This window comes from Callithrix jacchus, chromosome 3 (assembly GCF_049354715.1).
Source record: "Callithrix jacchus isolate 240 chromosome 3, calJac240_pri, whole genome shotgun sequence".
NCBI lineage: Eukaryota > Metazoa > Chordata > Mammalia > Primates > Cebidae > Callithrix > Callithrix jacchus.
Window position 1 is genome coordinate 179787567 of NC_133504.1, and position 144179 is coordinate 179931745.

Below are 144179 nucleotides of genomic sequence, written 5' to 3' on the forward strand. Positions count from 1 at the left end.
TCACATCCTCGTCTGGACATCGAGTCCATAAGTAGAACCAGATGAGGAAGAAAAAGAACTATATGCAAAAGTAGCTGCAAAGCCCAGCCTTCATGAACCAGCAAAGGGTGGGGAAACATATATGAAACTGTATTTCAAGGATGCTTGATTAAGGGTCAGTGGAAAATAGGACCGAATGGGATTGAGTTTATATGACTGGAACACATTCTCAACACTCTGGTAAGAACCCCAAGAGATGACACCAAATTACTTTTGAGGTAGCTCTTAGAAGCCTAGAAAAAGCAATAACTCAAACTGAGTGAGTTTGAAATACCTGAATTTTCAGAAGAAAGGATTCAAAAATCTCAGGAAGTGGATATATTAAAATAGATATATTGTAGGGGAATGGACCATTTTTCAGAGGATTATATTCCGAGATAGGTACTAAAAGTTGCTGACAATAAGGGGGTGATGGGGTGCAAAATAGAGGTCAGGTAGCATCACTTAATAGCCAGAAGCCAGGGGTCATACTTAAAAAAAAACAATAAGGTTGGAATGTCCCGGAACCCATAGAGAGTTATGTACCTTAGAAAAACCACAGAAGTTCCCCCAAGAAACTTATGGCCTTTCATTAAAGTGGTAATATACTAGGGAAATAGAAACACCCAGATGTCTCAAGGTACTAAAACTCTCTATGGTTTTTCTAAAGAGTTATGGAGATAGTAAACAAAATAGTGTTTCTAAGGGCAAAATCTTGGTCAGCCTACAAGAACAATGCTTAATATATGTAACCATAGAAGCGCAAGAATGGATGATTAAGAGGCTGAAGGAGGTGTCTTAATAAAATTTCATGATCCCTTACTTAATTTCCAGTCCTTAGTTTCCAAACACAGAACCAATTGACTGAAAGGAAGGGCTGATCCCTAGGAGAAAGGAACCTGCAAAACTACAAGTGTGTACTGGAAAAATTTCACCAGGTCCTTCCCCCAAGCAACTTATGGCCTTTCATTCAAGTGGTAATATACTAGGGAAATAGAAACACCCAGATGTCTCAAGGAATGAGTTGACATTGAGACCAGAGATCCAAAGCATCACCCCAGCCCAGCTGTTAGAGTAAAAACATACAGAATTCAGAAAATAAATGAAATCTTTTTTTTTTTTTTGAGATGGTGTCTTACTCTGTTGCCCAGGCTAGAGTACATTGGTATGGTCTCAGCTCACTGCAACCTCTGCCCCCTGGGTTCAAGTGATTCTCCTGCCTCAGCCTCCCGAGTGGCTGGAATTACAGGCATACACCACTACGTCTGGCTAATTTTTGTATTTTTTAATAGAGACAGGATTTCACCATGTTGGCCTGACTGGTCTCAAACTCCTGACCTCATGATCCACCCACCTCGTGTAATCCCGCCAAAGTGCTGGGATTACAGGCATAAGCCACCACACCCAGCCAAAATAAATGAAATATTTAACAAAGTTCAGTATACACTGGGTGTGCTGCATTTGTGAACCTAGCCAGAGACTATTTTTCTAGCCCCCACCTGAATAACTGTGACTGATATACGTAGGTCCTTGCACTGTACAGTAAGAGCTGTCATTGTGAGGAAAGCTGAGTAGAAGCTTCAGAAACTATCTTCTACCCCAGCAAAGATGGTGAATGAATTACATACATCCCAGAATGGCAGAGATGAGTCAACTGTTTAAAGATCTAAGGGATACAGCTGGTGATCTCTTTTTTATCTCCATTTAATTCAACAGTCTAACACCTGCAGAAATGAGATTAATCATTAAGAATAACTACAGACTAGGGCAAACTTAACCAGGGAGTAGCTCTAATTACAACAGCAGGAAGTGGTGGAGCAGTTTAATTTAGCTTCAGGTCTATGGTGCATTGCCAGTGATTTGGGACATTTTTTTCTATTTCTTACAGGAAAAAAGATCAGAAACCATTTGAAATATGATACTTGGTAGGCCTCTTTGTTTCAGAGGAGACACCTCCCACACCTAGGACACCACTATAACCTATACACTGGATGCTATGGAAGAATGCCATCTTAGAGCAGAGCATAGATCAAGAAAGGATGTTTCATCAGGTTTAAGCTGCCATGCAAGCAGCCCTGCCAATTGGGCCACACAGCCTGGTGATCCTATGATGGTGGAGATCCAGTGGTGGAAGATGTGCAATGTGATGTTTATAGCAAGCCCCGGTGAGAAAATTAAAATAAAGACCCCCGAGTTCCCATGCAAGTCATGCCACCCATAGGAGAGGATTGCACATAATTTTTATAAATAGTTCCTAGTGTGCTGCTGGGTGTTGATAGAAATGAAACTCTTGACCATGAGGCTCAAAGTGACTTTAAATCTTGAAGTGAACATGAGTTATGATTTATTGGCCATGCAAAGCAATGGGGTTTGGAGGGCTCAGCAGCAGTTCATCATAAGATAAAAATGGCACATCTGGAACAAAGCATAAGTGATAATCAAGCTGTACGTGCGAGTAGCACAGACCCCCATGCAACTCATCATCTTGGAATTGGTGAGCCTCCCCTTTCACACATCCAAAGCCATATAAGAGAGAAGGAGAAAGTCTTGTAGAAGCAGCTGAAGACATATGAAAATTGACTGAGCTTGGTTTGCAGATGGGCTGTCCCGGAATACAGAGGCAGGTCTAAAATGGATCATGGCAGCATTATGTCTTCACTCAGGAATGCCTTTGAGAGACAATAGTGAAGGAAGTTCTTCCCATTCAGTGGAGCTTGTAGACCAAAACTGGTTATCTACTTTGTGTGCAAGAAGAATTTTCCAGAGTCAGAAAATGACTTGGTTACCTTGTCAGGGACCAAATATGAAAACAATGAGAGGGTTGGGTACCATAAATTAAGAAATAGAGGTCTGTGAATGACAAATGGGAACGTATCCATCATAGAAGAATCCCTGAGTGACCAAGTAGACAAAATTATGTATCATCATTAGCAGCCTTTGTCGGTGGCCATCTCAGTACAGGCGTGATGACATGACCACACAAACCAAGAAGCCAGAGTGGCAGAGATAGAGGCTAGGCATGAATCCAGAAACAAGAACTCACTTCCACATTTCAAAACTGATTTAGCTACTGCTACCTGTGACTGACTAGACAACAGCAGAGACCAAGAGTGAGTCCCTGGAACAGCACTATTCTTTGAAGTGAATATGTGGTGGGCATTCAGTGACACTGTAGCCTTTCCATTTGAAAAGGACCAGTAGTTTGTCCTACAGAAACAGATACCTGTTCCAGGTGTAGAATTTTTCTGCCTGCAGAGACTTAGCCCATATCAATATTCATGGGCTCACAGAATGCCTGATTCACAGACACAGAAACCCACACATGTGGCATCTAGCCAGAAAATTCACTTTATCTTTTTACAGAGAAAAAGGCCTGGGAGAGGGTCCAGGACCATGGGATCTACTGGTTGTATTATCCGGAAGTTGATGGCCTGATAGAGTGCTGGAATAGTGTGCTAAAGGCACAGCTGATGAGTCAGCTTGGAGACAACACCCTGTGAGGACAGAAGGGCATTCCCCTGTTTTTAGTACACACATTGAATGTGAGACTTTTCATGTGGCTCTGTGCCCCCATAGGAAAAATATATAGTTACATAATAAACAACGGGTGGAAGCAGGAGTAGTCCCACTTATGATCATCCCAATGATCCACTGGGAGAATCTATGCTTTCTTGACTTACATCTTTGGGATCTGCAAGACTAGGGATCTGCTTCCCCAAAGAAATGTGAGAATCCCGATGAACTCCAAGCTACAGCTGTCACTGACACACTTTGTGTTCCTTGTGCTGTGGGTCGTCAGACAAAAAGTTGTCACCATCTTGTCACAGGCAAGTGACTGATCAGCAAGAGGAGGTAGGGATGCAGCTACACATTAAGGTCAGAGAGGGACAATTGCCCATCTTGGATGATTCACTTGGGATCCCAAGTAGGTTTTCCAGATCTGAGATCTCCACTCGGAAACCAGGGTTTGAGTCAGACACAGATAAGCCACAGAATAGGAGAGGTAAATACTGAGCATGAGAGAAATTTAGAATGATAGTGAAAGAGAGAGACAGATGATGGATACCAGTCATGGACTCACAAACATCTGCAGCACAAGGATCTGCAGTTCATCCCACTAACCTTGGAAGGAGAGGTTTATCCTCAGAAGGAGAGGACCACCAGAGCCCTTGAAGTGTTGGTCTCCATACATGGAGCAAGAAGTGTGTCTGAATGATGCAAGGGGTGGATTCTGGCAGACAGAAGTGGGCCAACGAGGTCCCCTTTCAAGAATGAATGTGATGCTCAGATACTCCCAGCCATTAGCTCTTCAACAGCCTCCTCTGCTGAGGTCACACTCTTATGAGGGTTAGCTAATATGTTAGATGCAGGGTTCCTCTGACAAACAATCTACTGAGTTCTCCTTTGGGCTGGTAGAAGCTTTGCCAGGTCTGTGTCAGCCTGACAGCTTTTCCTGCCCAACTTGCCTTCCTCCTCTTCTCGCACAGCAAAAGCCTTTTGCACACCTAACTCCATCTCAGGGCCTACTTCTCAGAGGACCCAACTTAAGACTCCTAGGTACTTACCAAAAAAGAGTTGAGACTTCCCTTTCAACAGTATTTACGAGTCTATTACCAATGTAAATTCTGCCTCTGTCCTCGATGAACCAATTTCCCTCGTGTCTAAATGTGCATTCATTCCTGAGCTTAACGTAGCTTCTCTCATGTGCTTTAAAATCTTGGGAAGGTTAGAAATGATCCTTGTCACTCAGAGTTTATGCAGAGTCAAAATCTCCACACTTATATAAATCACATTTATAAATATACACATTTGAGCTATAGGAAGTATGTATTTATATTCTCATATATTTGAGAATGCTGTAGAATAGAACATTTAATCAATAATTTCTGTCATAAAATGATCTAAATAAAGTGAGTGACGTCTTCATTTCAAATAGACAAATATTTCATGAAAACTTGTTATGTGTTAGGCTCTAGGCTGGTCAATGGGAAGAGACAGAGTCCATAATGAAATAGCTCTCAAGCCAGGATAAAGAGGCATACTAACAGGTCATTTCCATTTACTAAACAGCTCATTTTTTGTTTGGAATTATTAGGGTGTGTAGAGATTCCAGTTTATTTTCACCCACACCTTTTTCTGGGATTATACTCCAGTTATAGCTGAACAAATGTAAGAGGCAGCAAAATCTGAGTGCTGAGTGTGAGATAAACTTTGATGTCAGGCATAATTTAGTTACCCATATTTTGTCATCCTCACTGTTGACAAATGTGTTTATTCACACTTGTTTTAGTGAGCCCCCCAAGAGAGAGCCCTCCTCTCAGTTTTATTACACAGTAACTGGTATCTGAGATAATTAAAACCAATTGCTCACCAAAACAAGGTGGAGTGAAGATGACCTAGGTTCTAATTTCTTTTTCTTTTTTTTTGAGATGGAGTTTCGCTCTTGTTTGCCAGGCTGGAGTGCAATGGCGGGATCTCGGCTCACCGCAACCTCTGCCTCCTGGGTTCAGGCAATTCTCCTGCCTCCGCCTCCTGCGTAGCTTAGGTTATAGGCACGTGCCACCGTGCCCAGCTAATTTTTTGTATTTTTAGTAGAGACGGGGTTTCACCATGTTGACCAGGATGGTCTCGATCTCTTGACCTCGTGATCCACCACCGTCGGCCTCCCAAAGTGCTGGGATTACATGCGTGAGCCACTGCGCCCAGCCGATTCTAGTTTCTAATTTTGGATGGGGTGGGGTTGGAGGGGAGGGATGAAACAAACAAGCTGGGACCAGAAGTGATAAAGAGTTATCTTGTATTATTTGAAGCAGTTTCCAATGGGGAATATTTTGTGTTGTAAACATAATAAGTTGTTAGCTGATTAGCTACTAAGTTGTTAACTAAGGTTCTCCAAGGCAGTAATGTCCTCTCATTGCGAGGGCCTGCATGGTTAGCTTATCACTGAGCCCTTGGCCAGCTGACTTTCACATGGGCTCTGCTTGAGTCTGGGCCCCCTTTGATTTTTCACTTGCCTCTGGGTGGTTAGTTATCTGAGCTCTGTTATTTCCAATGCTCATATCCCTGTGATCTCATGGAGTCGATGGGGTTTTATTAGTAGACTTGTTCTAAGAAATGCAAGGTAAAACTCCTTTAGCAACAACCATTTTTTGTCTGATAGAGTCAAATAAACATTGTAATTTTTTTCCTCTCTCAAATTTGTAAGCGCAGCATCATTAGGAAGCATCATTGCCTGGAGAGGCATATAACATTACTCCGATCTTCCCCACTCACTTAATTTTTTCAAAATAAAAATGAAAGGAGAGGAAAGGAGAGAATGGAAAGGGAGCTGAGGTGAGGGGAAAAGAGAGGAAAATACAATGCTGTCATTCTAGCTATGCCCTAAGGACATTTCCACCTTGTCGTGGAGGCTCTTAAAACACAATGCATTCCAGAATCCTTCCTGGCTTTGAAAAGAGCAAACTGCTACCAGCAGTTGCTACATTTATATCTGAATGGAAGGGGAGTTTCCATTTATTAAGTATATGGGTTTTATTACTCTCAGCACTTCCGTTAATTTTCAAAAATAATTTTTGATAAGCAATGTTCAGAATAATGCAATAAGAAATTTTGTAATTCTTCAACAACTCTTAGAGAATAAATAGCAAATCTATTACTATTCCATTCCAGTGGAATTTTCAGGAAAGCTTCACAAATACGCTTCATTAACTTCCAAAGAAATTTTGCATTATGCGGGGAAAAAATTTTAAAAGAAAGTGATGTCACCATTTTCTTTTAAAGGATACTTCACAATTTTAACATAAAAACAATTATCTTTCCCAATGCCTGGGCTGAATTAGACCTGAAGAAAACACTGGGGGCAACTAACATTGCAAAGAAGGGATGTTATCAGATTATAATGGATTCTGTTTCCTTATAAGCCAAATGTAAAGTCGATTATAACAGAAAGGCTTAGTTTTAGGTTAGCTCTTAGTGCAGAATTTATGAGTATCATTTTAATCTCTCTAATAGAAAGTAAATTATTTTCCAATAGCCATGTGGTCCATGAGCAGGCACAGCCCTCTAAACCAATCTGCTGGTAGGTTTCAGAGACTCCAAGAAGCATTGCTCCGAGTCTAGTCTGTGCCCACTCTCCCTGCATCTAGTACCCTCTCAGTAAAGACCAAGAGATAAATAAAATCTCTCTGACCGTCTCAAAATTAAAGATGTGAAAACAGGCAAAGCTGAGTAACTGTTTAAATGAAGAAGGTAAAATGGTGGCTGTATTCGTCTGTTTTTACACTGCTAAAAGAACTCTCTGAGACTGGGTCATTTATAAAGAAAAGGGGCTTAATTGATTCACAGTTCCACATGGCTGGGGAGGCATCAGGAATCATGGTGGAAAGCAAAGGGGAAGCTGGCACATCTTACCATGGTGGCAGGGGAGAGAGAGTGCAAGGATGAATGAAGCACTATATCTTTAAACAACCAGATTTTGTAAGAATCCATCACAAGACAACGCTAGGAGGATGGTGCTAAGCCATTAGAAACTGACCCCATGATCCAATCACCTCCCACCAGGACCCTCCTTCAACACATGGGGGTTACAATTTGACATGAAAGTTGGGTGGGGACACAGAGCCAAACCATATCAGTAACCAAAAGAAATGACAAAGACATTCTTATGATGGGAGCACCTACCATGTAACAGCACTATTATAAGTATTTTTACATTATGGAAAGAAAAAAAGACCATCCAAATAAAAACAGACAAAGGCTATTTATTCAGTTTCTGGCAGCAGGACAGTCAACCACTGTCACTTGCATTTTCGCAGAGATTCAAAGGCAAACAGAGGCATTGGAAAGCTTTATAGTGGAAAGAAGAGAAGGCTTCAGGTGTGCACTGATTAGAGGCAGTTGGCCAGGGGAAGCCATAGTGGGACTAACTAGGAGTGGGGTAACCTGTACGAGTGTTTGGAGAGTACATATTTGGCTTTCTCCCATTGGTAGAAACTTGGACATTTTGATATAAATTAATAAAGCTGTCATTTATTAATCAAGCCCAGGCCATTTGGAATTCATCGTTAGAGAAGTTGTTGTTTGACTTCCTAGACTGCCAATATTGCTAGTGATCTGGTTTCCTAGAAGTGTCACTTACAGCAGCCTGGCTTCCAGGGCTGGTTGCTACAGATGTGGGTTGGATTCCTGGGCTACTTCCTGATGATATGGGTTGTACTCCTTGGCTGGCTACTGTAGATATTGGATGAACTCCTAAGCTGGTTACTGTAGATATGGGTTGGATTCCTGGGCTGGTTACTGTAGATATGGACGGGACTCCTGGGCTGATTATTGTAGATATGGATTGGATTCCTGGGCTGGCTACTGTAGATATGGGCTGGACTCCTGAGCTGGTTACTGTAGATATAGGTTGGATACCTCGGCTGGATACTGTAGATATGGGCTGGATTCCTGTGCTGATACTGTAGATATGGGTTGAACTCCTGGGCTGGTTACTGTAGATAAGGGTTAAACTCCTAAAGTTTAAAAGCTTTACATTTGGGTTACACTAAGATATAGGGCTGCTGCTTCTTAAAGAGATTATCCACTGGCATTGGGTTGTTGGGTTAGAAGTAATGGAGCTTGGCTATTTTTTTGCTAAGCAGTCACAATTTATAAATTCACAATCTTGGTCTACAACTTGGCTCAGTAACATTAGGCTGTCATCTTCTTCCTCACTAAAGTGCTTCTCGATGATGTACAAAGCCGACAAGCTAATCTGACAGTTCTCATGCAGTTGTAAAGCTTCAATTCTATCAATTCCACAGAGTTCTTCTTTGAGAAGACACGTTTTCCTTCTCAGACAGTTTTCTCTGCTGCCTCGAGGATGAAAGAGATGACATCGAGGATGATGAGATCAACCCATATCTACAGTAACCAGCCCAGGAGTTTAACCCATATCTGTAGATAAGGGTTGGACTCCTGGGTTGGTTACTGTAGATATGGTTTGGAATCCTAGGCTGGTTACTGTAGGTAAGAATTAGATTTGTGGACTGGTTACTATAGATATGGGCTTATTCCTATATATGTTACTATACATATGGGCTGGATTCCCGGGCTGGGTGCTGTGGTTCAGGATTTTATTTCATGTGATCTGGCCACTCTGTCTGCTTGTATATTCAGTTTCTCAATATAGATTGGCTCATTTTATTCTTAACTCCACTCTGTGAATTAAGGATTATCTTCCCATTTCATTACAAAGTAAATGGAACCTCAGAAGCAGACAGACCATGTTTTAATAATTCTCCATTTCTGAGTCACAAATTTAATTCAGGTTTGTCACCATATTACTCTGTATAGACATGGAGACCTTAGGCTGATCCACTGTTATAAATCTTGGATGATCAAGAAACACAAGCTTTCTTACTGAATGAGAGTATTTAGGGGAATGTTCCCACAAGAAACCCTCAGAGCCAGTACCTCTGTACCACATCCTAACTGCTTCCAAAGAAGCTTCTAGATCCAAAAATAAGTGTAACCAATGTTGAATTTCTCTTCCCATTACTGTGCGGCTGTCCACGCTTCATCTCTCCTTCCTTAATTTATCAGTCCAGTATGACAAATGCTAATGCAGTATTTAAGTGCTGAGATACATCCAAATGAATTAATTCAGAATTACAACCTATGATTATTCCACATCCTAGTGGATTCGAGAGATATTTAAAGATATTATGATAATAAGCTGAGTACCATGTGAGAAATAGGCTACGGCATTCATTACAAGAGCTCCCAGTCAATGCATATCACTCAACAAGGGGATGAGGTTAGGGTTCAGGAAAGCTTAGACACCAAAGATGGGCACCCTGTTGGAGAGAAGGCATGTACCCTTGTCCTCTGCTGTTTTCCCTCAGGGCTACTTCCCACCTGTTGCTTAGGTAACTCACCCTTTCCTAGGGCTAAGTTATTCCTTGACATCTTCCTTTGCTAGTGTATGTTTCCAGGCCTGAACTAATATTCCTGCATGACCTTGTACAGCTAACAATAGCTGATACTAGGCAGAGTTTGGGGTAGAGCTTTGGGGCTCCAATGCCATCAATATCCCCACTTTCAGGTTGTTCTGCCACAGCAGGTATGTCCTTAAGCCTATAGTAGCAAAGCCAATATCACTTTTCCATAGAGACAGGCAAGTATTTAATAAGTGAGATTTGCTGCATGGTTCCTCCAGTAAGTGGAAACCCAAATTCAAGTTTTGCTAGGGCTGCCATAACAAAGTAGCACAGACTGGGTGGCTCGAATGACAGAAATGTATTTCTTAATAGCTCTGGAGGCTAGGAGTTTAAAATTAAAGTTCCAGCATAGTCGGTTTCTCCTGAGACCTCTCTCCTTTAACTGTGGAAGGATTTTTCTTATGTCTTCACATGGTCTTTTCTGTGTCTGTGTCCAGGGACACCAGTCATATTGAATTAGCGCAAACTCTGACCTTCCTTTTAGCTTAATTATCTCTTTAAAGTCCCTATCTCTAAATACAGTCATATTCTGAGGTACTGGGGATCAAGACCTCAACAAATGAATTTTGGGGGATACAATCATCTTGCAACACAAGGCTCCAGCTTGCATACCAAATGGGACCACTAGAAGCTCCATCTCTGCATCTCAATGGTTGGGTCTGCTTGACCAACAGAGTCCTCTGAGACAGCCTCAGCCACCTGGACCAGGAATCGGCACAAAGAACCCTGGAAGTATCCAGATAAACCTTATCTAAGAAGCTAAGAGCTTACCCAGTGTAAATATTCCCAGGAAGTCAAAATGAGGAGCAATGTCCTGCCCAGTAGTAATGGTAAATCCAATAAATCTCCAGTTCTGAGCAATCTGATGAGCAACTTTGCCCTCATGAAGGTAGAGTTGGAGGCTAAACATGGGCTGGGGAAAGGAGGAAAAACTGAAGTAGAAGTTCTCTCTTCTTTGGTTAGAGGCTAAATCAAGGTAGCCTCTAACCTCCTCCCAGAAACTAGTACTGATCTGCTCTTGGTCCCAGCTATCACCTATGGGCCCCAAGAGCATCCAGTTCTTCCTCCATCTGCTCCTCGGCTTCCCAGCCCCAGCACCTGCCAGAGCCCAGCCACTCATGCTCACTGCCCAGCACGACATCCTCTGTCTCAAGATTTAGGAGCAAAGCATCCTTATCAACTCCTCAAGATCAAAGCTCTGCCAGGAACTTGCTCTCCATGAAATGTATAGATCAAAACCCTGAGGACTTTGACATTTATGTTTTTAATAGATTTTTTTCCCTTCTTAAAACACCCACAGGCTGTGACTGAAGTGGAAATGTGTTTGCTTTTAATTGCAGTGCATGCTTCATCTGCTCTGAGGCTGCGAATCCTCCCTCTCCTCAGAAGCTTAGTGTCTGTGTCAAACAGAGCTGGGAATGTGGAGAGGAACAAAAGGTTTGAAATGCCACACAATAAGAAAATTTTTAAAAAATTCTTCAATAACAAGAATCCAGAGAGAGTTTAATTCATAGATGAAGAAGATTTAGAGGACCAAGCCACTGCAAACCTTTTAATAATTGTTTCTTACAACCTCAATCCTCCATTTAGAAACTGGCTGCATTTCTCTTCATTTAAAAGGTAAATATTTCCAAGTCTGTGGCAACATCTTTCTATAGGAAGCATTCATTGGGTGCCTCATAGGTTCTTTGAGGCACACAAAGATAAACGAGGTGTGGCTCTTGCTTCAAGTTGCTTAGAATCAGTATTTTCAATGTGGTTCACCAGCCTCCTAGATATACCAGAGAGATGAAACTGGAAACATTTTTCCCATCCAAGTCCAGGTGGTCTCACGCCTGAAGTTCTGCTAAAGGGTTTGTTTAAAACATTTTCAAGCTACCGGTTCACATGTCTGAATCTAATATTCTCTTCTGTGTTCTGAACTGGGATTAGTTACAAATATTAAGAATCCTGCTTTCTTGAATAAGAGGATTACAAGCATTCTTTAGAGGTCTCAGAGTTCAATTACTAACTTCTCTGCAGCATAATAAGTATCATTCCTTCAACAGCAATATTTTCATTAGAGTGAGCAAGGCTGAGTTGCTTGCTCTAACACCTACCCTAGAGATATTAGAGATATCTAGTTTCAAACACATGCATCTAAACTAACAGACTCTGGGAATCATCTTTGAAACAGCTCCCTGTAAAGGAGTTAAGGGCATGCAAGAGATCTTCCGCATACCTGTTCCTCCCTCCCAGTCTTACCTTAATGTTTCTTCCTCTTTCCTGCATGATAATAATAAACTAGAACATCTCGATATCAGATAAGTCTGAGAGTGTTTACATTGTTTCAGGTTTTTACACTAACCCCACCTTGGATTCAGTCTGGCCAAGCCCTAAGCTAAAATGATACAACTGTCTTAGGTGTGTAAGAGTTGTCATTTGTTTTTAGGCAAGGCATACTGATCTGGCACCTAATGTGCATGATAGTCTGTACTGATTCCACCTTGGATACAACTTATGGAAAACCAAATGTCTGTCCTATTATGGCATCCTGGTACTAATGTCATACAATATACCGTGTCACAGAGACATCTGTCCTCTGCTGCAGCTGGTTCTTTTCTTCCTGTAACTCAACATTTGCTCTCTCTTCTCCTCCAGTTATCGACCTAATCTCCACCACCTGGACCAGCAGATGTGCTTTACTAACACTGTAAGATAGACCATGCATATAAACATATTATTTCCATTTTAGAGATAAGAAAACTAAGGATTAGAGAATGTAAATGACTTACATGTAGTATTCACATTCACAATGCATAGTTGAAATAAGTTTAGTTACTCTAAATCCAAAGCTTATGGTCTTTTATCAATATAAAGAATTGACGGTGAAATTATGTCTTGCAATTTAGAGCTTTGTGGGAAATACATATTTTCAGGAATATTATCTCATTTTGCTGTTACCACAACTCTATGGGAAAGGTATCATAACATCATGTACGGATTTCGACCTACCCCTGAATAACTGAGAAAATTTGGATAATCCTTTATAATATCACGAACTCACTTTCCTCATCTGAAAAGGATAGAGTTAAATAACCCTCCCTTGAAACTCTGGCAAACAGAATGAGTTAGAATGGAAGTTAAAACATTTTTCTGGCACTTTCTACTGGCCCACTTGAGTTCAGTCTAGGTTGAATCAGATAATCTCTTAAGTTCCTTTCCAGGCTCAAAATTTCATTTAAACATACCTAGCCATTTCTTATTCCCTTCCTTCTTGTAGCCACATGACTATGCTACTTGTTTTACACAGCCAAATGATGCAGAGAATTTGAAAAAGATTAATAAGATGGTCTTTTAATCCGAGCATGCATCCATGGGCCACAATTGTGCTGATTCAAGATGAGTCTAAGTGACATCAGAGGGAAGTTTTCTTTCCCCCTTTCCCTCTACCTCCCAGAGACATCAGAGGGAAGTTTCCTTTCCCCCTTTCCCTCTACCTCCCAGACTATCATTATTAACATTAGCCAGAGGCAAGGAAGTGATAAGTACAAGCAACAGACACAGTAAATGAATTTTCTCAAACAATGTATTCCTTGGCAGTGAGGCAAGCAACCCAGAATTTCACCTGAGTACAACTCCAAGTTTTTCCAAATCAGTTGGCATAGTGTCTTCACTGGCTTGCATATTTTACCTAGTTTGTATTTTTTTAAAGGGAATTATGATAATATTATTTTTTCTCATTCTTTCTTTCCATTAAAAAAATAAGTACTTTCTAATTCCAGAGACTAATTAAAGAGTATACAGGAAGCCTGACAGGAAATAAAGAGAATTTGAAGTTAAAATCAGGGCCTGTAGTAGACCTGCTTTAACATATTGATGCCAGAGTCACCCAAGGTTATTTGAAGTTTAATAGTTGGTGATTGAGCAGTTCAGTTCCCCACAATCTGGAGATTAATTCTTCTTCTTTGCAAAGAACTTCATCATTTAGTCAGGGTTCCACTCTACTGGGCTTGTTATCTCTCTTTTCATTTAATCTGGTTTGATGAACTTAATCCTTTGCACAAGACCACCTCCATCGCCCAGCTCCCCGAAACCCACAGAGGTCGGGGGGAAGGAAGAAACAATAGTTGAAAAGTGTATGTAATCAACCAGAAGCAAATGCATTTCTAATTCAAGATTATGAATATGGGTCACTCCTTAGAACAAGCAAACACAAGTCAAGCATCATTCTTCTTGGTTTGTTCCAGGTCATTGTTCTCTGCCTGGCTGCAGAACACTAATGGATCATCTTGATAAAAATTCATTTTTTCATCCATCTGTTATATTGCACTTTTAATGTCAATTTCTCCTAATGTATCTTGATTTTACCCCAGCCCCAGCTGCAAACACATTACGTTTTATTAGAATAAAGCCTCATGTCTCATGTCTCTAATTGAGGGAAGCAGCTACCAGACCATTTCTCCCCCTGCATTTGCAGTTTTAAGTTTCAACATATGTTACATAATGCTTTCATTCAATACCATTTCCAAAGACAGTGGCCCTTCTGAATCAATTTCTTAGATTCAGAATCAGGTCAAATCAAATAAGCAGTTTATGCACATAGAAAAGAGGTATCTGACAGCAACAAATATCAAAGACAAAAAAAAAGTGAACATTTCATTTGGGAAACAATTCTTAAAGCATAGTAAGCTTTCTTCTATCCTAATCAAATGAGAAAATAGAAGGGGTAAAAACCCTCTAATTTTTTCCATAGCCATCTGAAAAAAACTAAGACTGATTACATTTTTAAAGTAAGAAATGTGCACACAGATCACTTCCTAAGACCATATATAAATTATAAAGTTACATACACGAAGAGAGAAGATACTTCTAAGCTAATCCATACCTCAGCAGCCCTTCTCTGGCTGTAACTCCAGATATCAGAGCAAGACCAGGGGAAACTTAGCAAATGAGAGACAACACTGTGACTGAAAATGAGGAGACACAGCCATATAACAGGAGAGGCAGGACAGATAAAGTCAGATGCCAGTTACAGAGGAAGAAGCTGAAACATGAATAATTGTAATGATTTGCCCAATATTAACATTTGCAACAAAAACTACAACAGCAAAACTCAGACTATTGGGCTTGAGTCATAACTTGTAGACCTTGGGATACCTCAAAAGCGTCCTAAGGGAGCACATAATAGAGTCTGTAATACAGCAGTGTTTTAGGAAACCGAGTGAATATAATGCATTGGTTCTCCAATCCACTGGGTCATATCTACTCAGGGACTTTGAACAGTCTATCAGTTTCTATTCATTCTGGCATTTTGGAGACCCCAAAGATGATTATTGTACTGTTGCTTCCTGGAATAGACTCCTTACTGCTTCCTATGGTCTACAAAACCTATGAGATTTGAGGCATTCCCTGACCTCTCTGCAGACTCTACCCTTCCTCCCATGTGGCTCCCCAACACTAGCCTCGTTGCCACCACGGCCTTTTGATTCTAGCTACTCCATTAACCTGGGAAGCCCCCCCCCCGAGCTTTGCACAGCCAGCTCCTTCTCATTTGCTTCTCCCATCAGATGTTTCCTCCTCAAACCACCCTATGTAAAATACCTCTCCTCATCACTCTTTTCCGGTAGTAATTCTTTGCATTAGGATTAACGCTGTTTGATATTTCCTTGTTTGTTTGCTTACTAAGTCTTGCTCCACACAGAACACATTTATAATGCAACCTTCTACAGCAGAAAATGTATCACCAATGCCTGGCACATAATGGAGTCTTGACAAATATTTGAATAAGTGTAGCACAACCCCAGACAAACGGATTGGAAGGCAAAACTCCCTTCAGTGTTGGTATGCATGCTGACTGGAAAAAACAGGCAGAGGGTGGGGTATGAAAAAAATATTTCTTCCATTTCTTCCTTCCTGGCATTATTACCATTCCCCACTTCCATTAAGTGCCCTCTCGCCTAATGTAGTCAGGTATTCATCTTTTTATTTGTATGTTCTTGCAAGGCAGTAGCTTTATTATATATTTAAATTTGCCTAAATTATATATATAGATATATATATAAAATTCTGTTTTTTGTTCATTCAGCAATATATTCTTATATTCTTGATCATAATTTCATATGTATCATATTATTTATAGCAGCCACATGCTTTTCTATACATTACTTTCCTTTCCCTGTGCTGAGTAACTCCCTGCTGCTATGAAAAGCACTGTGACAAATCTGCTTCTTTATATCCCATTATGAATGTGAATGGGGATTTCTCCTGGGTATCTATCCAAGAATGGAATTTTGGGGTCGCAGGGCATTTGTATGCCCCAATTTTACTAAGTTCTACGTGGAAACCTTCAGTTCCTTGGATTACTAAATGCCAAATTGCCCAATACACCTGGCAATTCGACCTTTCTAATTTTTGTGAATCTGATCAGTTTAAACTGAAAAAAATTTTGTTATTCTATTTTTTTTTAATTTGCTTACCGTAAGTTTGAGAACCGTGTTATATGCCATATATATACATATGTGTGTATACACCTATATTTATATGCTGTATATTTTTATATTTATATTTTTTATATTCATTTTGTTATTTTTTCTAGGCTGTGGACCACATTATCTACAAAGAATAACATTCACCTCTTCTCCTGAAATTCTAATTCCTCTGGTATATTTTCTTATAATTTAGTGCAAGGCATCTAGTGCACATGAACAGTCATTGTGATAACTTGGTTTGAAGTTTAGAGGAATTACATCTAACTGCTAAGCTTTTTAGTTTTAAAACTAGCTTATTTGTTGTTGATCTTTCTAGTTTTCTGATAAATGTATTTAAAGTTACAATACTATAAAAAAGTTACATATACTTTAGCTGTGTCCCACAACTTTTGATATATGCTGTTTTCATTGCTTATTGTTCATTTTTGTTGTTTGTTTTTTTAACACAGAATGTCACTCTGTTGGCCAGGCTATAGTGCAGTGGCATGATCCTGGCTCACTGCCACCTCTGCCTCTTGAGTTCAAGTGATTCCCCTGCTTCAGTCTCCCAAGTAGCTGGGATTACAGGCATGCACCACCATCACTGGCTAATTTTTGTGTTTTTAGTAGAAAAGGAGTTTCACCATGTTGGCTAGGCTGGTCTCAAACTCCTGGCCTCAAGTGATCCACCCATCTTGGCTTCCCATAGTACTGGGATAACAGATATAAATCACCACATCCGGCCCCATTGTTTTAAATATTGCATAATTATTAAGACTTTCTTTGTAATTCAAAATTATTTAGTAATATGCTACTTATCTTGTATACTTATATAATTTTAAGACTATATTTATATAACTTATTTCTAATTTGACTGCATTATGAGCCATAGAACATATTCTGTATCACATTGAGATTTAATTAGTAGTCTAGCACCTGGCCAGTATTTGTAAATGTTCCATGTATGTTTGAGAATAACATGCATTTTCTGAACATGGAGAGTTTATTTAGATTTCTGTAATTTTTCTTCATCTGTCAAACTCTAAGTGAAGTGTGTTAAATTATGTAACTATAAATATCGAGTTACCTATTTCTTCTGCCGTTTTGCTTCTGCTTATATAATTGTTTATATTAGTAGTGCATATATATTGATGATAGTTATAATTTCTAATGCTTTTGGTTTATTTTTTAATTTTCATAAAATATCTTATGATCCCATAGAAATTCTTCTCAAATTCAATTTTTTAGATTATGATTGCCACTTAAGCACTTTTTGATGCTGTTCTTTACAATCGTCTGATAGTTTTCAACCTTCCTTTTCCCCACACATTCTATGTCTGTCTGTATTAAGAATGCCTTTTGTTGGAAAACATGTTCCTAGATCTTGTTTCTGCTTTTCATTTGGTAAGTTTAACTCATTTACATTTATTGTAATTTTTAAATTATGCATCGTATTTTATATTTTAAGTTACTACACTTTTATTTAGTTTTCTTATTCTCTATTTTCAATTGATACATCAAATTTATATTCAGTGGTTTAAATTTATACATTCTTACCTTATTATGGCAGATTACCTCATTAGTGGCACTTACTAATATTTAATTACTTCCATTTATTTTAGGATTACAATTATCTATTATTTTCCTAAAATAATACAAGTACCATACTTTGTATTTTTGGCCCTATGTTTACTTTTTTGATACTGCTAATAATTCTGGATTGTTATAAATCCCCTTCTCTTCTTTAATTTTCATTGATCCTTGGTCTTTTAAAATGTAATGAACTTTACTAAATGTTTTCATCATCTTTACTGTAACTCTTGTGACATCCCTCTGGAGTTATTTCTAGCATTTGGGTACTTCCTGTAAAAGAGTTTCAGTATATATATTCAATATACAAAATCTTAAAGACTTTGTAAGCTGGAGTATCTATTTATTGGATCCACAAATTTTAATGACAGCATGACTGGACACACATCTCTAGATGTAGAGGTTTTTTTTTTTTTTCTCATTCTTCAAATGTATTACTTCATCATCTTCATGCATCAAATAATGTGATTTACAAATCTGTCAATTAAATTATAGTTTTTCAGCCAGGTGTTGTGGCTCAAGCCTGTAATCCCAGCACTTTGGGAGGCTAAGACCGGTGGATCACAAGGTCGAGAGATCGAGACCATCCTGGTCAACATGGTGAAACCCCGTCTCTACTAAAAATACAAAAAATTAGCTGGGCAAGGTGGTGCATGCCTGTAATCCCAGCTACTCGGGAGGCTGAGGCAGGAGAATTGCCTGAACCCAGGAGGCAGAGGTTGTGGTGAGCCGAGATCGCGCCATTGCACTCCAGCCTGGGTAACAAGAGCAAAACTCCGTCTCAAAAAAAAATATATATATATATATATATATATATATATATATATACTTTTTCTTTGTAGGAAAGCTATTCTTTCCAGAAGGCTTAACATTTTTAATCTGTTATGTTCTTAAATTTTACTGTAACATATGTATTAGTGGGTGAATTATTTGAGATAGATTAGCTATGGTGTGGTAACCCCAAACATCAGTAACTTGATACAATAAAGGTTTCTTTATCACACAAATTTCAATGTAGATTTCTATAGTCACTTCTCCACCCAGTGACTCAAACATCCAGGTTCCTTCCATCTTGACAGGTTCTCATCTCAGCAGATGACCTCCTTGGCTGCAATCAAAGAAAAAGAGAGAGATTAGATAATTGCATGGGACATTGTCCATGACTAATTCTAGAAGTGCCTTCCATCAATTCGACCTATAAAAATATTGTAATCTAATTATAAGAAAGGCAGAAATATTATTTTGCTTTGTGTCCAAATAGAATACTCCTAACTCTCATCCCATCACAGAATCCAGCTCAAAGCCTAGAGTCTCCAGGTAATGTTCACTAATTTCTCTCAGGACCATATGTTAAGCCTCCTGATCCTATAAACCAAAACTACAGATAATCCTTTTAACACCACATAGAAGGTGGAAAATGAAGATGATAATGGCAATAAATAATGTATGTGTATAATAAAATAATAAAATACACAGTAAGTAGCCAGTGGTCCAAAACAATTTTGAAATCCAACTGAGTAGACTTAGGAATACACCTACACCAAGGGTGGTGAAAATTTATTGGTTTCAACCTATGACCAATTATATAGAGTTTAGTTTAGTTTAGAGCACACTTTAGAACACACTTCCCATATTAGTCAGAACAAGATATACTTGGAGTTGAAACAAATTAACTTGTCTCAGTGACTTACCAGAAAAAAAAATTTCCTATTTACATTAGCAGCATCTCTCCTCTGTCTGATATCTCAAAGACCTAGGCTTTTTCTGTCTTGTGTCACTGCAATATTAACAAATTATATAAAGAAATAGTCCTATCGTCCATTCTAGTTCTTAAAATCTACACTTACTTTGCCTCTGAATCATTTCTTACCACCAAGCAAACCATAGAACTTCTGTTAACATTATCTCCAGAGAACAGTGTTAATAATTTGGATCTAAGTCAATTCAGGTCTTTAGTATGGATACCTGATTACAGAATTATGTCTAGGATAATTTCATATATTGCACAAAACATTTCCATTCATTTCTTTGTTATGCCTTTTCCCCAATCTCTTGATTCTTTCAAGCACTCTAATTTTTACAAATGTCCCATATTGTATTTGACATCTCTTATTAGACTAAACTATCCTCAGGTTCTAATTTACTGTGAATCGGAACCATTTCCTCATAAACAAGGTTTGATGGCCATAAAATCTCTCTGTCCTGTTTTTTTTTTTTATTGTTGCTACTTTAGTCTTGACCTTTATCTAATTCCCATTCCTATCATAGCTATGAGATAGAAAATTCTGTGAGAAACGTCTCTAAGTTAAGTTAATATACCTTCAGTAAGTATATTAACTTAACTTACATTGCTTAAAGTTAACAAACATAAAAAAATGCTCATCACTGATCATTAGAGAACTGCAAGTCATTGAGATGCCATCTCACACCAGTTAGAACGGTGATCACTAAAAAATCTGGAGACAACAGATGCTGGAGAGGATGTGGAGAAATAGGAACACTTTTACACTGTTGGTGGGAGTGTAAATTAGTTCAACCACTGTGGAAGACAATGTGGTGCTTCCTCAAGGACCTGGAAATAGAAATACCTACCATTTGACCCAGTAATTCCATTACTGGGTATATACCCAAAGAATTATAAATTGTTCTATTATAAAGACACATGCACACATATGTTCATTGCAGCACTGTTTTCAATAGCAAAGCCCTTGAACCAACCCAAATGCCCATCAATGATAGACTGGACAAAGAAAATGTGGCACATGTACACCATGGAATACTGCACAGCCATAAAAAACAATGAGTTGATGTCCTTCATAGGGACATGGATGAATCTGGAAATCATCATTCTCAGCAAACTGACAGAAGAACAGAAAACCAAACACCATATGTTATCACTCATAGGTGGGTATTGAATAATTAGAACACATGGACACAGGGAGGGGAGGATCAGACACTGCAGTCAGTAGTGGGGGGCTAGGGGAGGGACAGCTGGGTGGGGAGGGTGGGAAGGGATAATAAGGGGAGAAACACGAGATATAGGTGATGGGGGGATGAAGACAGCAAACCACCTTGTCATGTATGTACCTATGCAACAATCCTGCATGATCTGCACATGTACCCCAGAACCTAAATTACAATAAAAAATGAGTTCTTATGTACTCCTTTTTATTTCAAGTCATTACAGACCTTAAACAGTGTTTCTCAATCATATAGTTTTATCTCTCCTAGCCACCTCTCCATTTATTATATGATATGTAAGTTGTAACATTATATAACTTCATTTATGGGAGGTTAGCAAAGTAATATGATTATAGAATTAAATATTAATGTATTAAATCATGTATTCAAACAGTATATTATTGAGAATATACTGGTCCTGGCCTTATGCTTTGTAGGGAGAATTAAGGAGAAATAAGATACAATAAGGAGTTGCTCTTAATCTAGAAGGGAAAGACCCACACATAGCCAATGATTTTTTTAAATGAGTCCAACGATAGATGTATGCATTGAGGGCTGTGAGACCGTAAATGAGGGCACCTAATCGGGAAGGAAATAAGTCACCAAAATGAATCTTAAAGGTAGATTTATTAGATAAATTCATGCTAAAGAGCAAAATGAGCATGAGCAAAGCCACAGATATGAGAAACAGTATGATGCTGACTTCACCCAGCATTACACATCATGCGGATTGACCCTAAAGGAAGAAGTGGTGGAAAATGGAGCCAGAGATGTTACACAGTCCAAAATCACCAGAGTCCTTCAGTGCCATGCTAAGGCTCTTAGACTTCAACCCAAACGGACCGTGAAGCCCTTAAACAAAATTAAGCAGAAGACTGACCGAGATGATGCAGAGCATAGATAAACCCTTTGTGCTTCACTCTCCTTACTACCTGTGTGCAGAATATTTCCAGAAATAGTCCTATTTAGAAATCCATTTCTCAGCACTCCATTGTGTTAAGCATCTGTATTTAGATGTTCTTGCATTGCAATAAAAAAATACCTAAGACTGGGTAATTTATAAAGCAAAGAGATTTAATTTGCTCACAGTTCTGCAGGTTTTACAGGAAGCATGATATTGGCATCTTCTTTGCTTCTGAGGAGGCTTCAGGAAGCTTACAATCATGGCAGAAGGAGAAAGAGAAGCAGGTGTGTCATATGGCGAGAGCAGGAGCAAAAGAGAGAGTGTCAGGGCACAGGAATGGAGGTGCTACACACTTAAATGAACATATCTCACAAGAATTCACTATCATGAAGATAGCACTAAGCCATTAAGGATCCATTTCCATGATCCAATTACCTCCTGCAAGGCACCACCCCCAGCACTAGGGATTACAATTCAACATGCGATTTTGGGTGGGAAGAGATATCCAGATTATGTCAGCATCATCTTTTCACCTTCATCAGCCAAACAATCTAAGTAAACAGGCAGCCGGTGCACCTGACCACAAAAAGACTGTCTGGAGCTCCTTCTTCTACCTGTAGTACATCAGTCAGGGCAAACCTTTGAAACAGAACAAGAGCAGAGCTCCTCTTTATCATACTGCTCGTGGTGAATCCACTCAAGATTCGGAGGAAGTGTGTCACATTTACCCCCAGTAAAGTCCAACTCTTGGATATTCACCATGTTTCCACATCTAAATATGTTCTGAGTTTCTCATTTATTCACTCCACAAGCATTTGCTAAGTTCCTAATATGTCAGTGAAAACCAAGAAGAATTTTAAAAGCCAAGCATTGTGAATTTCTCCAGGAGCAGACTCGGAGACAGGATTCCTGTGTATGCGGTTCTTAAGGAAGTGCTCCCAGGAAAATTTAATGAAGGAGTAGAAGAAACAGAGGAAGAAACAGGATAAAGTCGAGCAAGGGTGATTTCAGGCAAAGTCCCCTTTGTAAAGAGAGTTACAGCATGATCCTGCGTAACACTGGAGTGTAAGTTAAATTCCAGAGCTTACCACACTTCAGAGCAAGAGAGCTGGGCTTGCATAACACACACAACTCAGTCATTAATGAAGCCCTCCCTTAGGGGATGTACCATCCCAGGAACCTTGGGATCTCTTTGCTGCTTACAAACAAGCTCTAATAACCTAGGGTCTCAGGTTCCTAGGTTATTGAAACAAAGAAACACCAAAGCTGAGGCATACATACTAAGAAAGGGTAAGAACGATCTGAATGTATCTGAGCCGAATAGCAATTAGTTCCTCTAGGGCCACCAAGAAACTCATAGTTTAATGGGGAAAACAGAAATGTGATCAGAAAGATATATTCATAAATTTTAGATACTCTGAATAGATATGGATATATGACACCATTCAATAAATAATACTGAAGTGATTAGCTCTCCTGGCCATATGAATGAAGTCTTCACCAAGGTGAATGCACTGGCTTTCTCTTTGCGCCACAGTGTTTTATCTTAACACCTTCCAGCACTATGAAAACTTTATCATTTTATTGACTACTTCTAGTTTACAATCAGCTGCACTACAAAGGAACTCTTGGACTTTGTGTGATCTGTGATCAATGTGACTAGCAGGTGTTAATTATCTGTCTCCTTTCTTCACTTGATAATGCGTTCTTGGCACCAACAACCATTTCATACTATAAGTTAAAATTGGTCATAAACATTCAAGTTCACCTACAGGGCTACCTTGAATACTGCTATGACCAATGAGGATTTCATTTCTTTCTCTTTTTTTTTTTCGATTGACAAATTTGTTTTTTCGATAACAAATTATACATATTTATGGTATACATAATGATATTTCAATACATATAACGTATAGTAAGCAGATTAGGATAATTAGCATATCCACCAACTCAAATATTTATATCTTTGTGTCAAATATTTATATCACTATCTTCCTTCTAGCTATTTAAAACCATATATTTTCAACTATAGTCATCTTAGAGTGACATGAAACACTAGAATTTATTCCTTCTAACTAGTTGAAATTTATTTTTTAACAAATCTCTCCCTATATTCTCTTCCCTCTACCTTTCCCAGCCTCTAGTATCTTCTGTTCCACTTTCTTCTTCTTCTTCTCCTCCTTCTTCTTCTTCTTCTTCTTCTTCTTCTTCTTCTTCTTCTTCTTCTTCTTCTTCTTCTTCTTCTTCTTCTTTTTTTAATAGAGTTGGGATCTCACTATATGTTGCTCAGGCTGGTCTTGAACTCCTAGTCTTGAGCCATCTCCTGACCTTGGATTGTCTAAGATTTGGGATTACAGGTGTGAGCCACAATGACTGGCTGTATTCTACTCTTTATTTCCATGAGATAAACTGTGTTGGTGAGAACACATAGTGTTTAACTTTATATTCCTGGCTTATTTCACTTAACATAATATCATCCAGTTTCATCCATGCTGTTTCAAATGACAGGATTTCATTTTTTATGGCTGAATAGTATTCCAGTGTGTATGTATATTTCTAAACTCTCACCTGTCACTAGAACAAGAACCTCTTTGTTTTATATGTTTATCAATGTCAAATTGCAGATGGCAAATAAAATATTTTTGGTTGATTTTCACTAGTTATGGGACTGCTTTCAAGCTTGTCCAGAGTTTCTTACCATCAGTGTATAACTCATGCCTAAAGGTGAAATGCCTGTTTATGTGTTTAACGTGAACATCACAGTAAGGTTATTTTCTTTCCCAATTAATAGATTATGTTCCAAATAAAACCCGACAAGAATAAATGACTCTCCCCAAATGGCTCCTTATTTTAATTGTATATATTTTGACTCGAAAATTATCTCATCTCTGGAGGACATAAAATTGTATTGCAGTCATTTATCAGAGCACAAGAAATTGGAGTCCTTCAGAATCCACAATGAGATACCATCTCATGCCAGTTAGTATAACAATCATTAAATAGTCAGGAAATAACAGATGCTGGAGAGGATGTGGAGAAATAGGAACGCTTTTACACTGTTGGTGGAAATATAAATCAGTTCAAATGTTGTGGAAACAGTGTGGTGATTCCTCAAGGATCTGAAACTAGAAATACCATTTGACCCAGCAATCCCATTACTGGGTATATACCCAAAAGATTATAAATCTTTCTACTATAAAGGCAGATGTACATGCATGTCCACTGCAGCACTATTCACAATAACAAAGACTTGAAACCAACCCAAATGCCCACCAATAACAGACTGGATAAAAGAAATGTGGCACATATACACCACGAAATAATATGCAGCCATAAAAAAAGAATTATTAATGTCCTTTGCAGGGACATAGATGAAGCTGAAAACCATTATTCTCAGCAAACTAACACAGGAACAGAAAACCAAACACTGCATATTCTAACTCATAAGTGGGAGTTGAACAATGAGAACACATGGACACAGAGAAGGGAGCATCACACACCAGGGCCTGTTGGACAGTCTGAGGCAAGGTGGGAATAGCATTAGGAGGAATACCTAATGTAGATGTCGGGTTGATGAGTGCCGCAAACCACCATGGCACATGTAACAAACCTGCACATTCTGCATTTATATCCCAGAACTCAAGTATAATCATAAAAAAAAGAAGATTGGTTTAAGAAATTTACACTTAATATTTGTTACAATAAAGATGATATATTTCTGGAAAATATGATTTCTTCACAGGGTGACCTCTCATGTGTTCAAATAAACATTAGTTGTTTGATTATCTTTATTCCCACAAATTTCCAGAGGGGTCTTGGGATAACTTATAATATATCTTAAGAGCTGACATAATTAGAAACATTAAATGTAGAAATAAAGAATGTCGGCAAACAAGGGCATGGAGAAGGAACCAGTTAAACCATGAGAAAATGCCTTATAGTGGCCTACAGAAGTAATGGGATAAAACTAGCAATAAAACATTCATTGTGCAAGTTAGAATAGTCTTATGATCTTAGGGCAAACAGACTTGCTGCAAAAGCAATAAAAGTAAAAACCAGTGTCTATTAGATGTAAGAGAATATTAATTTCTGATGGTACAAGTTTTAGCAAGTATAGCATGGCTTCCACACACGTGAAAGAAAATTAAATTCTATTACAGTTAATGTTGAGTTAGGACCAGCTGAGGACCCCAAAGCACTTCACATTTTACAAAAATATGAACATTTAAAAAAATTGAAATGGGCAGTTTTGTGGTACCCTGAGGAGTTGGCATAAATTATCCTGAAGAAAGCTAAATGAAGCCAAAAGAGGGATCTAAAAGGAGGGGTTTGAGATTGGAAACAAATCTGCATATCTTAACATGGGTGTGTGAACTGTTTGGAGTTAAAAAATTGGTTATTCATAGAAGCATATCCTCTTTATAATGAGTTAGCTCAGTTGCACAGAAAAAGGGGGAGCCTCCTATTAGACCGGATGAATTGACGCTATAGGTAAAATGTGCTGTGAGTTAATCACAAATTTAGCTCTAAGCTTCCTAGCAAGCAACATAAAAACAGACAACTTTCACCTTAAAATATTTAAAATATCCATGAAATAAAAATAAGACAATGGCTGAGAAGAATTACAACTTTCCCTGATACTAAGATCCCACAGAAATTTATCCCAATGGTTGTTATAAAAGAGAGAGATAGAGAAAGTTTGCGATATGATGAATACAATGACCTACACAACGTCCTTTATATAAACCTCACGAAGGTTTTTATAAGGGTATTCTTACAACATCAAAATAGGCTGAATAGATATTACAACAAAATGAAATTCAGTTTAAAAATATCCTTCAAGGCAAAGTCTTGAATAAAATTATCTTGTTGTTTTATGTGATCCATGTGTATATTCGAGGCTATCTGAAGAGAAGACAGGCTGATGCATCTCAAGCAATCCTCCCCAAATACCATTCCCCTTACCTGATCTTCATGCAAATGTGCAAGAGCAGTGAGCTTGGCATTGTCTCTCCCTGTGAGATGCCTAGAGTTTGGCACAACTGTGATTTCTGTTTCATGCAGACCTGTGTGCAGGGAAATCAGCAGGCCAAGCTCAGGGGAAATAAGCTTTTGTGAGAACTGAAAAGCCAGCTTATAACAAGTGCCTGGATGCTAGCCTGAGATGTGGGATTAGGAAGAACTTTCCTGGGGTGGGATTGACTCAGAAGATTGTTTTCAATCTGCTCATTAAAAGCAGATGACTCACTAATTAAGGCTTCCAAATCCCTCTGTATATGATTGTGGGAAAAAAGACAAGGTTAAATAGATACTCATGTAGTATAAAAACAAACTTATTTTTAAAAACACTTTGGTAAGTCACCTGCCAAGTGTCTAAATTAGGGCTATTCTACTTACCAAAGGATCCTCCAAGGTAAACTATTTGGGAGATGTACAACCTCGTAAGACAACTTATTAAATGGAATTATATGTTATAAGCAATGTAAAGTGAACCCCTAGAATTCCCCAATATACAACTCCCCCATCAGTGTATAAAAGTGTCTAGGTAATCATGACCCTTGGATGTATACATTTAAAGGCCAATTGCACTATATTTTCCCAAAAGGAAACTTTTTTGTTTATGCAATAATTTTATTTCTAGAAACTTATCCTACACATATACAAGTAAATGTGTGAAAAACTGTTTCAACTAGAATGTCTGCTCCAGCGAGTAACTGGAAACTATTTTAATGTCTGTCCGTAGAGGACTGATTAAAGGTGAAGAATTCTGTACTGCCATCAGAGGTGATAAATCTATTACATATTTGCTGATGGAGAAATAATACAAATATACTTCTTAAATGTCAAATGACTAAAGCAAAGTGCACAAATGTTAATGGTATAGTGTGTGTGTGTGTGTGTGTGTGTGTGTGCGCGCGCTGAAAAACTATTACAGCAAACTGTAAATAGAGGGAGGGATGTAGGTAAATGGCAAAGCACATTTAAACAGCCCACCTAAGCCTCTCAACACCAAAATCTATGCTCTTTGCACCACATGAAAGAGCAGACACTTTTTACTTCATTTCCAAATAACACACACAGCTATTAAATGACACATGGGTCTTCATCAGATAGCAAGGCCCATGCACACAGTTTCCTTTTACACATTACTTTCTATAATCATTCAGTTTTCTTAGAGTATTTTTTTTAATGACCATAGAAATATATATCCCAAGAACCAAACCCATCTCAACCTCTTTCAGTCCATGTTTTTTCTGGCAAAGGGCCTCACTTGTGGCTTTTATTGCCTCAGTTCTTGATTTATCACCACACCCTGGGATGTCCTGTTGGGTGAATGGTCTGGCTTTTGATCCCAGTATAAACATCCTATGACTGCCCTTGTCCATCTTCAGCAACTGCTTTATTTTCTCAGGATTATCATTCAGAAATACAGACAAGCACTCACACAAACACCTAATTTGTCTGTATATTCACATTGATCTTACATTTAATAAACCTTCACTCATAATGTCAAACTTGTGCACTCTGTACAAAGCTTTAGGGAGTTGTTGATGTATCACATAAGGCTTTGTTTTTATAGTGGTGTTGTATCAAAATCACTGAATAAGGTAAAAATCAGATATGGCTCCAAGCAAATTTGAACAAGCACAAGATGAAGTAAGTAGTTGGCTTACTTAAGGGACATATTTAACCAAAATAATGATAATCTTAGAATCATGCTTGTCATAGTAGTTGCTCACCCTATAAAAAGAAATTGAACTGATGGAAGGATAAGCAAATTCAGTTAGGACACTTAGGATAATTTGCAAAAGATTTCCAAAACTAGAACATTTCTAAAATTCAGTTGATGATGGGGGAACAAAGAGCAAAACACACACTGCGATGCTGAACTCTTTTCTGTATTCAACATCGAATTCATCCCCACAATAAAGCTGTAGTGTATTTATTCTCAATGTAATATGTAATCTTTTTGTAACTTGTGCCAATCATTGCTTCTGTTTTTACTGGTAGAACATTTAAGCTTATTTGGATGCAATTATGATGATGCCTGCCTAAAGACAATGCTGTATTTGTAGTTGGTCCACAGATCTCCTACTTCCCAAAAACATGGCATATGCCAAAATGCTATGGATATTCCATCAATATTTGTCTTTGGATTATAACCACAAACATAAGTTTTCCTCACTGTTTAAATTTTAATTGCATTTACAGTGGTATTAATTCTAATGTCAGATGCGTGCGTGTCTTTGACAGAACAAAATTCCCCAAGATTTCCCCTGATTGTATTTAACGAATGATAGGAACACTTAAACAATTATTGGAATTATTCTGTTTTTCTTTCTTTTAATTTGAAAAATGAGAGATTCTCAGATGTGTGTAAAGGTCTTTCTTTTTTTCTCATGGAGCCAATGCATTCATAGCTATGCTTTTATATTTTAATTTACTCATTTTTGGTACATGCACAAGAAAAATTGAATTAAAAATGAGGAAAGGAAATTTAAAGTAATACTCATTTGATCCAAATAAAAGGCATTTCTCACACTTTCAGTACTTGGGAATGTTAGTTTGTCATGTATTGGCAGAGGCTGCAATCAGTTATATTACTATGGTCCTCACGGTGGCTAATTACATGACAACAAATATTTTAGGCAAGTTCCACAATTATCATCAGCTTTCTAGAGGAATGAAAAACTAATTCTAAATGTTTTATTAAACAAAACATGCACTTTTGTTTTTTGACTCATCATTGTCAAAAAAAGCTTTTTCCAGAAAAAAAGAAATTATCAAAAATAAAATAGTGTTAATGATTTATGCCACCATGTAATGGCAAGGCTACTGAAGCAAGGAAAGGGAGTCAGATTACTCTCTAGACACTCTGGCAGTGATCTTCAGTCACTACAGCCCAAGTATTTTAGGAACATGCTGACCCTACTGACTGGCGAACCCAAGTGTCTGAAAGGTAAAGCAGCAGAAAGTACTTGTCCTGCATCCACTGGAGAGCACAACAAATTACCTGTCCCTACCAACATTCACATCCAAATATTTCATTTCTCTAGTAAGTGTTATGCATGGCATCTTTAAAAAGGAGGTCTTATGATTTTGTTACTGGAAGGAGCAAGAAAAGAGAGACAGGTTAACCCTGGTTATCATTCAAAAATCTGTTAAGGAGCTAGCTCTGTTAACTGTATACTATTAGACATTATGGCAAAAATGTAATTTTTTACATAAATCCAGCATAATTATCTGGGGAGTCACAGAGTATCTCGTAAACTGCAGTGTGACCTCTCTTTGGACCAAAGAACCCACTCACATGGGACGCAGCAGTGAGCACATGATCCACTGGTCCTTTCATAGAAGATGCTAGCCTGACAAAATGATGGAATGGCTTCCTTAAACACCAACCTAACGTTCCAACCTTGAGATGATACCCTGAATAAAACTCCACATATGGCTTAAATAAGCAGTATATAGGTTTGTTTTCTCCAATAGGTAAACTACAAAAGTCCAGAAACCTAAGTATGTAAGTGGCCTCGCCATCATTCTCAGTGACCCTGTTGGAGAATTTATGCTTCTTATCCTTACAAATCTTAGCTCAAAAGTGTAGAGTTTCTGGTTTTCAGGAAGGGGAACATTTTCACAGGGTAGAAAAGAAGTCTACCACCAGTTTAAGCCTCTTGTCACCTTGGACTTTTTATGCCTTTACACAACAGGCAAAGAAAGAAATTTCCATCTTGGCAGATGTATCGGACTCTTAACATTCTAAGGAGGTGGGATTGCTGCTCCAGAGAGGAATAAGAGACAAAAATATTAGGAGATCCACTGGTACCTTCATGCCCAGTTTTACTGATGTTGGGCAAATAGAGGCAACAGGACTAAAGACTGAAAGCAAGGTCAAGGTCAAGAAAGGAATGGATAATAGTGAACTAATCACTATCTATCACAGCAAGTTAGACAAATAAAATAATCATTTTGATGTACTCTGGTTCGGACCAAACTTTTTCCAGGTTCTACTTTGGGCTTTTAATTACTTTCCATTATCATTAATAGATGCCTTACTAGAAGCATTAATTTCCCATTTATCCTCTCATAATACTAGAAAAAATGCCAAATAAAGCTGCCCAGGCTCAACATAACATTGTAGAAGCAGATTAGAATGCTGCACAGATTATTATTTTTTTATAGAATTGCTTTCAAGACAAATTGAATTTCATTGCCTGAAATGAATTTTTATGTTTTTCCAGGGAGGGGACAAATGAATGTCAGCCATTACAAAGTACATGGCAATGACATAATTGGAAGAAATCAAACAGAGTTTTTATACGTGAAATTTGCTGCTATCTTTGAATGAGCTTTAGGAGGTTTGTGTCAAGGTCCAAACACATGATTCATCACTGCAGAGTACAAGTGACAAAATTAAGATTGCTGTGTTTCAATGTAAAGAGGCTAATTCTCGCAATCACAGCTATTTTTCAAACCCAAATATCAAGATAGAGGAAGCCAAAGGTATTGAGAGGTCTCCAACAATGATTCCACCCTGAAATCCAGATGTGATTAACAATATTGCATATTATGAATATTGAACAGGGTTTCCTTAAAAACCTGGTTTTTAAGGTTGCTGAAGGTGTAAGACAAGGTAAATAAGAAGTGTCTTTGTCTTTTCACTGTGAAGACAAAGTGTCACTGTCTTTTCACTGACCAAGCCCCTGTTATGCTGTGTTAATCCTACCCAAGATGTATCCTTCCACAGCCGGAGGGCCACCACAGCTGATCAGATGCTTCTAATTAGACAAACTGTCTCAGCCTGAGTGGTGTTGTACTGGGGGAGGTTTTTTTATGGGTGATTTCAAAACAAGAATTGAATATTTCTCCTAGGTTTTTAGCTTAAGCTACTAACTGGATAATGATGTCATTTGCTGAAATAAAGGGAGCTGGGAAAGAGAAAGTACCATAAATCCATTGCATATATACCTGCCTACTTATTACTCTGAGCTAAAAGCTCTGCTTTTTTGTCAGGTTCTGATGATGGACTATTACAAAGATAAAGATTTGCCTTTCTCTTTTGTAGTTTTCATATTGAGACCGTCCTTCTGAGACTGAATGTTTCCTCCTGAAACATTCCAGATGGTGATTCTCCAACTTGTTCTCTGCCTTCTCTGGATTCAGTAGGGTCTCTCCAGTCATTTTTGTGATTTAAAAAAATATATATTCTAAGAAACTTGTGGTAATGTTGTCTCTAATTGCAACTAACTTCTCTCAAACTAAAGTGGATTCATGAATTTGCAATATGATGTTTCAAAGGCCATACTTACTGATGGGAAACAAAAGACAAAAACAGATTTCTTTTCATACAAGAATAAAGAGAAGTGATATATCCAGTATCAGAAGTGGTAACGGTTCTCTCAAGGCATTATTTATAATCAAAAGGAAGATGTTCTCTCTCCATTGAGGCAAAAGCCTCCAGAGAGTTGCAATTATAAATGAGACTTAGGGCTTATCTAGTCAAATATTTTATCCAACACACAAATCCTACCTACCTGTCTCATAAGAAGTTCTTTGGCTCCTGCTAAGTACTTGTAATGAATGTAAGATCACCTCACCAGGAGACCTCTCAGGCCTGCATTAAGTAGCACTAGCTATTAAAAACCTTCACTTTGAAGACACACTTTCTTCTCTGTAACATTTCCTTACATCCGTCCTCCAGAGCCAAACCTCCACAGAACTGCACTGTAAACTTACTTAATGGATAAACATTGTTCTTCATGACTTTATCTTCTTGCCTGGCTTCCTCTGACCTTATCATCATCAACTCTTACTTTCATTCAGTGTATCAAACATGATAAAAAAGGAGTACAGTCCTCAAACATGCCATCTTCCTGATCCATCTCTATGCTTGCTCTCTACCCATTTCAAGGAAGAAGAATGCAGAGATCATAATTACACAGGGAATGGTGGAAGGGAACTCACTGAATTATTACTAGAAGCAACACAGGACTGAATAGCCCTAGCTCAGAAATTATGATTGACCAAGAGAAGCTGAGTTAGAGAATAATGACAACAGCTTGGAAAAGAAGCTCTATTCCTTCCAGAGTCTTCATTATAACAGGACATTAAGTTAATTAGGAATGGTTTCCAGCAGGCATGTTGCAAGAATACAATATAACACACACAGAACAGTATCTAGCGTAAAGAAATCCCATATATGTGTCAGGAGAACATAGTGAGAGAGCAATTAGAGACACATTCCAGCAACAGGGAGTGTAGAGAGTCTGTCTGGATTTAGCTACATTGGTCTTCCCCGTCCTTTATAGAAACTAACTCCACCAATTGATGTAAAAACTGTGGACTGAATATTTACATTATTTTCTGTTCGTTAACCCTCTTTCTCTAGCACTAGACTGGCCCTTCATTTCATTTCTTCTTCTTTTCTTGCATAAATATGCATTCAGCACCAACCATACACCAAGTATTATATAAGGTCATGATAAGGTTTGGAAGGATCTAAGCTTTGGACAATGAATTTCTAAAAAGTTAGAGAGATCATGAGAGAGTGAATACTCAAGAGTGGTGTATGAAAAACAGGAAGGAGTTTCTTCTTTACCTGATACATGATAAATCAAACTCTACCAGATAACAGAAAGAGCATTCTTTATTTCTGAGTGAATGTTTTATTGTCAGAGTTTATCCTTTTAAAGCACAAAGGGAGGGTTGTGCACGTGTGTCATATACAGTGATGAGAATTTCTGATAGTCAATTTATTGGTACAAATACTTGACAAATTACCTAAAAATTGTAAAGACTTAAAATATTTATTATCTCACAGGTCTGGAGTCAGAAACCCAGCTGTGGCTTAGCTGTGTCCTCTGGCTCAAGGTCTCTCACAGGCTCTAATCAAGGTGACAGGCAGAGGAGCACTCACCCCAAGGCTCAACTCGGGGAGAGTTTGCTTCCAAGCTTACTCACATGGCTAATCACAGGAGGGAGTTTCTCATGGGTTCTGAGACCAGAAGCCTCAAATCCCCACTGGCTGTTGGGTATAGGCTACCTTAGTTCCTTACCATGCAATTCACAACATGGCAACAGGCTTTCTCAGAAAAAGAAGGCAAGAGAGTTCTAGTAAGTTGGAAGTCACAGTCTTTGCCATATACTTTTTGTTAGAAACACGTAATTCAGCCCACATTTAAGAGGAGGGGACTATGTAAAGGCATAAGTACTAGGAGGTGGGATTTTTTCAAGGCCATCCTAGAAAGTTGTCCATTGAGCATTACATGAGAGCAAGCCCTCAGCACATCACCATGTCAGAATAGTGCCTAATGGCATCCCCAACTTGAGATTCGTAATGACTTCTACGTTTTCTTTTCCCCCTCATAGTCTTACTCTCATGGACTCCATGTTTGTTGAGTAGTGATGGTAAAGAGGCTGGGAGATTTAAAAAAATAGGTTTAAATATTTGGCATCTCTAATCAGAAATGCATTTCGCTTCAGTAGCTTATACCTTAGAGGGCTGGATCACAGGCATATGCATGGGGGTTTAACTAGAAATTCCAGATTTTTTTCTAGTTTCTGTCTTCTGAAATTGTCATGGAATTCAGAAATGCTTTGTATTGATAAGGAGCAACAGAAGCAGTCAAAAATCATGATATCCCCTCACACATACATGCACACACACAGTCAAGAAGAGACATGAAAGGTAGACACAGATAATATTCATAAATATGATAGAGATAATATACAGATATATGATGGCAGTGGTGGTGATGGTGATAAAGAATTGATACAAATTAGTAGTAAACAAAAAATATTTTTTCATTTACTAGTAATCATTTCATTTTAGAAGAAAATCATTTTTCTTCCTCCTTGGCTTTCTAGAAATCAGGGAGTTGGACATTTTGAGAGATCTCAAGAAAGCATAATTTAAGAACAAATATGCCTTCAGATCATTGTTTGAATTAGAGGGAATATGAAATAAAGTAAAGTGAAACATGAGTACAAAGATTTAGCAAACACTGACCCTCATGAAAAGAAATTTGGAATTTATTTAGATGACAGGAAGGTATCATTGCAGGGTTTGTGCCTTTATGAAAATAATGAAACGGAAGAGAGGTAAATGAGTGAGACTAGAGGCAGAGAGTAATCAGAAGGCTTTGGCTTTAATTAGGACCAGAACAAAAGAGAGCCTATGCTATGTGGCACTGTAAAGCTTTCTTGTATATTGATTCACTTAACTTGAAATAATCCTATCAGGCAGATTCTGGTCATATAGTCTTCCCATTTTACAGTTGAGAAAACAAAGCACCAAAAAGTTGATTAGCTTGCTCAAGTAATGGGACTAGAAATAGTAGATCCGGAGTTCCAACCCAGGCAGCCTACCAGAAATTATACTCTGAACCACTAGCCCATGTTAAGTTCTAGCAGTGATGATGAAAATGAGACAGAACTTAGAGACTGGCTAAGATAGTGAGGAAAAGAAAGGGAATCTTGGTTAAATTCCAGCTTTCTTTGTTAAATGTCTTGGAGAATTATAGTGTCGTTAGGTGAGAGACTATCATGATGGCAAAGATGTTGCAAGAGGCAGGAAAAGAAAATACATTTAGTTTTGAAAATTGAGTATTCTGTAGAACATCCAAGTAGAGATGTAGAAAAGCGAGATTTGCATACAAAGCTAGAGGTCTGGAAGGATAACAGCTAAAAATAATCATTTGTGATCATGCAAGAAATGGACTGCTACTCAAAAACCCTGTTCTTTCTTCCTAGACACACTCTAGACTACATTTCCAAGCCTCCTTTGCATTCAGATGTGGCTGTGTGACTAAATTCCAGCCAATGGAATATGATTCAAAGTGACAGATACCACTCCAGAGCTGATGCATAAAAAATCTCCTTTGTGCAATTCTCCATACACTTTCTTGATGCCCTTGAAGGCACTATGTTGAAGTCTGTAAAAACACAAAATGGGAGATAACTTGATGTGAGTGAGAAATAAACTTCTTTATAAGATTTAGAGTTGGTTTGTTGCTTCATCTAATGCTAACCTAATTAGTAAAGAACATCATCAGGGGATACTTGGGTGGAGAAGAGTCATAGTCTCAGTATGGAAATGAGTAAACATATCTGGTTCCCCGATGAGATAAATAATGTACAGTGAACATTATTTTGTTCAATATGGGACTGAATTCCAAGAAAGTCTGCAAAGGGCTGCAGAAGTATCAAGTGCAAAAGGACAGACAGCTTTCCAGACAAGTCCACACCAGGGGCAGTACCCTACTTAATTCACCACAGTCCGACCTTCATATCCACAAGCTCAAATTCTTGATTTGTCAACTCCCAGAACTGTGATCGTATTAACCAACCTAGTGAAGCCAATGTATCAACCTGATGCTCATTTGTTATCTTTTTTTTTTTTTAAATTTTTTATTGGATTTTAGGTTTTGGGGTACATGAGCAGAGCATGTAAGACAGTTGCGTAGGAACACACATGGCAGTGTGCTTTTCTTTCCTTCTCCCCTTCACCCACATTTGGCATTTCTCCCCAGGCTATCCCTCCCCACCTCCCCCTCCCACTGGCCCTCCCCTTTTCCCCCCAATAGACGCCAGTGTTTAGTACTCCCCTTTCTGTGTCCATGTGTTCTCATTTTTCATCCCCCACCTATGAGTGAGAATATGCGGTGTTTCATTTTCTGTTCTTGTGTCAGTTTGCTGAGGATGACATTCTCCAGATTCATCCATGTCCCTACAAACGACACAAACTCATCATTTCTGATTGCTGCATAATATTCCATGGTGTATATGTGCCACATTTTCCCAATCCAGTCTATTATCAATGGGCATTTTGGTTGATTCCAGGTCTTTGCTATTGTAAACAGTGCTGCAATGAACATTCGTGTACATGTGTCCTTACAGTAGAACGATTTATATTCTTTTGGATATATACCCAGTAATGGGATTGCTGGGTCAAATGGAATTTCTATTTCTAAGGCCTTGAGGAATCGCCACACTGTCTTCCACAATGGTTGAACTAATTTACACTCCCACCAACAGTGTAAAAGTGTTCCTTTTTCTCCACATCCTCTCCAGCATCTGTTGTCTCCAGATTTTTTAATGATCGCCATTCTAACTGGCGTGAGATGGTATCTCAATGTGGTTTTGATTTGCATCTCTCTGATGACCAGTGACGATGAGCATTTTTTCATATGATTGTTGGCCTCATATATGTCTTCTTTCGTAAAGTATCTGTTCATATCCTTTGCCCACTTTTGAATGGGCTTGTTTGTTTTTTTCCTGTAAATCCATTTGAGTTCTTTGTAAATTCTGGATATCAGCCCTTTGTCAGATGGGTAAACTGCAAAAATGTTTTCCCATTCTGTTGGTTGCTGATCCACTCTAGTGACTGTTTCTTTTGCCGTGCAGAAGCTGTGGAGTTTGATTAGGTCCCATTTGTCTATTTTGGCTTTTGTTGCCAATGCTTTTGGTGTTTTGTTCATGAAGTCCTTGCCTACTCCTATGTCCTGGATAGTTTTGCCTAGATTTCCTTCTAGGGTTTTTATCGTTCCAGGTCTTATGTTTAAGTCTTTAATCCATCTGGAGTTAATTTTAGTGTAAGGTGTCAGGAAGGGGTCCAGTTTCTGCTTTCTGCACATGGCTAGCCAGTTTTCCCAACACCATTTGTTAAACAGGGAATCCTTTCCCCCTTGCTTGTTTTTGTCAGGTTTATCAAAGATTGTGTAGTTGTAGATATGTTGTGTTGCCTCCGGTGCCTCTGTTTTGTTCCATTGGTCTATATCTCTGTTTTGGTACCAGTACCATGCTGTTTTGATTACTGTAGCCTTGTAGTATAGTTTGAAATCCGGTAGTGTGATGCCCCCCACTGTGTTCTTTTTGCTTAGAATTGACTTGGCTATGCGGGCTCTCTTTTGGTTCCATACGAAGTTCATGGTGGTTTTTTCCAGTTCTGTGAAGAAAGTCGATGGTAGCTTGATGGGGATAGCGTTGATTCTGTAAATTACTTTGGGCAGTATAGCCATTTTCACGATATTAATTCTTCCTAACCATGAACATGGAATGTTTCTCCATCTGTTTGTGTCCTCTCTGATTTCGTTGAGCAGTGGTTTGTAGTTCTCCTTGAAGAGGTCCCTTACATTCCTTGTGAGTTGTATTCCAAGGTATTTTATTCTTTTTGTAGCAATTGTGAATGGCAGTTCGTTCTTGATTTGGCTTTCTTTAAGTCTGTTATTGGTGTAGACGAATGCTTGTGATTTTTGCACATTGATTTTATATCCTGAGACTTTGCTGAAGTTGCTTATCAGTTTCAGGAGTTTTTGGGCTGAGGTGATGGGGTCTTCTAGGTATACTATCATGTCGTCTGCAAATAGAGACAATTTGGCTTCCACCTTTCCTATTTGAATACCCTTTATTTCTTTTTCTTGCCTGATTGCTCTGGCTAGAACTTCCAGAACTATATTGAATAGGAGTGGTGAAAGAGGGCATCCTTGTCTAGTGCCAGATTTCAAAGGGAATGCTTCCAGTTTTTGCCCATTCAGTATGATATTGGCTGTTGGTTTGTCATAAATAGCTTTTATTACTTTGAGATACGTTCCATCGATACCGAGTTTATTGAGGGTTTTTAGCATAAAGGGCTGTTGAATTTTGTCAAATGCCTTCTCTGCGTCAATTGAGATAATCATGTGGTTTTTGTTTTTGGTTCTGTTTATGTGGTGAATTACATAGACTTGCGTATGTTGAACCAGCCTTGCATCCCCGGGATGAATCCTACTTGATCATGGTGAATAAGTTTTTTGATTTGCTGTTGCATTCGGCTTGCCAATATTTTATTGAAGATTTTTGCATCTATGTTCATCATGGATATTGGCCTGAAGTTTTCTTTTCTTGTTGGGTCTCTGCCGGGTTTTGGTATCAGGATGATGTTGGTCTCATAAAATGATTTGGGAAGTATTCCCTCTTTTTGGATTGTTTGAAATAGTTTTAGAAGGAATGGTACCAGCTCCCCTTTGTGTGTCTGGTAGAATTCAGCTGTGAACCTGTCTGGACCTGGGCTTTTTTTGTGTGGTAGGCTCTTAATTGCTGCCTTGACTTCTGACCTTGTTATTGGTCTATTCATAGTTTCAGCTTCCTCCTGGTTTAGGCTTGGGAGGACACAGGAGTCCAGGAATTTATCCATTTCTTCCAGGTTTACTAGTTTATGTGCATAGAGTTGTTTGTAATATTCTCTGTTATCTCAATGAGAAATGTAACCTTCAAGTAGAGCAAACTCAGGTAGGCTTATCAACACTTTCCCTGTAGACTTGCCATGTGGGAAGCTAAATTATACTCAAAAGATTGCTTAGTAAGCATAGATTTCCAACAAAAGTAATTATTCATAAGATTTGAGAATAGTAAGGCACTAGACTAAGGGGTCCTATCAGGCTCTGGAGTTTAAAAGATCTCACTGAAATTTCAATTCTGACAAACACTAGGCATGTCAAAACAGGGAAGTGATCCCAGTTTCCTTTGGAGGCAATACTAAGTGTATCTAGTATCCAGTAATAATAAATGTTATCTAGTAGAACTACAGTAAGAATAAACTACGATACTATATATAAAAACACTCAGCCAAAGTCTTAGAAAAACTATTGCTAAATGTATGCTTCTCATTATTATAATAATGATTAATATAATTAGTATCCATCTGCAAAAGGACATGTCGATAGTCCATATTGTTCTCTCCCCAAAACCAGGTTCCAGTGAGATCTTCTGAACATGCCTATGTCTGCTTTATGATGGATATAGCTCTCCATAGATATACTGAGAATCTGAGTCAAAGTCAAATGAATAAGGCATGAAATACCCTGTAGCAATAAAAAATAATACAAATGTATATTTCCTAGTTCAAAATAACACATTTTGTCCATTTAAAAAACAGCTTTCACACTTATGATATGGCGTGTTCTCTAATCTTTCTGAATAAACCAATAGTAAATCTGTAATCAACATTAAGGAGAAAAATCTAACTCTAAGCTTTATTTATTGGAACATGAGGAGTAGGATTTTTAAAAAGCTCTGTGCATGAATACAATGACCAGGTAAGGTCGTAAACAATCACTTTAACTGAAAACTATTTAGAGGAAACAGTATTAAATGATACTTTTCACAGTTGAATGTAATGTCTCTTTGTGACAATCCTTTGATTTCCATCCTGTTATTATAAAATCTCACTTTTATGAATGGTGAAACTGAAGCTTACAGAGGTTGAGTAACTTGTCCACAAATATACAGCTAACAATTGGCAACCACTATCTCAGATCGGTACTCACCATGGCCCCCATACTAAGTGGCTTCTTAAAAAGAAATGTACAAAACCAGAAAGTATAAAATATTGGCAGACACATTGCAAATTTAAAACTGTCTTTATCTTTCTTCCCAAATTCCTTAAGCCTGGTCTTATCTTTGGAATGGACATTTATAGCTTTGGATTTGGAAAAAGAGAAGAGAAGGGAGTGATGAAGAAAAGATGAAAGAATACGAGGAAAGACATCCTTCAGATCTGTCTGTGACATTTCAGAAGAAGAGGAGCTAAAGAAAAGTCATCCTTCCCTCCCTAGCGGTCTTATTACTTTCTTATTGTCAATCAGATACATCTGTTAAATTTCACAACCTCATAAAATGGATAAATAAATCAAAGGCTAACATTTTCAGAGTTGAGAACTGTCATGAATAGATGAAGTAATGCTCCTAGTTGAAACCTCCAAAACAGTTTTTAATTCAGTTGTTCATTAAATATTTGTAAGGCTCTGGATCAGCACAGGAGGTACAAAGAGAGATACCTTTGAGGGGCTCATAGCCCCACAGATGAATCCCAAAATCACTATGGAATGTAGACAGTAACAGAAGTTTATACAAAGTAAAAATAGAAAAGGAGGGATAATTCTGATCTGGACATGAGGAGAGGCAAGAAAGTCCTTACGGAAGAGTGTGACATCCACAGAACCTAGGACTTTACAAAGAGGGATAGATTTTTGCTCCAGGGAGAAGGAACAGCCAATGCTAAGGACTGAACGGATGAAAGGCAATTTAAGCTGCATACCATGAAGATAGAAGGCTGGTGAGGCACAGACCCAAGTACTCTTACCCTGAGTGGTGACTGTGTATTCTAGAATGAATCACTTGATCTTTCAAAAAATTATGTTCTTCATTAGTAAAACAAGAATAATTTGTATCTTATAAGTTTATTATGGAGATTAAATGTGCACATGGGAAATAGCCACTAAATTATAGCCATTGTGATTATTATATATTTCTCACACAATATACACCAGACAAGCCGTCTGGGTGTGCCTCACAGCATGTTGACATCAGGACCACAGGTTACATGTGATCTGTTACACAGGATGCTGAAATGGCCTTTCAAAGTAGCTGATCTTTGGATTCCCAGGTAAGAAGCTAATGAGGGCTGCAGAAGTTCAGAAAGGTGTGATGTGGAACTTCCACACCCCCAACATGCTTACAACAACAAATCTATCCCTACCATTCCAACCCTGATCATCTTTTCCTTTAGGAGCCTGTGGCTTTGTTTTTCACTCCCAAACAGTTTATCCTCTGTGCTTGGTAATAAGTTACTGATTTCTTGATGTGAGACCACCTTTGATATTCTTTCAGGCAGCAGGGACAGTGGTCTTGAAGAAAATAGGCATCCATGGGAGAAATTATCAGGAATGATATAGAAAGTGAGCTTTAAAAATATGAGACCTCCAGAGTCCCAGCTTTCACCTCCAGGAAGGAAATTCCAGCAACCTTAGCCTAGTCCAGTCTGGACCTTGAAATCTTCCTTAGCCTGGTTTTGTCTGAGACTTGCAATCTCTCAGGTCTGTCTTCTACTTTCTCCTTTCACATTATCCTTTTGAAATCACTTTCAGATCCTTGTACGTTGATTTCTAGTCTCCACCTCTAAATGTTTGTACTTGGCATGTGCTTGGGATGGAATACCTCCCTCTGCTCAACTTTTCAGCTAATTAACTTCTGTGAATCCTTCTAAAAGTCACTCAGCTCCAACTTCATCCTTCTGCAGGAAATTTCCTTGACCACTCCCATCCCATTTAGATTCTGATGCCCCACCTCTGAGCTCCATATTCACTCAACAAACATTGAGCAGTCACCCACTGGTTAATAGCTCTGCATTCTCATGGCTCTCTGTGGATGTTAACTATCAAATAGTAACAACAACAGTAAAACACTGTTTTATAATCATGTGTTTATCTACCTTTCTCATTCTAATGTATGTTCCTTAATGGTAGGAAGTATGTTCCATTCATCTCTGCTTCCTCAGTGCATAGTGTGGGCCAAAAATAAAATTCTAAGCTCCCTAACTGACTGATGGATCCCTCTCCCAGGCAACGACAGTCCAAAGTAAACCTGAAAATCTAGTTTAGCCGTGAGGGGTCAGATACACTTCATTACACTCTCCTCTCTAATGCCGGTCAGAATTCAGGCACAACCGACCAGCATTAACATTAAAACAGAGAGCTAGAGACCTTAGAATGACAAAACAGATTTTTTTTGTTGCAATAAGACACCCAATTTCAGCCTGACTCTAGCATAGTATCACATGACAGATAGCAGGCCCTGAAAGAAATTGAAGTATTTTACCCCACAACATATTTCTTTGACGTATATTGAAATGGACATGCAAAGCTATTTTTTGAGGGGAAAATCTACATTCTGTAGAGAATCCCCTTTCTTTTCTGGGGTCTTTCCTCTGATTTGAGAGAGAATTAACTATGAAAGTCTGGCACTTTTTTAGGTCTCATAAGAGCTCTGCAGCTGGCTACCTGGAGGCTTCATCTGCAGAATAAAACTTTTCAACCAGTTTCCGATCAGAAAATCTTTGAATCCAACTATGACCTGAAAGCCACCCTTCCCACACCCCCAGCTTCCACCTCCAGTTGTTGTGTCCTTCCAGACTGAACCAGTGTACATCTTACATATATTGATTGATGTCTTATGTCTCCCTATAATGTATAAAACAAAGCTGTAGCTCAGCCACCTTGGGCACACATTCTCAGGACCTCCTGGGGCTGTCTCATGAGCTCTTGGTCACTCATATTTGGCTCAGAATAAATCTTTTTAAATATTTTACAGAGTTTGACTCTTTCTGTCAACACTAGAATGGAGGGCAGGACAGAGAAACAAAGGAAGGAACAGGAGAAGAAAAATGAAGGATAAACCTGTTTTTCAAATCTCCCTTCCCTGCCACCATGTACCACGACAGTGGACAGACGTAATTCTGCAGCCTGTCTCTTCTTATTGAAGTGATCCACATCTAGCCTATTGGTGCCACTTCACTGAAGCTTTCTCAAGCCTCTAATTTGCTCTAAACAAGCACCTTTGGAGACACCTTCTGATATATGTTGCAGACATAGCATGTGTTTTGGACTTCTCCAGACATCTGTTTAATCTCTCCCTGCTATTTAAAAATCTCTCTGATGTTGGTAAAGTTACATTATATCTTTGCCTCATTTTCCTCATCTGTAAAAACTGTATTTATTATACCCACTGTGAAAGTAAGAGTAAAAGGACACAAGGAATGTTTGAGTTGCGGAAAGTTTTATTAGGGCCTGAAGCAGTCAACAGGGGATCTCTCAACTCTTGGAGTTATTATTAGGTTTTACTCAGTTTCATTCCTTTTTTGAAAACCCAAGGAACTTTTATAAGTAAACATCGTAAAAATGTCTCCTTCTGCTTCTTGCACTCACACACCTAGTACGCTAATAAAATTAGACCTGCACTTTTCTCAACTTATGACTCCCTCAGCTTTAATATTTCCTGCTAAATGGATCTTTTAAAAGTCCTCGGGAAAAATATTTGCATTAAATATGCCAAGAAAATAAATACACACCTTCTGCATAGCAAGAGTACATTCAAATTAGTGAGAAAAACATCAACTTCACTATAAAAAAAAATAGGTAATGCAGATTCAATTCATGCAAGAGGACAGGTGATCAGCAGCGAGGTCCAACAGATCCCTCTTCCTTGGTGGGCATATCTCCCCTCACTCTCCCACCTTTAGACAATTATTCAATTTCTCTCAGCATCAGTTTTTCCATCCATAAAATAGATTCGATAATAATACATTCATACCAAACTTAGGGTAAGGATTAAAGGAGAATTCATACTAAACCCATGACCAGCTGTTTCATTTCCATGAAGAATAAAAAGTTACAATTTATGGAGCATTTCCTACAATCTAGACAGTTGGTCATAGCAAATGCCCAATAAGTTTTAGCCTTTTGTTTTCATTGAAATGATAAACTTCCCTTGTATTCGAAGAGACTATGGCTGTTAATTTTAGATTTCAACTTGAGGGGCTACTAAATGTCCAGATAGCTCTTAAAACATTATTTCTGGATATGTCTATGAGAGTGTTTCCAGAAGAGCTAGCATTTGAATCAGTAGACTGATGAAAGATTTGCTTCTTGCCAATGTGGCCAAATCCAATCCCTGAGGGGCCCAAACAGAACAAAAAGGCAGAGGAAAGGTGAATTAAGTCTCTGTCTTTTAGAGTGAACAAAAAGGTGGAGCAAAGGTGAATGAACACTCCGTCTTTTAGAGCTGGACATTCGTCTTCCTTCTTATTCTGCCCTTGGGCATTGGAGCTCCTGGTTCTCGGACCTTCATGGCAGGACCAAATTTTATCACTATCTTCCTGGTCCTTCCATTTGCAGATACCTGTGAGACTTTTCAGTCTCTTTAATCTCATGAGCCAATTTTCATAATAAATCTCCTCTTATATGTCTACATATTCTGTTGGTTCTGTTTCTCTGGAGAACCCTAGCTAACACAGATAACTACATTAAAATGATAGTGAGATGCCACTGATGTCCACTTCCTTAACATAATTCATTAGAGTGGTACTACCCAGTATAGTTGGTAATCTGGTCTGCTTATATTTTTCTGAAAGCAGGGCAAAAGGATTCAATTCTTTAAAAAAAATACACAGGTTAAGAGTCATATGGAGAATTCAAGAAATAATTTTAGGCTTTCACTCAAAATTCTACTCCCCTCCCCATACTTATGTATCCTAAAGCACGAATTTCCAGCTTTCCTGAGGAACTACGGGGTTACCACTCAGAGGTGGATGACCTATAAACTTAATTTTTGCCCATTATACATACATTGTAAATCTATGCAGCATTTTGTTGGGGGGAAAGGAACTTTTCTTCCCACCCAAAAGTTATTCTTTTAGAAACAAGTGTTCAAAGGCAAGAATCTAAAGAATAAAGAATTATAAATACAACAAAGTTTAATTAAGCAATAACTTATATAAGATTGAAAAATGTAAATGGCCTAAATATCCAACAAAGTGTAATGATTTTTAAAAATGGATTGTTCACTTGATAAAATCTTCTGCAAATTTTAAAAATAATCCCTCTGAAGACTTCATTCTAACACAACAATGGAGATACATGGAGGAGGAGAGTTAAAAAGAAAGCCAGTGTTTGAACATAAACTGCTAATTATAGGCCAAACACTGAACTGAGCACTTACATAAAACATGGAAAGTACTGTGGTATCTATCATTTGAAAGAAGCAGAATTCAATACACTGTATATCCATCATCATTATAACTTTAACCAATTCTTTATATTCAGAATCTAGGACTATAAGAGAATTGGGTGAATAAAACAACCTTGATTTTCTGAGATGGAGAGGTGATTTTTTTTCTTTCATCAGCTTCTTTTTTGTTTCTTTGACATTGGTTTTGCAATAAAAGGAAATTACACCCTACTCTGAAAATGAATTTGTAATAAAACATAATTTCCAGTCTAAAAGAGTACAGCCAAAGTGCTTCCCAGTTTCCAAAAATGCCTCATAGACAGACTGTTGAAAATAAACTAATTTATATTAAACATTCTTTCTGTTGTTATTTTTTTAAGTTAATAGAAATGCATCAATTTCAATACTCCAAATAGAAACTGAGAATAGCAACAACCTACCAGCTTCCAAGTTTATCCTTCTCCAATTGATTCCACTCAACAGCCAGAGTGATCTTTGCAAAACATAAATCAGATTGTCCCACTCTCCTGACAAAAAATTTCCAAAGGCTTCTCATTGCACTTGTAAAATAATCCAGGCTTTTTATGGCGGCTCATGGTACCCTCTCTGATGTACTTCTCATCCCTCTCACTGGACACCTGTCTTCCTATCCTTTCTTGGGTTTGTTATGTCCTCAGTCTTCTTTCTCAAATGTGCTTTATGATTCCACCTCAGGGCCTTGCACTTGCTCTTTCATGGCCTTAAATATGTCTCCCCTTCATATTTTCTCAGAACCGAGTCCTCATCTTTCAGCATCCGGAAAGAGAAGGTGGGTGAATTAGAAGTTCTTGTCTACGAATCCTCATTGAACTGTCCAACTCTTAGCAGGTACCAGGCTTTGTATTCAGTGTTAGTTGTGAGTCCTAGTATTCAGAGAGCTCAAGATTTAGTGGAGTGGTCAGGAAGTAAACAGGCAAAAACAGTTCCCTGTGATATGTGTTTTGGTGCTGGGCTAAAGGGGAGATCAGTGTTGAGAAGCTGGAATTATAGAACCAAGCCTTGCAGGATTAGGGGAAAAAATTCCAGAGGAGGCAATATTTAAACTGAAGGATGGGCAAGCATCAGCTGGAGGAGAGATAAGACAAATTGCTCCAGCCACAGGAAATCAGAGTGTGTCTCCTTCTGGGGCCTGCATGTGGTTTGCTTTAGTCACTAGAGTCCGCTGGGTTCATCCAGAACGCTGTATTAACAGATAGAGGGGCAGCAAGTCATCTGATTTAAGAGGTAGGAATTTGGAGAGTTTGAGCAAGGGTGCTGCACATATACAAGGGCCAACTGCAAATTAAGTTATGTGCTGCTTTCTTCATAGCTGCACAGACACCCAACGCTGACTTTATTTTCATCTCGTTCAGGTTTTTCAGAAAAATAATCATGAATCCTAAGGCCCCTGAATGAAATGCTAACAAAGCTCCCTTTTCCTTCTAGACTAATCAAGAGTGTCTGGGGTGGTCTACTCACCCAACCTGCCCAGGGAGGAGAAGGGTCAGAAGCCCCAAGTTTTATGGTTAACAGCTAGGACACCACAAGCAAGAGGGCAAAGGCAAGACTGTGGGCTTTGAAAGGCCCTGCATCCCAGAAATGTCAGGTGCAGCTTCTGAGTAGCATGGGGAGAGGGGGATTATATATACAATAACTGGATGTGTTTTCTTAGTTTCTATAGGCTAATCCTAAAATGAGGGGCAGTTGGCGTGGAGTGTAGAGCAGAAACAACTCCCCTTCCCTCCCCAACAACAAGCAGCTCCTGGCAGAACACTGAGATGCCATGAAACCTGGTCCCCAACCTCCTGACTGTCTTGAAAACTTCCTCTATTCTCTTCTGTCTTCTTTTCATAAGCTCCTATACGCAACAACAACAATTACTTACTTACAAAGTACTGCGCGCCAGATATTAAGTTTGATGCATATTAATGCTTTTCTTTATTAACTACTTTTTTCTGAAATTTATTATTTTTTATTGACAAATATTGTTTGGGAATATGTACACACGGTAAAATTGAACTAATTAACATATGCATGACTTCACGTCTTATTTTTTGGGGAGAACACAAACTCCACTCTTTCAGCAATTTTCAAGAACATAATATATTGTTACTAACTGTAGACATAATGTTGTACAATAGATCTTTTGAACTTGTTCCTGCTAACTGAAATTTTGTACCCTTTGACCAGCATCTCTCCAGGACCCCCTCCCCCCTCACCTCCACCATTCTACTCTTGCTTCTATGAGTTAATCTTTTTAAGGTTCCATATGTTAGTGGTATCTTGTGGCATTTTTTCTTTCTGTGTGTGGCTTACTTCACTTAACACGATATCCTCCAGATTCACCCAGGTTGTTGCAAATAATATTTCTTTCTTATATGACTGAATAGTAGTTCACTGTGTATGTCTAACACATTTTTTTCCATTCATTCATTGATGGACACTTAGGTTAGTTCCATATCTTGGCTATTGTGAATAGCGTTGCAATAAACAGGGGAGTACAGAAGTCTCTTCAACATACTGATTTTATTTGCTTTGGATAAATACACAGTATGAAATTGCTGAACAATATGGTAGGTCTATTTTTAATTTTATGAGGAACCTCCATACTGTTTTCCATAATTGCTGTAATAATTTATATTCCCACCAACAGTGTAAGAGTGTTTCGTTTTCTCCACATCCTCATCAGCACTTGTTCCCTTTAAAATTGTTGATAACAGCCATTATGAAGGGTGTGAAGTATTATCTAATTGTGGTTTTAACTTGAATTTTTCTGATTATGAGCATTTGAATTTTTCATGTTGAGTATTTTTTATATACTAATTGGCCATTTGTATGTCTTCTTTTCTGAAATTTTGATTTAGGTACTTTGCTCGTTTTTATTTTATTTTAATTAATTAATTGTGTTGATGCCCTTCTAATCTGAGTGTGAATACAGACTCAGGAGACTGTGCCTCAGCCTCCAGAGTAGCTGGGATTACAGGCACCCACCACCACGCCTGGCTAATTTTTGTATTTTTAGTAGAGACAGAGTTTCATCATGTTGACCAGGCTGGTCTCGAGCTACCGATCTCATGATCAACCCACCTCAGCCTTCCAAAGTGCTGGGATTACAGGTGTGAGCTATCATGCCTGGCTTTATTTACTCATTTATTTTGAGATGGGGTCTTACCATGTCACCCAGGCTGGAGTACACTCGTGTCATCTCTCTCACTGCAACCTCCACCTCCCAGAATCAAGTGATCCTCCTACCTAAGCCTCCTGAATAGCTGAGACCACAGGCATATACCTCCATGCCCAGCTAAATTTTTGTATTTTTGATATAGACAGAGTTCACTATGTTACCCAGTCTTGTCTCAAACCCCTGAGCTCAAGCCATTACCTGCTTTGGCCTCCCAAAGTGCTAGGATTACATTCATTTGCCCTTTTCTCATTTTTAAATAAAATTGCTGGCTTTTTCATTATTGAGTTGTTTGCATTGCTTATATATATTCAGTATTAACCCCTTATATGATAAATGATCTGCAAATATTTTCTCTCAATTTGTAGGTTGTTTCTTCATTCTATTCACTGTTTCCTGACTTCAAAATATATTACAAATCAAAATGTATGGTACTGGCATAAAAACATAGATCAACAAGACAAAATAGAGAACCCAGAGATAAATCTAAGCATTTACAGATAATTGATTTTCAACAAAGATGCCAAGAGCACAATAGGGAAAGGACAATATATTCAATAAACAGTGTTGGGACAGCTGAATATCCACATGCAGAAGAAGATTGGAACCTTATTACATACCACATGCAAAAATCAACTCAAAATAGATTAAAGCCATAAACATAAGACCTGAAACTAAAGTCACTAGAAGAAAACATAAGGGGAAAGCTTCCTGATGATAGGCTGAGTAAAGATCCCAAAAGCATAGGCAACAAAAGTAAAAATAGACAAATGTGACAACATCAAAGTGAAAATCTTTTGCACAGCCAAGGAAACAATCAACAGAGTGAATAAACAACATAGTAACTCCTTTATTCTTCGGGCAACCCAAAGAGGTAGACATCGTTATTACCCTAGTTTTAGAGATCAGAGTATCGAGACACAGAGAGGCTAAGCAACTCATACAAAATCAACCAAATAATCCCGCCAGGGAAGGAATTCTAAACATGCAAGGAACACTGAGTTTGAGAGACCCAGCATGAAATGAGGAGGGCAGGGCTGCATGGGGAAAGGCAGTGAGCATGGCTGTGACAATTGGAAGTCACAAAACACACAGTCAGTGCTTAGTAGACAGGTATTAAATGACTGAAACATCAGTGACAAGATCCAGACTCTACAGTTAAGCTCCTTTAGGAGGTCCATGTTCCACACGCCAAAAATAATTTTCTACTCATCTTATTTTTAAAATACCTGAAAACAGAAACCTATTAATAAAAGAGATAAGGAAAAAGACAGGTCCACTTGAAGTTAACTTCCAAGGAAGCTATATGCTTATTTATTCAACTTTTAAGAGGCTGAACCCACATTTGTGGAAAGGAAGTTTAGTGGCAGTAGTCCGGGGAATCATTGCTGTTTTCTGAAACAAGGTAATTGGAAAAGGAGCATTTTGTGAATGCTGCTCTAAGCAGGACTGTCAAGGGTGCAGCCCCTGCAATTAGGGCTACTGTAAATAAAGGATGCATATTCAAAGATGTCATCATGAAAATTCAGATGAAGGGGTAGAATTAGTGAAATAATGGAAGTTAATTTCTGTTTTCCTCTGTCTGAGTGAATGAGGCATATAATTAAATCAAATCACCTTCACCCACTCACATGTATGCCAAGCATGTGTGCATGTGCACACACACGCACACGCACACACACACAAACACACACCCCCTCCTGAATCTATATTCACAGCCACTCAGGTTAGAAGGGCATCAATGCAAAAAAAAAAAAAAAAAACTAATAATAGATTCTGCATTGAAAGAACTAGACTTTCTTTCATTTCACACCCACCACCATTTTATGGTATTAGCTGCTTTATTAAGAACCTATTTGTTGTTACCTTATGGCAGGTAATTTAGATCGATGTGGATGCCAGTCCTGGGTATATCAAAAGAGGCTGTGCTTACCCTGACCCTAAATTCCCTCACCATGCAGTTGGAATGACAGCATGGAAAGGGGCAGCAATTTCAGCATTGCAACTACTCTTACCTTAATAATGGAGACTTTCTCAATGAAGCACCTAAAAGCTGTTGTAAGGAAAGAGACTATATCTTTTCACTGTGAAACTGCCCAGGCTAGAACACCTGCCCCCAGGGAAGACTTCCTTCTGGATTGCACATTTGTTCAGCTGGACAAGCAGCCTTAGTACATTCCAGAGTGAAATCATCTGACAAACCTGCCAAATCCTGAGACTCGGGGGGCTGATGAAAACCAAGAGCTCGAGCATGGGCAACTCAAACTCTATATTTCTCAGGGCCAGGGTTAGGGTAAGTTGAGTGAGGTGCCTTGAGTGGAACATTAAGGAGGCAGCTACATGCCCTCAGGTTATGTAGGTGCCCCTTCCTTACATTTTATACTTTGAGTGCCTCATGCATTTTAGCCTAGTCCCAGCCTGGTGTTTCTCCAGGTTTTAAATGTTCCAGTCCTAGAGTCATAACTCTCACTGCAGCATTCCTTACCGCTTTGAGGGGAAGCTGCTGGTTACACCATTTTCCTTATACAGCATCTCTCCTCCTCACCAAAATGTTCGCCTAAGCCTTCAGCCGTTTAATCCACTTCTTAAGCAAAGTTCCCTTTCTTCTCTTAAGCTATCGGGGTACCACTATTTACTGGAGAGAAGTGTCTTTCTGTCTTTTGGTTTCAGACTTCAGAGCTTTCTGGGGGAAAAGGTGAAACACCCACTTGTCGTCCCAGGAGGATATACATCAGAGTCACTTTCTTTAATCTTTTTTTTTCTGTCGTCATCACAACCATCTAGGTGACATCCCATAGGAGCCTTATAGACTTTGTTTTTGTTCCACCTGATCCATGAAATTTTAATACTACAGACATAATATATATCTGTTTATGTTGTCAAGTAGAGTTGAGCTTTGCAACACTAAAAACTGTGATAATGCTTAAGATAATCTTTACTCTCATTCCCTAAGAGTCACTTTTAGGGGTGATTTTGCTACCATCCAGATGGCATATAATTGGGAGCTGGCCCAGGAAGATGGTAGCCAGACTCTCCCTATGTGCTATGGGTCTCCTCACACAAAGGAGACAGATTCACTCTTGGTTGACCACAGGCTCAGGGATTAAGTTAATAGGTTAAGAGAACAGAAACATCAGGAAAGTGTCAGAAGGAGAACCGGCATTCGCTTTCTTCCAGTGACCCCCAGTCTCATAGTTCCATGTGGGCGTTTCCCTGCTTTATCTCCCACAGGTCAAAGCAGGTGCTTAGCCATTGATCCACATTTCTTTCTTGGTGTAGCTAATCCACTAACAATTGGCAAGCCTTGGGGATTCAGTCTCCCATTTTGTTTCTTCCCAGATCTGTCATGAGGTGATAATTCCACTCACTTGTGTCTGCCAAATGGACCCAAACTTCAGTCCAACCGGAATGGCTTTAAATGTATACTCAAGGAAGAGGATATTAACGTGCTTATTTGGCTGTAGCTCTAAAGCCATTAGCCAATCGTTTACCAGCAGTAAAAGTGATAATTTGATCTCCATCTTTCCCATGTTTTATTTTCTCACTTACTTTTAAATCTAGGAGTGGAAAAAGAGGATGTCATTTCTAGGAGCCCTAACACTCTAGCACAAAGGGTTTTTGCACAGGTTGGAGGCCTCTGAAAGAACACATCATTTGTCCTAAAACTTAGTAAAATATATTGCAAATAGTAAATTTTGTTGAATATTTGATGAATGATTGACAGAAAGCTTAATGAATCAAATATTTCTTCAACCTGCCATTCACACCTTTTGATTCTAGTCTTGACTCTGGGATAAATTAGCTGTGTGCTCTTGAATAGGTCATTTCCTCTTCCTGAGTCCTTGGTTTCTCCACGTGAAAGATAAAGAGTATCTTAGTCTATGTGTTCTGAAGATCCTTTCAGCTCTGCCATTCTAGTATGCTGGAACTCAGATGCTTAGATGTAATGCTACTGAAACATTTAAAGGGATGGGGCAGCAGGCAAGAAAAGAAATCTCCTGATTTATCCTTGGACCTGAACCATAATTTCTCACTGGAGCAATATTGCTTCTTCTCAGTTTCTCAGGATCTGGGTGACAGCTCTTCAACCTTTTCCAAGAATCCTGTAGCAACTAAAAGAAGAAAACAAGGTAGGAGGGAAAGGATGAATAAGAGAGGGAGGGTAAGCAAATGAGGCAATAAACACAGAGATGGTCAGAGAGAGAGACAGGAACAGATGGTCATAGGGAGTCAGAGAGAGACATAGAAAGAAATGGAGGAGAGAGTCAGAGAGTGAAACATGAAGACAGAATCACAGAGGGTCCGGGAGACATAAACAAAGGAGAAACATGCACAGAATCAAAGGCAAGGAAAAGGAAAAGGAGAGAATGAAAAAGATAGCTAAAATAAAATAGAAGCAAAACAGCCATAGAAAGAGTCAGAAACAGACAGGCAAAGAAATTCAGAGATAGAGACAAACAAAAGGAGAGAAGGTCTTGGGGGCTGATGACAAGACACAGACACAGAGGTTTCCAGGGTGGAAAATGACAAAAAGAGGTATTTTTATCGCTTTTTCAAACAATCATCATTACCAGATTGTTCCCCTTTCAGGTAGCATGGATGGGGAGGGAGCCTTGGTCCCCTCCTATCTCTCTCCTCCTCTAATGCTCTGCTTATGCACAAAAGAGAAAGTTATTTGAATCCTGGGTGTCATTAAATGCTCTCTTGCCTTCATTTACAATGTGCTAGAACATGATGTTCCTCGGGAGATTTCGTGTAGGAGAGAGTCCCCGCAGCCAAGAATAGCGGGGCTGCCAGCCGTCCTCCTGAAACCATAGCCCAGCCCAGAGTGGGAGCACGCTCACACTTCAACTTCATGAGTTTGCAACTTCAGTTTAATAGGCCCAGCAGGGCCAGCACCAAACAAATCCATGCCTGGCCCAGAAGCAACCCCACCCCCAGCTGAGTTCCTAAGAAAGCACTCGCTTAAAATGTGATACAAAGCCTGAAGACTCCACACACTGCAGATATTTCTTGATTCTTGGATTTCCTCCAGGGAGCCTGTGAGTTCCTTGAGAACAGAGGGATTTATTTATTCATCTCAGCTTTTCTGGACATCAGGCTCTCATGATCTGAATGGTACCTTCAGTCAATTGCCTCAAGTTGTGGCTCAGCATCCACATCAGTCCACACATTGCCATGCTTTTCTTTGTTTGCTTTTTTATCCCATATCCTTTCCCAAAATTTCTTTTCCCTTCAGTCACTCAGGCATCCATTCTCATTTCTGTTTCATGCCTGTCTTTTCCAAACCACCCTCCACATGTTGAATTTCAGACATGTGGCTCCAGGAACATGGGCTATACTGCTCTACATGTACCATCTCATTCCTCCCTTGGTGACATTGCAGTCTACCTGTCATGCTACCTTGTACTCACTGCATTTCTGTTCATTTGGTTTTTTTTGAGACGGAGTTTCACTCTTGTTACCCAGGCTGGAGTGCAATGGCAGGATCTCGGCTCACCACAACTTCCGCCTCCTGGGTTCAGGCAATTCTCCTGCCTCAGCCTCCTGAGTAGCTGAGATTACAGGCACATGCCACCATGCCCAGCTAATTTTTTGTATTTTTAGTAGAGACGGGGTTTCACCATGTTGACCAGGATGGTCTCGATCTCTTGACCTCGTGATCCACCCACCTCGGCTTCCCAATGCATTTCTGTTTGAAAAACACCTTGCATGGTGCTTGCCACTTCATAGGTGCTCCACGAGTACTTTGATAAAATAATGAATTTCTATATCTATTTATCACTCTTCCTCACAAGAATATATGACTACTGTGTATGGTTTACACACAGGGCTTCAGTGCTTTCTACAAATGGGAAGGCATAAACTCCGCTTTTTACTTTCTGAGCTTACCCAAAGAAGGCTTGAATTATCCTGAGAACCCCCAGGGTAAAGTGGAATGACCATTGGAGTAGGAATCTGGAGATCTGAGTCAGAATTCTCAAGTCTACACATTTGTTACTTGAGAGATCTCAATTTCGTTATTTGTAAAATATGGGCAGCAAAATCTATCTTGTTTACCTCTCGTGGTGGTCAAAGGAGCTAAAAGTTGGAAAGGTTTTGGTAAATGGCAAGAACTTAACCCTCCACCCTTATATAAGGTTATTTATACTGTCATTAACTTAGAGATCAATAAAAATGAGTTCATTTTAAGCTCCCTGGGGAATAGTGTCAGGCCACATAGTAGGAACTTAATCTTTATGGAATAGGGAAATAATCTCGCTCCCCTTTCTGAACTATCTCTCACTTACTTTCTACATTTTAATACCTCACTTCTTGCTGTTCAGCTTTGTCTTCATTTTCAGGCCAGACTCATGTCCTTGACGTAGAGGACCAAAGAGTCACATCTTTCTCGTGACCTATCTTGCTCCATTGGACATGGGAGGTACTTCACCTCTGATTGCATGAATATCACTGTCTCCAGAATTCAAATTCTTTGGAGGATTTTGACCACAATATCTTCCTTAATTCACACTCACATTTTTATATCAAATCAATGGAATGGACGAAAAGAAAAAAAAAAATCTGTGCAACAGGTCATGAGAGAGGAAGAATTGGCACCAGAGATTTAAAAGGCAATACTCTGGCCTGAAGTCCTGGAGAGGTGGGAGAAGCAGGTGTTACAGCCCTGGCACCGAAAGGAAGTGATACAGTTCAAGCCACTAGACCAATCTCCATTCCACCTAAATAGTCCCTTCCGGTACTTTTGACCTCATGCCTGGGGTTCAGGGGTCAATCCCTTACAATATCAAAGGAGAGCAGCAGTGCCCCATCTGTGAGAATGGAAAGGCTTCCTGCATACCTTCAGATTTCCTGAGGAGAAGCAGCACTGCTTTTGTTTCCTCTGAGCACTTCCCCTGAAATACACTGCAAACAAAAACAGCTCTGAAATTCAGCTCCGTTTAAGTTCAACTTTCCAAACCTTTGCTGCTAATCCTTTTTTAATTGACATGGAATGTATCCTCAATTATTAATAGAAAGTGTATTTTTTGGAGTCTAATTAAAGGCCCTAATCACATTCCTACCATTAAAAATGGTTTTAGATTTTGTTGGTTTTTGTCTTTTAATGAGCTATTTACTCTGCTGATAACTCCAGTGTGGCTGAAAGGGGAGATTCAAAAACAGCTCCACATACTCAAAAAGAAATAGCTTTGTTATTGATAAAAATAATAACCTCATGTACAGCAGGGGGTGGTAAGAAAGCCTAAATTTATGGCTGCTGTGTTGAATGCGCAAATGTCACTTCCTTAAAGAGGGAAAATTAGTTTTTAAGCCTGGTTTAGCAGCCAGAATCTCTGGCGGTCTGCATAATATTGGATTTTTCAAAGCTTCTATGATGCCCTGGGGTGGGCTGTTTTGCATTCAAATTGCAAATTATGTAATGTTGAAGATGTTATTTAAGGAAGAAATGACGACCGAGTTCTCATTCTTTTTTTATCCGTTTTCCTTTTCAACCTTTCTTGTCCTTCAACTTTAGCTGGCATTTATTGAGTACCCACTGTATCTTCGGTGCTTTCATATCATTTGAAACTCATGACGATCATTTGAAAGCGGTGGAATTATATAATTTCAGTGGATGAAGAAACTGAGGCTCAGAGTCTAAGAGATTCTGCTAGGGCTTGTTGAAACAGAGACTGCCAGGCCCCGCCCAGAGTTTGTGATTCAGTAAGTCTCTGAGTAAGGCCTGAATGTGCCCTTTCAACAAGTTCCCAGGCCATGCTGACACACATTGAAAATCACTGCTCTATAACACGCTACCTTCTCCTCCAACTTTTAGGCTTAGAGCTGGAAAAGATTCCAAGAGGTCATTTGATCTGTGTCCCTGCTCTCAGATAGATGAGATATTAATTATGCCTATTTTATAGATGACTCATTAGAGAATTGTTATGGGCAGCAAAGGGAGGAAATGTCCTGCCCAGAGTCAGCCAGGTGGTAAGTTCTGGGCTACTCTCATTCATCATTAGGGTGACATTTAGCAGACAGGACATTTTTAAAGTAAGAACTCATCTTGTAAGCTAATTTCCCAGTCAACCTGCTGCCCTGCAGGCCAAGCCTCAACAGGAAGCAAGTTAGCTGGTTGGAGCCAGTTCCTTCCAGTTACCAGGATCAACGTCCATCACTCACAATGAGGGTGAGGGGAGTGGAAGAGGACGGTGTGGGAGGCAAGACACATCCCTAAGTCCAAGCCTAGGCTTCAACTTTGCCAAGGCCTTTGTCCACTCGAGAGGAAGTTATTCAGGTGACTCACAAAGTTGCAGTGAAGGTCTGGGATAGAAAGAAGACATTCATCATTTCATTTTACACTTGTATCTTATATTCCCATAATACCCTCTTTTAGTAATTTAGTAAGTTATTGTCTTTCTTTGTATTTTTGCACCAGCAAAAAGCTTAATTGAAAAAGAAAGGCTTAAATATTTCAACATAAACACTTAAAATAAAGTATGATTTCTTTAAGCCTGATGTCATATTTCTTCACTTTTTCAAATTAAAATGAGTGTCAGAAGAGTGGCTTAGGTTTCCCTCTCCACCTATGAGAGATGCTGACCAGGGTACTCATGGCTGTATAGAAGCAAAACTGCAGGAAGCAACATTTATCAAGGTATAAAAGAGAGGAGAATTGCAGAAAACTCCTGGATTTGTGTTCAAGCCTGCACATCTCTGGAAAATCCCCATTCTGTTTTGGAGAAGTTGGAGGAGCAGAGCCTCCATACAATGCCTGATTATGAAATCAGAGAAACCTCCATCTGCAGAGAAACCTCCAATCAGCCCCCATCCCAGCCCCCCTTCTTCTTAAACCTGTGCTCCATGCTGCACCAGCGTCTTTGCAGGAAGGCTTAGATCTGAGCATTTCATGCACCTTGTTGGATCTTCCACAGGGACAATTGCTCTAAGATAAAGCCCACATCCCTAGTCATAGATTACAAGACCAGGCACACCCAAAAGCAAGAGCTGAGGCCAGCTAATACTAATTGTCACAGATTAATGGCACTGGTTTTGTTTGCATGCCATCTCCAGGTTTGTGTTTAAAAAAAAATTGTGTATAAAATCCCAATCAAGAAAAAATAACATTACCATGTAGGAGTTTACATCCATTGTTTGGATATGATTGCAAGGAAGATGGGGGAAGTTCCAATCTAATTGCTATGGAAACATAAGTACTTTTCATCCTATTTTTTAATAAAGTCTCAGTACTTCTCCCTACATTTTCATTAGATTTGAACTTGCACATTTAAATACCAGCACATGTCTAGAACCGAGAGTCCTGAATCTAGAGACAAAAGCAATCTGAAATCAGAGGAGCAGAGGCATTTTATCAGAAAACACGCAGGTGGAAAAACACAAGACTGGGATCTGTCCCAGGCTTCTTTTGTTTCCAAGTCTGTGCTCTCCACTGCCTGGCCACATATGTGCATGAGGTGGGGCAGAGGACAGGTAGGGTGGGGTATCTCCTGAGAGCCAGACCTGTGACAAGCCCACCACCATGCACAATAAGGCTGCCATGCTGAACTTACCATATGAACTTGGTCGATTTCTTTATCCAATTTGAGCTTTAAGTTTCTTTTCCCTCAGGGTGCTCACCACTCTGAAACCCTGATTCAATAAAAACATTTCTCTCTATTCATCTTTGCAGACTTCATAGTCGAGGGATAAATAAAATGTACTGATTGTTTAAAAACTTCTTGCAGATTTAAATTAGAAGTTAATTCCTCCTACTTTCTGCTTTTCTGTCCCTCTCTTATTCTCCATCCTCCTCTTTCTCTACCTTTTCTTTTTTCTCTCTCTCTATGCTTGCTCCTTGGTTTTTCATTCTTTCCCTTTTGCATTCTGTAAACAGCCAGCCATCTTCCACAGCTCACTACCCCTCAGATTGCTAAGTGAGCAGAACTCCTTGGGCAAAGGTCACAAGTGTGCTGGGTGATTATATTAATCAGCTTGGCCCGCCATAGCAAAATACCACAGGCTGAGTGGTTTAAACAACAGAAATGTATTTTCTCACAATTCTCCAGGCTGAAAGTTCAAGATCAAGGTGCCAGTAGGTTTGGTTTCCCGTGAGGCCTCTCTTGCTGGCTTACAAACAGCTGCCTTCTCCCTTCTCCCTGTGTCTTCACATGGCCTTCTCTTTGTGTGCTGAGAAATACAAAGAGAAAGAGAGAGAGAGGGCACTCTGATGTCTCTTCCACTTTTATAAGGACACCACTCTGATCAGATAAAGATCTCATTCTTATTATTATCTCACTTAACCTTTATTATCTCTTTATAGACTCTCTGCCAAAATACAGTCAGTCACTCTGGGGATTAAGGGTTCCACATATGAATTTGGGAAAGGTCATAATTTGCCCATAATGATGATCTAGAATAAGCATGAACCTTTTTGCATCTACAAAATGGGAATTTGGGGCCAAGTGATCTCTTAGATCCTATATAACACATTGGCATATTCTTCTCTCACTAGGAACCAGAAGAACCACAGATGGCACCTCTGTGCTCCTGTCTGCCTTCCTCAATGTCATCTTCTCTTTTGTCTTCCATATGACTCCGTAAAAGATGTGAGATTTCCCAGAACTGTGGAGGGTCTCCATTCCACCTGGAGGAGAGGAGATGAAGGTCTCAGACACTTCCTGGCAAGGAAGCAGCCTGCTAAATGATGCCAACAGTGACTGACGAGCAAGTTCTGATTCAGCAACCACAGGAGCTTAAGGGCACTTCAGTAGCTCTTAGACACTGGACCCTAGAGCAATGAGCAATATGAATCTATTAATGGCAAATCACATCACAAAAAATGGATCCACCTTGGCATGAGCTTTGTAAATGAGGGCATGAGAGGACCAGAGGGGCTTTGATGTTGTGGACCTGAGGGACGCTTCCAGCCACAGCCTGGTGAAATCATGGGATTGGCAGGCAGTTTAAAGGACAATGCAGTGACAGATGAACATGTAGTTGTATAAATAAATTATCCAGAAGCTCAGAAGCATGGCATATGTAAGTCTTTTTTACTGCTTTCATATTGAATAGTTCTTGGCAACCATGATCCCTGTCCTCAGTGTCTTGGGTTTGAGTTTGTTCATTCGGAGGATGTGACCATGCTGGGGTCAGGGTACAATCTTTGCTCAGCAACAATTTTATTTATAGTGGAGAAGTGGAGTCAACAGTGGTTCTAAATCCTTGTTGATAGGATGTGAAATGTGACGCTTCAGGTCACAAAATGAACCCTTCTTTATCTGGTCCTTGTTTGCTCCTCCGACCTTGTCTACTGACTCAGCCATTCCAGCTGAAATGCTTTTCACTGGTTGCTAAATAGTCACAGCCTGTGTTCCTAGAGTACCCCCCCCCCGCCCACCACTCAATCTCATCTAAGGCTTAGGGTTCACTTAACTAGTACTTTCCTTAAAACTCCTCAGCATTTCCCAAGACTCATTAACTAGTGATGCCTGGCTCTACCAGGCATGTCCTGTTCTTGTCGGTTCGAGTTTGTGGCAGACAGAGATAGTCGGCCCAGATCCTCCTTCAATGAAGCACTTATCATTTCATTGCCAGGAATCCAGTCATCAGATACTATCCAATATTGAGTTTGGCTGTAAAGACCTGGGGCCATGCTCCTCTTGGAACAATCATATCAAATAAATGAGCAGTATGGGATTTAAGCACCTGGCCATTTTCAGCTCAGTGGGGAATCTCCCAATAAGCAGGAATTTCTCAGAGCTGCCTTTGATTGGCCAAAGCTTTGTTGGGACTGGATCTTGGTGAAACATAAGCCCCTGGCCAATCTTCCTCCCTCTTCCTGCCACAGGTCAACACCTAATAAACCTTTTGGAGAGCTAATTCTGCCCCAGCATGTGCTTTCAGAGGACCTGGCCTGCAACAGTGCAGGTTTTATGAGTTGCTAAATGTTTTTACTATCAGTCCTCCTTATATAAACTGAATTGCTTTTAATTCCCAAGACACCCCCTATTCACTCAGGTTTCCAAATTTTAGCACCTGATGTTCTTTCATCTTGAGATTTCCTCTGTGCCATCACTCTTTACCTGGATTATTCTCATCCTTTTAAAACCCATCCTAATAGTCAAAATCTTTCAGTCCTGAGAAGCCCCTCCTGATAGTATTAAAGTTCTATAGCCGTGCAACAAACTACTGCAAATTTAAAACAAGACAGATGAACATCTCAGAGTTTCATATGGTCATAGGCTAGCTGCGTCCTCTGCTCATGGATTCACCGGGCTGGAATCAAGGTGCTAGCCAGGGCTGCAACCTCATCTGAGACTTACGGTTCTCTTCCAAGACCATTTGTGGTTTTTGACTGAAATCAATTTCTTGTAATAATGTAATTGATGTCGTATTATGTTGCTCTCTGTTTGCTTTCTTCTAGGAAAGCAGAGGCGTATCTCTTTGACACTTCATCTTCTTTTAAAGGGCTCACCTGATTAGGTCAGGCCCACCCAAGCTAACCTCCCTTTTGATTGACTCAAAGCTGACTGATTAATAACCCAACCACGGGAGTGACATCCAACCATATGCATAGATTCTAATCACATACAGAGAGAATAGGTTCTATCCACAGCACAACCAGGCACCCTAGCAGAGGAAGAAGAGTTTCGTACTGACAATTAACTTATCTGGTCTAGAAGTGACACCACACACTTTAGCTCAAAACTCATTGACCAAAGCTAAATATATAGCCCATCCAACCACAAGCGGCCAGGAAGAGACTTGCAGGTGGATAACTGGAAATATTTGACAACAGTTATCACAGACTGTCCCACAGGGTAAAGATTGTGTCCTTTATTTCTGAATCCTTGGGACTTATTTGGTGACTGAAAGACTGTCAACAAATGTGAACGTCAAGAAAGAACATTCCCATAAACATTTTTTTAAAAATAAATTTTCAAGGTATCTTACAGACCGTCTTTTCTTCCCTTCTACCACCTGGAAACCTAGAAAATAAAATTTTTTTCAACTGTGTTTTCATGACTGACATATATTCATTATTGGCTTCACAAAAATACTGTTAGTGATTTTTTTCTAAAATTCACATTTCTGAAACCAGAGAGCACAAAAACATTTCAGTGCTTCATATTTACGTGAAACCATGGATCTCTAGTATCCACGATTGGGATCCTCATCATGTATTTTAGGCTTTAGTGGTCTTCAGGGGACTCACTGTCCCTTCACCCATGTGCTTTCTGCAACCCTAAAAAAGAGATATTAGAATAGGGTTAAAATTAGTCATGGTGTGAATTGAACATTCATAGCAATCATTTTTATTACCTTTGTAAGAAAATGCCCTTGAAGAAGCAAACTTGGAACATTCCCTGCATTGTAGTCTTTTTAAATCTTGTCAGTATGACACAGATAAACTTCAGAGGAGCAGTGCACAAACAGTTCATTTAAGCAGCCAGAGCATTGGAAATTATGCACTTGGGAGGAACAATGAGCAGATTAAGGCTGTATCAGCCTTTTCCCAGACCTCTGATTTTAAATAGAACACTGTAGTTACTCCAACATTTTGTCCACTTAAACTATCTCTAAAGAATCCTCACCAGTGATTCTTCTTGTACAGTAGTAAATTTTAGGCTTCATTATCAAATTAATGAATTTTAATATCCCGTAGAAATGGGCAAAGTGGAATAATAAAGAAGTAAATGTGGAAAAGGTAGTCTCTTTTAGTACTGATACCCAGGCCTCCCACTGTCATCAGACAAGACCCTTGTTCTGTAAAAGCAATACTGGGAATGAGGTTGGGAACCAGGGTTATGGGGCTGCTAAGAAAACCTGTCTGGCTAGTGCCACTCCCTCAGTACTGATGCTACAGAAGACAGAGTCATTATTCGAAATTCCAGAGGATCCCAGAACAAAGGAGCCTTGAGTATTCAGATTCTAAGATGTAGAGATCTCAGATCTAGGCTAAGAAGTCCAGGGAGAGATGAGTCGAGTCAGTAAGAAGAAAGACATGTAAGAGTCCAGGTGAGCAACACAAATCCAGACCTGTGCACACACTCCATGTAGAAGGTCTAGGGTAGATGCTTCCTTAACACATCATGTGGTGAGACCAGACCATATGTGGCTGTGGCAGCCTAGAGCATCAGACTTGGCAGACAGGGGAAGAATAAGACAGATCATGAGGGCAAGAATAAAACAGTATGAGACCAAGACTCACAACTTGACAAAAAAACAGGGAAAGCAATCAATGGCTAAATGGAGAAAGAATAGGAACAGAAATGTCATAAAAATCCAGGGTTAATGCTAAGAGGAATGATAAACAGGTATGCCATAGAAACTAGGATCCAGGTGGAAGGAAGTTGAGATCAATTTCCTGAAATAACACATTGAGCACCCAGGGATTATTTCACCCTTTTGTGCCCCAAAGCTTAACAGCAGTTTCTAAAACTTTGCATAAACAAATGAACAACTATTAACACAAGTAGGTCTGAGGCTAAACCACTGTAGCCACACAGAGAACAAGTGAGCATAAACATGGGTTATAACAAGTTGGAAGAATGAGGATGCTATGGGAGCTTTTTTGAGTGGGGCCAGCATTCCACGAATGCATAAAGCAGGTACTTAATGTATATATTTTTTGACAAAAGCATAGCCAGTCTGCCCTGGAGGAGCTCACAGGCCAGCAGAACATATGACAGCATGACTATGTAGCATTAGCTGTTAGCTCCAACATTTCAATGAAGTTCTCTCTGCTTCCCTGGTAAAAGTCAGGAACCACTTGATAACTGTCAGCAAGAGCAGTAACCCTGTTGTAATGATGGGAAGATTTTTGACAGAAGCAAAATTCTCAATGTATGGCAAACTCAGTCAGTGTGATGTTAAAGGACCACTTGAAGAGGCGCCTGAGACTGCACATCCTACAGAAGGTTACTCTGCTCTCAACACTGCTGGATTTCACAAGTGAGAAAAGCCCTAGAGCACAGGCAACCACCAGATTCAAAAGAAGGATGGAAGCACTGTGGTCCTACAAGAATTTGAGCAGGCAGTCAAATGGCTATACTGTTCTAGTGGTTGTTTGGCAGAGGGTTACTTTTGGAGAAAGATCCCCGTGATCATAAGAGGAAAGGATCTTATTCCACTCTTCTTCCCTTTGAAAGAAATGTATCTGTTACCCAAAACAGGCTATGCAAACTTCGTTGTTCCCAGTTATCACAGGTCTCATGGGCATTGAGTAGAGGCTTGTCAACCATTAAAATTGATAGGAGAGTTCACACTACCATCTGATATTGGCCCTTTAGCCCTAAATTCAGGCGATCTCCACTTTACTGAGTAGTTAAGACTATTCTTAGAGTCCTAAGCCATGTGACCGTCAGCAATGAGCTGAAGTCCAGTACGAGAGTGCTTGGGTGGTAGAAAAGTCAGTCACCAAAAGCATCAAGTCCTAGAGAGGCAAAAGCAGCCTCAACCTCCAGTCCCATCTAAACCAGTGTTGGTACCTTAGGGGAATTATCTGAAAGTGAAGTCTGGGGTGAAGGAAGAATACTTTTAGCAACTGTGGCTCTCAACATGGAAGGAGATGGATCAGTCAGTAAGATGTTACTCACTACTCAACAATGAACACTCATTATTTAAACTCATTTTTTAAGGGGTGATGCAGGTCAAAAAAATAGACTTCAAGAAGCACAAGAGCTAGGACAGCAATATTTTCTTGAATTCCCATGATAGTCCCATTCAATGTCCCATTAAATCCTGGGACAGTGAAAGACCTTTTCCAAACGTGGTTACGGCTAAGTAGAAAAGGAGTAGTAGTGATTATTCCTTTGTAGACTCTAATTTTTGTCTGAGGAATCCAAATCTAAGGAAGGTTGAACTACACGTGTCCCTTGTATGGTGATGCCCTTAACCTACAGTTACCACCTGTTCTCCAGGCATTTGAGTACCTGACTTCCGCTCCAGCCATAATGAACTACTGCTTGCTGAGTAAACCATCTTCCCTCGTTGCATTTCCTTTGCTGAAACTGCCCTTGATTTTTCAATCTTTCTTCCTGGATTACTCCTGAGTGCCCTTCAAAACTCAGCCTGAGAGTTTTCTTCTCTAGTACACTTCTCTGGTCCTCCAGAATGCTGATGCATCCCTTCCAGAGCACCTTGGACTTGGCCCTCTGCTCATATTTTCCATCCTCGATTACTGACGTTTACTTTTCTGTCCCATCAGACTCTCTGCCCCATCTGTTTACTTGAGCAGCTGTGAGTTATTCAAGGGCCTGGACTATAAGACCACATCAAACCACAGTGTCAAAAATAATGTCTGATGCCTTAGTAAGCACTGAATAAATATTAATGACAAAAACCACAATTACTTTTGCACCAACCTAATATCTGTTGATCCTCTGAATGAAAAAGTACATGAAATGTTACTCAGGTTGAGTTTCTAAAATCCTTCATTTTACCACTGTAGGGAAGCATTCCAAACACCTTTAGGATTAGTTTGGTTATTATGTCATGTCTTTCAGAAGAATGCAGTTTATCAATGTTGCCATCAGTGGCATAAGGCAGTTTCTCAAACAATCAATTGGAAGAACTACACTGATTTAGAGGCTTGTGTTTGCGAAAAACAGTTTTACTGTTTAGATTCACACCTTCTTCTTTTTGAGTTTGTTTTGTTTCAACTACCAGCAAACTAGTAAATAGAATCCTAGATCTTCAAAATTCTAGAACTAGAGGTCAGGAAAGGTGGATGCCAATAAGAAAAAGAAAAAAATTCCATGGTCACGGACATTGCCCTAAAGGATAAATGTATCTCATCACTATTTTTGTGTTGTAAGTATATAAGTAACATAGACGGGAAAAAGTGGTTTGAATACCATTCTATATATAACTTCTACAAAGGTCTTTCAAACATTTCTTCATCAAAGAGTCCATTTCTTTTTGGGTCTAGCCAATCTTGCAGACTCCCCAGGAGACCTACGTTTCATCATGAAAACAGTCAATAATGTGTCCCAGGTTCAGAACCTCAATCTATACCCAAGTTCCCAGGAACAATTTCTTGTGACTCCCATGACTTCCCTTTACTTGTGACTTGGGAATTAGAGAACCAAGTTCGAGCTTGGTTTAGAAAGAAACTTAGACTTTCAGAATGTTTCTCTGACACCTAGATCCAAAGCCCAAATGCTTTTCTTAAAATAAATTTTTCTTTTAAATGTCACGTTTTGAAACTTAAAAAGTTATTTCCTAATTAGTTATGTTATTAAAAGAATATAACTGAGAAAACAACATAAAATGACAGAAAACCCTTAAAAACTTCTTTATTTCCTAGCAAGCAATCTACGTATTTCTGTTTGGCTAATACATGAGCATGAGTTTGTACGTTATGACTGTATGATATTCTAGGGCAGGAGAGTGGGAGAGAGGTTCTAAACTACATTCATAAAAATAATGATGATGCACTATATATAAGTAGGCTTCAGAATTCATAGCATGCTTTCACATTTTAATTTCCTTTAATTCTCACAACGGTTCTATAAGAGTTGGCTGGGTGGGCAAGCAAGATCATTTACTAAAAAGAGCAAAGGTTTTAAAATTAGACAGCCTAGCATCCAATTCGAACAGTGCCATTTATTAACTCTGTAATCTTTACCTAGTGTCATGACACATGCCAGCATCAATTTCTTTTTTCTTTAATCTGTAAACAACAGTTTATTTGTTTATTTATTTATTTATTTAATTGTACTTTAGATTCTGAGGTACATGTGCACATCTTGCAGGATTGTTACATAGGTACATACATGGAAAGGTGTTTTACCACATTCATCCCCCCATCACCTATATCTTGTATTTCTGCCCACATTATCCCTCTGCACCCTCCCCACCCACCGCTGTCCCTCCCCTAACCCCCACAGCTGACCACACTGGGTGATGCTCCCCTCCCTGTGTCCATGTGTTCTCATTGTTCAACACCTGCCTATAAGTGATAACATATGGTGTTTGGTTTTCTGTTCCTCTGTCAGTTTGCTGAGAATAATGGTTTCCAGATTTTTCCATGTCCCTGTGAAGGACATGAACTCATCGTTTTTTATGGCTGCATAGTATTCCATGGTGTATATGTGCCACATTTTCTTTAACCAGTCTATCATTGATGGACATTTGGGTTGCATCCAAGTCTGTGCTATTGTAAACAGCGCCACAATGAACATACGTGTGCATGTGTCTTTATAATCTCATATAAAGAGATTATATGAGAGATTGCTGGTTCAAATGGTATTTCTATTTCTAGGTTCTTGAGGAATCACCACACTGTCTTCCACAATGGTTGCACTAATTTATAGTTCCACCAACAGTGTAAAGTGTTCCTAGTTTTCCACATCCTCTCCAGCATCTGTTGTCTTCAGATTTTTTAATGATCACCATTCTAACTGATGTGAGATGGTATCTCAATGGGGTATTGATTTGCATTTCTCTAATGACCAATGGCGATGAGCATGTTTTCATATGTTTGTTGGCCCCATATATGTCTTCTTTTGAAAAGTGTCTATTCGTGTCCTTCACCCACTTTTGAATTGGTTTGTTTGATTTTTTTTCTTGTAAATCTGTTTTAGTTCTTTGTAGATTCTGGATATTAGCCCTTTGTCAGATGTGTAGATTGCAAAAAATTTTGCCCATTCTGTGGGTTGCTGGTTCACGTTAGTAATTGTTTCTTTTGCTGTACAGAAGCTCTGGAGTTTAACTAGATCCCATTTGTATGTTTTGGATTTTGTTGTTATTGCTTTTGGTGTTTCAGCCATGAAGTCCTTGCCTATGCCTATGTCCTGAATGGTTTTGCCTAGGTTTTCTTCTAGGGTTTTTATGGTATTAGGTCTTATGTTTAAGTCTTTAATCTATCTAGAGTTAATTTTAGTGTAGGGTGTCAGAAAGGGGTCCAGTTTCTGCTTTTGGACATGGCTAGCCAGTTTTACCAATACCACTTATTGAACAGGGAATCCTTTCCCCATTGCTTGTTTTTGTCGGGTTTGTCAAAGTTCAGGTGATTTTAGATGTGTGATGTTGCTTCTGAGACCTTTGTTCTGTTCCATTGGTCTATGTCTCTGTTTTGGTACCAGTACCATGCTGTTTTGATTACTGTGGCCTTTTAGTATAGTTTGAAGTCAAGTAACATAATACCTCCAGCTTTGTTCTTTTTGCTTAGGATTGTGTTGGCTATGCAGGCTCTCTTTTGGTTCCATATGAAGTTTGAAGTGTTTTTTCCAGTTCTGTGAAGAAGGTCATTGTAGCTTGATGGGGATAGCATTGAATCTATAATTTACATTGGGCAGTATGGCCATTTTCACGATATTGATTCTTCCATGAGCATGGAATGCTTTTTCATCTGTTTGTGTCCTCTCTTATTTCCTTGAACAGTGATTTGTAGTTCTCCTTGAAGAAGTCCTTTACATCCTTCGTTAGTTGTATTCCTAGATATTTTATTCTCTTTGTAGCAATTGTGAATAGGAGTTCACTTTTGATTTGGCTCTCTGTTTGTCTGTTATTGGTATATAGAAATGCTTGTGATTTCTGCACATTGATTTTGTATCCTGAGACTTTGCTGAAGTTGCTTATCATATCAGGAGATTTTGGGCTGAGACGATGGGATCTTCTAAGTATACAATCATGTCATCTGCAAATAGAGACAATTTGACTTCCTCTTTTCCTAATTGATTACCCTGTATTTCTTTTTCTTGCCTGATTGCTCTGGCTAGAACTTCCAATACTATATTGAATAGGAGTGGTGAGGGAGGGCATCCTTGTCTTGTGCCAGATTTCAAAGGGAATGCTTCCAGTTTTTGCCCATTCAGTATAATATTGGCTGTGAGTTTGTCACAAATAGCTTTTATTATTTTGTGATATGTTCCATCAATACCTAGTTTACTGATAGTTTTTAGCATAAAGTGCTGATGAATTTTTTTGAAGGCTTCTCTGCATCTATTGAGATAATAATGTGGTTTTTGTCTTTGGTTCTGTTCGTGTGATGGATTACATTCATAGACGTGTATATGTTGAACCAGCCTTGCATCCCCAGAATGAAGCCTACTTGATCATGATGAATGTTTTTGATTTGCTGTTGCATTCAGTTTGCCACTATTTTATTGAAGATTTTTGCATCTATGTTCATAATGGATATTAACCCAAAGTTTTATTTTTCAGTTGAGTCTCTGACCAGTTTTTGTATCAGGATGATGTTGGTCTCATAAAATGAGTTGGGGAGGATTCCCTCTTTTTGTATTGTTTGGAATAGTTTCAGAAGGTATGGTACCAGCTCCTCTTTGTATGTTTGGCAGAATTCAGCTGTAAACCCGTCTGGACCTGGACTTGTTTTGGTCGGTAGGCTGTTAACTGGTGCCTTGGCTTCAGCCCTTGTTATTAGTCTATTCAGGGTTTCAACTTCTTCCTGGTTTAGTCTTGGGAGAGTGCAAGTGTCCAGGAATTTGTCCATTTCTTTCAGATTTACTCTTTTGTGTGCATAGAGTTGTTTGTAATAATCTCTGATGGTAGTTTGTATTTCTGTGGAATCTGTGGTGATGTCCCCTTTATCATTTTTTTATTGCATCTATTTGATTCTTCTCTTTTCTATTAGTCTGGCCTGTGGTCTATCCATTTTGTTGATCTTTTTATAGAACCAACTCCAGGATTTGCTGATTTTTTGTGTATCTATCTCCTTCAGTTATGCTCTGATGTTAGTTACTTCTTGTCTTCTGATAGCTTTTGAGTTTTTTAAATCTTGTTCCCCTAACTCTTTCAATATTGATGATTTTAGACCTTCCTTGCTCCTAATGTGGGCATTTATTGCAATGAATTTCCCTCTAGACACTGCTTTAGATGTGTCCCAGAGATTCTGGTACGTTGTGTCTTCAGTCTCATTGGTTTCAAAGAACATCTTTATTTGTGCTTCCATTTCATTGTTTATCCAGTCAACATTCAGCAGCCAGTTGTTCAGTTTCCATGATGTTGTGTGGTTCTGAGTTTGTTTCCTAATCCTGAATTCTAATTTGATTGTACTGTGGTGTGAGAGACTTGTTTGCTATGATTTCCATGCTTTTGTATCTGCCGAGGAGTGATTTACTTCCAATTAAGTGGTCAGTTTTAGAGTGGGTGTTATGTAGTGCTGAGAAGAATGTATATTCTGTGGATTTGGGGTTGAGAGTTCTGTAAATATCTGTTAAGTTCGCTTGGTCCAGATCTGCATTCAAATCCTGGATTTCCTTGTTTATTTTCTGACTCATTCATTGATCTGTCTAATATTGACAGTGGAGTGTTAAAGTCTCTCACTATTAATATGTGGGAGTCTAAGTCTCTTTGTACGTCATTAAGAACTTGTTTTATATATGTGGGTGCTCCTGTATTGGGTGTGCATATATTTAGAATAGTTTGCTCTTCTTGTTGTATTGATCCTTTTACCATTATGTAATGCCCTTCTTTGTCTCTTTTGATTTTTGTTGAATTAAATTCTGTTTTATCAGAGACTAGGATTGCCACCCCAGCTTCTTTTTACTATCCATTTGCTTGGTAAATCTTCTTCCATCCCTTTATTTGGAGTCTATGTGTGTCTTTGCCTGTGAGATGGGTCTCCTGAATACAGTACCCTGTATTCAGATGGTTCTTGGCTTTTTATCCAATTTGCTTGTCTGTGTCTTTTGATTGGGGCGTTTAGTCCATTTACAGTTAATGTTAATATTGTTATGTGTGAATTTGATCATGCCATTTTGTTACTGGTTGGTTGTTTTGCCCTTTGTTTGGCATAATTTCTTCATTGCGTTGTTGGTCTTTACCATTTGTTTCTTTTTTGCAGTGGTTGGTACTGGTTTTTCCTTTCTGTGTTTAGTGCTTCTTTCAGCATCTCCTGTAGGGCAGGTCTGGTATTAATGAAATCTCTCAGCAATTGCTTGTCCATAATGGATTTTATTTCTCCTTCACTTATGAAGCTTAGTTTGGCTGGATATGAAAATCTGGGTTGAAAGTCCTTTTCTTTAAGGATATTGAATATCGGCCCCCACTTTCTTCTGGCTTGTAGGGTTTCTGACAGGAGATCCATGTGAGTCTGATGGGCCTCTTTTTGTGGATGACCCAAGCTCTCTCTCTGGCTACCCTTAGCATTTTTTCCTTCCTTTCAACCCTGGTGAATCTGACAATTATGTGTCTTGGGGTTACTCTTCTAGAGAAGTATCATTGTGGTGTTGTCTGCATTTCCTATATTTGAATGTTGGCCTGCCTTGCTAGGCTGGGGAAGTTCTCCTGGTTAATATCCCAAATAGTGTTTTCCAGCTTGGATTCATTCTCCCCATCTTCTTCCAGTACACCGATCAAGTATAGATTAGGTCTTTTCATGTAATCCCATATTTCTTGGAGGCTTTCTTCATTTCTTTTCACTCCTTTTTTCTTTGCTTGCCTTCTCATTTTGTTTCATTGAGCTGATCTTCAATCTTTGATATCCTTTCTTCTGCTTGATCTATTTAGCTATTGAAATTTGTGTATGCTTCAGGAAGTTCTTGCACTGTGTTTTTCAGCCCCATCAAGTCATTTATGTTCTTCTCTAAGCTGTTTATTCTCATTAGCATTTCATCAAACCTTTTTTCAAGGTTCTTAGTTTCTTCGCATCAGATTAGCATATGTTCCTTTAACTCAGAGACGTTTGTTATTACCCACCTTCTGAAGCCTACTTCTGTCAGTTCATCAAATTTGTTCTCCATCCTGCTTTGTTCCCTTGCTGGTGAGGATTTGTGGTCTTGCGGTGGAGGAGAGGTATTCTGGTTTTTAATGATTTCATCCTTCTTGTGCTGGTTTCTTCCCAACTTGTGGAATTTATATAGGTTTGATCTCAGGTAGCTGCTTGGGGAGGTGGCTTTTCCTTTGTCTGTCTTCAGAGGTGCTGCTGGGCTGCCATGGATTCAGTGGAGCTGCTGAGTATTTTTCCTGCATCTTATATTTCCTCAGGAATATTAGGCCAGCTTCTGCAATGGTGGCTTCCCTCCCTCTGCATCGAGTGCATTCATTCCTGGTTGCTCTCTAACTGATGTTCTGAGTGCAAAACTCTGAAATGAGAGTTTTTTAGCCTGCTAGGCTTTGTGGGAGGAGATTCGTCCTGCCTTATGGCCTGTTTCCCTGCATTCAGTTCCCCTTCTTTCTTGGGGGCAGGTATCTCCATCCTGCAGGTTTTTTGGCTTTCTTGGCATCAGCCAGTGCTTCCACCTAGATCTATGCTGACAGCCCCGGTGCCAGCTGAAGTTGCTGTTCTGCCCTGTTCAGGCAGCTCGCTAAGGCTTTTCAGCCTGGCAAAGATCTCCTGTTCTGTGCATTGTAGAGGGTTTGGTAGAGCACTGTATCTGAACCAAAGTCCCAGAGTGGGAGATCCCCAGTCCTCTAGTCAGTTGCACATTCCAGGGACAGTGCCCCACCTTGCCTCAACTTGCCATATTTGGTTTATACCCACTGTTCAACCAGACCCACAAAATGAACCTGGTACCTCGTTTGGAATTCTGGAGACCACTCAGCTTCTGTGTCTGTCTTGCTTGGAGCTGCGTTCTGGAGCTGCCTCTTGTTCAGCCATCTTGAGACCTTCTCTCTTTTTTTTTTTTCTTTTTTTAAAGAATAGATGGGGTCTCTCTATGTTGCCCAGGCTGGTCTCAAACTCCTGGGATCAGACAATCAATCCTCCCACTTCAGCCTTCCAAAGTGCTAGGATTACAGGCATGAGCCACAGCTCCCAGCCACCTCATCAATTTCTTTATAATTAAGGTAGTAATAATGCCAATTTATGCCTGTATCATTCACTTAAGAGACACTTACGAGCATCTATCATGTTCCAGGTCCCGTATAGGTTGGGGAGACAATGATGAAAAAGATGTATTCACACAAATTAATATAAAGACTAAATGGGTTCATCTAAAAGAAGTGCCTAGCATGATAGATGCTCACTAAATGTGATAATTTCCTATAACTGTATTTTATAGGTGAAGATATTAAATTCAGAATAGTTATATGATTTGTCCTTGGTTGCATGCTTAGTAAATGACAAAAAGCAGCATTTAAAAATTATCAGTCAAGGTCCTAGCAGAAAACTCAAACATCAGTGGGGATTTTAGAAGAGATTTTTTAAAACTGTGACTATTTACAGAAGTGTCAGTCAAGTTAAAGAAACCGGAAAGAAATGTTGAGGCATCCAGAGACCAATACAATCCAGAAATTGGTGCAAAAGTAATTTCAGTTTTTGCTATTACCTTTACTGGCAAAAATCACAATAACTTTTGCACCAAACTAATAGTAGTCCACAGTTCTGAAAGAGATAGGGTTGGAGGGTGGGGGTTATAAAACAGAAGGTACACCTAAGGTAGCCACACAACCTCTGCCAAAACCACTCTGAAGCAGTAAGGGAGCAAAATAAATAAATAAATAGTCTCAGACATGCTCTCTTCTCTCCCTGTAATCTCCTACTGGAACTGCCCTTTGGCCAAACTTAAAGAAAGCCAGAGGACTAAGGAGCCCTGGTGCTGCAATCTGAAGGGTTCAGCCTCTTGAAGCAGAGAGATGTACAGAGAAAAGCAGAATCTACCCTTTTGCCCCAGTAACTTACACTCATTGATGTATAAACTACACTTATCTTTTCTCCAGCCTGCCCCTCAAATACTATCAGTCAGACCATCTGGCTTGAAATCCATGGTTCATAATCTGTATCAAGTCCAGGTGTAAATGAGGTTATTTTACTGTAGTCCTTTACATGAGGGTCTTCTTGAGCCAAAGAGCTACAAACTAATAAGACAAGTTATCTGTTTCCAAAACACCCAACATGCAATGGTGAGATAGGGACAAAATAATTAAAATAGACATATTCAAAAGGAGAGGAACAGAGTTGCATAGCATTCACTGGTCCATAGCAATTCTGAAAGCCAGCTGAGCACATGTCAGATTCTTTGTTTTTGAATCAGGAAATTTTCCTTGATTGGGACTGAGTTTTGCAATCCAAAAGTGATTACCTAGTCTAGTGTTCTTTTCAGCTCTTGGCTCTGGGGTATTCAATGGGTGAAAATGAAAGTAGCTTATCTCACTTTAACTCATAATGAACCAGTAAATATTGTGTCTTCCTGTACCACCACTTTGAGCTCAGCTGGTTTAGACTTCTCAGTCTCCACAAGAGATCACAACTATAACAGCACTAAACAGGAAGCTGAGCCCAGCACCTGACCCTTTGAATTCCTCACACCACTGAAACTATAGGCAGAAAATGGGGCTGCTGAAGAGATGAGGGTGATGGATTCTATCAAAGAATGTTAGCTAGCAACAACCCAAGGGTCAGAAGGAGTGGGCCTAGAATACAGAAACTTCTCTCTAGTACTCCCATGTCCTGTTATAAAAGTTAATAGAAAACTGCAATAATCAAATATAGACAGAATGGCAAATAGTATAAGACCCTCAGGAAAAAGGGTTTGAACATATAGGCAGAAAACATGATCACTTGAGGTACTTACTGAGGGCGAAAGTAATATAAAATAGGGTAGTGGAAGAAACTTTAAATCCAGCTATGACCATATGATCACAGTCTGAAGACTGTGTAGTTTCATCTTTGCTTTTATATAAATCTATTTACTTGCATGTGTAGTATTTTCCCTATCCTACTACCCTATTTAATACAAAAAGTTTTGAGAGTTAACTTCATATCTTAATATTTAAATTATCAGATACCAAAAGGAGACTGTGATTGAGTTAGAAAGACAGGCATTATCGAAAGGATGAAGTGACATATGAGATCTTGTGCATTCTATTGAGATAACTGTATTATGTAGAGTTGAAACATGATTTTACTATTACTTAAGTTCCAAGTTCAATATTGAAAACATATAATAGAGTTATATAAATGCAAAGGTGACAAGGGGTAGACCGTGCTACATTTCGGTCTATCAACCAAGCTGGAAGCTATGTTTCTTTAAATTATCTTTCCTATGCGGTACTAGATTAGAATTGGCTAAAAGTGGTACCTGTATGAGATTTGGAATAACATTAAGTGAAACTCTGTGGTCAGATACAGTTTCTGGCCCAACTGACAGTCAGCATCGATTGCCACAGAGTTAAGGTCATCTTAAACCTTCCAGTGATTGTTCTTTCTTGCATGACCTCAGGTGAGGCCAACAAAACAATTACTTGTAAGAGTGCAAACCCATGAGATTAAGAGCAAATAAAATTAGTCCTTGTTTTAATATAGAAACCACTAAGTTTTGGAACGGCTTTTTATGAAGCAGTAGATAAATAATATGTTTGTTTTTAATAGCGGCAGATGCTAGCAAATAGATATTTCAAATAGATAAAATCAATATTTAAATACCTTTGACCCTGGGACAACACAAGAATGCAAATTCACTTATATGCAGATTTAATTTCAATAAAAGCTACATCAAGTATTTTGCAAGCACTAGGGCTAACAATGCAGCTTTTCTAGATTGTTCAAGACTCTAGCAGACAGGTTTTAAGGAACTTGTCCCCTGCCTTTCCCCAGTGGTGAGACTGAGGAGATTGGAGCAGAGTAATGGTATGACCAGAACTTGGCTTCTGCATTCCCCATTCCCCTTTTACATCTTTTTGCTGTTCTTTGTTTGTTTGTTTCTGCTGATGTTTTTCCAATCAAATTCATCTAAAAGACTTACGTTACAGTCTGATTAGAACTCTCACCTGGCAGATGAACTGGCTGCAGCACAGAGGGACAAGGTAGTGAAACTAAGGCTTTTCCCTAACAACAAATGATTTGGAGAGAATATGCCACTATCTCTTCAGCACATGCATCTAAGTCTCGGCTTTGGTTGTCTCAAACCTCCTGGGGCAGGGAAAAGAAAAAAAGAGAAACAAATTTTGGCAGGCCTTTTTCATGTAAAGCACATTTCACATGTGTATACATATTCTTATCTGATACTCACACAGCATTAATATGAATGGACTTTCCTTGGTTGTGAAGCCAAGAGGCTCCCAGGCTTGTGTTGATAAAGGGAAGAAGTGTACCTGCATTTAAAGTATACCTGCATTTCCTGCCTCCCCTTCCAACTCCTCTACCTCTTTGCCTCTGCCACCCCTGAGACAGCAAGCCCATCTCCTCCTCTTCCTCCTTCGCCTTAGCATACTCAACATGAAGATGAGAAGGATGAAGACCTTTATGATAATCCGTTTCCACTTAAAAAAAATATATAGTTTTTCTCTTATAATTTTCTTAATAACATTGTATTTTCTCTAGCTTACTATATTATAAAAATATAGTATATAATGCATATAATATACAAAACATATTTTAATTGATTGCTTGTGTTATTCACAAGGCTTCTGTTCCACAGGAGGCTGTTCTATTTGGGGCAGTCAATAGTTATATGGCAAATTTTCAGCTACACATGTGATTAGTACCACTAACACTTGCATTGTTCAAGTGCATACATATTTTAAACACTGTGCTTCTGAGCTGTTGACATAAATTACTACATATATTAATGGACACTATAAACCTTAAGAGATTTTTTTTCACCAGCTCAATGATGGCTCAGATTTAGCAGTATATGTGATTATGTGTGGGGGTGAGGTGGGGGCAGACGTGTGTCTGTTGGTCAATCTCCAACACCTATCACAAAGTCCAGCATACACCAAGCAGTCAATAGATTTTATTAATTGACTTGAATTGAACTGATTGCTTGAAAACATTTTCAACCTCATGGAATAGTGGAAAACTCATGATCTTTGGATTTAGAATATTCCATGGTGCATCTATGCCAACTGTTAAATTAACGCCAAATATAATATAGTGATTAAACAAGTGTACTCTAGAGCCCGATTATTTATTTAGGTCTAATTCCCAGCTCATACATTTACTGCTTATTTCACATTGGGTAAGTTTCTTATCCTTTTCTGTACCCTTTCTTTGACTATGAGAATTGAGTGGTTTAGACCCAAAAAATGCTTAGAATAATGCCTGATGTTTGCTAAGTGTTCAATAATTGTGAATTGTGTGCATGTTAAGTTATATAACAATCTTCAGCCTTAATTTCTTCATCTATAAAATGGTCATTACATCAACCTCTTAGGGCTGTGAAAATTTCAGAGAAAATATGTGCCAAAGGTCTTAGCACAAAGTTCATCTCAAAATAGACTTTGTTTTTACCTCCCTGTTTTCCTCTCTTCTCCAACTTCTCCCCCTCATCAACACAAGTCTGGGAGCCTCTTGGCCTCATGACCAAGACAACTCCATTTGTATTAATGTTATGTGAATATATATATATATATACACACATATATATATACACACATATATATACACACATATATATATACACACACACATATATATATATACACATACGTGAAATGTTCTTTACTTGAAAAAGACCTGCTAATATTTGCTTCTCTTCTTTTCTTTTCCATGCCTTAAGAGATTTGAGACAACCAAAGCAGAGACTTAGATGCATGTGCTGAAGAGATAGTGCCATATTCTCTCCAAAGCATTTGTGATTAGGAAAAAGGCTTAGTTTCACTACCCTATCCCTCTGTGCCAGTTTGTTCATCTGCAAAGTGAGAGTTCTAATAAGACCTGTAATAAGTCTTTGGGATGGATTTGATTGGAAAAACAACCCCTCCCCCGACAAAAGGGGATAAAGGAAACTGCAGAAGCCAAGTCATGTTATTCCTCTGCTCCAATCTCCTCAGTCTTCCCACTGGGTAAAGGCAGAGGACATACTTCTTAAAGCCCGTCTGCTAGAGTCTTGAACAATCTAGAAAAGCTGCATTGTTAGCCCTAGTTCTTTCAAAATATGACATTTGTCATCAGCATCAGAATAGCTGCTATTCTCTGAATATGTTCTGGGCTTCCAGGTCTTGGTTCATACCTTGCTTTATTCTCTGAAGACTCTTACCTGAAATTTTCCCTTAAGAAAATCTCCTATTTGAAGTCCTCCCAATTCCACAGTTAAATTGTTGTAGCTCCCTCCTACTTAATTCCATTGCACTTGGCTTGTGACACCATGCAAACAATAACTTTACTCTATCTCGGATTAAAATGCAAGGGATGCTTCTCTCCCATCCTGCCCAAATGCAAAAGATTCTTCTCTTCCATTTGTCTATCAATTATTTGAGAGCAAAGGTAATATCATTCATTTTTGAATTCCCCATTTTGATTAGCATATTGCCTTGCACATTTTATAGGTTTATTAAGTATCTCTTTCATAAATTCATAAATGAATCAGTGGGTTTGACAACATATTCCACATGTTTCCTAATAGTTTTGTTTGGGGGTGAAAACTTGAAGCCCTAAAGTAAGCAATTTCAAAGTTATTTTAAAAAAGCTAAGATCTAGAACATGCACCTAATCTACCTAAAGAATAATGAATGCAATTGACAAATAATAAATGATAAAACAAGGACTTTAATTTTCTTTTTAGATTGTGTAGTTGCAACTTGACCATTATAGACAAATAAACAATTGCTGTCAGCCTTGGTAAGGTGTAAATGCTAACTAAATATAGCAATTTGAATGAGTATTGATTTTTTTTTGTTTGCATTAGAGTAAATCACCATTAGAAAATAGCCTTCCAAGTCAATGGTTTAATTTAAAACCTAATTATTTTAATTATTCCCCAAAGCAATCCCATTTTATTCTATTCATATATCCCAGGAAATTATACTGAGCTTACATATAGACACATTACACTAGAATCCCAGTTAAAATTTTCAGCTCATCACTCTTTATTTGTATGAACTCTACTCAGGTCAAATCCCACCTTTTTTAACCTTTTTTTTTTTTTTGAGACAGGCTTTCACTTTGTCACCCAGGCTGAAGTGCAGTGGTGTGATCACAGCTCCCTGCAATCTCCTCTTCCCAGGCTCAAGCGATCCTACCACAATAGCCTCCCTAGTTGCTGGGATATTTGGTAGAGAAAGAGTTTTGCCATGTTTCCCAGGCTGATGTCAAACTCCTGAGGTCAAAGGATCCACCTGCTTTGACCTCCCAATGTGCTGGGATTACAGGTGTGAGCCACTGTGCCTGTCAAAAACTATCTTCTTAAGGAAGCATGCTTTTGTTCATGCCTACATAAGTGTTCTTGAGGAACACTTCCTGTCACTACTGCAGATTCACCTCAACATGTACATTTGCATCATCATTCATTTCATGGAAATTCATTCCTGATTCAGAGTCAAGGTGAGATAATGTGAAGGTGACAAGGCCTACAAAGCTTTTCCTGTGTACTGGGGGTCCCACCTTGAGTTCAGATGGGTCAGATATATTTGAGCAGGTGGTTGAGTGTATTCATCTGTTCTCATACTGTAAATAAACATACATACAAGACTGAGTAATTTATAAAGAAAAGAGGTTTAATCTGCTCATTGTTCCACTTGGTTAGGGAGGCCTCACAACCATGGTGCAAGGTGAATGAAGAGCAAAATCACCAATAACGTGGTGACAGGAAAGATAGTTTGTGCAGGGGAACTCCCATTTAGAAATCAAATCTCTTGAGACTTATTTACCACCATAAGAACAGTATAAGGGAAGCCACTCCCATGATTCAATTATTTTCACCTGGCTCTGTCCTTACCATGTGGGGATTATTGCAATTCAAGATGAGATTTGGGTCAGGAAACAAGGAACCACATTATTCTGCCCCAGTCCCCTCCCAAATCTCATGTCACTTTCCTACTTCAAAACACAATCATACCTTCCCAACAGTCCCCCAAAGTCTTAACTCATTCCAGCATTAATCCAAAAGTCCAAGTCCAAAGTCTCATTTGAGACAAGGCAAGTCCCTTCCACCTACGAGCCTGTAAAATCAAAAGAAAGATATTTACTTCCTAGATACAATGAAGGGACAGACATTGGGTAAATACACCTGTTCCAAATGGGAAAAAACTGGCCAAAACAAAGGAGCTACAGGCCCCATGCAAGTTCAAAATCCCATATGTGGGAGGGGACTGTCAAATCTTAAAGCTCCAAAATGATCTTCTTTAACTCCATGTCTCACATCCAGGTCACACTGATGCAAGAGGTGGGTTCCCAAGGTCTTGAGGAGCTCCATTCCTGTCGCTTTGTGGGGTACAGCCTCCCTTCTGACTGCTTTCATGGGTTGGCATTGAGTGTCTGCCACTTTTCCAGGTGCACAGTGCAAGCTATTGGTAGGTCTACCCATCCCCTGGACTCTGGGGGATGGTGGGCCTCTTCTCACAGCTCCACTAGGTAGTGCCCAAGTAGGGACTGTGTGTGTGAGATCCCACCCCACATTGCCCTTTCACACTGCCCTAGCAGAGTTTCTCCATAAGGACTCCACCCCTATAGCAAAATTCTACCTGGGCATCCAGGTATTTCCACACATCTTGGAGATCTAGGCAGCAGTTTTGAAACCTCAATTCTTGACTTTTGTCCACCTGCAGGCTCAACACCACATGGAAGCTGCCAAGGCTTGGGGCTTCCACCCTCTGAAGCCATGACCTGACCTGTACTTTGTTCTCTTCTAGCCACAGGTGGAGTGGCTGGGATACAGGGCACTAAGTCCCTAGGCTGTACAGAGCAGGGCGGCCATGGGCCCAGCCCATAAAACCATTTCTTCCTCCTAGACCTCCAGACCTATGATGGGAGGGGCTGCTGCAAATCTCTCTAGCATGCCTTGAAGACATTTTCTGCATTCTCTTGATGATTAACATTTGATTCCTCATTACTTATGCAAATTTCTGCAGCAGGCTTGAATTTTTCCTCAGAAACTGGGCTTTTCTTTTCTATTGCATTGTCAGGCTGCAAATTTTCTAAACTTTTATGCTCTGCTTCCCTTTTAAACATAAGTACCAATTCTAAATCATATCTTTGTGAATACATAAAATTGAATGCTTTTAACAGCACCAAGTCAGTTTTTGAATGCTTTGCTCTTTAGAAATTTCTTCCACTAGATGCCCTAAATCATGTCTCTCAAATTCAAAGTTCCACAGATCTCTAGAGCAGGAGCAAAATGCTGCTAGTCTTTTTGTTAAAGCATGACAAGTCACCTTTGCTCCATTTCCCAAGTTCCTCATCTCCATCTGAGACCACCTCAATCTGTACTTCATTTTCCATATCACTATCAGCATTTTGGTCAAAACCATTCAACAAGTGTCTAGGAAATTCCAAACTTACCCATATTTTCCTGTCTCCTGAGCCCTCCAAGTCTGTAAAAAGTTCCAAACTTTCCCACATTTTCCTGTTTTCTGAGTCCTCCAAACTGTTCCAACTTCTGCCTTTACCCAGTTCCATAATTGCTTCCACATTTTTGGTATCTTTACAGCAGATTCCCACTCTACTGGTACCAGTTACTGTATGAGTCTGTTCTCACACTGCTAATAAAGACATACCCAAGACTGGGTAATTTATAAAAGAAAGAGGTTTAATTGACTCACAGTTCTACATGGCTGAAGAGGGCTCACAATCATGGTGGAAGGTGAATGAGGAGCAAAGTCATGTATTATACAGGCAAAAGAGCTTGTGCAGGGAAACTTCCACTTATAAAACCATCAGATTCATGAGACTTTTTCACTATCATGAGAACAGTATGGGGGAAGCCACCCCTATGATTCCATGATCTCCACATTGCCCCACCTTTGACATATGGGGATTATTACAATTCAAGATGAGATTCGGGTGGGGTCATAGCCAAATCATATCAATGGGACCACAGAAGTAACCTCATGCACAGAACAAGGAAATTATTTTTGCATATGCATTTGAGGGCAGGGGCAGGAAGGACTGTCCTCCTGCAAGAGGGCCTGTCCTTTGCTGTCATTCATCCTCCAGCCCCATTGTGTCAGTCCTGAAAAAAAACAGACGGCCTCAATTTACCCCTTGACATAGGGACACAACATCATCACTTAGGTGCTCAGTGGAGATAGTGTGGGAAGGTGAGGCCTTCAGGTGGAGTTTAAGGAGCTCTCCTGCCCTAAGGTAGCTGCTGGCTGTTCCCAATGCCCACAGCTCTGAAGAGGCAGCAGCTTGTATGAAGACATCAGAGTTCTATACCCTGCTGTAGCAGGATGAGGTGCTTTCCATATTGTGGGTATCAACAAGAATGAACCTGAGCAGATGAATGAGAAAAGAAGAGCTTAGGAGTTCAAAACTCTGAGGCTCCCAGAACGCAGGGGTAGGAGTGGTCCAGGGAATGGTCATGATCAGAACTTCAGCATTATTTATACACATCCAGACAGAATGATGAATCCTAGAGAAATTCTTCACATAAGGAGCAGTTGAAAGAACCACTGTCCTGGAGAAGACAAAAGAGGACTCAGAATCTTCTATCATCTCAAAGGCCATTGGGATTAGAAGAGTTGAAGTGTTAAGCAATTGTAGGGAAGACAGTGGGTGCACGCTACAAGGAAACTCTATTCAGCTAGGCTGAGGGAAGCATATCTAATTATCAGATTCACCAACAAACAGAGAAGCGGCCTCAGACAGTAGTGAGCTCACACTCATTGGAAGTAAGCGAAGAGACTCGATCTCATCAATGATGTTTAATCCTTTGGCTGGGTAGAAGACTAGCTGTTGTATGAAAGTAAAGTGGCTAATATTATATGATTCCAGAAAGAAGAAATAAGGTTGGATGGATGAAACCTACAAGTAAACCGATTTTAGCTCATTCGAATGAGCTTATTGTCAACAAAACAGGCAGCTACATAAGTTGGCGAAATAGTCCTTTATCACCAGGCATGTTCAAGCAGAGCTTAGCTGACTATATAAAAAGGTTTTTTTTTTTTTTTCGTTCTGGATAAAATTAGAAAAATACCAGTGTGTGTGAGAGAGACTGTTTAAGTAGGCTCTTAACAGCAAAACCCCCTCATCAAGTGAACTGATGTATGAAATTTTTGTGATGATGCTATACATGTTATTAGTCATAGCAGAAAAAAAGGTATATGGCACTTACTATTCATTGTTCTAAGTAATTATAATGTACTAACTCATTTAATTCTCACACATCTTTGTGAGGTAAGTAGTGTGATTATTATTCCCATTATATAAATGAGGACCTTGTTCACAGAGAGTTTAAGTAACATGCCCTGGCTCTGTTGGCTAACAACCAGCTTATAGCAGTGAGCCTAGCTCTACTCTCCATGCACTGAACTGCCTATAATATCACCTAAAGTAGGACTGGAGGACTCAGATACTCCCTCACTTAACTGTGACAATCTTGTGGTATCTCCAAAACTCCAACTCACCTTGGAGCACACTGACCAAAAGGGACAGCAAGCTTCCTTCTGACTCTAATTTCCACATGAAAAAAAAAATTCACAAATGCAAAACTCAGAGGACTTGGGTGCTGCTGAGGAAAATGAATTAGTTCTCCTCTTTACCTGGACGGCATGCCCAGGAGGGGCTATCCCTCAGCTGAGAGCAGGCTCTGGCCTGGTTACAAAGAGAACCCATGTTGCCTGTGGCCTCTCTTCTTTACATAGCATTCCAATAAATAGAAATTTGTCTCACAGAAAAATCTCTATTCATCTTAGGGGTCATAAATTACCCCCCAAGGAACTCATTAGCAAAAAAGGAAAGGAGGGAGGGAAGAAGGGGAGAGAGAGAGGAAGGGAAATGAAGAGAGAAAAGGTAGGAGAACAGACTCAAACCAAGATAGACGGACACAAAGACAAACAGAAAGAAAACAAAACAAAACAAACAAACAAACAAACAAACAAAACATGATTCGAGCTTCCAAATGCTAAATGTCAGCTTCCTCAGTGGAGAAAAGCAGCCTTCACTTACATAATACCTCTAACTAGACTGGTCTTCTCTCTCTCTTTTCTGTCATTTGTCAGAACTAGGAAGATGCACAAGCTAAGGATTTTGAAAAGAATTCAAACTTTATTCCAAAGCCACCATATGCTAGGCTTAAAACCAAACTCTCTAACATATGTGCCCAGCAGAACTGAATTCAAACAATTACACTGAAACATCAAGTGCAGAAGGGCTTGGTGCATTTGTCTTCAGGAATTCCCAGAGCCTTTCAAAGTTTTGCAAATCCTGGCAGCTTGCATTCGTCCTCTTTGGGGCAGTTCTAGTTCATAGACCCTGAGGCTAAAATGCTTTAAACTCTCTAGGCATTTCTTATAAACAAATACAACCCACCCACTAAACCAACATTAAACAAACATATTACAGAGAAAAGCACAGAATATGAGCACTGAAAGAGAGGGATTTCAGAGACCATCAAATACAACAAAAATAATATCATTTTTCAGATAAGGATATTAAGCCCCCAGGATAATAACTCAAGACTAGAATTTGTATTTCTGGTTTCGAATTCAGCATTTGAGTTATTTGGATAGTTTTCCCCGATCATTATTCCAGATAACACATAGGTCTTTCCAGAACATTGCATGTCTCCTGCTTCTTTCAGTCCCTCCCTTGAAGTCTCACAAAAGATTCAGTCAATGTTGATGACTAGCCCTATGTTAAAATGTAAATAGATATTTTGAAATAAGACAAAATATCTAAGAGTTCTATTTGGTCAGAGATAAATTTCATTACAAAAGAATGCTCGATTATTGCATTTTTTAAAATGTAACTAAGTTTCCTAAAAGTATAGGTGCTCTTTCTCAAGATAAATAGGTAACTTCTCATTCTGCTTACTCAAGAATAGCAAAACAGGTTGCTGATGCCTGCGTCTACTCAGGAAGCAGTTCTAGAAAGAGCTACTCTGTTCTCTCTCCTACCTGGTTTCATGAAGCCCTTTTTTTCTCTCTCTCTCTCCTTCTCTTTCTCTCTCACATTTTTATGCTGTATCTCCATATCCACATGAGAACTCAACATGCTAACATAAATATAATTATTTCAATTAATGTTGGAGGGGAGGGCTGAGGTCTTGAGCTTAATCTGCATCTCCACTCCTCTTTCCCAGTGCAATTTCAAACCTAGCCAACGCCACTGTGGAGTGTGAATGCTACTTGTACATAATAAATAATGGTAGTGTGTTGGATTTTTACCCATATAATTGCACAAGTACACTTTACAGATATGATTAAATGAAATAAAATAAATATGTAAATCAAGAAGAGGCCATACAATTCCAATTAATAAATACAGAAGGAAAGAAGGAATCTAGAATCTCAGTAGACAAATGCCACAAGAATAAATGATACAGACATGATCCACAAATTAAAGTATGGGAGTTAGAAAAGAAATGAAATTTGCATAATCTCTAAGTATCTCACCTAAGATATTTATCAACATCAAAGGGAAAGACACTAACTTTACAATGGAGAAACTTGGCAGACACAAGAGTAATTAAGTGACCAGAGTAAGCATCACATACGAAATGTCAACATCATGAAACCCTAGATATCATATGCTGAGAAGGATGCCACCACGTTATTTCTATGGCATTCTTGGGAAAAAAAATACATAGCCTTATTTCAAAAATAAGAAAATATTGCCCAAACCTAAATCTTGGGGCATTCTACAAAATAACTGATCATTACTCTTTAGAAGTGTCAAGGTCATGAAAGACAAAGAAAGATTGAGGAACTGTTATAGACTGAAGGTGACTAGGGAGAAATAACAATGAAATGCAATGTAGGATCTTGAATTGGAATATTAAAAAAAGAAAAATTACTAAGAGCGGTGGCTTGTACCTGTAATCCCAGCTACTCCAGCGGCTGAAGCAAGAAGATTGATTGAGACCAGGAATTTGAAACTAAAGTGAGCTATAATCATGCCACTACACTCCAGCCTGTTCAACAGAGCAAGAGCTTGTCTTGAAAAGGAAAAGGAGGAAGAAGGAGAAGGAGGAGGAGGAGGAGGAGGAGGAGGAGGAGGAGGAGGAGGAGGAGGAGATGGAGGAGGAAGAAGAGGAGGAGGAGGAGGAAGAGGAGGAGGAGGAGAAGGAAGAGGAAGAGGAGGAGGAGAAGGAAAATTAGTGAATTTTGAAAAAAACTATAATTTAGTTAATAGTATGTACCAATGTAAATTTCCAGGTTTTGATAAATGCACTACAGTCAGTAAGATGTTAATATTGTTGACTTTAGATGAAATGGAACACGGGATATAACATAACAGTTTATACTCTTTCTATAATTTTTCTCTAAGTCCTAAATTAGTTTAAAATAGAATGGTCATTAAAAAAAAAAAGTGCTACTATGATTTCCCTCCCACCCTCGTACCTTGCCTGTGTTTTCCAGAAGTATGATGTACTGGGTCACAGTGCTAATAAAATAACAACCAACTCAAGGCTGATTTCTTGGAGAATTCATAAGGAAATAAACAGTAAAGAATGTCAAAAGAATCATTCAAATTGTTCACCCAAACTACTATTCACAAATGCCATGCAACATAGTGAAGCTCCGTCTCTACAAAACTAAAATATTAGCCAGGGATGATGACACATAAAAAGTCAGCCAGGGATCGGCCTATATTCCCAGCTACTCAGGAGGCTGAGGCAGGAGGGGAGCTTGAGCCCATAAGTTCGAGGTATCAGTGAGCTATGATCATGCTACTGTACTCCAGCCTGGGCAAGAGAACAAGACCATGTCTCTCTAAAGAAAATAAATAAATGAAATTAATTAATTAAAATGTCATGAAGGGAAATGAATTAAGAAATGCAGCTTACACTTTACCTCTCCAAGCCTGGTTCCTCATCAATATAATTGTGATAACAGCACTGTCTATAGTGAAAAAAAAAGCAAGATTTTAATCTTGATGAATCAGCTGTGTTTTGAAATTAAATGTTCTTTATAACATTTATTTGTTTTTTAAAAATGCCTATAATGTCATTTTAATTGTCTACCCATAAACCCACATATTTTATTATATCTTGATTTCACTAGCAACAATAATTACCAATGATATTTTTCATGAATATGATCCTTGTAGTTGGCAAAGTTATCATTTCCAAAAAGATGGAGTAACACATGCAGTTAGGCTGTTTCTATGATGAGATACATAAAGGACCACTTTGTACAAAAAGGTTTTCACGTCTGTTGAATGGGAGAGAACTGCCATTTCTTGGAAAGGCACCACAGAATGTCCTGTAAGGACAGAGTGCTTTATGATAACTGCTGTTAGTGAGTGTCTACTGGACCCTAGAGGCATGCTTGATACTCGAAATACATTATCATAGATGATCTCATGTCAGACCTTCAAATAGTTATCATTATGTCCCTTTTAAAAAATTAGAAAGTTGGTTAGGCACAGTGGCTCATGCCTGTAATCCCAGCACTTCAGGAGGCTGAGGCAGGTGGATCACCTGAGGTCAGGAGCTCGAGACAAGTCTGGCCAACCTGGTGAAACATCGTCTGTACTAAAAATACAAAAATTAGCTGGGTGTGATGGTGGGTGCTGTAATCCCAGTTACTTGGGAGGCTGAGGCAGGAGAATCACTTGAACCTGAGAGGCGGAGGTTGCAGTGAGCTGAGATGGCACCATTGTGCTCCAGCCTGGGCAGCAGAGCGAGACTCTGTCTCAAAAAAAAAAAAAAAAAAAATGAGAAAGTGAAATTTAGTTTTCTTTCAACTGACAGGTAGTGCAAACCAAAAGCCAAGTCCTGGCTGTTCTTTCTGCAAACAGCACACATCTGTTCCTTGTAATACGAAGCCCAAAACAACAGGAGTTTAGTATCGTTATAGACGAGATCAAGACAATTCGGCCAAGTGAACACCTTAAACTATCCAAAGACCTTCTTTCTGAGAGTACTGATGCTGTTGTTTGTTCTGGCTGTGCCCGATTATCTGAGTACTTGCTAATCTCTAGCTGGTGTGCCAGGGGTAGTCTTGCTTCCAGTCTGAGAGATTTCAAGGGATCAACCAGCCTTCCTTGGGTGTCAGCAGCCCCCTTCCAGAGGATGTGACATTTTAGCATAGTGTTGAAAGATGACTTAAATAGCCAGATTAATGTTTTTCTGGCAGAGAAAACAGCATGGACAAAAGTACAGAGGCATGAACTTGGAGAAACTGAAAATGAAACAGTATGAGCTGGAGGTGGTGGCTCACACATGTAATCTCAGCACTTTGGGAGGCAGAGGTGGGAGGGTCACTTGAGCCCAGGAATTCAAGGCCAGTGTGGCAAAATGGCAAGTCTCAAAACAAAACAAAACAAACAACAACAAAAAAACACAGTATGGATAGGTCAAAAGACACTTTACATAGTACATAGGAACAATATGCCTGTGAAAAACAAAGAAAATTCTAATCAAAATTTGTACCTCTATACAGTATGCAGTTTAGCCAAGGAATCTGACACACACAAAGCTGCTGAGGTCTGAAATGATTAGAAAGCCGGGTATGGTGGCTCATGCCTGTAATTCCAGCACTTTGAGAGACGGAGGCGGGAGAATCACTTAAGGTCAGGAGTTCGAGACCAGACTGGCCAACATGGTGAAACCCCGTTTCTACCACAAATACAAAAATTATATGGGCATGGTGGTGGGCATATGTAATTGCAGCTACTTGGGGAGCTGAGGCACTAGAATCACTTGAACCTGGGAGGTGGAGGTTGCAGTGAGCTGAGATCACACCACTTCATTCAGCCTGGGCCACAGAGTGAAACTCTGTTTCAAAAATGAGAAGAAAATGAATAGCAGAACTCATCTCTTGGTACAGCTCACCTCCTCCTGTCCTTTATCCACTCTCTTCCACTTCTATAGCACTAGTCAAGTCATTTTGAAAAAGCAAAAAGAAGAAAAAAAGTTTTGCCTACTTCTCAATATTTTTTAGGTTGAGAACACAAAGGTAGATTTCATATTTTTTAGTGAAGGTAGCATATAAAACTCTTACTTTTGCCAGTTGAGTCCCTTAAAATAGAAGCCTGACTCTGAGGAGCAGATTTGTCAGTTTTTCTCTGAAGAAAAAGTACTAGGGCACCATACCTATGACTTATGCCACCTTACAACCAAACAGTGGGAAATATGACTGCTATTTATCATCCACTACTATGTCTTAGGTACTGAATATAATAATGGTGAACATTAACTGAAGGTTCTCTCTGAGTCAGACACAGAGCTAACTGCTTAACAGAGATCTTCTTGTTTAATCTTTACAACCATTCCATTTCCAAGAATAAGGTTCTAGAATTATTATCCTCAAATTGGGAAAAGAAGCTGAGACGTAGAATGGTTAAATAATCTGGCCTAGAAGTAAGTAGCTGAACCAAGAATTTATCCCAACTGTGCCCAATGCATTAGAGCCTCATGTAATATATTTGAAAGCCCAACAATGTAGTCAATCATTTTCCTGGGGCAGAAATGTGACTCTTAACTTCTCAGACCTCATCAATTATAGGCAAAATTAAGAATTGCTATTATAAATGTGCTCTACTCCAATCCCCATCTGATTTTGTTCTAAGTAAGTAGTAAATGTGATCAGTTAGAAACAGCCATGGGTGACTTGAGCTTTCAAAAAAAAAAAAAAAAAGACAAGACTCTGTGCTCTGGCAGCACATCCTTCCTAAGTGAAGAGACCAGGAGAATATGTCTGCTGGAGTAGCCCTCAGAGACTCAGACATCTCTGCTTGCTGGTAAAGAAAGCTAGATCACATGCCTTCCAGAGATATCTCAAGAGGCACGGTGTAGGGAAGCAAACTGAATGTGAGACAAAAGAAACATTTCAAGCAAAATGCCTTAATTCTATTTATCCTCCACTGAGTGCCCAGCCTGCACACTCCTGCACTCCCATTCCTGCACTCCCATGGTGTTGCCTATGATGTGAAGTGTTTGAGTGACTTGTTCAGGATACATAGTTGGTAGGTAAGTAGCAGAGCAAGTACCCCAAAAGCTTTGTATTTCCTTGTCTTTTGTTCTAATGCCTGCGTTGTGCTGCCCCTTAGCTGAAGCTGGCAACCTCATGGAAAAGAAGAGAGGGTTGCTTAGGAGCCACCCTGCTATGAACAAGTCCCATTATGCCTCAAACTTCAGTTTAGACTCCCTCTCCTTGCTCAGTAACAAGAACATAATAATCTTGCCCTCTAAAGGCTTGCAAAGATTAAACAAGGTAATTGTGCATTAGCATGGTAAATAATGTAGAACACATTCATAGCAAAAGAGGCTCAAATTGATGTTTAGACTCCAGGAGATCCAAATAGCTCTTCTACTTGGAGAAAGTTAAAAAGAAAATGGTAATAGAAAGAAAAGAAGGAGAAAGTAGATGGTGGGGAAAATAGCAAGAGAAAAAGAAGGAGAAAAAGTCAGTATGCTCTGGCTAGGGAAATCCTGACCAGCTGAAGTTCTTTTACAACTGTCATTCTCCTTCTCCATATTCATTAGGCTTTTCTCTCCTTGGAGTGAACCTAAAACCAGCCCCTTAGGAGTTCTAAGAATCAGGTATCAGGCAATGAAATTGTTCAGTAAAACATGGTGGAGATGATGGGTTAGCAAAAGTATGAACATACCGTTCACACAATCTATGGTTTTTAAAAAAAGGAACGGGTAGGAACCAGGGTTACTGGAAGACAGTCTACATAGCAGCACCGTGGCTGCTTTGCATACAGTGCTGGTGAAATGTGTGCCAGTAAGAGTTCTCAGCTACGGAGAACAGAACCTGATTCTGGGGGATTAAAGTAGAAAATGAATTTATGAAAAGGTTTTTGAGATCATAGTATCACCAGGAAACTGGATAACCAGAATTTGAAAATGGACAGGAACAAAAGATGGCAGACCTCATCATGGCCAATAGAAGTGTGATAAGAGCCCTTCTGCCCAGGAAACCACCTGGGCTTAGCAAGGTAGATTAAGAGATCAGAAAAGATAAAATACTGAGTTCAGACCTGTCTCCAGCCTCATCTCCTTTGGCTCAGTTTGGAACCAAAAATGGCAGCTACCACTGATGTAAGCTCTTCTTTTCTCTAAAACACAAAATACAATGCTCTAGTGGTGGAGTCAGAAGTCTTGAGTTCTAGGAGCATCTTGATCACTAATTAGTGGGGTTGGGAATCACTGAACCTCCTTCCAAGTTCTGCGTTTGCCAGTTGGAGGCAGTCATCCCCAACCTGTTCCTGCCCAGGGCTGCTATGAGAAGCAAGCAGAAAGGGATGTAAGTGGTTTCAAAACTCTTATGTCCCTGCAAAATGCTAAGAACCTTTTTCGTGACCATTAATTTTTAATTATTACTGGAAGGTGACATAGCACATATAGAAAGTGGGGATATATATCCAAAGATCTATCACTCTAGGGTCAAACACTGGCTCCACCTCTTACCACCTCTGTGGCCTTTGAAATGCCTTGTTGACTGTATCAGCCAGTTTTTTGTATTTTTTAGATGGGAATAAGGTTTTCTGTCTCAAAGAATTAGTGTAAAAATCAGAGGAGATATCATATGCAATTCAGAATTCCTGGAACTCAAAGAAGTGGTAGCTAGAAATACTCAAAATAAGCGCTAGTAATAATAAGAGTCACAGATCACACCTCCTGTTCCCCTAACTAACCTTCTCATCATCTATAACAATTAATGATGCATGATTTGATAACTCCTCTTAAATTATTATTTGGAACTGATGATTAAAATTTTATTTACATTTTATCTCTGTTGTTGTTGTTCATTTGTCATCTCTAGAGGTCTATTTAATTGAACTTATTTTAACCCCAGCCAATAAAGCTAAAAGTCCTTCAAAACTCCCTGCCTTTCTATGTGTCATTTTCAGCAAAGAAGGGGTTACTGGGCATTCTGAGCACTTGCTGAAGCACAAGGCATCCGACCTTGTCAGGAGCCCTCGGGCTTTTGCCAGCACTCAGCTTTTGTCTGCACATAGCCCTCAGTGGAAAAATACCGCCCGGATTCTGTGAATTATTAATCTCACCATGACATCAAATACCCACTAGATACAAAGAACAAGTGGCCCCACAATGAGGGTCTTAGGGAAAACCAGAAGCTGAAGGCAGTTGACCACAATCAGAATTTTTCCTGTTCCCCTCTGGGGTGGGAGAAAGTCTCATTCATTCTCAGCACCCCATACAAAGAACTCTCCAGAGGCATCAGTTTAAAATGTTTCTGTTTGGAGGGGCTCGGGGAGCTGATAGAGAAGAAAAGTCTTTAAATGACTCTCAACTTTCAGTTGAGGATGCCACACTCACTTTAAATGAGTTTGTATTTTGAGTGCATGAGAACTGGAGTACAAGAAGAAGTTCAAGGTCTTTCCATTTGCTGTTTTCCCTGGACCAGGCAAGGAATCTGGCAAGATCAAAATCTACTGGAGGCTAGGAAATTATTGACACATGGAAAATTCCAGTAGTAAAAGATCTAGAGGAAATACATCTGTCATATCCTACATTACTTGGCAAGGCTTTGAACCAAATTTTTAGTAAAGCTAACCTCTGAAAGAATAGATTTATTTTTAAGTCAGAGAAAGAAAATGACAGGATAGAAAGATCATTGCTCAAGAGATTTGAGCTCTGGAGCTTTGAGTTTCATTCAAAAGCACTTACTGAAAGCAGTGTGCTGGAGTATACACACATACCCACCAGTGAACAACCATCTACCATTTCTACAATACCTTAGCATCTCTCAGACACTCTACCAGGTGGCTTATTCACCCTCACTACAACCAAAGGAGATATAGTTTTATGTCCCTTTTGCTTCTTTTGACTTTGATGGATATCAGTAATGTATACATTGATTAAGGCCACAAGAGTTGAAATTCAAACCCAGATTTGTCTGGTTTGAAATCCCTTAAGAAACATGTAATTGAGCAGCAGAGCACAATGAGCAAACAGCTAATGCCAATACAACACACATGTGGCAAAACAAAGCTAACTCTGTAGTAGCCAGAGAGTATCTTTAGCCAAAACATGTAGAGAAGTAACAGGGTGAAAACCGGCTTGTTCAGGACAGAAGGATTTCTCAGGGTGCAAACATTTTAATGCTAATACCAGGGCATTCCAGGACAAACTGGGACAGTCACCCCACAGGTAAATGAGGGGCAGGTCCTGAAAGATAATTTGTGTGAAGGTGAGTTTGACCTTCATCCTAGGAAGAAAAAGATGACTGATCTAGACAGACGATTGTTCTAGAAAGGAGAAGATGTTAGGGAGAGAACACTGACTGCTGGGTGAATAGTGGATTAGATAATGAAAATAATGGCTAGGAGGCTTGGAATGGAGGAGAAAGACTGAAAAAGTAGACTAAAGGAGAATGAAGTAAAATGAATTATACATTTCCCAACTGACATCTAATCAAGATAGAAGTTTGTATTTTACACTGAGTAAATAGACTGAAATATTTTAGCATATAGTTTAGTATCTACCTCGTATAAGTTAAATTGTGTCTGTACCCATCACCCACAAGAAAAATATGTTGCGGTCCTAATCCCCAGTGCCTCAGATGCAACCATTTTTGGAAATCGGGCTGTTGTAGGCATAATTAGTTAAGATAAGGTCATGCCTACTGCCCTTATAGGAAGATGGCCATGCGAAGACAGAGATACACTGGGTGATCCCCATGTGACGAGAGCAGAGACTAGAGTTAAGCAGCTGCAAACCCAGGAATGCCAAAGATTGCTGGCAAACCACCAGAAGCTAAAAAGAGGTAAGGAAAAGCTCTCCTACAAGTTTCAGAGGGAGGGTGGCCCTGCCAATGCCTTGATTTAGGACCTCTGGCCTTGAGCACTGTGAGATATTTCATTTTTGTTGTCTTCAGATGCCCACTTTATGGTACTTTGTCATGGCTGCCCCAGGAAACTAACACACTAGCCAAACTCTATCCAGACTTGGTTTTATCACAAAGAGACAGGATGGAGCTAGAGCATAATATGAACACTCTGCTGAGAAACCTCTAGGAAGCAGGCAGCAAGCTGAGTGCTTTCTTAGGACCTTTTCGGTGAGCTGTCTCCATGGTCCTCTCATAAACCAGGTCATCCGTAAGAAATGCAGAGTCAGAAAGAGTCTGCAGCTCGTCCACAGCTACCCAGGTAGGAAGGGGCGACCCAGGGCTGAGACTCATGTCTCTCCAACCTCAAAAACAGATTACTCATTTCTCCTCCCTTGAATTTCCTAAAAGGAGAGGCAAGGCAGCCAAGGCAGAAGGCCAGATAAAACTGAAAATCCTGGCAGAGCTCTGAGCAATTCACAAACATGAGAAAACAGAAGCTTGAGGGCTCCGGGGTTGGGGTGGTGAGAGGACAGGTGGAAGAAAGGCTTCTTACCGCACAGCTCTGAGTCACCCAAATGTGATCCGCATCCTTATCAGCAGGACTTGCTTCTCATCTTCCCTCTGGGCTCTGCAGCTCAGGGGGAGGCAAAGATCAAGCAATGCTCAGGGAGAGTTGAGAGTAAGAAAATCTTTTCGGAAGCCTCTAGGGCCTTTACTTTCCTAAAGTTAATTACTTTCTGGATGAACATCTGATTAGAAATATCATTTGCAAGCCCCACCTGCTGCGGATGTCTCCTGTTCTGAAAGTGGATATTCAAAGCATGTTAAAATCCTAATATATATCTTCATCTCCCATGGAAAACAGAACAGTGATTATTTTGAGCCTCAGGAAGTTGGGATCCAGTCACGGAATTCATCATTACCCTTATGCAATCTAGGAGACGGGAACAGATCGGGTGAGAAATCTCAAAGGAAAACATGCCTCCTGCAAAATTAGCCTAAGTCATTGCTCCAAGTGAGAGGCTGTGTTTAAATCAGGAATAATTCTTTAAATTTCAACCCATGACACTGACAATGAGATTGTTGTCTTTGGAAATGAACCAGTATGTTTTCATCTGCGTGTGGCAGATGCGCTTGCTGAAATATTCATGATACGGTGGAAAGGCGTAGGGTCGGCAGCCAGAAAACCGGGTTCTAGTCTATCCTGTGTGACTTACGCAAGTCACATTCCTTTCTCAGTCTCAGTTTCCTCATCAATGAAATAAACTTTTTTATTCTGATGTGATGATCTCTTCCTGGCTGCTTCCTCTCTCTTCCTCCCTCCCTCATCCCATTTCTCTTCCTTCTAAAATCCTCACTTCTTATTGCCATGATAATGAAGGAATATAAGTTGAGTTGATGCATGGGTTTGGACAAGTCACTGGAAGGGCCTTTGCAATGTGACGCAGAGCTCCATGTGAGTAAATGAAGGAAAAGACAGGGGGTTAAAATTTTGTTATTGCAAATGTATTCCTTCATTTATCCAGTCATTCATTTCACTAGAAACCCATTATGTATGTCAGTCAAGCACTAGACCTTGAGGCTAAGAGAGCAAAATATCATTCCTGGCCACTAGGAACACATAGTCCTAGTAAGAAGAGAGAGAAATAAATGGTTAATAATAATTGAGTACTATATACCAGAAAACACTCAAGGTACAATGGAAGCAGGTATTAGAGAAATTTATCCAGTCATTTTATGTGGTAGAAAGCTTCCGAAAGGAAATGAATCTGGGGCAGAGTAGGACAGAGAATATTCTAGAAAGAAGGAACCCAGGACAGGCAGAAGTTCAGGTGGTTAAGTATATCTGTAATTCAAAGCTCTAAGACATGTGTCAGAAGCAGCAAACAGCGTCAAATGACAGACTCATGAGAGTTGTTTGTGTGTGTGTATGTGTGTTTGTTTTCAGTTTTTTGAGAAAAAAACTTTTTCACTCTAACATTCAGGCTGGAGTGCAGTGGCGCAAACATGGCTTACGGCAGCCTCAATCTCCTGGGCTCAAGGGATTCCCCCCCGGGCCCATCCTCCAAAGCAGCTGGGATCACCAGCACACACCACCACACCTGACTAAATTTTTTTTTTAGAGATGGGGTCTTATTATGCTGCCCACGCTGTTCTCAAACTTCTGGGCTCAAGCAATCCTCCCATCTCAACCTCCCAAAGAGCAAGGAGGCGTGAGCCACTGCACATGCCTCATAGGCCTTGTTAAGGAAAACAATTGACTTATCAGCTATGGTCTGTGTGAAGACAGCCATAACCTCTTTCCTGATGCTAGCATATCTGACGGTGTGCCTATCACTCCCATATCCCCATCCCTGAAAGGCATCACTTGTAATAGTAATGAGAACCATTGTGTGAAGCTCCAGAGAACTTGAACAAATGGGTAAAGACTACAAAAAAACAGAAACTTTTAATAGCCAGTGCTATTCAATTTGAAGCAACAATGAATTCTCCATGAATGATTGTTCTGCCACTCTCTAGAAAGAATAGTTGGACAACTTAAGCTTAATTTGAATTCACGGTAAACCTTAATCTATGTTCACTTTTCCTCCCAGTGGACATCAGTTGAGTCATCAATAAAAGAGCACACAAGCCCAAATTGGTGTTATTCCTGAGAGCTTTCACTAAAAACGTTTTATTGTAATTTTTTTCTTCTCCACTTACCCGACCACGGGCCAAATCTTGTGAAGATTTCTCTCTACTAGACAAATTATACTCATCAAATAATAATTGTTTAACTTTATATTTGAGTTGTACAAACCAAACAGTGCTGTGATTTAACTAGATATTTCTGAGTGTGGAAAACAGCTGGAAGTCGACTGTTTGGGGACTCAAGATTGGAAACATCCAGAGAAAATAATCTCCAAGACCTCCTGCAGCAAAGAGAGTCTGTGACTTTAGAGATTAGAAAGACACAAAACAAAGAGTGATTGTTTTCTTGAAAGATTTTGAAGACATGCTCTGAGTAGAGGAAGCAAAGGTGAACAGAAATCTCAGGGAGAAGAAAAAGCCTTTGAAGGGAAGTAGTTGAAAACAGTCAGGAATTGAAGAGATGCACAGCATCAGGTGAGTGAAGCTTGGGATGCATGTGCAGGTCTGGCTGAGACATCGACTTTGATTATGGACATGTGCTTTAGCACGCTCAGACTCCTCTCCTCTTCTGTGTGTTAGATGAATGATCCTCGGCTTTAAAGCATTGTTGCAACAATTAAGTGAAATATTTTATGTAAAGCCACTAGCTATGCTTTGCACACAGTAGGTTTGCAAAGAATAGTAGTAATCATAAGAATGACAACGATGCTTTAATCAAGATGTTCAGATACCAGGAGCACCTTAATTTGTTTACTGTGCAAAAGGATGCAAGTCTTTATTGCTCTAGTGACAGATGACTTTAGAAGCAGCCTAGGAATAGTGTGTCATTGTCATTGCAGATAATAAAAGCAGAGCTGAGAGGAGAATTAATGAGGAAAGCAGACAAATCCAAAATGCTAGGCCATCATCCGTCTGGACTGCATCAATGCGGAGAGTAAAGGGATGACGTAAGTGTTTATTTCTAACTCTCTCAGAATGCTGAGTGTTTTCAGTCTAGCTTTTGCTTTTAGAGCTCTCAACACACCTGGACTCCAAACAGCATTTTTAAAAAGCCTGTTGTTGGCCTGGATTCCTAAAGCGACTGTGTGTATGAAACAATGTTTTTGGTACATGGGTAGGAAGATAATAGTGATATTCACCCCAAGAAGTAAGAAACTGTACCACAAAGAGTTAAACTAGAAAATTAGTACAGTGAGAATGAGATATGCAAAGTCACCTCCCAGAAAAAAGATGGGCCCCAGGCCAGCAGAATGAAGGCTAACCTCAATGAAGACATTAACGTATCCAGAAAAAAATAAACAAATACCTTGGCCAGAAGGAAGCTGACCAGCATGAAAATATAAAAAGAGAACCAAACAACTGCTGGGTACGGTGTGATCCAAGACCTCTCCAAGGTCATACAAATGATCAAATACTCTGGAATCTGTACAAGCTGCCTATCACCTTGAGGATAACTTCCCCCACCACTCCTCACATGGCCCACGAAACCATATGTGATTAAGCCCCAACAGTTTTATCGCCCACCTCTCTCCAACTCATGCAATTCCACTCTAGTCCTGGCCTTCTTTGTTTTTACAATGACTAGTCTCTTGGCCTGGGATTCTCTTTTCCCAAATTTTGAATGACTCCTTCCCTCATTTCGTTGTTTAAATTTAATTCAGTCCTCCCTAACCACCTTATCTAAAATCCATCCAACAGAGTCAGAGCCAGGCAATATGTTTGCAACTTGTGAAACAGCTGGACATTTTTCTGAGATCTACAAAAAAATCAAACACGCGCACACACACACACACACACACACACACACGCAAAAGCCAACAAATACCATGCCAGAAAAAGCTGGTTTAAAAAGCTGAAGGAGAGGTACACTTTGCACAACATAAAGCTGGTGAAATATTTGGTCTCGGCAGATTGCAATGCTGCAGTTCTATTTCCTGAACAAGGAAGGGAGGCATCCAGGAGAAGCTTATTTATTGGAGCAGGGCTTCATAGCCATGAATCTGGCTTGTAAAGGAAGTGAATACTTTGAGAATACTTCCATTCTGTCTTTTAAGTGTATTTGGTAAAATTTTTCAGTTGTTTTTTCCCTAACCCCTTCTATTCTGAGACTTTGATCTTACCAGTTGAGGTTTATGAAATCATAGATCTTTAAGGAAGGAAAGCAGTAACACTGTTTAATTCTCATTTGGCAAAAGCATCTCAAATGGAAGACGGAGATATCAGACTGTCCCATGATGTCACTATACTCCCAAATCCAATAAACGGCCTTTGCTCTGATTTTATTCCCACCAGGCAAGGTTCTGATTATAATTTGGCTTTTTACATAGGTCTGCTAGGAAAAAAAAGAACTAGAAATATGAACCTGAACTTTCTGTCTCCCTGTGTCTATTGTATGTCTTGCTGTTCACCAATATGTAGCATGAATAACTATTAACTTGAGCTTTCCTGTATGTGTGTCTTTAGTACTGCAGAAGAGGCTTCCTTGGGAGACTTCATGGGACTGGGAGGGAAGAGTCTCTAGGTCTTTTTTAAAAACTTTTTTTTAAGTTCAGGAATACAAGTACAGATTTGTTACATAGGTAAAGTAAACTTGTGTCATGGGACTTTGTTGTGCAGATTATTTCATCAGCCAAGTATTAAGCCTAGTACCCATCAGTTATTTTTCCAGACCCTCTCTCTCCTCCCACCTCCCCACCCTTCAATAGGCCCCAGTGTATGTATGTGTCCATCATTGTGTTCTATGTGAACATAGAACAGCTATATATTCTCATCATTTAGCTCTCACTTATAAGTGAGAACATGTGGTATTTGGTTTTCTGTTCCAGTGTTAGTTTGCTAAGGATCATGGCCTCTAGCACCGTCCATGTCCCTGAAAAAGACATGATCTCGTTTTTTATGACTACGTAGTATTCCATGGTGTCTACGTACCACCTTTTCTTTATTCAGTATATCATTGACAGATATTTAGGTTAATTCCATCCATGTCTTTGTTATTGTGAATAGTGCTGTATCTGTAAGGAACTTAAAGTTAAGAGAAACAAGAACAATCCCATAGAAAATGGGCAAAACCCTCCAGGTCTTTACATCATAGAAGAGTTGAAGGAGAGAATAAGATAAGGGCTTTTTGGTTACCAACTTCTAGGCCCTTCCTAATAACTATCTGGTGCTAATGTGGGAGAAACATGAAGCATGTAGTGTGTGTGTGTGTGTGTGTGTGTGTTGCTGTTCCAGAATTTTCTTTGTTAAGCCAGAAGTGAGGGAATAAATGTGGTTGGGTTTCTAGAGGATCTCTTGTGACCTGGTGAAAGAAAAAGGCAGTCCGTGTGCCAGCATGGTGCCTTTAAAGGATTGAGATTTTGGAGAAGAATGGCCCTCTGAGAGCCAGAGGCTTAGGAGCCAAAGTCCAGGACACATGTGGTCAAACTTGGCATAGGGTTACAAAGCTATCCTCCTTTAAAGAACCATAAGAGTCTGAACAGGGAACTGGATAAGAAAAAGCATCCAGAGGGAGAAGCTGCAGTCAATTCTAATAATTTAAAGATCAAAAATGGGTGGTGACATAAGCATCATGAGAATTTAGAGACCTTTACACTGCTACAAAAGAACTGAAATCTCATGTACCCTTCACTGACCTCACTCAGCATGCAGACAAACCAGGATCTGATTCTGCCCGGTACAAGACCAACACCGCGAGGTCATTTTGCTAACTGCTGCCCAGCCTCTGGGAATAACACTCAACCACTCTGAAGTCTCTTCTTTGAAACTTCAAACAAACTAAAGACCAGGGCCAGTCTTAGAACTTACACAAATAAATACAGTTTCTAGGAATATCTTCCAAAATGTGCTCCCTATTTCCTCTGAACATGTTTTTGTTAAGGAAAAAACATCTCATGCAAACAAAACACACAAAACAAACAAAACACACAAAACAAACAAAACAACTGTGAGGCAGGTGTTATTGACCTCACTTTATAAGTGAGCAAACTAAGGCTCAGAAAATGTAAGGAAATCATCCACCACCACTTGGCCAGTGGACGACAGATCTGAAACTGAAACCTGAGTTCCTGAGTCTGAAGCTGTTTCAACAAGACCCAGTCACTTTGCAGTCATCAAAGAACTTGACAATTATATAAAGACATACCCCACTGACTACTTCAAGTAAACACCCACTGTGTGCAAAAAATCGTGTTAGGTCCTGGTGATTAAGGTTCCAGTCCTGAAGAATATAGTTTTTATAGGTGGGGAAGAGCACCTGCTCAAGAGTTTCTCATGAAGGTCCTTATAGGTTCTTCCAGGAGAGTGGGAAAGGCAGGAGGTGAAGAAATGCTTCATCAAGAGAAGAACGTTTCTGCATTCCAAGCACCAACATTCAAAGCAGAGAGAGGGAAAAAAAGGGTGTAGACGTTTGAACAGGCTGTGGGCAAAGTCGAAGAAAAGTAAACTGCTTATTCCACTTCGAGAAGAAATGGAATTCCTTATGGGAAGAATGGGTAAAAGAAAATTATGTACATTTTAGAAATAAAAACAGAATGTTGAGTTCTTGAGACTTCCAGGAACATCCAGAAAAATGATAGAATCTAACGACCAATAACCAAACCCTAAGAACGCTAAAATTCTAGAACCCTGGTTGTTTCCTCACTGTTGCTACTTTCACTGTTTTTGTTGCTTTAAAACTCTTAATTCAAAAAAGATCTGCAGGTTCAACCTCCGCAGCAAAAACACAGGGAGCTGAATAGACTTCTAACTGGTGCGCAAAGAAAGCAAACTGGTGTGTGGCAGCCATTTTGAAGATTAGGAAGAAACAGCATCTCTGGCTGGTGACAAGAAACCACAATGAGCACAGGCAGCAGATTTGGCTCGAGAGGGAGCCCTGAGGAGGAACAGGAGATGGTCCCAGGGGCTCCTAAATAATAAAAATGACTCCCTCCAAGTCCACCTCCTAGGATTCAAAGGAGATGCACGCGTGGGATCACGACCCGGTCAGTTCTGATGATGATCTTTCCTAGGCTCTGGACAGGAGACTAGGGAATCCTGCCATTAAACTCTTACCTCTCAATGCTCCTGCTTTGTTTTTTAATCCAATATTCCTTAAGCCTTTCATCTGCGTTTCTGGACTCAGCCTATTGCTGCAGCAGAGCCTCGTTGGCTGTTTAATGATAGTCTAATGAGGTCTCAGAGTGTCCTGGAGGAACGCTTCTGGCCAGCCGCTTTCCCTTTAAGAAGGGGGCCTTTGAGTCTAGGTCTGCATTAAACATGAATCAAGCTTTCTGTCTGTGTCTGGTGCACACATGAGTGAAATCCACCTCTGTATCACTCGTTCCTGGAGGGGATTTTCTTTCTGTATTACACCTGCAGAACGCCATCCTCTTTTCTCTGGCAAGCCTGGATACATGATTAATATTTTAAGCCTCCCAGGTTCCGCTTTCCCTAGTTTCAAAAGTGCCTGAATATTGGACTTTTAAAAAATGTATTTATCTCCCCATCCAGGCTGCTGAGGAGAAACTGCAAGTAGAAGGCACTGCCACGGGGGCCTAAACAAATCCAGGCAAATCTTTAAATTGCTTCTGCAGTCATTGGGGTTTTCTTTCATTAGCATCTCGGATGCTACTTCTCTCCTGCTGACCTTCATTTTGGAGCAGAAGGGAGAACAGTTTTAAGAGGGCGTTATATCTTTTCCTTGGGAAACAGAGACTTGAACTGTATGGCCAGTGTTAGCTCAGTTCAGAGAGAAATGTGTCTGGCTTCCTGTCTCCTCCAGGCACTATCATCTTTTCAGCTTCAGTCCAAAAAGACTCTTCTGATTTTTCTCTCCTGAGCCCCGTCCTTCTGCCTAGGAGGCACTGCGGAAACATCCCCCACAAGGCTTCTGGCATTCCCCTCACGGAGGGCTGCAGGCACCTGGTTATCTCCCCATCCGCATTGTCCTTACAGCAAGGTTCCTTTGCCCAAGAAGCAGAAAAAGCCTTAGATATGGAGGCAGGAAGGGCTGGCTACACACCCCTAAATCTACAATCTGACTGTTTATGTTTAAATTCAGTTCTGACACTAATTCTTAACTAATTCCAGTCCTAGGAGAGTTGGGCAAGTCCCCTAATTACTTTAAGCTTTAATTTCTTTACCTGAAAAACCAGGGATGGTAATAATAGTCACTGAATAATAAAGAGTCAATAAATAATAAATGAGAGTACAAATCGGACTCACATGTTGCAAACATGTATAATATATTACAAAGATCTACTATATGCATTTAGTATACAGATGACTTGTCTGCAAAGATACTAAGTTCTCATCTACTTCTAAATCCCTAAGCATGAATCCCTATAATAGATAAATATTGAACAATCATAAGAATGAGGAGCAGTGTTTTCTTTTGTGGTGTTCATGTCTAGTGAGTCACACAGACCCACAGACGACCACAAGAGAAGCCCCAGTCACTGACTTTCACTTAGCCCAGTAGCTAGGACAACGAAAGGGCTTTCTTCTTTGGGTAAAGTGTACTTACTCCTTCTCAGAATGTTTAATGTTTGCAGCCAGTAGATTCCCCTCTATCACACCATGTGTTTCTGCCCTCAAAAGCCTTTGGTGGAACACAACTTCTCCTGATTGGATTAAATCAGAGGTCTCTATGTACTGGCAGTGCATTATGATGTGCTGGAATGGTGAAAGCAGATGTAAAGTATGAGGGGTGACTGCCTTCAAAGAGCAGTAATGCAGAGCAGAAAAATTACAGGAGTTGAGAGTGGAGAACCCAGCGCAAGGCATGGTCCTTCTTGGTTCTATGGATTTGGGCAATACACTTGACTTACTTGAGTGCAGTTCTCCACTTGTAAAGATAAAGATAATTCTATCTACCTGTTGACAGTAATGTAGGAAATAAATTCAATGATGTACATGAAAATATTTTTAGGTCAACGTGGTGAAACCCAGTCTCTACTAAAAATTCAAAAAATTAGCTGGGCATGGTGGTGCGTGCCTGTAATCCCAGCTACTCAGGAGGCTGAGGCAGGAGAATTGCCTGAACCCAGGAGGCGGAGGTTGCAATGAGCCGAGATCGCACCATTGCACTCCAGCCTGGGTAACAAGAGCGAAACTCCATCTCAAAAAAACAAACAAAAAACAATAAATTATAAATCTTCTTATAATCTTAGTTTCACAGCCTAGCATAAAGAAAAAGCTACATACTTTCCACAATGGGAAAGTCACGGAATTATCCTAAATGCCGATCAATGATAGATTAGATAAATAAAACGTGGTCCATGTACACCATGGAATACTATTTGGCCATAAAAAGGAATGAGATCATGTTCTTGCAGCAACATGTATGCAGCTGTAGGCATTATCCTTAGTAAACTAATGCAAGATCAGAAAAACAAATACTGCATGTTCTGACCTAAAAGTGAGATAAAAGCAATGAAAATACATAGATAAAAAAGGAGAACAATAGACCCTTGGGCCTACTTGAGGGTGGACGGGGCAGGAGGGAGAGAACTAGAAAAAATACCTATTTGGTACTATGCTTAGTACCTGGATGATGAAATAATGTGTACAACAAATTTCTGTGACATGAGTTTACCCATACAGCAAACCTGTACATGTACCCCTGAACCAAAAATAAAAGTTAAAAGAACTTTGGGAGGCTGAGGCAGGATCACGAGGTCAAAAGATCGAGACCATCCTGGTCAACATGGTGAAACCCCGTCTCTACTAAAAGTACAAAAAATTAGCTGGGCATGGTGGCACGTGCCTGTAATCCCAGCTACTCAGGAGCCTGGAGCAGGAGAATTGCCTGAACCCGGGAGGCGGAGGTTGCGGTGAGCCAAGATCACGCCATTGCACTCCAGCCTGGGTAACAAGAGCGAAACTTCGTCTCAAAAAAAAAAAAGTTAAAAGAAAAAAAAAGAGAAGGGGCTACAGAAAATTCATGGAAGGAGTAAGGAAAAGACATGAGAGATGAAGGGAACAAAGGAAGAAAGAAGATACACAGATAGCATTTTTTAAACTATAAAATAGGAAAATATTTGTCAAGGGTTAAGAGGCTACAGGAATTCAGGGTAAGAAGAAATTACATAGAAGTAATGCAACTAAGTTTGCATTTTATATATATTTTTGTTTTTGCTTTTTCATTTTTAATGAAAAGAAACAAGTAATTTTGTAAAAGTCAGAAAACACCAGTATCCTTGTGATCTAATCCCAGATTTTTCTGTCAGCCAGACCTACTCTAATTGATGAAGGATGCATTTCTGGCCCCATTCCAAATATGTGAAATTAGAAGATATGATTGCATATATAATAATAAAAGCACAATCTAAAGGGTATTATCATACCAGGAACACAGAGTTGTTTCTTCCTGACCTGGAGCAAATATGAAGAGAAAGTCAATACATTTACAAACAAGATTTAATAATGTTAAGTTATTAACATTATTAACAAGAATAGAGTTTGCCAACAGCTGAGAAATTATGCATTGCTTTGTTTCAAAAATTACCAATGTAGTGCTTGAAACATCCAGCAGGTAAGCAGCAGGCCTAATTGAGTCTGTTTCTGGAACTGTCTGCTAGCAAATGAGCATGCTCAGTCCAGAAAGCCATTTTTCATGAGAGGAATGGAGAGAGGGAGAGAAAGGCAATATTTACATCCCATTCTGCACAGCTTAGTACAGCCTGTTCATCTTCTCGACCTTTTCATAATGACAATCGTAAGTGGCCTTCTGCTTACCAGGATGTTTGCACTTAGGAGGAGACCTCTCAGCCTCTGGCTTCTCTAGGTGGCCTACTCTCAAGAGTCTGGTTTTGGTTTCTTCTGTGTTTCTCTATATGGGCATGTTGAGCTCCTCATGATAAAATTTGTTGTAATTCATAGCCATGTTGGCAGGCATGAAGGATAGCTCGCTGTCTTTTTTTTCTTATTCTGCTGCTCTGCCAGCAGATGGGCCTTGGCATCCTCTACAGAAATATTTTTTATTCTAGCACTGATGCCGAGGTCTAACTCAGGAATGCCATGCAGCATCTGGTTGGAAAACATCTCCTTGTTCTTCTTTGCTGCGGAAATGTGGGTGTTTTCTGGAAGTTCATAAAGTCCTGCATTCCTTGGCTTGACTTTCTCTTCCTCATGTTCCATGATCCCTTTCGTCTTCTTTAGCTCTGCCTCAGTGTACTTCATCATGTCTGCATCCTCAACCCTTCAGTTGGTTTCTGCAGAAAATGATGTCCCCAAGTGACAGTCTTCCTCTTCACTGATTTTATCTTTGCCCCTTTTCTTCAGTTTCTTCATATCCACCATACCAGCTGTTTTCATCTGAAAGGGATCTTTCACTAGAGTGGGCTCTTCTTGTATCTTCTTTCCCAAAAGCAGGGCCATAGCACCCATTGAACCTATTCCTCAAATTATGTACCTGTCTGGCCTATTCCAGTTTTAATTGAACCTCCTCTGAGTCCTCATCTTCCTCTAACTTGGAGTCATCCCGGTGCCAACGGAAGTCTTTCCAGTGACCAACATGGTGGCACCAGCCCCATGGTTCAGCCACAGTGCCTTGAGGTTTGCATTTTAGTATAAATTTATTATAAAACAACTTCTAGTAGCTCTAAGTGAGGTGGACTTGTGAGGCCGATACTAGAGATAAGAAAAACAGTTTAAAAACAGCTTCAGTGGTCAAAAATAATAAACAGGCAATGTCAACTAGGATGGACAAAATATATTGGAACAAGAATGAGGAATAACACACTCCAAGAAATGGGGAGGGAGGGAGGTGACACAGTCTGCATATTCATCACCACCCAAATCTCATGTTGAATTGTAAACCCCAGTGCTGGAGGTGCGGCCTGGTGGGAGATGTTTGGATCACAGGGACAGGTCTCTCATGGCTTGGTGCTATCTTTGCGATAGTGAGTTCTTGCAAGATCTGGTTATTTAAGCCTGTGGCAGCCCCCCTGACCCCTGCAACCTTTGCTTGCTCTTTACTTTTGCCGTGAGACATGTCTGCTCCCCCTTTGCCTTACACCATGATTGTAAGCCTCCTGAAACCTCCCCAGAAGACAATCAAATGTCAGCATCATGCTTCCTGTACAGCCCGCAGAACTGTGAGTCAATTAAATCCCTTTTCTTTATTATAAATTACCCAGTCTCAGGTATTTCTTTATAGCAGTGCAAGCACATCCTAACACAGCAGGTTTTTGAAATAACTTTCTGTTTCCCCACTGGGGCAACTGGCTGGTTGAGGGTATCATTTGTCTATGGCAGGGAATATTTGAGGAAAAGAAGGTTTGGAGAAAAAGGAGTAAATTCAGTTGTGAATATGTTGAGTTGAAGTTTAAATAGGGAAGCAGATAAAGACAGCAGCAGGTAACTGGATACAAAAGTATGAAGCTGAAAAACACAAACATGGGAGTTGATGCAGAGGAAATAACAGATCAGTCCCCCAGTAAGTGTGTAAGGTGAGAATAATAAAAGTGAACTGAAGATTGATCCCTGAAGAACACCAATAGTTCTATGAAATTGTCAGGAAAGGTAAACAATTCATGTGCAATTGACAATGATAGTTTTTAGCATGAAATCCTGAGTCAAGTTCACTGGACTCCCTTCCCAGGTCCATTACTTACCAACATGGGCAAGTCAATTCAATTCCTTGAGCCTCAGTTTCTCCCTGTGTAACATGGGAATACAATAGGACACATTTGTTGTGAAAACTCAATGGAATAATGTTGGTAGAGTGTTGACCCCAATACCTAATATATGCACACATAAATATTTAATAAGTATTAGATATTTTAAGTGGTTTTGGGGAAGGACTTCATATGCTTGTGTTTTAAGATTTCTTCAGTTCTCAAAAGGTGGGCTGTTCCCAGGCCACCAGTGTAGGAGGAGACCGTTAACAGGTTTCTTTTCCATATTCTCCTAGGTGGATCACTGAGCAGCCCCCAGCAATCCTTTCCCCTTTCCCCTCTCTTGACAGCTTCCTGCTCCATCTCAGGGATCATCCCATGTTCTCCGCACTAGACAAAAATATAGCAATCAACCAAACACATAAGATAATTTCAGATAGTGCTATAGACTGACATCTTATGTCCCTCAAAAATTTATATGTTAAAACATAATCCCAAATGTGGGGTACATAATATAGATGTGATAGTATTTGGGGTGGGTAAAATAAGCCCCAGAGAGCTCCCTTCCCCTTTTGCCATGTGAGGTTACAGCAAGGATATAGCCCTCTATGACTCAGAAGGCTGTCCTGAGGGATATGGACCCCCCCAGGCACTGATTTTTGCGATTACCTTGATCTTGGACTTCTCAGACTTCCAAATCATAATCAATACATTTCTGTTCTTTATAAGCCCCATTCTATGGTAGTTTGTTATAGCAGCCCAAATGAAGTAAAACAAATAGAAATAAAATAATGAAAAATAAGCAGAAACCAGTGATAGGTTACATCCAAGGTGGAGCTTTTCATCAGTGACACTTAACAGAAACTTAGACCCTAAATATGTGAGTGAATGTGTGCAGAGGTACGGCTGGATACTATAGCTTCTTATTTAAGCAATTCTTAAAGCCAGGCACGAGGCTGGATGTGTTCCTAGATTTGCATTTCTCATTTGCAACTTTTTTTTTCCCCTCTTGAATTAAGCAAATCCAACAAAAGACGTGCTCTCCACTCCCTTTCCAGTGAGCTACAAAGAAGATGATGCTTTGAATTAGATGATAGATTTTTCTGTTTCTGCCACTCTAGGCACCTCCACACTTTAAGGTGTTTGATGAGTGAGAACATAAGGTTCAAAGATTCTACCATGTAGAGCATGAACTAGTAGAATTTCTTTCCACTAAACTAAAATCCACAGTAGCACTGCCTAGTGAGAAATAATATAACAACCTCTCAAATCTGCACAGGGACTGACAGTTTGAAAACTCTTTTTGTAGACTTGATTATATTTAAGACCCACAGCCACCATATGAAACAGTATTTTCTCCAATTCATAGATGAGGAAACTGAGGCTCAGAGGTTATATGACTTTCCAAATATGCTACTTAGTGTTGAAACTAATATTTGAAGTCATTGCTCATCTGTCTCTGGGTTCACTTTCTACCACTGTTATCCCAGGGCTCCTGAAATAGCCTTGGGTCAATTTATAACACTGGGTCTGTCCGAAATTGCTAGCATTGGCTCTCAGTCAGCCGTAATGTGCTGCCTATGTTTACTGTCATTTCCCCAGCCTACGGGTGAAAAAAGACATCACTGTTTTTCTGGCTCACTCATCATGCTGAAAGATAAGACTTGACTAAAAGGGTATCCCCTACCCTCTGGGCAGTCTCAAGAAGGTTTCTAATGTCAACTTGCTCAGGCTGTCCCTACGCAATGCCTCTGCTGTCCTTGAAGATCTCTTGAACACTTTCCCATGCCAATGGCTGGCTCCATCTGCCCCTTCCCCTGTTGACTCAGAGAATAAGACTGCTGCTAAAGGCCCTGGTATTGGTACTTGTACTATTTCTGTTAAGCATCTTATTCCGTGCCCGCCTCAGGCACCATGGTTTCAATGCAAGTTACCCTGGAGAGTAGGAAATTCTGCTACTTTTTACGTCACTTCACTTAGGCCTCCCGTAAGTGTCCTGACACGGTCTTACTCTGAGCATCTCTGTGTTAACATATGGAGAAGCAGATGTAATCACCCAACAGGTTCTTCTTGACTACTACAGGGACAAAATCAATTCACTGTGACCATGGCATTGCAGTAAAGAAAGAGTTTAGTTAATGTGAGGCCAGCCACATGGAACAACCAGAGTTGTAATTCAAATCAGTCTTCCTGAAGGCTCAGAGGTTAGGGTTTTTCAAGGACAGTTCGGTGGGCAGGGGAGTAGGGGATGGGTGCTGCTGATTGGTTGGGGGTGCAATCATAGAGGTGTGGGAAATAGTCCTCAGGTACTGGGTCTGATTCTGGGTTAGGGAGCCAGAAGATAAGTTCAATCATGAGTCACAAATCTAGGTGGGGTCAGCAGTTGCCATAATGCAAAAGTCTGAAAAACATCTCAAGATCAATCTTAGGTTCCTTAAAAGCGATGCTATCTTTAGTAACAATTGAAGAAGTCACAATTCTTGTGACCTGTGGCCACAGAACTCTGGTCAGTAAGGGATTATGAAAACTATGACTGCATTTTAGCAGGATTCAAGCTCCTCCCATTATCTTATCTAGTGACCTTTTGTTAATCTTACAGAGGTGGTTTCAGACAAAGAAGGAGAGGATCCGTTTCATGAAGGTGCTGCTATTATTCTTGCCTCAAAGTTAAATTATAAACTAAATTTCTCCTGTGGTTAGCTTGCTCTATACCCAGCAATGAGTGACGCCAGCCAGGCTGTGAGGCTAGAGGCAAAATGGAGTCCGCCATGCTAGATTTCTCCCACTGTTGAGATCTTTGTAAAGGCAGTTTCACAGAGACTCAAAGAAGTAAAGCCATTTGTTCAAATCCAAATAGGTAGTAGTAAATGGGGGATTTAAACCCAGACATGTCTGATCAGCGAGTCCATGTGCTTAACTTCAATACTTCATGTGATACTATGATTTATAAAAAAGGAGTATGTATTTGGTCTTCATCCAGTTCCTGGTACAGAGCTCCTAAAACCCTTGGAGTTTCCTAAGTGAGCTGAGCAATAAAAGTGAGAGGAGAGTCCATTGTTATTCATTACAAACTCCTTTCACCCACACCTGAGCTTTTGTGAATGAGGTGACTACTGGCTTTCCAGATGACTATAGGATGGGGTCTGGTTACCAGGGGAACCAACCACATGATTACGCGGTTGGAACTTCCAGTCCCACCCTCTGACCTCTGGAGAGGGAAGATAAGCTGAAGGTTGAATCGATTGCTAATAGACAATGATTTAATCAATCAAGCCTATGTAATGCGGCCCACAAGAAAGAGACAAAAGAAAGAGGTTCACAGAACTTTCATTTAGTGACCACGTGGAGGCCCAGGAGGGTGGCCTTTCTCTGAGAGGGCACAGAAACTCCACACACCTTCCCTATCCCTTGCCCTATGCATCTCCTCCATTTGTCTGTTCCTGAGTTATATTTCTTGGTAATAAACTGGTAATCCAATACCTTGTGTTTTCATGAGTTCTGTGAGCTGTTCTAGCACATGATCAAACATGAGAAGGGTGCCATGGGAACCTCTAATTGGGAGCTCTAGGGGTCAAGAGAAACCTTCCCCTTTGCTCTTTGAAGATTCACTAAAAGTCAACTGATAGGAAATCAAAAATAAAATTCTAAGCCCCACAACAACTGAACAGACTCCCTATTGGCCAAAAGGACGACTCCAAAGAACATTAAAAATTTGAGTTCTTGGCCATAAAGGGAAAGGAGGTGGGCATGTCTGGAGTTTAGACACAACAACCAACCAGCATTGATGTTAAAACAGAGATCATAAAGCTGACAAAAAGACTCTTTGTGGCAATAAGATACCAAATTATAAACAAGACCTAAGGCCACCCAAGGCAAGGGTTAAGTCACACCCACAGGCCATCAACCTTGCTACATAAATCCTTATCTTAAGACATTCCTTTCTGCTGACTCCAGGTTTTAGACAGAGGCTTACTCCTTTAACCAACTGCAAATCAAAGAACCTCTGAATTTATAAGGTGTAAGCCCCACTTCAAGATATCCCATCTTCTTGGGTGAACCAATATATATCCTCCACATATTGATTTACGTATTTTCCTATAACTCTCACCTCCCTAAAATGCATAAAACCACATTGTAATCCAACAGCCTCGGGTGCACTTCCTCAGTACTCCCTGAGCCTGAGCACCCACTTCCCAGGTTTGCGGTCATTCTTATTGTCTCGGAATTAACATTTAAAAAAATTTTTACAGAATTTGTGTTTTCCATTAACATGACAAAGACAGATTAATAGGAGAAATGGGGTACAAACTTATCAACATTCTGTAACAGTGCGTAACTCCCCAATGGGTTAGAGAGGCGTATCTACCATTTCGAGATTACAGAAAGAATGGAGGCTTGGAGCATCGCCAAAAACAGGTTATGGTGATAACTGAGTAATAATGACAATATAGGTTATGGGTGGGAGAAAAGAGAGGCCTGGCTAGCAAAGGGGTCTTGTTATGTAGATGAAACCTCACAGGTAGCAACCCTCAAAGAGAGTAGATGGAAAATGTTTCCTAGGGACTTTTAAATGTGTCAGACTCTGGGTTAATCTTTCCTAGACCTGGAAAAGGGAGGACCTCAAAGAAAGCCTGGCAGCATCGATACAGTTATTCTCTCCAGATGCTCCCTCACGAAAGACAGCTTTTTCAGAGATCCTTCAATTTGCAGACACTCTGAACAGCCGTCTGAAAATACGTCAAAGCAGTACATTTTGGGGTGCAGTATTTTAGCTCCATTCATAGCCAAGTTAAACAGAAGCTGTGGATAACCCGGTGCTCCACTACTGGAGACTGGCATCTGAAATGGGGTGCGGTCTTGTGAAGCTTAACTGTTTTGGTAGAATCTGATGCTATCTAGAGACAGCATCAGAATTGAGTTAAATTAGGACAGTCGGTGCTCATCGAGAAGAAGAGAATTCCTTAGCGTGAGGGAGAAAAAACCTACACATTTTGGTGACCAGAAGTAAAGTGTAGTAAGTAAAGATAAGAAACAGTGCTTGCTTACATTTTGACTCCACTATTCCCCTAAGGGAAAGCACTCAGCTTCAGGGAAGGGACTCAGGCACACAAGCTTTGTCCAAGCAACAGCATCTCTGCTGCCTAATACTGTGCATCACTCAGAAATGTCCCTTGATCATCCTCACAGGCTCATGTCAAAATGCCTGAGATCAAGAGGTTGCAGGTAAACAAGTGAAGAAAAGAAGCAAACAGCGCTCAGTCATCAAAACATAAGGGAGCTGTCTGACACAAACACAGTCACACACAAACACAGTGTCTATGGGACATGTGGAGGGTAAGACAATGGCATTTTAGTAACCTGCTCAACCCTGCCTAACTAATCTGAGAGTGTGTCTAGAAGACCAGCATATCTTCAGCCCCTAGCACAGCATGTGATGCAGAGTGGGCACTCAGAATACTATTTTCGGTGAATAAAGAGAAGGCTGGAGTATCCGGATATTAATGTCTTATTATTGAAACTTTTGAACTAATTTTTAATCACTCATTTTCTAAAAAGGAGCAGTAAGTTTTAAAGATGAGAACCAAGTTTAATATATGCCTGGGTTTAAACAGAACCTTTCACAAGATACTGGGTTTTCTGAATTTCAGTTTACCAAACTGCAGTAAAGAGCTGGTCCCAGAGCAGCAGGCACAGGATGCACACCCATTCGTCCCCTCCTTTACTGGTAACTTCGATCCTCAGTGACCTCCTTTTATCTGACCCTTCAAGGTGCAGACAACAGGAAATCATCTTAGGAGTCAGGACACCTGATCTTAGCACTAAATCTCTTGGCAGTCAGTTAAATCATCCAGGACAGCCACCTCTCACATGCCTAATCAATAACACAAGACAGGAATAGACATCTTAGCAGGTATTTGTAGAAAGGTAATTAGACTCTACCTTCAGCAGAAAACATAACAAAGTCCACTTTTCAGCCTTGCTGTGGGAGTAGCCTGTGCATTGTAGAATGTTTAGAACCATCTTGGGTTCCGAACATTCTGCAATGTTTAGAACCTTTTTCTAAACATTCTACAATGTTTTTTTTGTGTTAAACAAAAGACATTTTACATCTTCTGTCCCTATCCTTCACTTACAACCGAATGTATACCCTATTTAGAATAAGAATTAAAAACAAAACACTATCCTGGGTACAAATTTGAGTCCTCACCACATTTTCATCCTTTGCCAACTGAAGAGAGGCAGGAATCCTTCTCCCTCTTACTCTCATGCCAGCCAAGGCTTTAGGCTCTTTTCATAGCTTCTGGAGACTACTCCATAGTAAGGACCTACTGCCTCCCTAATCCTTCCTTACTGCCATTTAAAACTTTGTTGCAGCCAGCGTGGTGGCTCATGTCTGTAATTCTAGCACTTTGGGAGGCTGGGGCAGGTGGATCTTCTCAGCTTAGAAGTCTGAGACCAGTCTGGCCAAAAGGGCGCAACCCCATCTCTACTGAAAACACAAAAATTAGCCGGGCATGGTGGCGTGTGCCTGTACTCCCAGCTACTCGGGAGGCTGAGGCACAAGAATCAGTTGAACTCAGGAGGCAGAGGTTTCAGTAAGCCTAGATCATGCCACTGTATCCAGCCTGGGTGACAGAGTGAGACTTTGTCTCAAAACAAACAAACAAACAAACAAAAAAGAACACCTGGCACCTGATTGCTCATCCCCTGGGAAGGCAGCACATCCTTACTCTGCAGACCTGTAGATTTTTGGTCTCCAACTTCTACTTAATATTCTTGGCAACATGAAGCTTTTTTTTTTTTTTGTCAAAATTGAGGGGCTTTGATCCAACAATTCAATTTCTGGGTACATATCCAAGATAATTGAAAGTAGGCTCTGAAGAGATATTTGTATACATATGTTCCCATGTTTCTAACAGTTATTTATAATGGCCCAAAGGTGGAAGCAACCCACATGTCCAGTGATGGATGAATGGATTAACAAAATGTGGCATATTCACGCAATGTGATTTTATTCCGCCTCAAATAAGAAAAAAATTCTGACACGTGCTACAACATGTGTGAACCTTGAGGATATTATGCTAAGTGAAATAAGCCAGTCAAAAAAAAAAAACAAATACAGTATGATTATACTTAGAAGAGGTACATAGAGTGGTCAAATTCACAGAGACATGATGGTTGCCAGGGAGAAGAAAAATGAGGAATGGGGAGTTCGTGTTTAAGAGATACAGAGTTTCCGTTTTGCAAAGTGAAAAGGTTCTGGAGATTGGTTGCACAACAGCGAAAATTACTTAATCCTAGTGAACAGTACACTTAAAAATAGTCAGGATGGTACATTTTATACTATGTGTATTTTACCACAGGTAAGAATAAAATTAAAACAAGAAACAAAATGAAGGGTCCTATATCCTCTCTCCATCTCTGTAGCATAGGTTCCACAACTACTCAACAGTTCTGTGCCTGCATTTTGCTTGTACTTGCTCTTGTTTCTTAATGTTATGGAAGAATCTTTCTTCCTCTCTACATGATCCTTCCTTGGGCATTAAAATAGGAAGGTTTCTCCTCTCCTTGCCCTTCTTCCCAGTTCCCACGAGGAGGTGAGGCTTGTCTTGCTAAGATAGGACAACACATCTCTCTCTTTCTTTTTACCCTCTCTTTTTCTGGAGCCCAAACTCCGTCTGTGTCTTCTCTAATTCCCACCTTTGTCTTCATCAGTGTTACGTGTGAGCTATCTTCTGCACCCTGCCCAATGAGATATGCTTTTTCCAGGTCATGCACTGGGCAACACAGTCCACTTCAGCCATGGTGCCAAGCTCAAATGTCCAACTCTAGCTTTGCCAGCAATAAAAATGGCTTCCTTAGAATTATTATCTGGTTCCTGGGGCTATTTTGTACTTGATTCAGAACCCATAGAGGAGCAGTCATGATTAGTTATTGCTCTCTCTACCCAAAGGTCCAGAAACAAAGCACTCTTTTTTTGTTTTGTGTCAACCTTGAAAAATATGAGAAGCAATGGGCCGAATTAATACCCAATTAATACAGTGTGCTCCACCCATTAGTCAACAATTATACCAGTAGTTGGTCACTATCTCAAAATAAATAAATAAATAACATATTGAGATGGAGTCTCACTCTGTCCCTCAGGCTGGAGTGCAGTGGCACGATCTTGGTCACAGCGACCTCCACCTCCTGAATAGCTGTGATTACAGGTGCCTGCCACCATGCCAGGCTAATTTTTGTATTTTTAGTAGAGATGGGGTTTCACCATGTTGGCCAGGCTGGTCTCGTACTCCTGGCCTCAAATGATCCACCTGCCTCAGCCTCCCAAAGTGTTGGGATTACAGGTGTGAGCCACTGCGCCTGATTTATCTTAGCATGACTTGAAGAAGTTGTCACCTCACTGAGAACATCTTAGGTCCCCCTTTACAGCTTCAAGCTCTGTGTCAGGTGCAGAGTAAAGCTCATTTCTCTTCCTCGACTGACTGGTGGTTATTAGAACACAAAAGAGAAAATAATTCTTTAAGAACTGCCCTTTTTGGTCATTTTGACCTGGGCATGGGCAGATGTCACCCTCAGTAGCTGGCAGCATGATAGAACAAAAAGAATGAGAAACTGGGAATAAGAAATGTCTCATCTAACTGACTTAGATGAATCATTCATCTAAATTTGGTGAATTGAGGCATCAAGTTGTGTGGCAAATCACTCACCCTTCTGAGTCTCCATTTCATATTAGGGTCTTTGCATTGATGTCTAAACTCCCTTCTATTTTAAACGTACTCTTAATTGTATGACTCAACAGTACTTCCAGCTCTGTATTTAAGAGATTAAAGCAGAAAAACCTCACCCTTTCCCTCCCACCGCCTCTGGCCAGCAGAAGTGTCCAGCAAGCATTTTCCTTTTTGCAGGCATATGGAGGATCCAGCAGGCTGTTGAACCATGATATCAAACTACAGTCAGATGATCCCCTACTGGGTTTTTAAATCAACATGGAACGGTTCTGACCCAGTGTGAGAGTGGCTGAAACTGACAATCCAAGGGTGTCTGTGGGAGGTAGCCCAACGAGCACTCTTGATCATCAAAAGGAACAAAGATGTTCCTTTCATCAAACTATCAAAAACAAATCTAAGCCATGGGTTGTTTTTGAAGGAACACCACCCTACCCTTCTTATTCATCCCTGCATTCCACAGTTCTTCCCTCCCTGGCTCAGCAGCTTGCCACACGGGGAGTAAGCCGCCTTGGGTTATGAGCTGTCAGCCTCTGCATTTAAATATTACTCACCCAGCTCAGTTCAAGGTACAGGTCAGACCATAGTATTAAGTTAACTACATTGGGAAATACATTATCTTTTGGGTCACAGGGGTACAACTCAGTGAACAGCAACAGGATTTCCTGGTTGATAAATGGTTCCACAAGAGGTTATAGCTTGCCTGCCCTAGAAATAATAGCAATAATCCCCTACATTCATATTCCACTCTGGAGTCTGTAGAGGATTTTCACATCCATTATCTCTTAGGACTTTCTCAAGGGAGTCAGCCCAGCTCAGGAGAGAGGGCAGAGCACAGACATCAGCTCTCAAGACTGCTTCCCAGTACACCACACTGACTGGGAAGTTCTGTTGCCTCTGGGCACCTCAGTTCACTAACTATAATAAGGAAATGCCACTAATATCTGCCTTGTAGAGGAACTAAGGAGACTAAATGAGTTTATGTTTGTATATATTAAAAAATGATGTCATGGAAAAGAATCTATTAGAAGTGCTCTATAGAAGCAAAATTAAAATTACGAAACTAAGCTTTAATTTACCTGCTAAAACCTTATAAAACTACAAAACCAGTAGAGCTAAAATCATTTTAAAATATTTCTCTTTATTTTTAATTTTGGTTGGCATTCATTTATTGGATACCTTTACACAATACCTGTTAAAGCTAATCTCTGCCATCTAGGAACTTGGGAAATGAAGATACATACAGATATAACTACTCCTCTGACTTAAGGTAGACACTAGAAATCGGGAAGCAAAGTCAATCTAGTAAAAGTTGCAATGACTGCAACTGATATGATGCCATTAAAGAAATTCTGAAGAATGAGATTATGCTGGAGTGTGGCACTGAGATGAAAGAGCTATCTATGACCAATGTCCCATAAAGAGCTATCAGTTATCATTGTCCCATGATATGGCAGCTGCTAGACGCACCTCCCTAATCCTGCCCATCACCCTGCAAGGTATTATTATTATTATTATTATCTCCATCATCCCCATTTTACAGAAGGGATAGTTGAGACTAAGGAAAGTTAAGTATCATGTCAGTGGGTAAGACATCTGAGCCTGGACTCACAACGACGTCTGTCTGAAGCCAATGCCTTTGTCTCCTCCCCTGCACTATGCAGTTTTCCTTCTTAGAAGCCTGCATTTCTAAGAAACCCTTGATATAAGATTTTTAATTTTTTTTCTGGGCCCTGAAAGACCCAGAGAGAGTAAGAGTATGAAGTAAGCCATTTCAGGAGGAGGTCACAGCATGAAAAAAAAAAAAAATCTTTGGCGATATTGAGGTGTCCTGTCTGGCTGAAGAGGTATTTGGTAATGAGCTATTCATTATCAGAAATTCTAACTGACTTTTGAGTTAGATCTCCTAAAGGCCAAGTGAACAGATGACTTCCAATGATTCCCTCCTCAAAAAATGCCCAGGCCCCCTTGCCTTTGTAATGCTTCCTATAATCACTACAATCACTCTGCTGCTCCCACTTGTCCCCATCTGCTCCAGACCAATCCCCAATGCAGGTTTCATATTTATAATAAGTACTTGATTGTTTACTAAATGGTGAATGACACTGTCCTTTGCTACACTAACCTGCTGATTTAGTTTGATTTCCATCTCCACTTCTAGGTTGGAAATAGGAAGCTCAATTGTCAATATTGGCAGACCCCCACCATGACACTCCACTGAAAATGTCAAATCAAGAATGTGCTTCCAGGCTAACATACTGGAAACAAGCTGATATTCCTTCTTTTTTTTTTTTGACATTGACATTTCTTCCTTTTTTATGTTGACATTGATTCCCAAAAGATAATTTAGTATGTAGCATCTATGTGTGATATGGTGAATTACAGAACATTCACAAAGAAGAACAAATGAGGTAATGCATGGCAGGGACAAGTGGAATAGAGGCTCTAACAAATAGTAGATACAGTTGATCCTTGAACAACATGGAGGTTGGGGCACTGACTCCAAAATCCAGCACAGTCCAAAATCCACATGGAACTTTTGTCTCCCCAAAGACTTAATTATTAATAGCCTTCTATTAACCAGAAGCTTTGTCAATAACATAAACATTTCATTAACACATATTTTGTATGTTACATGTATTAATATAGTATATCTTTATAATAAAGTAAACTAGAGAAAGGAAACTGTTATTAAGAAAATTATAAAGATAAAATGTTTGCTATTTACTAAGTGGAAGTGGATCATCATAAAGGTCTTCATCCTCATCGTCTTCATGTTGAGTAGTCTGAGGAGGAGGAATAGGAGGGGTTGGTCTTTGCTGTCTTGGGGTGGCAGAGGCAGAAGAAAATCTGCCTATACTTGGACCCACACAGCTCAAATCTGTGTTGCTCAAGGGTCAATTGTATAGGCAATACCTAAACTTCCTTTTCTACTAAAAAATAAAAGAAAAAGAACCCCATCAGTAAGAGGAGTCAAAGCATTCACTTGTATCGGTTTGGAGTATCCTGGCTGTAAAACAGGTGAGATAGACTGAAATAGACTCTGCCTAACTTAATGAAAACATTCCTGGAGTTCAGTGAATTAAAGAAAGATTTGGATAATCAGGTTTTAAACAATACATGAACCAGGGATACTCTGAGCATTGGTTCATTCAGTTATTTGTCCATTCCACAAGGATTTTTGAGCGTCTGTATTACCTGGAATCGCTCTAGGTGCTAAAAATGTGCCACATCCAGTGGAGATGGGTGTGGTTGCAAAAACTAATGAGCACATTTTCAGGACATAGCTGCTGTGTGCTCAGATTCCAGTATCTGCCATCATTGGAAGGCTCTGCTCGAGTTTCCATCTCGTGAAAGAGACTGAACAAATTAATCTGGATCAGTGCCTACTTCCTTGGCTACTGTTGGCAGGACCAGGCAGAGTTCTTGCAGAGATCCTGAATGAACACTTCCACCATGGACACATCCAGAAACAATGGGGAAAAGGTACTTATTCAGAGAAAAATTGTGAAACTTAAAAAAAAAAAAAAAAAAAAGGAAAAGGGATACTGAGAACATAAAAACAACCCTTTTCTCCTCTGCTATCTGAGAAGAGAGCATAAATTCAGACATGTGAAGATGTTGGCACAGAACCTGGCACAAAGTAAGCACTTGATGAATAAATAACAAAAAAGATTAAAATCCATCTACTATGTGATGAGACATCAGACCATGTGCAGTAATTATTTAGGCTATTGACTATTGCTTTACCTACAAATATGTAGTCAACATGTCAGCACTAAGATGTCAGATTTAAATTATTTATGAAATTTGGAAAAGAGTTAATAAAAGTATCTGAAGCAAGGAAAGTGTTGGTCCTGCTTTTCCTGGTGCTGGGCAGACTTCAATTTAATTGAACTTTTAATTAAGCACATATTATATACTGAAGCCTTGGAGCAGTGTACACAGATTTTAAGAGATCTCAGCAAACATAATTCTAGAGTAAAAACAATCTGAAAATAATGACATGTGAAATGGTTGAAAAGATGAGAGCATTTGGCCTGAAGTCATAATATTTACAATCATGTCTAATTATATGCAATTCTAGTTGAGGAAGAGCCTTCCTCCAGGAAAGGAGAGAAAGTTTCAGGCTGATGTCTTCTGATTTGAAGCAAGGGCAGGAGAGTAACTTAGGTACGGCAAGGACTAAGGTCTATGCATGCACACTCTGGTGCTTGGTGTACATGTGTGAGAAAAAAGCTCTATAATGCTTGCCATTGCTGCTTGCAATATACACCACACCTTTGATTTATCCCAAGAGTATTGTAAATGAGGCTCAAATGAGTTCCAGTTTTACATGACTACTCAAAGGAGGAAACTTTTGAGAAGTGGAAGAAAAAATCTGAAATAAATATCATAAAATGGAGGTTCAAATCCTAGTTCTGTCACTTGGCCAACTTGTAACCTTGACATCCAAAAAATGTTATCCCTAGCAGTCCACATCTTCCACTATTTCTGAGCTTCCAAACATGTTTCAATTTTTCATCGTTGTGGAACAAACCACCCCAATCTCGCGGGCATCGAATAATAATCATTTATTATCATCTCCTTGTTAGAGGATTCACTGGGCTCAGCTATGTGGTTCTCACTCAGGGTTGTCAGGCAGTTGCAGCCCAACAGTGTCTGTGCCTGGAGTCATTAGGAAGTTCACATGTCTCTTGGTTCATGCAAGCTGTTGGCTAAGACCATGCCAGGAGCTGTGGCCAAAACACATACTGAATCCTTTCCATGTGTCTTGGGCTTCCTCACAGCATGGCAGTTGGTTTCTGAAAGTAAGCATCCCAAGAGAGCCAGGCAGAGACTGCATAGCCTTTTATGACCTAAAGTTGAAAATCTTGATGGGTCACTGCTACATTTTATTTAGTATGGAGTCACTAAGGGCAGCCCATGTTCAAAGTGAGGAGAACTGGACTCCATCCCTTGATGAGAGAAATGCCAATGAATTTCCAGACCTGTTTTTAAAACCACTACACTTCATCCTCTAGCTGCACACATTTACATTCCTTACACATAGAAACTACCTTCCTATGCTTTTAAGACACCTCTGACCATGAAGAAGTTTCATTTATTATTACTACAGGCTCAAGCTTTAAGTTCAAGATCTAATCATCAGATTTTTATAAAATGAAAATGACACTTTCCCCAACTATGTCACATGACTACATAAAACAAATATTATGTTAAGTATAGGTGAGTGTATATATATATATATATATATATACACACACACACACACACACGTACACACGTATATGTGTATACACACAAAAATTTATACAAACACATAAAATCATTAAGCCTTTTTAAAAATAGGAATTGTTAGTTATGCATAAATCATCTCCATTCATGCAATTTTTATGGCTTCTTCCAGGTAATTAACTCTATGAAAATAGAGAATCCTCCCCCTGCCAGCACCTCTCCTACACACACACTACGGTCCTACTACTCTGGGGAGTATTGGGCAAACATTCTCACCACAAAATTATATTAAGAAGCTAAATTAACATTAAATATTGTATGATACAGGCATCACACATGAAATATTTATGGACGCTGAAATATTCTAGGCAACCTCAGAATGCTAAGATGTTTAACATCAATTATTGCCTCCTTGTTCTGAGATGGCATCTAAGATATCAAGATGTGTCTTTTTCTGAATTTACTCTCAAGTGCTTCTGGAATCTCACTATTTTGCTGAGTTCGGGCAGTAGCCAGGAAAACATCTATGGGACAAAGATGGCTGGTTATTTCCCCAATATCTCTTCTCCAAGATGATAAATATTTTGGCTGAGCATCGGGCCATTCTGACAAAGAGCTGGTTTCCTAATTTCTCTTGAAGCTAGGTGAAGACATGTGCCTATATTCTGGTTAATAGTATGGAGTAGAATTGCTGAGTTGTAACTTCTGAGTCAGGCCCTTAGCATACAATAAGCATATCTTCTCTTTCTCTTTTTGACTTCCTATTGTTTGCAATGTGGACTTGACAGTGGAGGCCATAGCTCTCACTATCTATGTTAGACCACTATCTATATTAAACTTCTATAGTAGACCACAAGATGAAAAATGCATGTTGACATTGGCAGCACAATAAGAACTTCCATATTAGCCTGACATGATATGCTTGGCTGCTTACATACTCTTAGTTACCTAAGAGAGAAAAAGCTTTATCTGGCCTGACTGTATCATAGTAGGAACAGGGAATGTTAACTGGTGAACCCTTTCAGATTCTGGTCCACAATCATCTCTCAGAGATGTTCCTTGTGCCTTGCATTCCACCTGACCCACATCTGTCACCAAAGTGCTCAGATTCATCAGAGGGAAGGAGATTAAAAACTAGCTTTGTTGATTAACACGTCACTTCTAGTGTTCACATGTCTCAAACAGTTCTTCCAAGAATGTGTTGACAGGAACAACAGTGAAAATATTTACAATTGAAAAGTTGCAAGCAATGAGCAATCAGAATGGGCCCCACCCAAAGCAACCACCTCTTCCACTGCCCTCGGTAGGAGCCCAGCCATCAGTGAGCACCTGCTGATTGCTACAGACGATCCCTCCTGCCTCCTGCCTAGCTTAGCTCTACAGCACCCACTCCTCTTCGCAAAACAACACTATGGTAGAAATTTTTATCAACAGGAAAAAAAAAAAGAGACGTTAGAATTAGATAATGCATGTTGTCCTTAATTAAAAATCACAGCACCTTAGGGAAGACTGCAAGACAGAATCTGGCTTCTGGGTTTTTGTATATGCCTATGGAGTCCCTGGACTCATGTTAGCATTTGTATATACTCAGATTTGTTGCAGACCACTGACTATAGGCCTTGAAATCCTGGTTTTAAATTCTGGCTTGGTATACCGCAAAACAACACACTGTGGCCACAGGCAGTCATGCAATTAACAAGATACTTCAACACTCAAGTGGGAAGACAGCATTTGCACAAATGAGACACATTGGTTTGCCAAGCAGTAACTGTAACAGCAAACCAGAGAGACCATCCTTGTAGGAAATAGCTATTTCAGCGTCAATGACATGATAGCTGTTTTGAGCACCTCTATTTAATCAAACTAAAAATTCACTGAGTGCTTATCTCACACTAGACGCTGACTCTACCAGGTGAAAGAGAGACAAAGATTACTATGATAAAGTCCCAACTCTCAAGTCAACAGATTGATAAACAAAAGACTCTGCAATTTGTAGAATTTTCATAATAGGAAATGTGTAGAAAGTGCTATAGGAACACAGATGAGGCAGCAATCACCTCTGCCTGGCATGAGACTGCCTAGAAAGATTTAAAAAGGCGGCATGTGTGTCAGGTCATAAAAAATGAACCAGTACTCCCAGGTAGACAAAGAAGGATGAGTGCACCAGGTAGACAGGGATGAAGGCTAGACAGACAGGAAAAGGCACAGTGTCTGGGGGAGGGCAGCAACCAGGGATGAAGCTGCAAGGTGTGGTTCTCAAACGCCAGTGCATAAAGAACCCCTGAGGGGCTTCTAGGAACTACTGTGCCAGCACCCACCAACAATATTAAATCAAGATTTCTGGAGATGGAGATAGGCATCAGGACTTTGTAAAAACTTCCCCAGGAACACTAATATGCAGCCAAGGTTAAAACCAAGATCAGTATGTGTGTGTGTGTGTGTGTGTGTGTGTGTGTGTGTACATGTGCACAGTGAGAACACTTAAGATCTGCTCTCTTAACAAATGTCAAATACATGATGAGATATTATTAATTATAACCACCATGCTGCCCATTAGATTTCCTTGACTTTCTCATCTTATAACTGAAACTTTGTACCCTTTAATCATCTCTATTCCCTCTCTCACACACCCTAGCAAACACCATTCTACTCTCTGCTTTTAGGAGTTCAAAGTTTTTAGATACCCCATAGGAGAGAGTTTATATTTGTCTTTCTGTTTCTGGTTTATTTCACTTAGCATCCTGTCATGTAGCTTTGTGCCTGTTGTCCCAGGTGGGAACGATGTGAAGCAATAGATATGTTAATTAGTTTGGCTGTGGCATACATTTCACAATGTATAAATACATCTTTGTACATTACACTGTACATCACACTGTACATCCTAAATGCCTACATTTTTATTTGTCAATGATATCTCCATAGAGCTGAGGAAATAATAAAAAATAAAAACCAAGACCCAGAAAGGCTCCAAATGTTGCCCTGAAGAATGATGCTGTCTTCTGGGACATGGGAATCCTAGCCAGTCCTGTCCTCCTCATCTGCAGATTTTAGGTGATAAAAATCTCTGTAAGGTTATGTAATGTCATGCTGTCTGGGGGCAGCAGATGAGTGACCAAGAAATGAATTTCTTTAAGAAAATCCAGGTATAAGAGTTAGCTCAGAGCCAAGTTCTCCTCATCCCAGTCCCATGAAACTGTCCTTATTCTAAAACAGTAAAGTTCATACACTTTAGACTGACCTCAAATATAAAAGAAAGAAAAAGGAGAAAGTGGGGAGGGAGCAAAAGAGGGATACGCTGTGATGACTGGTAACTTGACAGGAAACCCACTTCACTTTTTCAGCATGTGATATCAGGAAGTATCTTAGAATCTATGTGCTGGAATGGATTCCCAGGCAACGATGGTGGGCAGGTCTCTTGGGCTGTACCCCACTACTGACAGAGCAAAGAAAGGAAGCTAGATATGCTGTCCACTGGGCTCAAGCTTCCTTTTGTTCAGAAAGCCGTTTTCACCCCACATCCACACCTTGGTCACAATCTGCAGCCACTTAATCTTGCCCCATCTCAGGTCATTTGTGTTATTATTCATATAAGGAAATACCTGAGACTGCATAATTAATAGGGAAAGGAAGCTTATTCACCTCACAGTTTTGTAAGATGTACAGAAAGTATGGTGCCAGCATCTGCTTCCAGCTAGGGCCTCAGGTTGCTTCCACTTGTGGTGGTGGGCAAAGGGGAGCTGGCATGTGTAGAGAGCACATGGCCAGAGAGGAAGTCAGAGAGAGAGAGAGGGGTGGGAGGTGCCAGGCTCTTCCAAGTAACCAGTTCTCAGGGGAACTAACAAAATAAGAACTCACTCATTACTATGAGGATGGCACCAAGATGTTCATGAGGAATCTGTCCCTCATGACCCAAACACTTCCTATTAGGCTCTGCCTTCAGCTCTGGGGATTCAGTTTCAACATGAGATTTAGAGGGGTCAAATATCCAAATCACACCGTTTGGCCTTTGGACAGTAAACTGTCCCCTATTAGTCCTTCCTCTTGTCTCTCACATCAGGGTTGCAGAGAAAAACTATGGAAACTTGGGAGCGTGCAGGAGGTCATCACTGTAATTCACTGGAAGGACTCACAAAACTCAGCAAAGCTGTGAGACCCAGCTATGATTTACTACAGAGAAAAGATTACAGATTAAATTTAGCAACAGGAGAAGGTACATACAGGAAGGTCTGGGAGAGTTCCAGGTACAAGAATCTGGTTGTTATCTCCTAGGAGGGTCACATGGACAACACATCCTTCTTCCAGCAATGAAATGTGGCAACAAAGGGAGCTTTCTTGAACCTTGGTTTCTACGTTGGTTACATAGACCTGATTGCCTGTCCCCATGGCTGACCTTAGGCTTCAGTCCCTCCAAAGGTCCAGCCGATACTGTGTGGCCCAAGGTTTCCATGATAAATCACATTTTGGCATAGAAATGGGCCTGGTGCAGTGGCTCATGCCTGTAATACCAGCACTTTGGGAGGCCAAGGCAGGCAGATCACATGAAGTCAAGAGTTGGAGACCAGCCTGGCCAACAGGGTGAAACCCCGTCTCTACTAAAAATAAAAAAAATTAGCTGGGTGTGGTGGTGCATGCCTGTAGGCTTAGCTACTCAGGAGGCTAAGGCAGGAGAATCACTTGAACCTAGGAGGTGGAGGTTGCAGTGAGCCAAGATAACACCACTGCACTCCAACCTGAGTGACAGAGCAAGACTCCACCTCAAAAAAAAGAAAAAAGAAAGAAAGACAGAAGAAATGAAATTATATTCCAGGTGCTTAGTGGTGATCTCCCAGGAGACAGTCAAGGCCCAAACGTGTCTTTGCCCAAGGTTAGTCCTTTACTCTCAGAACAGCTCGCATCTTGAAGTTCAGTAGAGCAGGGCTGACATCTTTCTGCTCCCACTTCCTGGCTGAGTGGCCTTGGGAAGATCCTTCAAGCTTTCTAAGCCTACCTTGCTTCACTGGCCCCATGGAGATAATGTCTTAGCTGACTGTTCAGAGCAAGGATGAAGCAAGGATGTGATAAAAATGTAAAAGCGGTGAAAATTAGTTACATCCTGACTCAATCCAAAATGAACCAGAGGTTACTTTGGGAGGAAGAGCATAGATTTGCAATACCTGAGGCCTGTGCATTTGCAGGGAAAAATATCATTTCTATAGGGGCACATCATCATTTCACTCAACAGGCATTTCTGCAGTGCCTACATGAGCCATATCCTGAAAAGACAGGAATGAGAAAGGTCCATTTCTGAGCATGTTGCTGTGATTTGGAAAGTAGTGGATGTAAAGATATTAGCTGGCCTGCAGATTCACTCTGGCCCGGTGAGCTGAGAAGCAATCTGCCTGTCTCAACGTCTCAAATGCTCAGAGTCAGCTCCTCTCATTAGGCACATCTCATGGTTGGGCTCTGTGTTCTGGAACCCTCTATAACAGCAGCCCCTAACCTTTTTGGAATCAGGGACCAATTTCGTGGAAGACAATTTTTCCACCAACTATGGAGGGGGGCAGTTAAGAATGAAACTGTTCCATCTCAGATCATTAGGCATTAGATTCTTATAAGGAGCTCATAACCACAATCCTTCCCATCCTCAGTTCACAGTAGCATTCACACTTCTATGGGAATCTAAAGCCACCGATAATCTGACAGGAGGCAGAGCACAGGCAGTAATGCTCCCTCGCTCCCCAGCTCACCTTCTGCTGTGTGGCCCTGGTTCCTAATAGGCCACGGACCAATACCGGTCTGTGGACTGGGGGTTGGGAAAACCTGTTCTATAAGATACAATTACTTTTTCTCCCCTTAACCACAACTTTAAAAAATACCCTTAATAATGTAACAGCACACACACAGACACACACCCACACACACACACACAATTCTCATATTCTTAGAATATTCTTTTCACTTTATACACAACACCTGGCATCAGACAGCTTGGAAAAGGTGTTTTAAATACACTGCACTTCCTTGCAGATGTTTTGAAAGCCAGTGGATAACAAAATATTAAATTGGAAATTTTCCTTCTACGTTTTATATTTTATTGAACTCAAAAATCTCTAGTCTCCAGGTCTTAAGTCCTGTGATACAGATTGGATATGTGTCCCTGCCCAAATCACATATTGCAATGGAGTCCCCAATGTGGGAGGTAGGGCCTGGTGAGAAGTGATTGGTTCATAGAGGCGGGTTTCTCATGAATGGTTTAGCCTATCCCCTTTGGTACTGTCCTCATAATAGTGAGTTCTCATGAGATCTGGTCATGTGAAAGCATGTAGCACCTCCCCACTCTCTTCCTTGCTTCTGCTTTCACTGTCACCTGCCTGCTCCTCCCTTTCCTTCCCTTACGATTGGAAACTTCCTGAGGCCTCCCAGACACAGATGCCACTATGCTTTCTGTACAGCCAGCAGAACCATGAGCCAACTCATCTTCTTTTCTTATAAATCACCCAGTCTCAAGTATTTCTTTACAGCATTGCAAGAACAGATGATTTTTGTTATTTTATTTCTTTACAGCATTTCAAGACTTTTTGTTGAATTGATGAGTGAGTGACGTAGCCTGTATAGTTTGGTGTCACTCACCCATCAGGTCAACAACATTTCTATTGAGCACCTACTATGTGCTATCAATACCGTAAGCAGTAGCAGGGGAAAAAAACAAAGAAACAAAACAGATGTTTAAAATCCCTGCTTCTGTGGCACTTACATTCTGGTGGACTCTGACAGAATATTGGTTTTAGAAAGTTATGAGCTAAAAACAAATCACTTTTCAACTGTGAGACCCTGAGCACCTGACCAAATCCATCTGAGCCTCTTTCATCATTTTGAAACAGACCTAAAAATACCAACCTCCTAGGGTTATTGTAAAAATAAACAAAGCAAGCATAATAAAGTAACTAGAACAATGCTGGCTTATAGACGCTGCTGGATGTCTATTAGGTTTTCTTTCCCTTCTACCCTTTATTTCCAGGACCCCATGCTGTCCTGGTAACAAAGCCAAGGGAAGACAAGGCATTATTTAGTAGCAGATTAATTAGAAGCAATACATGCTTGTCACTGGACCAACTCAGGTAAAACCTAGGTCTGGTGTCTTGACCTGCTTACCTACTACTCACATTAACAAAGAAGACACTGGGCAGTACAAGGAAAGACTCCAGGGCATGCTCAGGAGACATGATTTTAATTTTAGCTCCTCAAACAATAGCTATGCTTCTTTGTGAAACTCACTTTTCAGTCTCAGTCCCCTGACCTGCAAGAAGAGTGGCAGTATTAGATCCATGTTCTCAAACAAGGCTACCCACTAGAATCCTCTGGGGAGCTCCCACAACCTACAGATTCCCAGAAAATTACATAAGAATCCCTGGAGGAACTCTGTAAAAACTTCCCTGATATGAAGCCAAGACTGAGAACTCTGGGCTACCCTGCAGCTCTAATACCCTAGGACTACTGGGCTGGCCGACTAATATTAGTTTTAAGACAATTACCAGGTTTCTAGGTTCTACTCGTGTATTATCTTATTGAATCCTCAAAACAACCTCAAGATATAGGTATCATAACCCTCAAGATACAGGTTGGAAAAGGAGAGATTCCTTCACTTGCTTCAAGTCACACCCAGTAAGTTGTAGAGCTGAGATCTAAACATGAATCTCTAGGATGGAAGCTCAAACTAAGGAAGTGTTACCCACTCACCCCGCATCTCCATTCTGTGTTGCTCCAAGATCAGCTTTCATAAGTAACATCAAAGCCTCTCAGACACACAAATAAGCAGGCACAGTATGTAGCCAGGAGCCTAGAAGTGGGAGGGAGCCCAACATCCCAGCCCACAGGACATGGTGTCACTCTGCTTTGGGATGCGCTGTCCTCTTTGCATTTCGCCCGTGGAGGACACTTACCACCTCTCCTGCACCTCTCCTTAGTGACTCCAAACCCATCTGATTTTTTGGTCTTAGCACAGGAGTTCTTAACATCAGCACCACTGACCTTTGGGACTGGGTTATTCTTTGTTGTGGGACTGTCCTGTGCATTGTGAAGGATGAGCAGCATCCCTGGCTTTTATTTACTGGAGAGATGCAAGTTGCACACCCATCCTCCTCCCTGTGTCTTAACCATCCACAATGTCTCCATTAATTTCCAAAAGTCCCCCAGGAAAGGTAAAATCACGCAGAATAAGAACAACCTCCCAGGGTCTCCACATCCGTGATGGGTGCTTCCCCTACTTCCTGACCAAGCTTGATTTCATTCTGATGGTTCAGCCCTCCCTTCTCAGCATCCACTGTTTCCTATGATTGTCCGTCTCAGCATTGTCCTCAGGAGGCTGGCCTCGACCTCTGAGACATAAGCTGTGCTCAGCCAAGGGAATAGCGACTCGGGGAGGAGTGTGTTCCCCTGCCTGGGACCAGCCTTACATTTTAACTGGTGCCCTCTGTCTAGTATTGGTGGGTAGGAACTCTGGTCAGCCCCACTCTCAGAGAAACTCAGAATATGGGACATAACATGGGCCACTTTCCTTTAATACTTAGCATTCCACACCCAGACTCCCTAGATTTTGACTGTGAAGTTTCTCAGACTTTAACTTTTCATTTATAAGAAGGCACCCGGCAGGTGGACACTTCATATAGTCCTATATGAAGGGATATTTTTAAAAACCAGCATGAAGGGACAAATAATGGGCTTCACTTTGTAAAGCATCATGCAAATGGCTCACTGACACATCCCCCAGAGAAGTAGAGCTGGTAGCCAAGTGCCAGCAGAGGCTGAAAAGGAAAGTCCCAGGACTCAGGTGCCAGGACTACAGGCCACCTTTACCCTCAGCAGTCAAGCTGCTCCCTAAGCCCACCCCCCTCCCTTCTACCCCAGTTCCTTGGTCTAGAGGATAAGGAAGGGAAAGTAACTTTTCAGCCCTGAGTTTCTCAAGGTGTAACTATTGATAAGCTCCTTTCCTGGATCTAATAACACAGCCCGTCCCTTTTTTGCATCGTTGGCACTCACGCATCTACGTTGGCCATGTGGCATCTGGTGATAGTAAGACTGCACTTTACAATCACACAGACCTTAATTTCACTTTTGCTGTGTGTCCCCAGCAAAATGTCTTAACTTCTCAAAACTTTCATTTCTCCTCTATATACTGAAATAGTATTACATCTTAGGTTTTCTTGGGTGCCACTGAAAAGATGAAATAAGTTAATGTGTGCGAGGTGTCTAGAAGTTTCTTCATTGACTGTTAGGTGCTGGGAGTGGAAGTGATGGTGCTGGTGTTAGAACAACATAGAAATAATGAGTGTGAGTTTCTTTTACCCCCTTGGAAAGAGTCTACCCTAGATACCTGAATCTTTGCTGACCCTGGAGAAATAGGCTAGCCTAAAAGGAGATTTACCTGTTAGCTCTCCTTGTTGAAGTCAGAGTTTTCCTTTTGAGTCAGCCTTAAGTACCTGGTTTCTTGTTTCTTCTTGCCTGAGAAGACCCTACTAAATCACAGGAAGTTCCCAAGAAGAAAGTACCTCAGACAGCACCCAGAGAGTCCATCCAAAAGCCCCATAAGGATCCTCAACTGCCTTCCAAAATGTGTCTCTTTCTCTCTCTCTCTCCCTCCCTCCCTTCCTTCCTCTCTCTCTCTCTCTTTCTCTCTCTCTCTCTCTCTCTCTCTCTCTCTCTCTCTCTCTCTCTCTCACACACACACACACACACACACACACACACACACACAGAGTCAAATCAATCAATAAATATCTCTACTCCTTTCTGGCTGCTAGAAAGGATTTTTGCCTCTGCTTTGGGGTGGGAGAGGAGGTAGTTGTTCTATTGTTTGAATACTATCAACAAATACCATCAAGATTGTTTTGTCTAAAAGCAAGGAATAAAACATTAATTGACAACCTACTACTGTCAGTGCTGTAACTGCCCAGTGGGTTCACCTTGCCAGCTGCCGAGACAGAGCGGATTTATCAAGACAGGGAAATTGCAAAGGTGAATGAGTAATTTAGGCAGAGCTGGCTCTGAGGGAGATCAGAGTTTTATTATTACTCAAATCAGCCTCCCCGAGCATTCTGGAATCAGAGTTTTTGAAGATAATTTGGCAGGTAGGGGCTCAGGAAGTGGGGAGTGCTGATTGATCAGGTGGGAGATGGAATCACAGGGGTTTGAAGTTAAGTTTTCTTGCTGTCTTTTGTTCCCTGGTGGGATGGCAGAACTGATTGTGCCAGATTACTAGTCTGGGTGGTGTCAGCTGATCCATCGAGTGTAGGTTCTGCAAAATATATCAAGAACTGATCTTAAGTTTTACAATAGTGATGTTATCCCCAGGAGGAATTTGGAGAGGTTCAGACTCTTGGAGCCAGAGGATGCATGACCCCTCAACTGTAGTTTCTAATCTTGTAGCTAATTTGTTAGTCCTGCAAAGGCAGAGTGGTCCCCAGGCAAGAAGGGGATCTTTTTGGGAAAGGGCTGTTATCCATTTTGTTTCAGGGTCAAACCATGAACTAAATTCCTTCCCAAAGTTAGTTAGGCCTACGCCTAGGAAAAAACAAGGACAGCTTAAGGGCTAGAGGCAAGATAGAGTCGGTTAAGTCTGACTTCTTTAACTTTCATAATTTCCTCAGTTAGATTCTTGCAAAGATGGTTTCAGTACTGGCCAGTCTACATTATTACTGTATATTACATAATTCACATGAAAACCATGTGCAGTAAGGATTGTCATTATTTTCATTCCATTTCCACATTAAAGCATCTCAAGCTCAGGGCAACAAAGCCAGTACTCCCTAGGGGCGTGTCAAAATGTTTATTCCAATCTCGGGTCCTAATTTAAAATCCACTATTTTTTCTGTGATAGCACACTGCTTCTCAGTCTCCTTTCTCTCAAAGCTCTTTCACATTGTTTTAACAGGGTTTGAAGGTGGAGAACCCTGCATGGTACCGCAGGATGGAATTTGTTACGTGTTAGATAGAGAGTTTGATGCTAAGAATTGTGACACTTGCCCCAAAATAATCAGGGCTTCCAAAAGACATTGCAGGCACAGAGTTCACAAAAGAAAAACTAAAATAGGTTAATTCATAAGCAAATAAAAATCATAAGGTGATTTTTATTTTCTTGCCAAAATATTTCATTCCTTTGGTTGTACATGCCTTTTTTTCCTCTCTTTTCACCTGATCGGCTTTAAGTTACAAGTGCTACCAGATACCTGACTCTGACTGGTTGAAGTGAAAAGAAAATTTTTTGGCTCATATGACTAGGAAGCTCAGGAATGGATAGGTCCTAGAGTATGCCTTTCTCTTCATATCTCAACCCTGCTTGGTTTCATCTACTGAAAGATTTCCCTCAGAAGCCTACCTGCAACTCTAAACTCACATCTTCCCCATTCTTCAATGCGAATGGAAAAGGAATCCTACTGCCAAAGTCCACGTGTTAATTCCAAGAAAGACACTGGCTAAGCCTGCATGGGTTGTATAGGAACACGTGTAAACCAGTCACTCTACCTAGATGGATGGGGTGCTCTGCCCAGTTAAGGTCACATGCCCTCTCTTGAGCTAAGTGTAAGGACAGAACAATTAATTTCTGTACTCCATTAAGACTGCATGGATGGAGGGAGGGATTCCCCAAAGGAATCAGAAGAAGAAGTGTTGGAAAGCATGTTGGATACACACACAAAAAAATGTGACTAACACTGTCTAATATTATAGTAAAGTAGAATAATTTCAAGATCTTTACACCTTACTGAAGCCTTCTAAAACTCTCAAAGGTATTGCCACTGGTGAGACACAGAAATGCATTCTATCCAGTTCAAAGTTGTCCTGATGACTTTCTGGAGCCACCCTGCCCCTTCCCTACCTTTTCTGCCCCTACCAATCTTCCCAGCATTTGAAAACCCGGGAACATACAATTTCATCCCTAATTCCTACGGTCCGTAAGCAAGATGCTGCCAGGTATTTAATCCCCTATTGTGTCTGTCCCATCCTGTGGTCCAATATCAATCTATAGGATATGGACTTTATGAGATTCTACTGCTTACTCATGAAGATTCTATGCAAGGTTTTCTTCACAGTGAGAAAAAAAAAAAAAAAAAGCCTCTTTGTTCTGGCCCCTATTCCATTTTCTGATTTAAAACAATCACAGATTAATCTGAAATCTTTTGCTCAAAATGAGTTGAATCTGAATGATAAACTGCAAAAATTGAAAAAACTTTGCTATATAAACCTCATTTATTTAGAGTTGCTTCTGGTGGAGATATACTAGCGAGAGTCATTTTAATACACATCACGATGAGCGGGACATGGAAATTGAAGTGAGGTGATAAAGAAGAAAGTCTAATTATCATGGAGACCACTAGGGAGAGTTGGTCCCGTTTCAAGAAAGAAATGATGGTTATGAAAATTGTACAAGAGAACCATTCATCTCACTTCTATGAACCCAGAAAGAGCAGTATTTCCACTCAAGTTTTCCAGGTACTTTAAATCTGCCATTACGGAATATGATACCCAAGTAACATAAAAGATGACATGAATGGGAGGTTTAATCACATAGTTACACTTGATCTGCTCCAACTTTGTGTTTCAAAACACATGTTGGAAACCCCACTGCCAGTGCCACTCTCCATATTCAGTCCCAGCAACTGAAGAGCGTCTCAGTCCCAGCAACTGAAGAGCGTCTCAGAACCAGCTGCAGAACATTGAATCATACACTTGCCCCCTTTTTCCTTTGGCTACCAGGAGGCCAAATTTTGTCCTCAATTCTTAAACTTTACATACAATTGTTTTTACATTTATTATCCCAATCTTTGCCACAAACGTAAGGTAAGTGCTATTATACAGAATTATAGATGCAGAACTGAGACTCAGAGGGATGAAGATCAGATGGAGGCAGACCCACAGCTAGAGTCTGGTCTGATAGGCTCCAATTTCACTCTACTGTCAGTGTCCCTTTTCTGAAATTTCCATTCTGAACCCCATTTGAATGTGATCTCTTCCCTAAACTCCCCAGATTTCAGGCTTGTTGTTCTAGGCTACCACAGTGATGAATATCAAGGGACTATCACATTGTGCCAAGGCTTCTAAGAGTTTTTGAGCATCACTAATGTACTGAGCTTCTCAATCACAAAGCAACTCTTCAAATGTCATAAGGTCTCCATGCCTCAAGACAATTCCGTTTCCCACACATTTATTGCACCTGCGTAAATAAGCCGAACATGGATTTTCTGTAACATAGGTTTCATCCTATTAATTTTGCAGATGCAAAAATGTCTCCAAAATTAGTGCTAAGGAGAGGTCAAATAAATGACTCTTTGGACACTGTGCCAGTCGGACGCTCATTATTATACTAATGTTGCCCATGCAAACCCTTCAGTGACATCCTCCAATATATGCAAATGGGCATTAGAAATAATGGAAATGTATGTAAATGATTCAGAGGTTACACTGGCCTATTAACATCACAAATCCCCATTTACAGTCTACTTTTAATTTAAGTGATCTTTCTATTAGGAGAGCCATTTATGAAGTTAATCTGGAACAAAATCACAGCATGTCAATTAAAAGGGTGTGACAGTGAGACCACCATCAATTGGTACCTCTTAGCAGATGTCTTAATTAGGCCTCTCAGTGGCAGATTGACCAACCACTCTCTGTGAAAGTCATTTTCAAGTTTGCATCTGAGGGCTCTCTTTTTCAAACTTTCTCTTTCTCTTCGTGTTTAAATCCTCGCTATGATGAGGTTTTCCTTTGTGCATTTTTTCCCCAAAGGTTTTATTGTTTTTCTCTTTTCTTCTTACCGTAAGAGTATGCCAGAGAGAATATTACACTACCAAGGGCTGGAGCACCGAAAGTCTTTATCCGAAGTATTTGTATTATCTCAAACATTTATTTGCAATTTACATTCACCTCTTAAAATAGCCAGGCTTATTTTAATATAAAATTTTGTTTTATATTAACCTAGTAAAATTGAAGCCATGTTATTCTGTATTTTTGTCTATCATCGGCTCATGATCTAAGTGGTAGGGGCAGGCCTTACATACCTCAGTTCGAAAAGCACGAGTTGAATGGAAAGAGCTTCAGAGCCATTCAAACTGAGCTCAGAACTTGATGCTGCTATTTATTAACGGTGTAACTTGGGGCAAATTCTGCAATCCTCCCTGAGTCCTTCAAGGCTAACAATCTTACTTTTCTACTTCCTTTTCACTTCATCACTAAGCTCAGGATCTGACACACAATTAGTGCCCAGACTTTTTTTTTTTTTCAATAAATGCCATCTCTATGCCTAAATACTTTTTCTTTCTAAAATGGTGATAACATCTTAACATCTACTTCACAGTGTTTTGGTGAGTATCTTAAAGAAATATTTCCCCTTCTTTTGGAAAGAATAATTTTCCTGTGGAAGTAAATATCTGTCTTGTGATGAAAAACATACTTAAGCAAATTTCGATGCTACCGAATAAGACAAGTGTTTTATGGCTTTTCTTGGGAGAGAAGAAAATAAAATGCCATATATAGAACCTAATTAGAAATGTAAGAGTGAACTATCTCCTGTTGTCATAGACCAGAGGCTAACAAACATGTGCTGAAAAGAGTCAGATAGGAAATATTATCAGCTTTGTAGGCCATACTCTCTTTGTTGCAACTACTCAACTCTTCCGTGTACCACAAAAGCAGTCATAGACAATGCTAATCAAATGGGTTAGGTAGCTGTATTCCAATACAATTCTATTTACAAAAATAAGTGGCAGGTTGGGTTTGAAAGGCCATACAGACTGTATAGTCCCCTCTACAGACTATTCAAATCTTATATCCTGAAATTGTATTAGATGTATTTAAATAATTGGTTTTAATTTTTAAAATAAAGACAGCTGATGAAATTAATTTAAGCTTAAGATAAATGTAAACCATAAAGCATAATCTGAAACACAAGTAGGTCATCTCCAGATATTGAAGACAAGTAAGACAACAATGTTGTTCAAATGGAAGACATGATATTTAGCCTTTTTTTTTTTTTTTGACAGAGTCTTGCTCTTGTCGCCCAGGCTGGAGTGTAATGGTACTATCTTGGGTCACTGCAACCTCCGCCTCCTGGGTTCAATCAATTCTCCTGCCTCAGCCTCCTGAATAGTTTGGGTGGCAGGCACCTGTAATTTGACCAGCCAGGCTGGTCTCAAACTCTTGACCTCAGATGATCTGCCCATCTCAGCCTCTCGAAGAGCTGCGATTACAGGTGTGAACCACTGCACCCGGTCCCTCTTTTTATTTTTCATTTTTTGAGACAGGTTCTCACTGTCACTCAGTCTAGAGTGCAGTGGTAGAATCACAACTTACGGTAGACTTAACCTGCCAGTTCAAGTGATCCTCCCGCTTCAGCCTCCCAAGTAGCTGGGAACACGGCTGTGTGCTACCATGCCCAGCTAGTTTTTGTTTTTGCTTTTTGTCAACACAGAGTTTTGATACAGAAGTGCTGGAAAGGGAAGGGTGTGGTACCTTTAAATGATATGGAAAGGGGCAGCGAAATGCTGGGAAGAGGAGGGCATGGTCCTGGCTAGGGCTTCACCTCTGGGCCTGTGCCCACAGATCTAGGTGAGGACAGGATTTTTGTTTTCCTGCTTAAATGTTGCATTTCCACCCTGGGCTGCCGCACCCCCACCTGTGCTATAAAAATTTCAAGACCCTAGCAGGCAGACACACAAGCAGCTGGAGTTGAGAGAACATCAGCAGAAAAACACACGGGCAGCTGGATATTGAGAGGAACACACCGATAGGCACTAGCATGCCAGCAGGCCACAAACCAGCAGAACAATGCAGGTTGGCTGGAGCAGTTGGAAGAGAGTCCAGGCCACTGAGCAGCCTGACTCCAGGGGAAAACCATCTCCCTTCTGGCTCCCCTATCTGCTGAGAGCTACTTCCACTCAATAAAAACCTTGCACTCATTATCCAAGACCACATGTGATCTGATTCTTTCGGTATACCAAGGCAAGAACCCTGGGCTACAGAAACCCCGCTGTCCTTGCAATAAGGCAGGGGTCTAATTGAGCTGACTAACACAAACTGCCTATGGACAGCTAAACTGAAAGAGTGCACAGTAACACACCCCCTTGGGCTTCAGCTGTAAACATTCACCCCAGAGACTGCCGAGGGATCGGAGCCCCACAGCCTGCCCATCTGTATGTTGCTTTAGAGATTTAAGCAGCGGAGCACTCAAGAAGCAGAGCACTGAAGAAGTGAGCCACTCCCCCATCACACACCCTGTAAGGAGGACAAGGGGACATTTCTCATTTCAACTGGGGACTCATCTGGGATTTGAACCTTGGACCTCTCACCCCACATGGGGACCATTTTTCCTTTGAATTCTGAGGGCCAAAGCAGTCCCAGTGGTTCAAGATACACTCCAGAGGAGTACACTCTGGGGGTAATGAAGATAACTGGTTGCCCATTTGGAAAGTCAGGGAATAGAGGCAACTCTCATTCCCTTCCTTCTTTCAGCAAATACTCAGGGTGTGATGGAGAAAGTGAGCATCCTCCCTTCACTCTCCACCTCTTGTCCCTGAGCCCTGATGACCTTGGCAGGTGCTGGCCATGGGCACCAATGTGGTACGTACCCATGAAGCAGGGAAAAACTTGGAGAACAGAAATTAAGTGCCATTACCTATGCCTCCTTTTCCCCTGCTGTTGGCAAACTTGGAATTCCCTGGGCCTGCTTACGCCATGAAGCATGACCTCTCCGTGGGGTGGAGTTCAGTCAGCAGAAATCAGTCCTGCCCATTTACATTGTGTGTGTTTCCTGGCTTTGGACCCCTCAGACCTGGTGTTTCTTTCTAGGGCCTCATCCTAAAGCTTGGATTCAAGTTTGGTACTGAAAAGGCATTTCAGAGGCTGTTTGTATCCATCAGTGTCTCAAGTAAGCCCTGCTGAATTTGCGGTTACCAGTCAGTGGAGGCCGTTCGTCTGTTAACTTCCCTATCAGAAACAGTTGGGAGGGGGAGCCTTCTCACTCAGGAAAGGAAAAAGAGAAAAACAGTTTAAGGAGAAAAAGGGGGGAGATTCTGGTGGAAGAACCCCTTGCTTTGTGCAATTGGTTTCTCTAATTCTTATATCTTTCCCTCGGTGCAGACTGGGTTGGATTCCTTGGCCAGGGGAGAAAAGGTTCCTTTGGCACAGCAGCTGAGAAGCACCCATCCACTGGCCCTTTGCGGTTGCAGCTACCACCGTGGCTTTCTTCTGCCCCTACTCATGGCTGTTGGACTCTGCCTTTGCCTGCTGCAGGCACACACAGGCACCTGGGCTGGGAAAGAAAAAACTAGGGAGAGGTGCCCTGAGTACACATGCCTACAGCTGTTGAGGTGGAGGCATACATGGCACCTTTAGGAAAAACTGGTCTAATTCTCACCTTTGGAAGCTGAGCAAAGCATCCATTTTACTTAGTAAAACTGCCACAGCCTGTAGCAAAATTCTTAACATTATGAAGGAAGATATAAGAGCCATTTCAAACCATGTGACAGAGAGAAAAGAGATGAAAGAAAAACAGCCTCTTGTCCGCATGAAAGAGAGAGAGGTGGCAGGGTTTTGGAAGAAATGCAGACCTGACAGTTTTGCATTTGCTCACACCAACCTTCCAAGATCCTGGATGAGCCCCCAGTTGAATCGGAAAATTTTCATTGTCCCCCTCACAGGGTGTGTGGCAGGGGGAGTGGCTCACTTCTTCAGTGCCCCGCTGCTCAAACCTCTAGGGGAGCACACAGACGGGCAGGCTGTGGGGCTCCCAACCCACGGCAGTGTCTAGGAGTGAATGTTTACAGCTGAAGTCCCAGTGGGCATGTGTTACAGGGTGGTCTTTCAGTTTAGCCATCTATAGGTAGCTCATGTTAGTCAGCTCAATTAGACCCCTGCCTTAGGGCAAGAATAGAGGGTTTTCTGTATGCCAGGATTCTTGCCTTGGTGTACCAAAAGAATTGGATCACACGTGGGCTTGGAGAATGAGTGCAAGCTCTTATTGAGTGGAAGTAGCTCTCAGCAGATAGGGGAGCCAGAAGGGAGACGGTTTTCCCCTAGAGTCAGGCCACTCAGTGGCCTGGGCTCTCCTCCAACTGCCCCAGCCAAACTCCATGTTGTTCCTCCAGTCAGTGACCTGTCAGCATGCTGGTGCCTGTTGGTGTGTTCCTCTGCTGACGTGCTCATCTCCACATCCAGCACTTGTGTGTCTGCCTGCTAGGGTCTTGTGGTTTTTCTAGACACAGGATGGAGGCATGATAGGCCAGGGTGGAAATGCAACATGTGGGCAGGAAAACAAAAATGTGTGTCCTCACCTAGGTTGGTGGGCACAGGCTCAGGGGGTGGAGCCCTAGCCAGGACCATGCCTTCCTCTATCCAGCACCTCTCTGCCCCCTTCCATATTATTTAAAAGGACCTTGCCCCTCCCTTCCCAGAACTTCTGAATTCGTTTCACCATGTTGCCCAGGCTACTCAAACTCCTGGGCTCAAATGATCCTTCTACCTTGGCCTCCCAAAGTCCTGGGGTTACAGGTATGAGCCACCACTCACAGCCTAGCCTTCCCTCTTTAAATAAACTTTATCCCTAAACATTTTGCATGGACTTCAGCCATGACTAATGTGATGTAGCAGGGCAGTTTCTGCAGAGATTTGAAGCCTAATATAGCATAGGCTTCAGGGTGTAGTGTTGTCTAATGGCAAGGGGAAACAGATCAGGCAAACACTTGGCTCTCAGATGACCTTGGTTAAGTCACCAACCTATTGTCCCAAACAGAAGACGATACAAATAATAGAATTAAAAACATTTCTCTTGGGCCCTCAGAAAGCAAGGGTTGAAATGCCATGTCAGGAGAAAAACACAATAATCTTAATTACATACCCCAGAGGACAGTTTGGTGGAATGGAAAAAGCATAAACATTTGGAGACAAAAATTGAAATTCAAATCTCAGCTTTGTCGCTTATTTTATGAAGAAGAATGAAATTCTTTAATCCTTCTAAGCCTCAGTTTCTTCATTCATCTGTAAAGATGACAAAATCTGCCCTTAAAGAATGTGGTTGGTTGAGAGGTTTCAGTGAGCTGGATGCATGAGCTAATAGATGTTTGTAGCACAGTCGATGATGCACAGTATGAGCTCCATAAATGTTCATTTCTTTATTTTCCCATCTCCTTTCCCCAACTACACATAAAATAAGACCTTTCCACTGCTCTCAGCCAGACCATCCATTTCCCCTGCTAATAAATGAGAGTTTCATTACCCCTTCTCAGGTGTCGAGTTATACTATGAGTATCACCTCTACTGTATCTTAATCCCTTTGCTAATGTACCATTTTACCTTGAAGTGTTACATAGTGTTCTGCCCCGCCTACTCCTCCCTCACCTTGCTGCAAAGTCATGAGTCAATTCTTTTCAAATATTATTGTTCTAATAATAGCAGTCTCTTGCAAGAACATCTCAGTTGTCCTCACTCATTGTATTTCCCTTTTTTAAGTCATCTAGCTATTTACAATGGTTTCTTTCTTTTAACCAATCGTTGCAGTCATCCATTCAAAAGCCTAGTGCTATATGTATGTACTTGTGCAGAAGTGTACTTTATACACACACTCACACACACATATATCCTTTTTCCTAATTTCTTGAGATTTTTTTTTTACTAAATAAGTTCTCATTTGGTAAATAAATAAATTATTAGCAAACAAGATTTGAGAGAAATGCATTGATTTAGTTACAATATTCAAGAAAATGCAGACTTTTCAGGCATGGCGAAAAGCACACTTTAGTAGTATCGCCTGCATTATTTTGGCATTTAAAATTTCAGTTGCTGCTTATCTATTCATTATAGAAGATCAAATACGACTTGTTTTTGGCAAGTTTTGACTTTTCCACTTCATTTTCAGCAAGTCATAAAAGCTCAATGTCTAAGGATTTCACCTTCAAGGTTGATATCATATACAAGCATAAATTTGAGCTCACTGGGCTGAAGGTCTGATGTGCAAAAGAGAATCTCTCAGATGGAATACAAGATTAGTTGACTGAACATTGAATATCTGGGAACTAATAGCGGTGCTCAGAAATATGGGGGGTATGTGTCAGGAGTCGACTAAATTTTTAGAAATAATTATTATTCCAAGCAGGACTAAGAGACTGGAGATGAGCTGACCTCAACAAAATAGCACCCTCAGGTCCCACTGCCCCTAATCCCAATCTCCTCACATGCATTCTTCTCACTGTGGCTGGAATTATCTTTATAAACTTCAAGTCTAATCTCGTACAACATACTTCAATGGCTCTCTATTAGAAGTAGCAAGACATTCAAACTCCTTGGGACGATTTTTAAAATTTGCTTATCACTGTCTAATGAGAATATGTCTGTAACCCTCATTTCCTAAAAGTGCCTTATATAGAGGGTTGCTAGACTTAGTAAAGAAGAAAGAAAAAAGAACTAGTTAATAATATTTCAAATGTCCCATGCAGTGTTTGGATATACTTATGCTAAAAATGTATCCCTTGTTTATCTGAAATTTAAATAGAACTACACATTCTGTATTTTATCTGGCAAGCCTACTTGCATGGGTATCATTATCCAAACAAACTAAACAGTTCTTGTAGTTTCTTAAATGTACTTTTCTACCTTGCTTAATTATTTTCTACCTTGCTTAATTATTTTTGCAACAGCAGGACCATGTAATCAATCCCATTGATTGCACATTGTTGATATAGACAATAAGTCATTGTTGAAAGAAGAAAAGGAGGGAAGAAAGGGAGACAGAAAGAATGGGGTAAGGGAAAAGAAAAATATACTTAAATATGACAGAGGCTTATATCCTCCCTAGAGTAAAATCCTGCTATTTGTAAATGTCTCTGGAAATCCTTTCCTTGCCCCTCTTGTTGGAGTTAAACGTTTCTTCATCTGAGCTTCCATAGCATCATAATATATACCCCTAAAAGAATATGCTATATTTTTGCTATTATTATTTAGTTACCTTAATCTCCTACTAGACTGAATGTATCAATAGCAGAGAGTAATTTTGCTTCTTATTGTTTACATTGTCCCGTGGTGCCTGGGACATTGGAGGCATTCAATACGTGTTTGGTTAAATGCCTGGTTAAATGAAAATTGTGCTAAAATAACTAATAAAATCAGTTAATTTTTAAAATAGATCCAGAAAAATCTTGGGCTATTTTTTTTAAAAGAACCAAGGATAATTGAGATACTTTGCTTAGAAAGATCCTTCAAAGTCAAAATGGAGCACTGCTAAAGCCTTTTTGGTCCTATCCCATGAGGAAGCAGGTGCTTTTAGAGATCCATGCCAAGCAGTCTGGCAAAGCTACCACTACTTTAAGGGCTTCTCTGTAAGAGAATCTATTCAAAGCCACCAGATACAGCTTTTAGTGGATGCATTTGTGTCAACAACATCCAGATGTACTTAATGGAATGCAGCCAAGATGGCATGGAAGCTGCACATGGAAGCCGCCATCTGGGAACACAGCTCGATGTTCCCAAGAGAGGCTTCCTCTACAGACAAATATTTCTTTTTGAGTTCCTGAGGCCTTTTCTCTTCTGGACACTTCTGGCACATGAAGTCTAGAACCCAACTAGAGTCCCAAGTCCAGTGTCCTCTGACTCAGCCAGCCTGAAGCTGAAAGATGAGTAACTTCTTATATCTATGTGTCTGCGATGTTTATGTTTGTGTGTGTGTGTGTGTGTGTATACACATAATGTATATAAGTTTTTGTCCAGTTTCTGACTTGTAACCTTCATAGAATTTGTTGTAGACTTTTGTTACAATGTTGGGTGTTTTAGAACTCAGGGGCAGGCCTCTGAGTCCTAACACAATCTTTCCGACCTTCGCTTACCTTTCTTTCACCTGCTCCAAATCTCTCCAACCTTTCTGATTGTTGGTCTTAAGGCCCTCCCGGGAGAGATTTCTGCCCTTTACCATTGAAGAAGGAATACTGATGAAGCTTCAGTAAAAATCCAAGAGGACTTGGTTTGGGGAGCTACCAGACAGCTGACCACATTGAGGTCCCTAAAGGGTGGTGTGCCCAGGGATGGCATGGAAACTCCACACCCCTCCCCCGTACCTCCTCATATTCATCTTTTCATGTCCCCTTTGCAATATCCTTTATTAAATAACAGTAAAGCAGGCATGTGTTTTCCCTGAGTTCGGTGAGCTACTCCAGCAAATTAATTGAACTCAAAGAGGGGGTCCTGGGAAACCCACCTTGAGGCCAGTCAATCAGGAGTTCCATAGGCCTTCACTTGCTACTAGTGTCTGGGGACATCGGAGGGCACTCTTGGAGACTGAAGCCTCAACCTGGAATCTGAAATCTGATACTATTTCCAGGTAGATAGTGGCAGAATTGAATTGAATGCCACCCAGCTGGTGTCTGCTGCTTCGTGTGCAGGGAGAATTTCCCATCAGAGTTGTCCTGAACAAGATACTCCCTCTGGGTCTCTGTTTTCTCAGTTGTGAATGGAAGTATGGTCCGATCTCAGGGCAACTGTGAGAATTTACAGAGACAATACAAGAAAATCTCTCAACACAGCAGCAGCATAAATAAGTCATTCAGCAAATCTGAGGTCCCTTCTAACTTTTCGAAAATCCAAGCTGCTCTACTCCGCCTCCTGGTTGAGCCTGGGCCATCAATCCCAACCTGGCTCTGTCAAAAGTTCAACATGCCACTGTGAATGTGGAGAATGAGCCTGCTGGTCATTCTATTTGGGGGCACATCCTGCAGTCTGCTGGGCTGCTATATGATCCCATCAGACCTCTGGACATGGTTCCTGATACAGGTAGGCTTTTGTGAGCAATAGGATAGGCTGTGTGGAATTGGGTTACATCCTTTAAAGTACTGCTTCAAATATGAGGCACTAACTTTTTAATGTCAATTTAAAATTCTGCAGAAAAAGGCAAAGAGAGAAGAATTTCCCATACATCAGGAACCCCTCCCTGCATAGTCACTGTGACATGCCGTTTTCCAACTTCATTTCCAATGACCTAGCCAGTCCAATATGACCATTCACATTTTTTGAAAGAGAGAAACTGTGGCCCGGATAATTTAATACCTGGGTTTATAAAGCAAACTTGCAATGAAGGAGAGTTTAAATCCAAATCACTCTGATTCTATAGATCATGACTTTTGAACTTCATCGTGCTTCCCACGAAGATATGTTTAACAAACAAAAAATTATTCCAAGCCAATTTCACCAAATTGACCAAAATTAACCAAAAAGCCCATCACATGAAACTTCTCTGTCAATAAAAAGTGATTTCTCTTTTATTTTATTTTTATAAGGAAACAGTAGCTCATGAGAATGGAAACTCCTGGAAGAAGGTGCCATGTCTCATTTATCTGTCTAACCACAGAGATGCTTTCACACAACATGTTATCAGAATTTTTGTTAAATGCACTCTTTATACCTAGAATTTTAAATTATTTTTCATAATTGGGTCTGGACATTATGAGACTGTGTCTCCACAAAAAAACACAAAAATTAGCTGAATGTAGTGGCACATGCATACAGTCCTAGCTACTCTAGAGGCTAAATTGGGAGGATTGCTTGAGTCTGAGAGGTTGGGGGCTGCAGTGAGTCATGATCACAGCACTACACTCCAGCCTGAGCGACAGAATAAGACCCTGACTCAAAAGGAAACAAAAAAAAGTAAAGCTCTTTATAATATATGAAAAAAAGCTCAAGAAACCAACTTTTATTATCCAGATTACTGCTGTTAATATTTTAGAATACTTTTTTCTATCTGAACGATGTATATATTTTTCATTGCAATATTATGGTATGTTAAAATTAAATGTAGCTATTTTTAATACTGTCCACTTGT

At 40.1% G+C, this 144179-nt stretch overlaps 1 long non-coding RNA gene and 1 pseudogene across 3 annotated transcripts; both read right to left on the minus strand.

Annotated features, from left to right (window-relative positions):
• Nucleotides 1–47972: 47972 nt before the first annotated feature.
• On the minus strand, nucleotides 47973–93846 carry LOC103792110 (uncharacterized). 3 transcript variants are annotated; one of them, XR_013533529.1, is made up of 4 exons: nucleotides 93719–93846; nucleotides 61761–61870; nucleotides 59163–59269; nucleotides 47973–58812 (listed from the first exon to the last, which is right to left on the minus strand). It is a non-coding gene; the product is annotated as an uncharacterized LOC103792110 (long non-coding RNA). The 3 variants fall into 3 exon arrangements; XR_013533528.1 differs by lacking the exon at nucleotides 59163–59269; XR_618744.6 differs by lacking the exon at nucleotides 47973–58812 and having other exon boundaries at nucleotides 58821–59269.
• A 10694-nt stretch (nucleotides 93847–104540) lies between these two features.
• Nucleotides 104541–105389, minus strand: LOC100403522 (splicing factor C9orf78 pseudogene; annotated as a pseudogene).
• Between the last annotated feature and the right edge of the window lie 38790 nt (nucleotides 105390–144179).